The sequence below is a fragment of the Oncorhynchus tshawytscha genome, linkage group LG13 (assembly GCF_018296145.1).
Source record: "Oncorhynchus tshawytscha isolate Ot180627B linkage group LG13, Otsh_v2.0, whole genome shotgun sequence".
In the NCBI taxonomy this organism is placed as follows: Eukaryota; Metazoa; Chordata; class Actinopteri; order Salmoniformes; family Salmonidae; genus Oncorhynchus; species Oncorhynchus tshawytscha.
The window spans coordinates 34907076-35028714 of record NC_056441.1 but is presented as its reverse complement, the minus strand read 5'-3'; the positions used below and the strand labels follow the sequence as shown (position 1 = coordinate 35028714).

The window sequence follows — 121639 nt, the reverse complement described above, 5'->3', positions numbered from 1 at the left end:
ATTACAGGGGCTGAGTCACTGGCCTACTGGTGCTCTTTCATGCCGTCCCTAGTAGGGGTGTGTCACTTGAGTGGGTTGAGTCACTGATGTGATCTTCCTGTCTGGGTTGGCTCCCCCCCTCAGGTTGTGCCGTGGCGGAGATCTTTGTGGGCTATACTCGGCCTTGTCTCAGGACAGTAAGTTGGTGGTTGAAGATATCCCTCTAGTGGTGTGGGGGCTGTGCTTTGGCAAAGTGGGTGGGGATATCCTGCCTGTTTGGCCCTGTCCGGGGGTATCATCGGATGGGGCCACAGTGTTTCCTGACCTCTCCTGTCAGCCTCCAGTATTTATGCTGCAGTAGTTCATGTGTCAGGGGGCTAGGTTCAGTCTGTCATATCTGGAGTACTTCTCCTGTCTTATCCAGTGTCCTGTGTGAATGTAAGTATGCTCTCTCTAATTCTCTCATTCTCTCTTTCTTTCTTTCTTTCGGAGGACCTGAGCCCTAGGACCATGCCTCAGGTCTACCTGGCATGATGACTCCTTGCTGTCCCCAGTCCACCTGGCCGTGCTACTGCTCCAGTTTCAACTATTCTGCCTGCGGCTATGGAACCCTGACCTGTTCACCGGGCGAGATACCTGTCCCAGACCTGCTGTTTTCAACTCTCTAGAGACAGCAGGAGCGGTAGAGATACTCTTAATGATCGGGTATGAAAAGCCAACTGACATTTACTCCTGAGGTGCTGACTTGTTGCACCCTCGACAACTACTGTGATTACTATTATTTGACCATGCTGGTCATTTATGAACATTTGAACATCTTGGCCATGTTCTGTTATAATCTCCACTCGGCACAGCCAGAAGAAGATTGGCCACCCCTCATAGCCTGGTTCCTCTCTAGGTTTCTTCCTAGGTTTTGGCCTGTCTTGGGAGTTTTTCCTAGCCACCGTGCTTCCACACCTGCATTGCTTGCTGTTTGGTTTTTTAAAATTTTTTATTTAAAAATTTGACCCCCTTTTCTCCCCAATTTTGTGGTATCCAATTGTTGTAGTAGCTACTATCTTGTCTCATCGCTACAACTCCCGTACGGGCTCGGGAGAGACGAAAGACATGCGTCCTCCGATACACAACCCAACCAAGCCGCACTGCTTCTTAACACAGCGCGCATCCAACCCGGAAGCGGAGTCCTGTGATGCTGGCCGCTGTTGTTGCTGCTGCTGTCGTCACTGTCTTTTACCACGCCGCTTGGTCCTTGGTTGGTGGGTGATTCTGTCACGGTCGTCCTCCTCTTCATCTGAAGAGGAGAGGCGAGAAGGATCGGAGGACCAAAATGCGGCGTGGTATGTGTTCATGATGAAATTTAATAAAGAAAACACTGAACACTGAAACACACTATACAAAACAATGAACAAATAACGACTGTGAAGCTAAATGAGAACTGTGATGACACAAGCAATCAACATAGACAATCACCCACAAACAAACAGTGAAACCCAGGCTACCTAAGTATGATTCTCAATCAGAGACAACTAATGACACCTGCCTCTGATTGAGAACCATACTAGGCGGAAACATACAAATCCCCAAATCATAGAAAAACAAACATAGACTGCCCACCTCAACTCATGCCCTGACCATACTAAATAAATACAAAACATAGGAAATAAAAGTCAGAACGTGACATCTGCACACAAACCTCTCCAGTGTCATCAGAAACAAACAACAAACACACAATAATAATAATAATAAATAACAATACATTTTATTTAAAAGCTTTTCAAGACACCCAAAGTCACTTAACACCCAGTCACTTAACACCCAAAGTCACTCAACACCCAAAGTCACTTAACACCCAGTCACTTAACACCCAAAGTCACTTAACACCCAAAGTCACTTAACACCCAGTTACTTAACACCCAAAGTCACTCAACACCCAAAGTCACTTAACACCCAGTCACTTAACACCCAAAGTCACTTAACACCCAAAGTCACTTAACACCCAGTCACTTAACACCCAGTCACTTAACACCCAAAGTCACTTAACACCCAAAGTCACTTAACACCCAAAGTCTCAGCCAACTTTCTTGCTCCAGTCAAATCACGTCAAACTGAATTACAATCTTTCAATTCACACAGAAGCTTCAGTTTCTTAGTGCTTGGATTAGTAATCCTATTGTTTAAGTTTTATTTTTGGTTTAGTTGGAGACATGAATCCTACATATCATTTGTTAACTTGTCAACAAGTTAATAGGCTTTTTACTATATTGGAAAATTGATATTGAATTGTGTTTGGTTGTCAATGCAACCAAATATCAACATTTGAAGGAGATGTATATTTTGTGTCACTCACGAAGTCTGGCTTTAATTCAATGTATATGTTGGATTCACGTCTCAACCAAGAATCAAAGTTAAAGAATTGGACCAAATCAAGTCACAATTATTGCATTTAAAATTTGATTTGATTTAGTTCTCTTTTTTTACTTTGATTTTTGGTTGAGATGGAGACGTTAATCCAACATGTTAATGCTTAACTTGAAGTTCAAATTTGAAATCCATCACTTTAATAATGCCACTTGAAGAATGTTTATATATCTCATCTCATTCGGAAAGTATTCAGACTTTTTCCTCAGTTTGTTAAGTTACAGCCTTCTTCTAAAATTGATTAAATTATATTTTTTCTCATTAATCTACACACAACACCATATAATGACAAAGCGAAAACAGGTTTTTAGAAAATTTTGCAAACAAAAAGACCTTATTTACATAAATATTCAGACCCTTTGCTATGAGACTCGAAATTGATCTCAGGTGCATCCTGGTTCCATTGATCATCTTTGAGATGTTTCTACAACAGATTGGAGTCCACCTGTGGTAAATTCAATTGATTGGACATGATTTAGAAAGGCACACTCCTGTCTATATAAGGTCCCACAGTTGACAGTGCATGTCAGAGCAAAAACCAAGCCATGAGGTCGAAGGAATTGTCTGTAGAGCTCCGAGACAGGATTATGTCAAGGCACAGATTTGGGGAATGGTACAAAAGAATGTCTGCAGCATTAACAGTCCCCAAGACCACAGTGGCCTCCATCATTCTTAATTGGAATCGGGGGAGAAGGGCCTTGGTCAGGGAGGTGACCAAGAACCCGACAGAGCTCCAGAGTTCCTCTGTGTAGATGGGAGAACCTTCCAGAAGAACAACCATCTCAGCAGCACTCCACTAATCAGGCCTTTATGGTAGAGTAGTCAGACCGAAGCCACTCCACAGTAAAAGGTACAGTGCCTTGCGAAAATATTCGGCCCCCTTGAACTTTGCGACCTTTTGCCACATTTCAGGCTTCAAACATAAAGATATAAAACTGTATTTTTTGTGAAGAATCAACAACAAGTGGGACACAATCATGAAGTGGAACGACATTTATTGGATATTTCAAACTTTTTTAACAAATCAAAAACTGAAAAATTGGACGTGCAAAATTATTCAGCCCCCTTAAGTTAATACTTTGTAGCACCATCTTTTGCTGCGATTACAGCTGTAAGTCGCTTGGGGTATGTCTCTATCAGTTTTGCACATCGAGAGACTGACATTTTTTCCCATTCCTCCTTGCAAAACAGCTCGAGCTCAGTGAGGTTGGATGGAGAGCATTTGTGAACAGCAGTTTTCAGTTCTTTCCACAGATTCTCGATTGGATTCAGGTCTGGACTTTGACTTGGCCATTCTAACACCTGGATATGTTTATTTTTGAACCATTCCATTGTAGATTTTGCTTTATGTTTTGGATCATTGTCTTGTTGGAAGACAAATCTCCATCCCAGTCTCAGGTCTTTTGCAGACTCCATCAGGTTTTCTTCCAGAATGGTCCTGTATTTGGCTCCATCCATCTTCCCATCAATTTTAACCATCTTCCCTGTCCCTGCTGAAGAAAAGCAGGCCCAAACCATGATGCTGCCACCACCATGTTTGACAGTGGGGATGGTGTGTTCAAGTTGATGAGCTGTGTTGCTTTTACGTCAAACATAACGTTTTGCATTGTTGCCAAAAAGTTCAATTTTGGTTTCATCTGACCAGAGCACCTTCTTCCACATGTTTGGTGTGTCTCCCAGGTGGCTTGTGGCAAACTTTAAACAACACTTTTTATGGATGTCTTTAAGAAATGGCTTTCTTCTTGCCACTCTTCCATAAAGGCCAGATTTGTGCAATATACGACTGATTGTTGTCCTATGGACAGAGTCTCCCACCTCAGCTGTAGATCTCTGCAGTTCATCCAGAGTGATCATGGGCCTCTTGGCTGCATCTCTGATCAGTCTTCTCCTTGTATGAGCTGAAAGTTTAGAGGGACGGCCAGGTCTTGGTAGATTTGCAGTGGTCTGATACTCCTTCCATTTCAATATTATTGCTTGCACAGTGCTCCTTGGGATGTTTAAAGCTTGGGAAATCTTTTTGTATCCAAATCCGGCTTTAAACTTCTTCACAACAGTATCTCGGACCTGCCTGGTGTGTTCCTTGCTCTTCATGATGCTCTCTGCGCTTTTAACGGACCTCTGAGACTATCACAGTGCAGGTGCATTTATACGGAGACTTGATTACACACAGATGGATTGTATTTATCATCATTAGTCATTTAGGTCAACATTGGATCATTCAGAGATCCTCACTGAACTTCTGGTGAGAGTTTGCTGCACTGAAAGTAAAGGGGCTGAATAATTTTGCACGCTCAATTTTTCAGTTTTTGATTTGTTAAAAAAGTTTGAAATATCCAATAAATGTCGTTCCACTTCATGATTGTGTCCCACTTGTTGTTGATTCTTCACAAAAAAATACAGTTTTATATCTTTATGTTTGAAGCCTGAAATGTGGCAAAAGGTCGCAAAGTTCAAGGGGGCCGAATACTTTCGCAAGGCACTGTACATGACAGCCCACTTGGAGTTTGCCAAAGGGCACATAAAGACTCTCAGACCATGAGAAACAAGATTCTCTGGTCTGATGAAACCAAGATTGAACTCTTTGGCCTGAATGGCAAGCTTCATGTCTGGAGGAAACTTGGCAACGTCCCTACGGTGAAGCATGGTGGTGGCAGCATCATGCTGTGGGGACGTTTTTCAGCGGCAGGGACTGGGAGACTAGTCGGATCGAGGGAACAATGAAATGGAGCAAAGTACAAACTGGAGCGTAGGTTCACCTTCCAACAGGACAATGCCCCTAAGCACACAGCCAAGACTACGCAGGAGTGGCTTTGGGACAAGTCTCTGAATGTCATTGTGGCCTAGCCAGAGCCCGGACTTGAACCCGATCGAACATCTCTGGAGAGACATAAAAATAGCTGTGGAACGACACTCCCCATCCAACCTGACAGAGCTTGAGAGGACCTACAGAGAAGAACGGGAGAAACTCCCCAAATACAGGTGTGCCAAGCTTGTAGCGTCATACCTAATAAGACTCAAGGCTGTAATCACTGCCAAAGGTTCTTCAACAAAGTACTAAGTAAAGGGTCTGAATACTTATGTAACATACCCTTCGGAGTGACTTTGATAGCAACAGTCAATATATTTATACTGAACAAAACTATAAATGTAACATGCAACAATTTAAACTATTTTACTGAGTTACAGTTCATATAAGGAAATCCGTCAATTTAAATAAATACATTTGGCCCTAATCTATGGATTTCTCATGACTGGGCCGGGGCGCAGCCATCACTGTGCCTGGGAGTGCATAGGCCCACCCACTGGGGAGCCAGTCCCAGCCAATAAAATTTGTTTTCCCCCACAAAAGGGCTTAATTACTGACAGAAATACTCCTGAGTTTCATCAACTGTCCGGGTGGCTGGTCTCAGACAATCCCATAGGTGAAGAAGCCGGATGTGGAGGTCCTGGGCTAATGTGGTTACACATGGTTTACGGTTGTGAGGCCGGTTAGACATACTACCAAATTCTCTAAAACGACGTTGAAGGCGGTTTATGGTAGAGAAATTAACATTCAATTATCTGGCAACAGCTCTGGTGGACATTTCTGCAGTCAGCATGTGAATTACACACTCCCTCAATCTGTGGCATTGTGTTGTGTGACAAAACGGCACATTTTAGAGTGGCCTTTAATTGCCCCCAGCACAAGGTGCACCGGTGCAATGATCATCACTTTGAGAAAAAGTCCCTTCTGCCTTTGCTTTCACTTTCACTTTAATAGACTTCACCAAGCAAAACAAGCCAAGCCCTGGGTCTTGTGACTTCTATTGAAGCTGTTATACACAATATCGCTGTTCAACAAGGACACCTTATCTGATTATAATAAACAAAAGGTTGCATTAGATATCATTACACAGACTTGGTTTGGTGTTAGATATTTGAGAATAGTCTTAGCAAATGAAGCACAACTTCCTAGCCTCATTATCAGCCTCACCTTAGGTAACCCATGTTGCTGGTGAGTCACCACGGTGACCTGACACAGTCAAGGATATCAAACACGCTGATGGTGATCAACAAACAGCAGAAGTCAACTGCAATGTGAAACTAGAGAAACCAGTTTGCAGACACAGAGGAAGTGTTGCACACCAAACCATCTAAAATAGGCAGATGATCTAAGATCTCTTCTTGTTTGGCCAGAGTTCATGTAAGAATAACACTTACGGTTGCCCTGTGTTAAACTAGACTGGACCATTACTAAATTTGTTGTACCTGCATCAGCCTCATTTGCCAAAGTCCATTTCATTAAGTATGATTACTGAAAAGGTTTTACAATTTATGATACCATGATATCACATGATATAGTGGACCTAGTGTGGTATCCAGCTACAGTATTTTGATTGTCATGATTTCTGACCCAAGACACAGTGGTATTGTGCATTATTATGGATATGACACCAGCCTTTTCCACCTCCTGAGATGACAGAATTTAGTATTACATGGTTGGTGGGAGTCAGGTAAACTCCCGTTGTCTTGTTGTGAATCCCCTAGATTACCCTGAGGACAGCACATTTTACTGGCCCTTATTAATTCTTCATTTTACAAGATGAGATGCAGTTTCCTGTCCCGTTACAAACATTTTTTAATGTGGTCTACTGGAAAGCCCCTTTGAGTGTGTTTAATTAAGGATTACAGTAGTTAGGGAGTTGCGCCCCACAGAGGTACAATATCTCAGCACACTGCCCCCACCACGTGATTTCAAAGAATTGAAACTCGGATCTGGAATTAGGTCACTAATGTGGGAGACAAGCACAACAAAATTGAGGATATTCTCAAGGGGTAGTCAACTGCTGTTTTGGTTAATAAAAGCCGTTGTTGGCTACATGCAAGAATTGTAGATGCCTTAGTTGACGGTCTCCTTACTTCCAGGTTCATCAGAACCTGATCCTTCCTTACTCCCATAGTAACTAATTATGTAACAGTGGTCCAATCATAGAACACCCCAAACTACTGCCAAGAGTTAAGAGGAACAAGTAGATGGTCTTTGCTGCTATCTAGTGGATGAGATTGGATTTAGGCAAACATTTAGGCAAACAACCATTATCCGTCTACTTTTTTTGTGACACTAATTCCAAAACAATCATGGAAAACCTATTTTATGTCATCGGAAACACATTTTACTTTTTGAAATGGTTATAATATGCGTACTCTTAAAAAGATGAAGAGGTCAAGGGCTTTGTTGTCTGTGGGGAACCTACATGTTGTAAGGGGAAAGAGAGGCAGCAAAGATGTGGCTATTATTTTAGGTCACACACATCCAGTATGGTGTAATTGCAGACCGCAATTTGGGGGCGTTTCTTGATGTCGGCATTCCTTGATATCAGGAAACGCCAATTGGTGCTTGCCATTGGTTAGTTTCCGCACTGTTTATTTCAAGAATACTTCAAGATTTACAATGTCAAAAAAGCACTCGTTTTAAAGGAACGCTTTATATATATGATAGGAATTGCATACTTAAAAAAAATACTAAGCGTGAATGTCTGGATGGCACATGGTGGAAAACTATTTATCAGAATGAGCATTTAGCATTTTTTAATAGCACTAACAAACTTCACATTTACTCTAGTCCAACACCTGAAAATCATATTGCATTACCTACAACAAACATATTAGACCATAAAAATAGTAAATGACCCAGTTAACATTACTAATGTTTATTGAATAACCATTTAGAGTTGAAAACATAACAGTCTAACACTGACACAAGTAAACTAAACTTAGACTGTGTGTGTGTGTGTGTATGAATTTCTGGCAAAGTGAGAGACGATAACTCTGGTGTCTTCAGCTAAGCTAGAAACTTCACAATCTTAAAACACATGCTCAATTTGTCTGGGCATGAACTCTACAAGGTGTCGAAAACGTTCCACAGTCGTCATAACGAAGAGACCAAGGCGCAGCGTGATAAGAATACATTCTTCTTTTATTACACGAAGACCACTAAACAAAACGACCGTGACGCTATAAGACACGAGTGCTGACAGGCAACTACACATAGACAATAACCCACAAAACCAAAATGGAAAATGGCAACCTAAATAGGATCCCCAATCAGAGACAACGATAAACAGCTGCCTCTGATTGGGAACCAATTCAGGCCACCATAGACCTACATTTACCTAGACAATACCAAAACCCCATAGATATATAAAAACCATAGACAAGACAAAACACACATACCACCCTCATCACACCCTGACCTAACCAAAATAATAAAGAAAACAAAGATAACTAAGGTCAGGGCTTGACACACAGGGATGCTGGCCCATGTTGACTCCAATGTTGTGTAACGTTGTCTGGATGTCCTTTGGGTGGAGGACCATTCTTGATACACCCGGGAAACTGGCTCCTACTACCATACCCTGTTCAAAGGCACTTACATATTTTGCCTTGCCCATTTACCCTTTCAATGGCACACATACACAATCCAGGTCTCAATTGTCTCAAGGCTTAAAAATCCTTCTTTAACCTGTCTCCTCCCCTTCATCTACACTGATTGAAGTGTATTTAGCAAGTGACACCAGTAAGGATCATAGCTTTCAGCTGATTAACCTGGTCAGTCTATGTCATGGATTAGAGGAGGAGAGAGAAATAGATCATTGACGTTACTCATTTTTTATTTCACCTTTATTTAACTTGAACAAATTCTTATTACATACAATGATAGCCTACCCCGGCCAAACCCTCCCCTAACCAGGGTGATGCTGGGCCAAGTGTGCGCCGCCCTATGGAACCCCCTATCACGACTGGTTGTGATACAGCCTTGGATTGAACCAGGGTCTGTAGTGACTCCTACTAGCACTGAGATGCAGTACCTTAGACTGCTGTGCCACCCAGGAGCCCCAAATGACGTTGATGACGTTATGACTTGCAACGAGTGCTACTATAGGATCTGGGTCAGAGGAACATAATACATACACACAGTCATAAACCTTAAAAACAGAGAGACATACTTGGTTTAACCCAGATCCCCCAGACACTCCCCAAACCAAGAGGGGACAACCCTGATCCTGGAGAGCTATAGGGTGTGCAAGCTTGGCAGAGGTGTAAAGTAATTAAGTAAAAAATACTTTAAAGTAATACTTAAGTCATTTTTGGGGGGAATCTGTACTTTACTATTTATATTTCTGACAAACTTTTACTTTTACTTCACTACATTCCTAAAGAAAATAATGTACTTTTTACATTTTCCCGGACACCCAAAAGGTACTTGTTACATTTTGAATGCTAGCAGGACAGGAAAATGGTCAAATTCACACACTTCCCTGGTCATCGATACTGCCTCTGATCTGGCAGACTCAGTAAACACAAATGTTTGTTTAATTTTTTTAATTTAACCTTTATTTAACAAGGCAAGTCAGTTAAGAACAAGTTCTTCTTTTCAATGACAGCCTAGGAAGAGTGGGTTAACTGCCTGTTCAGGGGCAGAATGACAGATTTGTACCTTGTCAGCTCAGGGGATTGAACTTGCAGCCTTCCAGTGGCTAGTCCAACGCTCTAACCACTAGGCTACCCTGCCGCCCACAGCAGTTATGTTGGAGTGTGCCCCTGGCTATCCGTAAATAAATATAAAACAAAATTGTACTGTCGAATTTGCTTAATATAAATCATTTGAAATGATTTATACTTTTGTGTGTGTGTGTGTGTGTGTGTGTGTGTGTGTGTGTGTGTGTGTGTGTGTGTGTGTGTGTGTGTGTGTGTGTGTACATGTGTGTGTGTGTGAGTGTGTGTGTACCTTGATCTCCTCCAAAGAAACCATGTTATTGGACAGCATGTATTCCTTCAGCATAGTGATGATGGGGTCACTCTTACTGTGCACTTCCTGGACCTCCTTAGGGGTACGCTGGTTCTTTGGCTGTCCCCATAGGATAACCTTTTTTTGTTCAAGGTAGAACCTTTTTGGGTTTCATGCAGAACCCTCTGTGTAAAGGATTCAACCTGGAACCAAATAGGGTTATTCAAAGGGTTCTCCTATGGGGACAGCTTAAGAACTCTTTTAGGTTCTAGATATACATTTTTTTTCAGAGTGTAGCCACAGGAAGTAAGAAAAAGGGGGTTTGACCAGATTAGCAGGGTTCAGCTCCAGCCCTTGGCTGATGAGAAAGAGAGACACATAGCCCTGGAAAGGAAGGGGTGCTAGAGTATTGGGATGCATCCCAAAACAAAACCGCACTATACTGAGGGGTGTCCAGACAGACTAACATAGGGAGTGAGGGAGAGAGGAAACACAAAGAGGTGGGTAAGGCTAAAACAGAACAGATTAAGGGAGGAGAGAGAGAGAGGAGAGGAGAAGAGGAGAGGAGAGGAGAGGAGGTGTGGGGAGGAGTGAGGGGGTGGAGAGAGACCAGGGGTCAGGTGATGGTCACAGGTTCAGGGGTCAGAGGTCAGAGATCACGTCACACCTAACCCCGGGGTCGCTCATGCTGTGTCCATAGTAATGGTAGGTCTCCAGCTCCATAACAATTGGACCCTGCCAGAGAGGTTTCCTAACCAAGAGACTCAAGGTAACCAACGTCATTACACTACTGAATAGCCTGATCAGGGATTTATATTGGAGCAGCAGTTCCTCAGCATCTTCCTATATTCATAATCTTGCAGCACACCAGGAGTACCAGGAGTGGTTAAACTGGGACCAGTCTCAGCTCTGTGCTGGAGTCTCTTCCACCGAGTGCCTCTATGCTGGTCACAATAGCCTCCCTGTCAGGGAAGAGACACTACTGTGATACTAGAAGCTGATCGTCGCTCTGAAATTAGATCGTCTGAGATAAAGTGATTCTTCAAGCTCTATATTGGTTCGCTAACATGAGCAAGGCCGGCCTGCTCATTAGGCAGGATTAGGCGGCCGCCTATGGCGACAGATCGAAGAGGGTAACATTTTCAGAGCTAAACTGACTAAGACGCACCTCCAACAAAACAAAAAACATCACATAATTCTGCCCAAAAAACATATTTTTAACACACCTTTTTCTCATCGCTGCAACGCCCCAACAGGCTCGGGAGAGGCAAAGGTTGAGTTAGGCGTCCTCGGTCTAACCGTGACAGCTCACCCCGGAAGCCAGCCTCACCAATGTGTTGGAGGAAACACTGTTCAACTGGCGACCGGGGTCAGCCTCCAGGCACCCAGCTCGCCACAGGGAGTCGCTAGAGCACCTTGAGCCAAGTAAAGTACGGTAGTGGCACAGAATGAACCCAGATCTGTAGTAAGGCCTCTAGCACTGCAATGCAGTGCCTTAAACTGCTGTGGCACTCAGGAGGCCCCAGGGGTGGCACTTTCAATGGATTTTGGGGGACATGACCTCCTCCACGTTCTAAAATAGCATTTTTGTCCCACCCAAATGACCCCCTCCCCCCCTCCACATTCTGTGATGGCAAGGTAACTGCTGTTTTGACCTAACATAAATGTTTTTATTTATTCCCAGTGCTGAGTTAGTAGTATAACTAACATTTAATGTTACATAATGTTTCAGCCCCTCTCGACTGTTCAGTTCTGTCTGAAATGAACCCTTAACCTTTAAATGAACTCGCTAGCTAGCTAGTAGCTACCACACAGCCAGTTCAGCTCTAGCCCCTAGCTATCTGTCAGGTAGCAGTATCTAACAGCTGTCGTGTGTATGAGAATGTTTTGTAGCCTTTTTGTCCTGTTTCAACAGAAATAAATGAACTTGTCTGGTTTTTGCCAGTTGATGTACCCTTAGAGCTAGCCAAGAGTTGGCTAACGTTAGTTAGTTAGCTAGCTCACTAACTTCAGCTTTTATTTTTGCCTCAATCCCACTAGACCCGAATCAAATTATGAAACCAGCGGCCAGACGATTGAAGACCTATATTTGGATGTTTTTTGACAGCACAATGTGAGTTTTTATTTCAGTCAGTATAGCAATGTAATGTTATTGATCTGTCAGTTTCCCTAGTTAATTCGCTACTTTTCACACTGACACTGTATAAACAGCTCTACAGGCTACGCTGCCATGGTGTACAGTCAGTTCACAACACTATGCTCATCATGTCTTAGCGGGATCAGATGGTGACAGGTGTCCCAGCAGACTCAGACAGCCAGGGAAGACCAGTCTACAGAACAGGTGAATTTTCTAGTATACTATAACAATCCAATCAGTGAATGGATACAAAGTTCCATATTGAGTTGATGGGTAGGCTAGAGTCTGGGATCTGGGAATAATGTTCATGTCAATTATTGAACCATTGATTCTATTCTTGGATAATTTAAGGTATAAATGTACACCAAGGTAATTCTTTGTCATGCCTCATCTGAGCAGGATCAGATGACAACAGGAGTCTCAGCGGGGTCAGGCAACCAGGGAAGAATCTGTAACAGTGCTGAGGTGAACTTTTGCAGAGTCTGTGACAGCGCTGAGGTGAACTTTTGCAGAGTCTGTGACAGCGCTGAGGTGAACTTTTGCAGAGTCTGTGACAGCGCTGAGGTGAACTTTTGCAGAGTCTGTGACAGCGCTGAGGTGAACTTTTGCAGATACAACACTATTATCTCGGAGCAGAAAACACTGGACAAGCCAGAAGCTTCCAAGTTTGAAACTATTTTAAGAGAGCTGTCACGCCCTGACCTTAGTTATCTTTGTTTTCTTTATTATTTTGGTTAGGTCAGGGTGTGACGAGGGTGGTATGTATGTTAACTTGTCTAGGGTTTTTGTATATCTATGGTGTTTTGGTATGTCTAGGTAAATGGCGGTCTATGGTGGCCTGAAATGGTTCCCAATCAGAGGCAGCTGTTTATCGTTGTCTCTGATTGGGGATCCTATTTAGGTTGCCATTTTGGTTTTGTGGGTTATTGTCTGTGTAGTTGCCTGTCAGCACTCGTGGTATATAGCGGTTAGTTTGTATAGTGGTTTGTTTGTATAGTGGTTTTCCTTCATTAAAAGAAGAATGTATGCTTATCATGCTGTGCCTTGGTCCCATCGTTACGAGGAACGTGACAAGAGCCTACAAACCCATAAAGCTTATTTCCAAACTTTATCAAGGGTTGATAGAGGATTTTCCCATTGACACAAAACATGTTCACCAAAAATGTGAGGAAGTCCTAGGAGACACTATTAATGATGTTGAATAGATACAGATATGTTAGAATGCCCAGTCATGTTCATATACTCTCAGACATAGATTCCTGCAGTTTAAGACCATCAATAGAACGTACAAAAGGGGACATATTTGCATATGTTATGCTCTTGTGAAGGCTAGCTGAATTCTGGTTATTTTATCTCTGCATGTCTACTTACTCTCTTCTCCCACTTTTTGATTGCTTGGAAATGTTGATACAGGAGACTGTTATCAGAAGAATCTGTGTAACCTAGCATTTATAGAGGCTAAGAAATGCATTGCCATTAACTGGAAGGTTGGTTATCCAACCTTTTATCACAATGAGTAGCAGAAATGTCACGTTATGTATCATTCTATTTGATTTTGTACAAGATTACGGGTATACTGTGCAACTTTCATAAGCTCTGGATGATTTATATGGAATACGGTACGACAAAATAGTCTGTATTGAAAACATGCCTACATCAGAGGCGATACTAATTTAGGAGATCCCTAGCTGCTGGTCTGCTCAGTCCTGGCCCTGGGGGTCTGCCGTACTGTTGGTTGTCACTCTGACCTTGGCCAATTTATGAATGTTTCACTAAGATCCTGAAGCTGAGTGGGGGGTGTGATGGTTTGGGGCGTTGCAGGACAGTGAACTCCTATGGGCACGACCGGGCGATCCAGTGATATTGTGTGTCAGTAAAAGGGGCTCTACTGTACTATTAGGCTTATGATATGAATTACAGTGCCCTCTGTAATTATTGGGACAGGGAAGCATTTTTTTCCTCTTTTGGCTCTATACTTGGAATTGAAATTTGGAATTAAAATAAAGCAATGACTATGAACTGACTTGCCTAGATACATTGAAAAAAAAATATATATATATATACTGTATATATACAGTGGGGCAAAAAAGTATTTAGTCAGCCATGGATGGATGCTACCATGATTACGGATAATCCTGAATGAATTGTGAATAATGATGAGTGATAAAGTTAGACGCACAAATATGATACCCTAGACATGCTAACCTCTCACCATTACAACAACAGGGGAGGTTAGCATTTTTGGGGGGTATTATATTTGTGCGTCTAACTTTCTCACTCATCTTTATTCATGATTCATTCAGGATTGTCCCTAATCATGGTAGCATCCACATTCATGTAGAAGTGTTTAGAACCATATTTTATTCTTATTTACAATATAAGTGACCCCCAAAATGAATCCAAAAGGGTCATATTAGATTGTGTAGAAGTGGGGGGGAAATGAGCTTTTAGATGCCCCAAAATATTCTGAGGAAGGACCCCCAGACCCCCCCACCAGGTTATGTCACCCCCACTTCTAAAACCAAAATTGCTCCCCTGCCAAAAACAATGTACATTTCTCTCAACCAGTGGCATAGGTGAGCGCAGATGCCGCCCTGTGATAAGCAGTGCCCACTTTGTCAAAGGCAGGGGCGCAAAATATTTTGCTTGTCCATTCCCAGCACACCTGTCCAGAGTGCTGTTGGAGAGACTCATCGCTGCAATGCTCCACCCATGTTCTGTCAAAAAAAGCATCTAAAAAAAATCTATATATAAAGGAAGAGAAGTTTAGGCCTATCCAGAGAGAGAGAAAGATGTGTGTGTCGGCAGCATGCTACGACACCAACATGCATTTCTTTATCCTTGTCAGATAGGCTACTGCCTCTGCTATACAGATGTGGGAATACAGAAAGAGGCTCATTTTTGTTAATTTTGATCAGATTTGTAAAAGTAAAGACAATAATTGTATTATTAGGTTATAGGTGTAACTCTGGTAGCCATAAAACTTTCTTCCTCACCTTAAATTCAACTGCCAGATAGTTTTTATTTATTTATTTATTTATTTCACCTTTATTTAACCAGGTAGGCAAGTTGAGAACAAGTTCTCATTTACAATTGCGCCCTGGCCAAGATAAAGTTGTAGTTGGAGCGCCGGTGATCACTGCCTTCATATCATAGGCCCTCCGAATAATAGGCTAAAGTGTATACATTATATTAGGATAATCAGGTTGTGATGGTGTGTGGGTGCTTTGCTGGTGACACTGTCTGTGATTTATTTAGAATTCAAGGCACACTTAACCAGCATGGCTACCACAGCATTCTGCAGCGATACGCCCCATCTGGTTTGCACTTAGTGGGACTATAATTTGTTTTTCAACAGAACATTGATCCAACACACCTCCAGCCTGTGTAAGGGCTATTTGACCAAGAAGGAGAGTGATGGAGTGTTGCATCAGATGACCTGGCCTCCACAATCACCCAACCTCAACCCTATTGAGATGGTATGGGATGAGTTGGACCGCAGAGTGAAGGAAAAGCAGCCAACAAGTGCTAAGCATATGTGGGAAGTCCTTCAAGACTGTTGGAAAAGCATTCCAGGTGAAGCTGGTTGAGAGAATGCCAAGAGTGTGCAAAGCTGTCATCAAGGCAAAGGGTGGCTACTTTGTAAAATATAAAATATTGATTTCTTTTTGACTGGTATGGTATGTTGTGGTAAACACAACATTATGGCGCAACAGAATAAAACAAAACACTTGCGAACTGGTTTAAAACTACATAAAAGTTTTTAACCGGCAATATTGCAGCAATTACCAAGAAAGGCTAGTGCCTACCCTACCCAACAAATGACAGCAATAGGCTAATTATGTTTATTTTACAAAAGGCCTACTAATAACCTATCACAATAACAAACAGAATGAAACAAAACAAGTTTTGCATATTTAAAGTACTGGTTTAGATGAATAAATAGGCCTACAATAATAACAATGATATACAATAACAATAATAATAATAAAACAAATGAATATAAATATGGGAAAAAAAAGTCAAGTTCAAAAATGGTAAGCTACCTGAATAGGGAGATAGATGCACAGTTGTCTGCATTTGTCCATTTGTGTGGTATTAAGACATATTCTGCTAATGTCTTCTATCATATAAATCAACTAGAATTGAATGAAACGCTTTTTCAAAAGGCTGATTTCTTTTCCAGATCCTGCTAAAAAATCTTCCCTATGTGTTGAAATCCCAAATATGTTTCTGCTCAACTGTATGCAAATGGTAGAATGAACAAGTTGTGCGTTCCATCTGGCCACCGCATTCAGCAGACTCTTTTGTGCATCACATATCACTTACATATGTAGAGTGGAAGCTTTTTGTGTTCATATTGTTGAAATCATTTTGGGATGGTTATTTTATGGTGATATGGGTGCGTCTATTGCTCCGTTCTTATTTGGGAACCCATTAATGGCATCATGGCATGGAAATTGTATGTATTGTATGTATTACTGCTCGTTTTGTTGATGATTGCATCATCCAAAACATTGGCTTATTGAGGGCTGTGAGATGCCCATTGACAAACTCCTGCTGAAACGTGCCAGTTGCCAAAAACCCGAGGATGGATAGCACTTCGATGTGCACCGGAATGGCACGCGTTTGTATTTTTAAAGTAGGTCTTCAATCCTTGCAAAAATCCTATAAGATTGTTTTTTGGATATGGTGTCTGAAGTCCCACCTGTTCCTGAAAACACGCTCTCTGCGAAATGCAGTGTGTGCCAAATCTTCAAACAGGGCAAGATCAGCCATCTCTCATTTGATTTCCCATTATGTCTTTTATAATATTTCAACAATGTTTTCACTTTCCCCAAGTGCCTCTAATTAAACAAATGACATTACTTGATATATATTATTATCGTAACAAATGCACTGATCTGATCAAATGATAGAGCGTGCAAACAGGTGTTGCATGAATTCACAACGTAAATACAATGAAATCGATTTTTTTTTTATTACACTCAAAATTTCACACATTTTCAACATACACAGTATTTTCCCCATTCAACGAAGGACAAGCAGTTCCCTTATTCCACCACTTGGCACTGTGTGTAAGCATGGCCATGGCCGTGCATAAAACACTCTCAAGCAAACGTTCATACATGCCATGTTCGAGAGCCTCAAAACCGTGATGTAGCATGGATAATTATGACTGACTGATATTCAAATAATAATGCGTACTTATTTATGATGCAGGGTGATTTGTAGATCAGTCCGTCAGCAGTTGCCTGCAGTCATCTTGATGCTCCCAAACACAGCCATTGATAAATCTGATAAATCTCACACTTTGTGGGGAAATGATCCCATACATGGTTTAGCACAGATTTGTGCCTACACATGAGGCCACAGGTCATTTGGTTGTGCTATTAGATAAAGCACAGTGTATAAATAAAGTTGTCTAAATACAAAATATCTGACATTGTATTCCCATTTTAACTTTATTTATACACATTTCTAAAATATATTTCATTAAATATCAAAAACAAAAAAAGACACATTTGTTTGGCTAAGCATGACCATCATCCACATACCATTTAAATTATTTTTTTTACCAAATGCTTTTTTGGCATTAGCAATTGGATATTGTTCATAGAAGGGGGCTATTTCCCCCACCTTACCCTATATCACTCAACCCATGCATCCATTGCATTGAAATTAGATGACCATAATACTTTTCTGAAGTAGAATCAGTAGTAGGCTATTGATTATTTGCCCACCTACACTACATGGCAAAACATGGTTGGATCAACGTTGTTTCCAACTCAGCTGTATCACCGCCTGGTACAGCAACTGCTCCGCCCACAACCGTAAGGCTCTCCAGAGGGTAGTGAGGTCTGCACAACGCATCACCGGGGGCAAACTACCTGCCCTCCAGGACACCTACACCACCCGATGTCACAGGAAGGCCATAAAGATCATCAAGGACAACAACCACCCGAGCCACTGACTGTTCACCCCACTATCATCCAGAAGGCGAGGTCAGTACAGGTGCATCAAAGCTGGGACCGAGAGACTGAAAAACAGCTTCTATCGCAAGGCCATCAGACTGTTAAACAGCCACCACTAACATTGAGTGGCTGCTGCCAACACACTGACTCAACTCCAGCCACTTTAATAATGGGAATTGATGGGAAATGATGTAAAATATATCACTAGCCACTTTAAACAATGCTACCTAATATAATGTTTACATACCCTACATTATTCATCTCATATGTATACGTATATACTGTACTCTATATCATCTACTGCATCTTTATGTAATACATGTATCACTAGCCACTTTAACTATGCCACTTTGTTTACATACTCATCTCATATGTATATACTGCACTCAATACCATCTACTGTATCTTGCCTATGCCGCTCTGTACCATCACTCATTCATATATATTTATGTACATATTCTTTATCCCCTTACACTTGTGTCTATAAGGTAGTAGTTTTGGAATTGTTAGCTAGATTACTTGTTGGTTATTACTGCATTGTCAGAAATAGAAGCACAAGCATTTCGCTACACTCACATTAACATCTGCTAACCATGTGTATGTGACAAATAAATTTGATTTGATTTGATTTCAATCCCCCAAAAATCAATATGATGACATATAAAGATGAAAAAACTCGAGACCACCCTTAGTCCACACAGAGAGACACGTACAAATCTCTCCCTCGCCCTCCATTTGGCAAATCTGACCATAATTATATCTTCCTGCTTACAAGCAAAAACTGAAGCAGCAAGTACCTGTGGCTGAGTCTGTAATACCTACATGTTTCAAGCAGACCACCATAGTCCCTGTGCCCAAGAACACCAAGGTAACCTGTCTAAATGACTACTGACCCGTAGCATTGTAGTCATGAAGAGCTTTGAAAAGCTGGTCATGGCTCACATCAACACCATCATCCCAGAAACCCTAGACCCACTCCAATTCGCATACCGCCTCAACAGATCCACAGATGATGCAATCTCTATTGCACTCAACAGTGCCCTATCCCACCTGGACAAAAGGACCACCTACATGAGAATGCTTTTCATTGACTACAGCTCAGCGTTCAACACCATAGTGCCCTCAAAGCTCATCACTAAGGACCCTGGGACTAAACACCTCCCTCCGCAACTGAATCCTGGACTTCCTGACGGGCTGACACCCTGTGGTAAGGGTAGGCAACAACACATCTGCCACGCTGATCCTCAACATGGGGGTCCCTCAAGGGTGCGTGCTTAGTCCCCTCCTGTACTCCCTGTTCACCCATGACTGCGTGGCCAAGCACGACGCCAACACCATCATTAAGTTTGCCAACTACATAATGGTGGTAGGCCTGATCACTGACAATGATGAGACAGCCTATAGGGAGGGGGTCAGAGACCTGAATGTGTGGTGCCAAGACAGCAACCTCTCCCTCAATATGATCAAGACAAAGGAGATGATTGTGGACTACAGGAAAAGGAGGGCCGAGCACGCCCCCATTCTCCTCGACGGGGCTGTAGTGGAGCAGGTTGAGAGCTTCAAGATCCTTGGTGTCCACATCACCAACAAACTATCATGGTCCAAACACAGCAAGACAGTTGTGAAGAGGGGATGACAATGCCTATTCCCACTCAGGAGACTGAAAAGATTTGGCATGGGTCCTCAGATCCTCAAAAGGTTCTACAGCTGCACCATCAAGAGGGCTCTTGACTGGTTGCATCACCACCTGGTATGGCAACTGCTTGGCCTTCAACCGCAAGGCGCTACAGAGGGTAGTGCGTACGGCCCTGTACATCACTGGAGCCAAGTTTCCTGCCATCCAGGACCTCTATACCAGGCTGTGTCAGAGGTAGGCCCTAAACATTTCCAAAGACTCCAGCAACCCTAGTCATAAACTGTTCTCTCTGCTACCGCATGGCAAGTGGTACCGGAGCGCCAAATCTAGGTCCAAAAGGCTCCTGAACAGCTTCTACCCCCAAGCCATTTCACTGCTGACAGCTAATCAAATGGCTACCCGGACTATTTGCATTAACCCCCACCCCACCCCCTTTGTTTATGCTGCTGCTTCTCGCTGTTTATTATCTATTATCTATGCATAGTCACTTTACCCCTACCTACATGTACATATTACGTCAACTAACCTGTACACCCACACATTGACTTGGTACTGGTACCTGCAGTATATAGCCTAGTTATTGTTATTTTATTGTTTACTTTAGTTTATTTAGTAAAAAAAAAACTTACTTTACTTTCTTAAAACTGCATTGTTGATTAAGGGCTTGTAAGTAAGCATTTGTTAAGAATTGTTGTATTTGGCTCATGTGACAAATAAAATTGGATTTGATGTAATCAACGTGGAAAACGAATTGGGTTTTCAAAAAGTTATCAACATATGGGAATTTGGTCTTTTTTTCAACCAACTTTGAAACTAAATTCAATGACATTGTGAAATGTTTTGTTGACTTCACGTGGAATTCACGTTAGTTGACAACTCAACCAAATGCAAATAAAAACTAAACGTCGAACTGATGTCTGTCCCCGGTGGGACATGTATCCTTTTGGTATACAGAATGCAGCACGCTAATAATGACCACTAGATGACACTGTAGCACTGTGTTATCGGAGCATGTCATTATAATTGTTTCTAGATGGCGCTGCAGTACACAGTGACTTGAAATTTATCCGTTCATGTAAAATAAAAATTGTTAAAAAATGGTGACTGCAGGACAGGGTACCAAAGGTAACATGGTATATACACCATTGTGTATATCATTAATCTAGTAGAAGTATTAGCAAGGATGGTGGATAAATGAAGATGTCTTACTACCATTGAAAACAATTGTCACAATTCCGGTCTGCTTAAGGGGGTGGCTCTCCTATAGGCACCAACGTGATAGCAGCTGGGTCTGGTCTGCTTAGTTCATTGACTGTATATGAACCAGACTGTATATGTCCATTTGGGACATCTCTTCTTTGTATTTTGACTAACCCACATCGTCTCATAGACCAGACGTAAGATAGTAAATGGAAATCCGAAACGCTCCATTTAGCATGATGTTAACAGTATGTTAAGTTAGGTTTGGTTACATAAGACAGAAGGTTAAGGCAATAAGAAAATAGAGTGGTTGGTTGGGGAGGATAGGTAGGCGAGTAACCCGAACCTCTAGCAACTCAAAGGTTGCGTTTTTTAATCTCATCATAGACAACTTTAGCATTATATCTAATTAGCCACTTTGCAACTACTTACTCATTTTTAGCTACTTTGCAACTACTTAGCATGTTAGCCAACCCTCCCCCTAACCTTTTAACCTAACTCATAACCTCAACCTTGATCCTAACCCTAGCTAATTTTAGCCACCTAGCTAAAGCCAGCCACAACAAATTGGAATTCGTAACATATTGTAAGAATTGCAATCTGTAACATATCATTCGAATTATGTCTAACATATCATAGAAAAGGATGATGGACATCCACAAATGAATACATACCATATGAAACGTAAGATTTGTACTACCCTGGATTTACATTTACTATGTTACGTCTAGCCCTGGATCCAGGTTGTACTGTCTGGCAAGTACTGATCAAATCAACAATGAAAGATGTTCAGAATCAACACTATCTCAGTGTATCTTCCCTTCTGAACTGGTACCTCAGAGGGGAACCAGATTTTTCAGTTGATTCACAACAGTTAACAAAATAGGGCAAAGAACTTACTTATCTTTTGTGAAAGTATAGAAACACAGCAGTTTGATAGGTATAGTTTTAAAAAACATCTCGGAAAAGTCTTCAGACTTCTACTTTGACTAAATCTAGACATCCACGATGAAAACACCACTTTCTTTCTACTATGCATGTAGAAACTCTTGAATCTCAATGGTTGAATGAGATGAGAATCGTTAAGGGTTGTTTACCAGTGCATTTACAGGCTGCTCCCTTGGTTTCAATTCATTCTGTGGAGCCGAAAAACAGGGAAGGTAACACAATAGGATGGCATACCAGCCATTCACACCTCCCAGCCTGTTTGTCAACCATCCAGTTGAAAGTACTGTCTTTCTGCCTGTGGTTTCAGCTAGCAGATGGGGGGGTAAGATAGTGAGAACAACCCTGATAATCACCAATTAGGTTCCACCCAAGAAATCATTTATTGACCAGACTAGTGCACTGATTCAATCACACAAGTGATCTGACATCATTCAGTTGTGGCTGCTTTGTGTGATGTATTGTTGTCTCTACCTTCGTGCCCTTTGTGCTGTTGTCTGTGCCCAGTAATGTTTGTACCATGTTTTGTGCTGCTACCATGTTGTGTTGCTATCATGTTGTTGTCATGTTGTGTTGCTACCATGCTGAGCTGTCATGTGTTGCTGCCTTGCTATGTTGTTGTCTTTAGGTCTCTCTTTATGTAGTGTTGTGTTGTCTCTCTTGTTGTGATGTGTGTTTTGTCCTATAATTAAATTGCATTAATTTATTTATTTTAATCTCAGGCCCCCGTCCCGCAGGAGGCCTTTTGCCTTTTGGTTGGCCATCATTATAAGTAAGAATTTGTTCTTAACTGACTTGTTTAGTTAAATAAAGGTCAAATAAACAAATAAATCAAATTAAATCCGAGCAAACTTGAACTGTATCTGAAGGAGAACTTGAGCTCCCTTCGAAAAAAAGATGTACAAGTGAAACCAGTAAAATAGCGTATTGGTGCTTTTCTACATTACCAGGTAACTTACACTTATTTTGTATACCTGTGTGTCTGAGACATACAGTATGCTGCAAAACATAGGGATAGTTAGCTAGTTAGCTACACCGCTACATGGCAACAAAAAAAAGTAATTAACTACTGAAAACGCTACAAAGATTTGATTTTAGTTCAACCACCACCAAGCTACTGCAAATTGTACTAAAATTACTAGTTGAACTAGATGTAGTTCACTACTCCAACACTGTAAACAGTTTGAAAAAGCTTTTTGAAAAAGCTTTAGTGAACTATGTCTGTTCCAGATTTGATTTGATTTGACAAATAAAATTTGATTTGATTTGAACACCCCAAAGCCTGAGTGTTCTCGTCCTTGGAGTAACCTTCTGAGGGAAGCACCCACTTCTATTCCGACGCTAATCATCATTCTTAGATGCTGCCTTCCTTTTGAGAACATGAATGCATAATTACACAGCTGTTTTAGAAGCCTGGACACATTTGTACAAACCGTGCAGCACTACATATATTTAATGTAATTTGAGTATCAATTAGTTCTAAATTATAATTAGAGTTTGAGCCCATATTTCAGACACATGGCTGGTTTTGGGGATCCAGGTTAAGTCTATTTCCGTACTTAAAATCACTTTCAATAGATATTCTCCATTGGGCATGCTTTTTAAGAGTAGGTTTAATCTGCACTCAAGGCTTTTCAATTTGACAGGCACACTATTTGTGCTGGCATTAGGACAGAACCCTGTTTTAAATACAGGGTTGTCAAAACAACACATAGAGCAGGGTCGACCAAACTGGGGCCTGCAGGTGTTTGGTTTGGCCCACCAAGTAAAAAAAATATTTAGGAATTCAGTCTCAGTTTACTGTTAAAAGTTAGAAATTAGAATACACAAGTTGCAATTTCGAAATGTTCCACTTATTATGTCATTCATTGGCAGTCACTCAATTAGCCCATGTCAGCTAACATTTTTTAGATTGCTAGGTAAGGTAGTCTCGCCAGTTATCTAAATAGTTTTGCCTGTGAGGTTGCTGCCCCCCCCCCAACCAAATCTCGCTTAGGGTCTCTGTGATGAGGCAGCCTTAGACTGGCTTAATCACCATTTTAAAGGGTCTTTCTTTAAAATGTATTTAATTATTGCCTAAAAATGCGTGTGGATGTGTGGTTTGGACAAAGTGCACTATCTACACGTTTAGGTGTTCCTGATGTTAATTGTTTGCTACCGAGTTGTTGCGCAGGTGGAAGCTAGGTGTGGTGAGTTACATAATTAGCGTGTAGTTCACCCATGAGTTATGTTCTATTTGATGTACTGTAGCTCTGTCTTTTTAAACTGAAGTATGACTAAATATGGCAATTTAAACTAATGAATGCAATTAATTTAAATCATGTTTTCCACAGTGTTACCTGGTCTAATTAATACATTGAAGTTATTGTAATCAAATGCTCATTCTGATTGGTTAATAAGTGTGGGCAGAGTTGAAGAGCAAAGGGAAGAATCCTGTCCTTTTCTCTCAGCTCAAGGTTGAATATCATTTTACAATGTGCTCCACAGCAATGTGTTTGTTGCATCCTGTATGTACAGCAGAGGAGGCTGGTGGGAGGAGCTATAGGAGGATGGGCTAATTGTAATGGCTGGAATGGAATTAATGGAACGGTATAAAACATATGGAAACCACACAGTTGACTCCGCTCCATGAATTCCAATCCAGCCATTACAATGAGCCTGTCCTCCCATAGCTCCTCCCACCGGCCTCTGACGTACAGGCAGTTGATATCAGCTGTTCTGGTATACTCTCTTTAGTCCCAGTAAGGAGATAGTTAGGCTCTGTTTAGAGCTGCAAAATGGGTTATGCTGTTTAACATTTAGGTCTAGTCTTAGCTACAGTTGGGACCCTATTGAGAGGCTGGTCTTTAGACTCACCCTCATCCGTAATTGTTGTGAGTTTTCGCATCCTGAATGTTGGTGCTATGGGCAACTGTTTTCGAGACAAGCCATTTTTCCTGAAATCCTGCATCTGCAAGACATTATTTTTGTACAATCATGGGTCCTCCTTATTCCCACCTATTACCTCCCTTGGCCACTCTGGGTCTGCGCTTCTGCCTGATGAGCTTCCCTGATGAACATAGAGCACTGCAAATTACAGTAGGTGTGGAGTAGGAAAAACATTGGTACAATGACAGTAGGCCAAATATTTCCATTCCAGCTATTTTATTATACACAGCCACAAACAGTCAGTTAATGCAAGGGAGCTGAGGGACCAAATAAATAGAGTTAGAAGGCCTATCCCAAGTTTTATTAGGTATTCAATCAAGTCATAACATTTTATGCCATAATGCTAATTGTTCATGGTATACATAGAATGTCTCGCTCAACAAATGCAAATTAGAAAATAATTTTCCATAGCCATGAACTGGCGAGCCATATTGTACCTTCCCTTGTAGTTCCACACCACTCTGATTGCGTTGTCAGTTGTCAAGGGGGATGTTGCCAAGGATGGCTCTCCAGTCAGTGGTGGAGAGAGCTTTCCTAGCAACCACTTCCCCTGCTGGCCAAATCATCATGTAACAGGGCTCATCCACCGAATGCTTTGGTGACTCAGAGACATCTTCCTCTTGAGTGAGCGCTGTGAACTGAGGGTGGGGTGTGAGCATACAACTTCAGCAGCAAAGCCTATCCATTTGTCAGGTCCTTAGAAAGCACAAAGGACAGCTTGTTCTCTGTTGGAAGCCTGATTAGATCATTAACTACACAGCGATGGCCACCTCAAGTTGGCCATAATGTCCCCCAAATATGTCAGTGTGTGGTGCATAGGCCTACTGACCTGATATGCTATAGAAGTGAGGTTGCGGCAAGATAATAATGAACATTTCTTTGTAGTTTGGAGATTAAATAAATTCCCAGTATACTATATGATCATTGCACAACTATCCACAATCATTTTCCCAAATTACCTGATGTTTATCCTACTGTTACTTTAATTCTACTTTTCCTTCTTTCAAACATTTTATTTTACATTTTCAATACATTACAAATACTATTCTTCTGATAATAATCTTCATAAGAGCTGAAGGTAGAAGTTGCATGAGTGATCACAGATCTAGAATCAGATACCAACTCCAGGTCCTAACGAAACTTCTCTGCCTTCTCCAAATGGAAAACTGACCCTAGAACAGTGTCTACTCTGTGTAGAGGCAATATCCCACTTTCCACTGGCTCGCCCATATTCTACGCATGCGCAGCAGCTTGCTTTCGCTGTCGCAGTGGAATCCACTATGCTGGCAACCAAAATATAAACGTTGTCAAGAGAAGACCTGCAGGTATAACAAATATAAGGGTCGTGTCGATGCTGGGATTTTATATTGTCCGCTTGCATGGATTGCTGCAGTTTTGTCAAGGAAATCAATCCAATACGCACCACGTGGTTTGGGTTTGTCCAATTGGAGCAACGCTTTGATACCCGAAAGCGTGCCCTTTGTTCAGGATTTCGCCAAGTTATCAACAATATGGTCGAATTAACTTTTATAGAGCAACATGTGGACAAAGAATATGATTTGTAACGGCAAGATGACCATTTCTGGATATATCAATATATATTTTTTCTCTGTGGCAGTGAGTGTGTAGCCTACAACTTTTTGGCAAGCATTTTGCCATGAGCTTATTCATCACATGACTTCCCTTCCCCCACCCAAAGAATGATGAAGAAGTCGGACATGTTTGAGGGAAATGTGTTGAAAAAAAAAGTATCGTGATGGAGGACAAGGAGAAATTTGAAGTAAAGTTTTGACTTTGCATAATGGATTTACAAATTGAGATTTTTAATAGTTTAATTTGATGTAACCCTGGGAGTCAATTAGCAAACTTTTTTGTTGTTGTAGGTATTTAGTCAAGATTAAGACACAATAATGTATGTTTTATTTCAAGTTTCATTGTATTTAGAAGCTTTGAAATGTATACTCTTTGTCAGTATATATTGAAAATTGCGAGGATTTAGTGGAGTGACATTGAAGAGAACGTGTAACCTTGGTGTGGGGGATGGGTATTATCGTTTGGGAACCATTTTGTAGAGATTTAAAACTACCTTTACGAGTTTATTTTTGTCGAATGTTGGCATTTTGCTGATAATTCAGTATAATCTAGTTTGTTGCACGTGGACTTCGTCGAATGAGTATCGTGGTATGATAGGAAATGTTTGGGGATTTAGTTGTCTATGTTAAATGTAGATATAACTAACGTTTAGTTAGGGTTTTCTCTGGACAGCTAATGTCGAAGATTTGTAAGGTTTATAGTTATGATTTAGTTGAACTGTTCAAATCGTGAATGCGGCCTACTTGGGTGTTATTGAAGTTGAGCAACTTTTCTCTAAAATTCTTGACAGATGCGACCTTTTGCTAGAATGTCCTCTTATAGTAATTAAGTGGTTGTGTGTATATCCGAAATTCTTATCTGATTTGATAACTATTTCAGCAAGAGTTGAGAATTGCTGTGTCATTCAATGGAGGGTAATTTCCTTTGCCACTTTAGCTTAGTTTGCTTTATCCTCTCTAAGACATTTAACACCTCGGCTTCAGTGTGAGTTAAGCTATTGTGTCCAACTGTTGTGCTATTAATAGTATGTCAGGCCGTGGTTGAGTTCTGACATTAGTAGGCCTCGGATAATGGTAGCCTTTCTTGTAGTCAGAAATAATTTTTCCTGGTAAAATATGTAGTTAGTAGGTCACACAGCACGTGGTTTGAAACTAGGCGTTATGATCATCGCCCTTTTGATCCAACGCAGGCTGTGGTATTACTTGTAGACTTTGTGACACCATCTCATGTGTGCACTTCAAGATGGCGCTCCGTCAACAACCAAAATGCGGCTACTCGGAAAGAAATGTGTTTTTAAGCGCTCGGCCTACGTTTAGCTTCTGATAGATACGTGTCAGTGAACTCGCTAACCAATGACTTGCTATCTGTTTACTCTGGAAGTTCGCGCTGGAGTTTCAACGACCAATCATTATCGTTGCTTTGCCCTTACTGACGTAATGTAATTTGATAAGCGAAAGGGCGGGTTGTTGGCTGTCGCATTTTCGTAATAGACTACGTAAAATAACCAATCAAAGTACACATTTCGAGTGCTGGGAGGTCTAGCCAGTAATATTGCGAATGTAGTTTGATTGATAATAACAATATGCGAATAGTTTGGATGGGAAGCATATAGGAAAACAAATGGTGTTTGGAGGTGTGGTTACTTTGGATGACATGTTCAACTGCGAATAGAAAATCATAGGGCGTAGTCTTACATTCCGTATCCAATAGAATGCGTGGTTGGTCTATAAATTGTCGGGCATAGACGCGAGATGCCATTTCGCTGAAGCAGTGATCAGTTGGATTCGGTGGGGCCTGGAGGAAAGGACGGGCAAAACAGGAACTTGAATATTGGTATTTAAACAGAATCCGGATCCATCGCGATGGAGACGGCCATAAACCCGCCCCATGACAGGTACCGATCGGACTAATTGAATTTAGGTTTGCGATGTGAAAGCATATTGTTGCATTAGGAATAGTATTCACTTATAAACAGATGCTTTCTGATTACCGACATGTTCACCGAACGTGTTAAAACCAAGACTTCTCAGTCGGTATAGAGCGTTTGTATAATTTTGCAACAAAAAACAATATTGGACAATTGTCAGGATGTGACCACTCGTCAATCTGCAAAATAGAACAATAATTATTTGGGACGCCTGTCGTTTAAATCGTACTGCACCGACGCCATCTTCCCAGCGTCTCGGGTAGCTAGTCCTTGCGGTAGTAGGATTGCCTAGCCCATCTGGCATGATAACAAGCGAACTAACGTTAGTTGGTGATATCGCTAAACTGGATTTACTCGAGCATAACTGTCTTTTGATTTTTATTTTCTCTTCCTCATGGTTAATGGCGGGGTGAATGTTAAGCGAAGTTCTTTCACATTGTGATTGTTTGGTGGGTATATTATTGCTCGGTAACTGGCTACCATGGGATAAGTTTGCTGGGTCAGTTAAGTTAGAAGCCTAGCCGTAAGTTAGCTAATTAACTAGCAGACGGTCAATGCTCGTCGGGAGGTCTACTTTGTTACTTAGCTATTTCCGTTAACTCGAAGTTGGCAAACTAATGGATATAAGTATATAGTATACCCATGATTGTTAGCCATTGAAAGCTCGTCTCGAGTGAAAGCCAACTAAGTTAACTGAGCTGTTTTGGTAGTCGCATAACAGTAAGTTACTTGCTAATGTATCTACTTACTGCATCACCAATGTATTTGGGTATAATTAACTAACGTAGCGGTGATTCTGGTTTGGTAGACGAGGTAAGCTGGGTTGGTGGCTAACTACTGGGTTGAAGTATTTGGCGAGTCTCGTTCTCCTGTATTTGGATTGGGAGGGATATATTTGGCAAACAGGGTGGTAAATGTTACATGTCATGGCTGCATTACGGTTATGGATAGTGCTGATCATTTAGCCGTCATATAATTTCAGCCTAACGCCGGGTCATTGCAATGTTTGTTTATTTTATCAGCATGTGCAAGTCAAGTATCTAACTGTTGGATGGGAATAGTTTCCCATCAGGTCCTTGCAGTGGCCTCACAATCTACTCACTACCTTTCCACTCACCAAACCTGGAAAATATGAATAGACATCTACTTTTTTTGTAACCATCAGGGTAAAATGTAAATTGGATAATGTTCTGTGGTTAGTACGGTCTTCCCTTTCCCAAACATTTATTTTTAAAGGAAATGTAGCTCGTGTTGATATTTGTGTTGCTGACAAGTGTCAGTGATGTAAGTGTTATGTATTTTAACGTTTTTTACTTTTATAATAAAGTACACTAAGTGTCAAATGTGTTTTCCAACTTGTATCATTTGAATACCAGCTGATATTAAGCTACAAGTAGAAGGAATATCTGTGACTTGGATTGTCATGGTCAGCATGTTTCAGACTTTCTTGAAGAAAAACAGTCTTCATTTTGTAGAGTTGGTAACGGAGCAAGTCACTACAGTGTGGCTTCCACGTAGGTTACGTAATGGGCACAGTTTGCATCAGTTATTTGTTTGTGTCAAGGTAAGTTACAGATGAATATACAATTCTGGTCGAGTAGTTTCATCTGGTGTTCACTTATGAGGAAGATGCAGCTCTACTGATCTAGTCTGATTGAAGGGGACATGTAGACACAGCCTACAGTATAGAATGGTTGGTAATGGCCTCTTTTTGATATTAACTTTTTCAAAATTGGTCAGTTCATCTTGAGAATTTGAGTAGTGGGGATTGATCGTAAACATTTAACCCCTACTTTCCTGTCTTCGGAGGACCAGGCCCGGTTCCCTATCTTATGCAAGCACAAGACATGTCACCCAGTTGCATCACTGGCAACTTTTCCATATTATTTTAGATTGTCCCTATAGAGAAAGTTAATTCCTGGTAGCAATTATGAAGAGACCTAGAATATTTGTCCATAAGTGGCAACTAACAGTGCACCTTTCCAATACACATGGTTAATGTTCACAAGGAATGGAACATGAATACAAGCTTTTTGCACAGTTTTACTAGTCTATATAAACTCATTCAGTTACGTTGTATGTAAATAAATCAGCTCAATTTTGTCAATGGCGCATTTGAACAGGGTTAGGTAGGGTCACCTGTGATCTGAGTGACTTGATCACTGCACTCTTTATGATTCCTGTTAAAACACGAGTTGTATCTGTATCACAGTGCTAGATGCACAAACCACAATTGACTCTGGACTTCTACTTTGTTTGGGGGGGGTGGTAGGTTCTAGTTACCATGTTTTATAACCTTCCAGCCAATGGAATTGAGTTGTTAGCTTTGTTGCCAGGGAGATGAGAAATGGGCAGTTACAAGCATGGAGGTGTTGTCTTCCTCCATTTCTATATCATTGCTCTCCTCTAAGCCTCTGGGTGTTTAATGGCAGGACAATGGGATCATATCACCAGTATAATGGTCACTGCATTCCATTAAATCCACCGTTTCATTTAACAGGCTGCTTGTATGTAACATGTTATGTCACTTTATGTTTGGTATGAGTATAACTGTTGCTGTGTATGTCCAGCCGAGCTCTTATCACAGTTTCAACAGATAACACTGTTTCTATTGAGACTACTTCCAACCCACAGCTATTATCAGCCAGGGGCATTAAACCACAGCCAACAGAAAGGTTTCAACAGTCAAAGGGTTCGTGGTGTAACAATGCAAACTGCTCAAAGCTAAATATACCCGTGCATCCTTGTCATGGTGTATTGCGTAAGCTTTTTGGCTACTTGGTGAACCTCATAAATGCCTACCTGAGGCCAGCTGTCCAAGAACTCCTGAAACCACACCCACATATATATAATATTTTCTACAGTCTGTCACAGTACTGGTAGTCTGGCTAATCCTCTAGTTTCTGTCAATGCCAATGAGGCAGTTGTGACTCAAAGCTCAATTCAAACGGAATCATGGTGAGAGGGGGCATTAGTCACTATTGACTGGATATTTTATACTAACCTGTTGTCACTTAAGACTTTGAGTGGGCTACCTAAGTAGAAGGCTTGTTCAATGAGGGCTGCTGTGTCATCCAATACCTTCTCCTTTCTCCACCTGCCCCGTTGCTCTATGCTTATTCCCTCCTCCCTTTCCGTCAACAGCTCCCTGGGCGGGGTCGACGTAGGCCTGCATGGCGTCATGGCGATGGAGCAGGGCCCGCCGGGCCCCGGAAAGCGCATCCGGAAACCGTCACTGCTGTTCGAGGGATTCGAGGGCCCGCCGTTGCTCCCCCACGGGCAAGCTCCCCCCTCTGGGTCACCACGGCCCCTAGTGTACGACACGAACCGGCAGGGCCGCGCCACCAACCAGCTGCAGTTCCTCCAGAGAGCCATGATGAAGTACCTGTGGAGGCACCACTTCGCATGGCCCTTCCATGAGCCTGTGGACGCCTCCAAGCTCAGCCTGCCTGTGAGTGTCCCTGCAAGCCACTGTTCCAGAGAGCCCAGTCACATTGTACCTTAGCCAAACTCAGACGGACAGCGGATATTTCTCGATAGATATTCAAATCATTTAATCCTATTTGCATATTAGGATGTCTCAGTTTTCAGACCTAAATAGAACTAAGGTATTGAGAATATTCTTATGTTGGTTGGGAGCTTTTCAAAAGTTTTCTAAAAGCCTTTCTTCCAAGCTTACAGACAATACAGCGCTGAATAGGCGTGGAGAGCTCCATATATGTATTATTAGCACGGCAGCGTTAAGTAAACGTGCTCCTCTCTGCCTCAGGACTATCACAAGATCATCAAACAGCCCATGGACATGGGGACCATCAAGCGGCGCCTGGAGAGCAACTACTACCGCAGCGCCAGCGAGTGCATGCAGGACTTCAACACCATGTTCACCAACTGCTACATCTACAATAAGGTGTGTGTGTGAGACAAATGCTGTAACCACAGTTAACATTTTCACTGTCATAAATGAGCCATTGACCAGCGGCTACTGGCTGGACACGCCATTTGGCTGGACACGCCATCAAAATGCCATTTGAGTTTAAAAAGCTCAACATCGTATTATCTATTTATATTTGACGTCTCTGGAAACTGTCAGAGCTACGGTTAATAAACCCAGTCTTATAAACTGTCTAAAGATATCACCTATCTGACAGAGATGACGCTGATCTCGTATCCTATTTTGAGAAGTGCTGTGCCCTACATGTAATCTCCAGCCGGGTAACACTTTTCCATGGTGACTGTCTCCCAGCCTACAGATGATATTGTTCTGATGGCCCAGTCCCTGGAGAAAGCTTTCCTTCAGAAGGTTGCCCAGATGCCCCAGGAGGAGATAGAACTGCCCCCTCCTCCACCACGGGGAAAACCGGGCAAGCCAGGCAGAGGCGCAGGGCCACAGGTGAGCACCGGGGGGGGGTGACTCTGTTTGTGTGTGGTTAATGAATGTGTTTGCGAGTGATTCTTTTTGTGTGTGGTTATTTTGGGGAAATGTGTTTGATATTGACGCCTTCTGTCAGATAATGTGAATATGAATAATATCGATGTGTATATCTATCTAGATATAATATGCCATTTAGCAGATGTAAAAAAAATAATAATAATCTAAAGCGACCTAGGCATACATTTTTCTTACGGGCGGCTCCATCGGGAGTCAAACCCTCAATCCTTGATGTTACAAGCGCCAGGTTTTACCAACTCGGCAACACAGGACCACATGAATATGTGTAAACTCCCACGTGTAACCACTTTTTCCCCCTCTTCATTTGCCTCAGTACCAGGAGGAGTGACGACTGCTCACCAGGTCCCGGCAGTGTCCCAGTCCGCGTACTCTCCCCCCACGCCGGACACCCCAGAGTCGCTGCTCTCCACCCCCCCACAGACGCTCCTGGCCAAGAGCCTACCTCTCACCCTCCACAGTACTCCTGCTATGCTAAGCTTACCCCCCACACAGCCCACAGCCAAGGTGCAGTATTCACGTACCCCTAAACTACAAAGTTGTTATACAATTTACCTGATGTCCATGCAACCGTTTGTGCTACTTTAGAGTACCTACTGCAACAATGTTAGCCGGAAATTGGCGACATCATCTGACATCATCTTTTCTTTTGTGTGTGGTTTCTTTTTTTATTGTTATTTTCTTGTTCTGTTATCCGAAATGGTAAGCTTTCAGCCAATGACAAGAGCCCCTGTCTCTCTGTCTCCCAACAGAAAAAGGGAGTGAAGCGGAAAGCAGACACCACCACCCCCACCACCATGGCCATGCCCATCACCGTGGGCGTTGGCGGGATTGGCATGGGCATGGCCGGCGGGCCCGACTCCCCGTTGACACTCACCTCGCTGGGGGTAGGCCATGGCCTGGGGCTCGGCATGGGGATGGGTATTGGTATGGGCCGCGGCAGAGGCACGGCGGGCGCCAAAGCACCTGCAGGGAGGCGGGGAGTCAGCGGGCGCCCTATCAAGCCGCCGAAAAAGGACCTACCGGATTCTGTGCAGCTCCAGCCGGTGCGGCGCGGCAAACTGGGCCAGCAGCTCCGGTACTGCAACGGGATTCTCAAAGAGCTGCTGTCCAAGAAACACGCGGCGTACGCCTGGCCTTTCTACAAACCAGTGGACGCCTCCATGCTGGGCCTACACGACTACCACGACATCATCAAGCAGCCCATGGACCTCAGCACCATCAAGGTACATGCCTCGCCACCACAGGAGGTCGCTGGCACCTTATTGGGGAGGGCGGGGCTGGTGGTAATGTCTGGAGCGGCATTAGTGGAACGGAATCAAATACATCAAACGTGGTTTCCAGGTGTTTGATTCCTGTTCCATTTGCTCTGTTCTGGCCATGACTATGAGCCAGCAGCCCCCTGTGCTCCGCCACACATCTGCATCAAGCACCATGAAGGTAGACTGTCAGTCATTCTATGACGTTAACCTCCTCCCATCTCCCTCTGCAGAGGAAAATGGACAGTCGAGAGTACCGGGACGCCCAGCAGTTTGCCGGCGACGTGAGGATAATGTACTCTAACTGCTACAAGTACAACCCTCCAGACCATGACGTGGTAGCCATGGCACGCAAACTACAGGTACGGGTCAAAACACATTTTAAGCACGGAGATGTGTCTTTTCTTGGCTGAGTTTTTTTTTTTATGCCTTTGAGCAGTAGGCTGGTACATCTGAGTGCACTGATCTGATGCATTCCTCTCTTTCTCTCCAGGACGTCTTTGAGTTCTGCTTTGCCAAGATGCCCGACGAGCCTGTGGCCCCTCCCGCTTCCATGGGTGGGCGCTCCTCATCTTCGTCCTCTTCCTCCTCGTCCTCGTCTGAGAGCGACCCCAGCAGCGAGAGCGAGAGCGACAGCAGCCCCAGCTCGGACAGCGAGGAGGAGCGAGCACACCGCCTGGCCGAGCTGCAGGAACAGGTGTGTACACAGGTAGACTGACCCGGCCCTGCGCCCACCGCAACACCACACCACACACATCAACATTCAGACTACGTTACATCACAACATTTTAGTCATTTAGCAGACGCTCTTATCCAGAGTGACTTACTCTTAGTGCTGTCATCTTAAACGAGCTAGATGAGACGACCACATATCTGTTGTAGTAATACATTTTTCTTCAATAATGTAGTTGTCAGAAAAATCAAGAAAGTGCAGGTAATAAAAAATAAAAAAAGATGCACAGTATATATATATATTTACATTTTTTTAAATACAAAAGTATTTATGTAAACCTGAGCTGGAAGTGTTTTCCACAACAGTCACTGACCGTGTCCTCTCCATGGTCCCATCAGCTGAAAGCAGTTCATGAACAACTGGCAGCACTCTCCCAGGGCCCCATCGTCAAGCCTAAGAGGAAGAAAGAGAAGGACAAGAAGAAGAAGAAGAAGCCCGAGAAGCATCGGGGAAGCCGGGTACCAGTCGAAGAGGATATACCCATCCGGCCGGCTAAAATGCCCAAGGTCACCAAGATGCTGAAGATGTCGAAGACGCCCAAGAGCAGCAAAGGGGGCTCCACACAGGGCAAGAGGAGCACTGGCAAGAAGAGCAACAAGAGCAAGTGAGTTCCTTTTACTGGCAAGCGGTGTCTATCGATTTTAACATCTCTGTCATGATATGATTTATTTACTCCGTACTATAACCATTCCCAAAATCTATTCCTGACAAAAGTAAAATGTTCACCTTTAGGATTGAATCATTAAATCACACTCTCACGCTCAGGTCCTCCAAGAAGTCTCAGGCAGTGACGCTCAGCATGCACCAGATGAGCGCTGCTGCCATGCTCCCCCACTACGACTCCGAGGAGGAGGACGAGGTGTCGCCCATGAGCTACGACGAGAAGCGCCAGCTCAGCCTGGACATCAACAAGCTGCCCGGGGAGAAGCTGGGCCGCGTGGTTCACATCATCCAGGCACGCGAGCCTTCGCTGCGCGACACCAACCCAGAGGAGATCGAGATCGACTTTGAGACGCTCAAGCCGTCCACGCTGCGCGAGCTGGAACGTTACGTCATGACCTGCCTCCGCAAGAAGCCTCGCAAGCCCTACGGTGAGGGAGCTTTCGTGTGTAGCCCCCCCCCCTCCAATGTTCTCTGGTCCCTGTTAAGTGTCCCTGATGGGCTTTTCTGTCACAATTTCACGCAAATGTCATACAAATTTCAAGGATTTCAGTGGGTAGCATGTGGGTAGCATCATAGTCACTTAGTCTCTGTTTATTTGGATCGGTTGGTGGATGCAGACATTGCATCATCTAACCCCCTGGTCTCCTCTCTGTTTGTAGGGAAGAAAGGTGGAGCAGGGAAGTCCCGGGAGGAATTGGCTCTGGAGAAGCAGTTGGAACTGGAGCAGAGGTTGCTGGATGTCAGCGGGCAGCTCAACTCTGGCAAGAAGCCTCAGAAAACCAAAGGTGAGTCGGAATAAATCTGCATCAGTGCCCAAAGAATAGACACAGCAGACATGACAACTACCCTGTAAAAAAAAATATCAACACAATCATGTGAAGTGTTGGTCCCATGTTTCTTCAGCTGAAATAAAAGATCCCAGAACTGTTCCATGAGCAGAAAAAGCTTATTTATCTCAAATTTTGTGCACAAATTTGTTTACATCCCTGTTAGTGAGGATTTCTCCTTTGCCAAGATAATCCATCCACCTGACAGGTGTGGCGTAACAAGAAGCTGTTTTAACAGCATGATCATTACACAGGTGCACCTTGTGCTGGGGGCAATAAAATGCCACTCTAAAATGTGCAGTTTGTCACACAACACAATGCCACAGATGTCTCAAGTTTATATTAGGGTATGGACAGGCATAAGCTGACAACGAACACAATTGCATTTTATTGGAGGGAATTAGAATGCGCAGAGATACCGCGACGAGATCCTTGTCATTGTCATGCCATTCATCACCCTCATGTTTCAGCATGATAATGCACGGCTCCTTGTTATAAGGATCTGTACACAATTCCTGGAAGCTGAAAATGTCCTAGTTCTTCCATGGCCTCTATAGTCACCAGGCATGTTTGGGATGCTCTGGATCGACGTGTATGACAGCATGATCCATTTCCCACCAATATCCAGCAACAACACATAGTAATTGAAGAGAAGTGGGACAACAGGTCACAAGCAACAGCCTGATCAACTCTATGTGAAGGAGATGTCTCACTGCATGAGGCAAATGGTGGTCACACCAGATATGGTCCCGTTTTCAGATTTGTTTTTGAAGGAATCTGACCAACAGATGCATATCTATCTGTAAATAAGTCATGAAATCCATAGATTAGGGCCTAATGAATTCATTTAAATTGCCCGACTTCCTTATGTGAACTTTATCTCTAAAATATTTGAAATTGTTGCATTTCATATTTTTGTTCAGTATACTTTCTGAGTATTCACAGAGATGTGGAACTACAAGCCAAAATGTATTTAAAATACATTTTCTCTAATGTATGGCCCTATCCACCTTCATAGTACTTCATGAAAGAGATCAGCTCAGGTCTTTGCAAAATGTGTGGGTTGTCTTCTCAACATTATATTCCAAGTATTTGACCTTGTGTCTATCGGTCTCTCTCTCAGCAGAGAAGCCCAGTGCAGTGGAGCCCCATGCCGTAGCGTCTCGCCTCAGCGCCAGCAGCTCCAGCTCAGACTCTTCCTCATCTTCTTCCTCGTCCTCCTCTGACACCAGTGACTCGGACTGAAAGCTCCAGAGGGATGGGCATTGAGCCCACGAACCCCAGACAGGACAGAGCAGGACTGCCAACAGAGCTGCAGGCGGGTCAGACTATAGTCAGAACTGACCCGGAATTAAAAAAGATGGGGATGTGTTGAGAGAATCCAGTCCCAACAGAAAGAGTGGATGGAGAGAGACTGGGTTTTTTCATTGCTCTAGAAACCTAGAGGGTTGACACAGATGATGCGTTGTCTCATAGGTTAAAGAGCCGATGGCAGGATCCCTACTGGCTCTAGAAAGATGGCAGGATCACTACTGGCTCTAGAAAGATGGCAGGATCTCAAGATGGCAGGATCTTTACTGGCTCTAGAAAGATGGCAGGATCTCAAGGTGGCAGGATCTCTGCTGGCTCTAGAAAGATGGCAGGATCTCAAGATGCCAGTATCCCTACTAACTCTAGAGAAAGATGGCAGGATCTCTACTGGCTCTAGAGAGATGGCAGGATCTCTACTGGCTCTAGAAAGATGGCAGGATCTCTACTGGCTCTTGAAAGATGGCAGGATCTCAAGATGGCAGGATCCCTACTGACTCTAGAAAGATGGCAGGATCTCTACTGGCTCTTGAAAGATGGAAGGACCTCAAGATGGCAGGATCTCTACAAGCTCTAGAAAGCGAGGAGGATAGATAGTCCAGAACTCTGGGATCATCTCGTACTATGTCTTTCTCTCCACGCTTTGTGTATATACTATGTACGAATATATAAATATCTATTTTTCTTTTGTAAAGAAGAATTTTAAGGAATCCCCAAATGTGGGGAGAAAGTAAAGGTGTGGACAGGCTGTTTTTCGTTTAGTTGTTTTATGACGAGGAGTTAGAAGGTAAAGCGTGTGTGTGTGTGTGAGAGAGAGAGAGAGAGGGGCACGGCCTCGCACAGTAAACGCAGCCCTGCTTAGTTTCTCATCTTGTTGATGCAGGCGTAAGTATTTCTGCGTTGTAAAGCACCTTGGTTCAGTATACATGAAGAAACTGAAGAGCATCAAAGACTGTATTATACGCATGTACTTCTACAGCCTGAGAGGGGTGTCCATGGTACACAAATGGTTTAAGGGAGCTAACTTTTTCCTGCGTTTCACTCTGTAAATGACCTGTTTCTATCTTGTGACCAATCTGCAAATAAATTGTGAGGACATCTCAGCATTACCCACACGCAAACAGATTCTTCCCTTGTTTTGTTCTCTGTCAATTGGATATGTCCAGGATGTGTCAAGGCTACAGACTCCTGAAAGGGTCACATCTCTCTTGCAAGACATTATAACTTGCATGAGTAATGCACAACAATGACTATATTTTGAGACTTCATTTTATCTGTGGAAAAAATGTATTTTTCTAGATGGTATCTTAGGGTTCAGTGGGGTGGTTAAATGCTGTCCTCGTGTCCCCTGGGTCTGATTCCCATAGCGTTGCAGTACCAATGCTTTATGGCACAAAACCACACTTTATTTTAACAACTTGGCCTTTTAACATTTAGGCAGCTGAATGTTTTTTTTTTTGTCTTCAATTTAGCTGAATCTGATTTGGGAAGAAGATTGTAGTAACCATTTCCTTGCTCAAAGTGTGTTTAGCAGAGGTGGTATACGTACTTCAAGCTATTCTGAGGTCCTAATCTGATTTTGTGATTTAGTTAAGAAATCAAGCTTTTTTGTTGATGGAGAATTTAGAATTTGTACGTGTGATCAGTTATTTATTTGAGTGGGCACTCAGACCAAATCGTTGTTGCATTTTACTTGAAGTCACTTGAGAAAGTTGGATATTGGTAATAATGACAGACTACTCAAACAAGAATGTGTGTACAGCTGTAAGGAGAAAAGCCACGGTTGAAAAAAGTTTACAGTCACAAAACGTTGGAGCATGTTTCTACCACTGGAGTTTCTTGTTTTGCTTTTGTTCTTAGTCATGTTCTTCACCCCCCTACAATTGTGAGGTGGTTGTTTCTCGCTCTGTTTATTTTGGAAGAAAAAACAACTTTGAACTGTCCGACTACAAATAAAGAGAGAGAGAGGTCTAACACTCACTCTGTGTCTGTTTTGAGCAATTACAGTGGACCCGTGTGATGATTCAAAAGGAGAATGATAGGCTGTCACTCTATAATTAGTGACAATTATTTTCAACAGTGAAGTTCTTGCCATGACGACATTGATCACTAGATGGCCTATTCTCATGTCTGAGAGCAGAAGACACAAGTGAAGGTACATTACATGGCCAAATGAGTGGATTCAGCTACTTCAGCCACACCTGTTGCTGACAGGTGTCTAAAACCATGCATTCTCCATAGACAAACATTGGCAGTAGAAATGGCCTGTACTGAAGAGCTCAGTGACTTTCAACGTCGCACCATCATAGGATGCCATCCTTTCCAACAAGTCGGTTTGTAAAATGTATGCCCTGCTAGAGCAGTCCTGGTCGACTGTTATTGTATAGTGGGAACGTCTAGGAGCAACAACGGCTTAGCCGCAAAGTGGTAGGCCACACAAGCTCCCAGAACGGGACCACCGACTCCTGAAGCACTTAGCGTGTAAAAATCGTCTGTTCTTGATTGCAACACTCACTACTGAGTTCCTAACTGTTCGTCGGGAGCTTCATGAAATGGGTTTCCATGGTCGTGCAGCCGCACACAAGCCTAAGATCACCATGTGCAATGCCAAGCATCGGCTCGAGTGGTGTAAAGCTCTCTGCCATTGGACTCTGGAGCAGTGGAAACATTCTATGGAGTGATGAATCACGCTTAACCATCTGGCAGTCTGACGGACGAATCTGGGTTTGGTGGATGCCAGGAGAACTGTACCTGCCCCAATGCATAGTACCAACTGTAAAGTTTTGTGGAGAAGGAATAATGGTCTGGGGCTGTTTTCATGGTTTGGGCTAGGCCCCTTAGTTCCAGTGAAGGGAAATCTTAACCCTACAGCATACAATGACATTAGACGATTCTGTGCTCCCAACTTTGTGGCAACAGTTTGAGGAAGGCCCTGACCTGTTTCAGCATGACAATGCCCCCGTGCACCAAAAGAGGTCCATACAGAAATGGTTTCAAGATCGGTGTGGAAGAACTTGACTGGCCTGCACAGAGCCACCTCAACCCCACCTCAGCCCACATTTTTGGGATGAATTGGAACGTTGACTGCGAGCCAGGCCTAATCGCCCAATATAAGTGCCCAACCTCACTAATGCTCTTGTGGCTGAACGGAAGCAAGTCCCTGCAGCAATGTTCCAACTTCTAGTGGAAAGCCTTCCCAGAAGAGTGGAGGCTGCCCATGATTTTGGAATATGTTTGACGAGCAGGTGTCCACATACTTTTGATAATTTAGTGTATTCTGGCAATTTCAATAAGGGAACATGTTGGAGACTCCGTTTTTGAGTAAATGGACTATAGTAAATGTGGGCAGTAACTTTCATAAAGCAGCACAAAGTAGGATTTGCCAGCCGGCCAGGTCTGACGTGAGATGTGAGAAGCCTCTGGAACGTAGGGAGGAAAGGGAAGTGTAGAACTGTGGAGAAAACGGTGTTCATTAGAGGACTTTCAAATAAACCCTCTTTCCCCTCATTTGATTGATTTCCAATGTACTTGGAACACACACAGCATCGTCTGACAACTCCAGCACTCACCTATTCCACTTCTATGAGTGACAAGTGAATGGTAAATAAACATGTTATTTAATTGAACCACTCTGCATGTTATATCCCATATTTCCCCACATATTTGCCCAGGTTGAACAGATCAGACAGAGAGGTCTTCAATGTATTCACAATCCTCCAACATGTACCACTATGTACCCATCTGAAAGGCAGAAAGCAACACCGCGACCTCAGCAGGTTGCTCAAATGTCATGCCCAGTGTACTTAGGATATTAGAGCATGTAGGTGGTCTTGACAGAGCATTGTGCTGAGGTTGAGGTGTAGCTTACTCTGTCTTTTAAAGGGGTACAGGAATTAGAGGATATTGGTTAAGAGACATTTTTGCATATTATTTGAGCATATTATCGTAAATATATGGTGTTATTTGGTTTTCCAAAATGTCCAAGATGGAGGACAATCTATCCTGACGGACCTTATGGGTGGATCCTCAAGGCAAAAGTGTTTAGCATAAAGAAAGACACCTACATACAAAGTGTCAAGTCTCTATGTCAAATGGGGCAACGGATATGAGGGTTTAAGTGAGACCGCTTATAACAGAAACCCCTATAGGCCATTTGGTGCCATTTTTTTTACCAAGTTATTCATGGCCTCTTGTTTCTGTACTAAATTAGAAGAAAAAAGTTACCAATCTACACTTGAGTTATTTGAACATGTCAAGAAAAAAATCAACAAGAACAATTCAGACAATAACAATAGTTGTTCACATATTCGCATTAAAAATCGGAAAATATTTGGGGACCATCTGCATTATCCCTGCATTATCCCTGCATTATCCCTGCATTATCCCTGTGAACCGCAATTAAAAGTATAAAGAGCAATAGTAATGGTGTATTTTTGTAGGCTCCAACTCCGCCATGGCTGGTTAGCCAAAGTCTAAAGGGATATGAATGGGGTTTTTGGAATAATGGTAAACTCCTGATAAATAAGGTCTGTGGTAAAGACAGGCTTAGGAGACCTCATATGTTTTATTCAATGAGATCATCTTCATCAGCTAACGTCACTTTTGGTGTTTTTGAAGCATTTCTGTCATCAAAACAAGCACATAAAGCACATGAAAGGTAACGTTAACAGTGACTGATATTATCTCATAGAACTTATATGTATAATATCTCCTAAGCCTTTGTTCTCCTAAACCCATTCTTTCCCCATTCATTTCCCCATAAGAATGGCTGAACGAATCAGAGGAAACTCATGTCCCTTGTTTAGCACTACAATATGAGGACTCATACTACAAGCTGACGAGTCACAGAGCTGAGAGGAAAGATGGCGGAAGCTGATGTGGATTGTGAATCTAATGGCGGTAGAATCAAGGAGAATTGGAATATTGTAAAAAAATATATATGGAAAACGGAGCAAAGTAGTGTACAGTGCTGAGAATGTCCCAACGTGTCTTGTAGGATCAGATTACCAATCTTGAAGAATCCCTTATAAAATAAGTTTGCAGTTTTGAAACTGCAGTAAAAGTGCAGTAACTGCAGTCACCTGTGGTATTTTGGACGCAGTAATTGCAGAATAACTGCATTTACACGGCAACATTTCTGAACTAAAAAAACGGTGTTATATTGGACGCAGGATTTGCTGCATACTGGTTATACTGCATTGTACTGCAGTTATACTGCACTCTGACTGCAATCTCTTTTCATAAGGGATCCATTTGAGATATAGAAACTGGTGGAGGGATTGCTGGGTAAAGTGAAGGTTGTCAGGATCACGAGAGAAGCGGGATTGTTTCGAATTGTTGTACTTCCGAAGGAACGTGTGTTGCATCTCACCCGATTTGAGAAGTTTGACGTTTCGTGTGTGCCTCTTCGGTACAGGGCACCCCTCAGTGGGGTAATATCTGGCGGCTCGTGGGAAGTCGTAGTTGAAAGATATTCCAAAATGCACGTCGGATGAATCGTGTGGTGAAGGATTAAAAAGTGAAGAGTGTCTGTTCTTGTGTTTTTTGACACTCAAGTACAGTTAGGATATTTAAACTACAGAGTCAGAGCATTCATACCAAGACCAATGCAGTGTGACCACTGTGAATCTTTTGGACATGTTTCAAGTGTTTGCAGAACGGAGAAGACAAGATGTCCAAGTTGTGGAAAAGATCATGTCATGTGTTTTAAAAAGGATGAAAATGTGACATGTTGCAATTGTGGTGGGAACCATGAAGCCACGTCTTTGGAATGCCCGACAAGGGTGAAAGAGAATGAGGTGGCCAAAGTCAGGGCTGTCCAGAGCATTTCATATGCAGCAGCTGTTAAAAGGGTTGAGGGTTTGAATGGTGCACTTGAAGAGTAATATGGTTGTAGATAGGCCTTCACTGCAGGCTGCAGGGGTTTCCTTTCACCAGCAGGACCCTGATATTTTAAAGGTTAAGAAGGTGATTATTGAAACTGCCAAGGTGGAGAGGATGTCCAGGAAAATGTATATCATTGTGGATGTGGAGGAGTTGCATGGAGTATTGTCACAAGCAGTACCACCCTCTGAGGCCCTAGAGCAAGAGAAGGGAGATATGGAGATTTGGTTTGGATTTGTCAGTGTACTATTTTTATTTGGGTGGATTAATGGGTTTTCTTTTTACCTTGTTTTTCAACCCATCCAGTTGGCGGCGGAAAAAATAGACCTTTTTCGGTTGTAGTTCGCCATAAAACCAACAGAAGAAGAAGAGGAGTCACAGAAACGATCGCGAACAAAACCTGTCCTGTGGCTCCCTCTCCTGGATCAAGAGAGAACGACTCAATCTTCATGCCGACCACAACACGGCTCATATCAAGGTTGACAGATATCACGGGTTTAGTGTCGTCTTTCACGCCTCGTCGGCCTTTATATGCAACTTAATACATATTTAAAGTAGGTAAATATAACTGCAGTTCTCTGTAGGGTAGATGTGCTTATCTAGGCGCACTATCTTGTGGTTGTTGTAGCTAAACCTTGGGCTAACGTTAGTTGTTGGGCATCAATTGTTTTATTTCGCTGCAGTGCAAGAATGTAGCGAACGTTCTTTGTAAGATTGCAACATTATAACATTGTTTCAACTATGCGACATCACTGTTACAGTGTATTGTCTTGCAGACATTTGTGAACATGTTTGCTTTGAAAATGTTTTTTTTGTCACGTGGTAATTCAAGAGCAACATAGCAAACAGATTTAGACGGCTAATGAAACCTTAATGACAATATCCCGTTTAAGTTAACTTTAACATACACACTCGTTTTCTTTATAGTAGGCAATTTTCATTGGACAAGAAATGCAGTTGTCTTCACCTTTACCAGATTAGACAGCTGTGTCCCTCTCATTGGGTCAAAGGTGAAGACAACAATTTTACCCTACAAGAACCTTCACTCAGGTGACATGAAGCAAGCTAGAAAGAATGCATCAGTCCCGTTGTTATAGAATTTACAGATTTTCCAAGTTAGTTGCATAGAGCCCTCTTTGCCTGCAGTGAGCTGCAGCAGATTGCCTCCTACATGTTTGCACTACTCATTGTCTCCAGGAGGGGGCAGTGGGATTGGCTAAGCCATATGCCAGCAATTTACCTCTGAGGGTGCCACAGTGGTGGTCGCAGACATCAGAGAGGAATCAGCCCTGGGCATCCTGAACCATGGCCACAAAGGGCAGGACCACATCACTGCTGCTGTGGATGTTTCAATCAAGGGAGAGTGTAGAGAAGCTACTCACAAGAATACATGTGATTAACGTATGTGCAGACACAGACTAATTCAGTGTGTGTACTAATGTAATTTAGAGTCCTTATCCTAAACCCTATGCTGGCGTCTCCTACTGGGACAATGAGTCAGTCATGTAACGTTTTTGGATACTTGACCTGAAGCACTTCACTCAGTTCTTTAGCAACACGATCGAGAAGTTAGAAATTGCCTGAATCGGAAGAGGCATTTTGTGTGAGTGAGTCACTGAATGCCATAAGGAATCTGAATGCAGTGTCGGTACTTTCAGCCTCCCTCAGTATGTGTGAACGCTGCAGGTGTCACTCAGGATGATTTCTCCCTGAAAATGGAGGACGAGGACTTTGGCAAGGTTACCCAAGTCATCTAAAGGTATGACCCTTTGTTCTTATTGTCCTGACCAGAATCTATTGATACCGAACAAAAATATAAACACAACATGCAATCATTTCAAAGTGTTCCATTTCATAGAAGGAAATCAGTCAGTTGAAATAAATTCATTAGGCCCTAATCTATGGATTTCACATGATTGACTGGGCAGGGGTGCGGCCATGGATGGGCCTGGGAGGGCATAGGCACACCCACTGGGGAGCCAGGCCCAGCCAATCAGAATGAGTTTTTCCTCACAAATGGTATTTATTTTAGACAGAAATACTCTCTTTAGGTTCAGTGACACATATGTTGATAGACCCGAAATCAGAGAGTTAAAATAGTGTTTCTTACCCTCGTATTCTACAAATCCTTCTGTCTTTCCCCCTATCTCCCAGGCTACATTTCTCCTGACTAAGGCTGTTGGAAAGGCTCTGGTTGCCAGTGGAGCTCCTAAACGCTCCATCATTGCTGTGGGCAGCATTGTGGGTAAGTCTGACATTTTAACTAATGGCCCTCCAGTCACAGGCCATTAGTTTTCAACAGACTTACATTCATTCCTGACATTATTTAATTTTCTCTTTGTGTTTCTGCCTGTTACCAGGTGGACAATATAGAACAGGCGAACTACTCGCCTGTTCTATACAGGCTTCCAAAGCAGTTGTGGAGGGCCTGACCAGAACTGCAGCCAACTAGCTGAGCAGGTGAGGCACACCTTGGTTGTGTTCATTAGGGCAAACCGTAACAAAATGTTTTGAAACAGAAACAAAAATGTGCATTTCATATTAATTTGAGATGCTACTTACCCTTTTTGGGCAGTTTTCTTCTGTGTTGTGCCTACTGAACACAACCCTGCATTTGATTTCAACACCCCAAAATTGACCCATTCACCCACAGGGAGAAGCTAAATAGGCTATAAACATTCTGGAGTGAGCAGAGCCCGGTTTCCCGATAGCGATGAAACACCAGGCAGAAATAAAGTTTGCTAAGTACTTTGTTGGAGCATGTGTCCATCTGATAGGATGGAAGAAAGGCAGCGCTGCTCTCGGATCAGCTTTCTCCATTCAAATCTTACCTTAACCTTATTATTAGTCCACAATACTGACGATGGATCAGCTCCTAGAGATATATTATCACCTATATGGCTGCAAATATTGAGGTGGCTTATTGCAATGCTTACACTAAAATAACTTAATCACAGATTTGGCACATCATTGTGCACATGTTGTAACCATCATGAAATTATAGACAGCGGAGCCTACAATTAGCAATATAGAACTCAATTGATTAAAATATATAGGTTTGTGTAGCATTTAAGCCTAATACTGTATGTTGTTTTTTTAAGCCGTCATCTCGGTTTTCATTTGACGCTTCTTCTTTCCGTTGCTTGTTTGTAACAATGGCAAAGACATTGGCAACGTTGTATTTGTAGCCAACTCCGTTCTGAAGTTGTTGGCGGTCACAGAGAGACAAAATAAACCGCTTGATTGTGTGTTTAGCGGAGATCCTCTGTGTTAAAAGTGACTCAGAAGGAGGCAAAGAAAGCATCCAACAACCACTGATCTGTTCTATGAGTGTTCTGAGGCAGTCAGTAGATAAGAAGTGTTTTTAGAGGGCAACTTCAGTGGCGATTGTTTTGGGAAACAGCTCAGAGATTTAACGATGCTCCTATGAGGGTTCTAATGAACTTAGTCTTTAAGGTGTGTTTGGGGAACCGGGTCCAGGTTGGATAGAAGTATGGGATGTGTTTTGGGAACTGGGTCCAGGGTGCATAGAAGTTTGGGATGTGTTTGGGGAACCGGGTCCAGGGTGCATAGAAGTATGGGATGTGTTTGGGGAACCGGGTCCAGGGTGCATAGAAGTATGGGATGTGTTTGGGGAACCGGGTCCAGGGTGCATAGAAGTTTGGGATGTGTTTGGGGAACCGGGTCCAGGTTGGATAGAAGTATGGGATGTGTTTGGGGAACCGGGTCCAGGGTGCATAGAAGTTTGGGATGTGTTTGGGGAACCGGGTCCAGGTTGGATAGAAGTATGGGATGTGTTTGGGGAACCGGGTCCAGGGTGCATAGAAGTTTGGGATGTGTTTGGGGAACCGGGTCCAGGTTGGATAGAAGTATGGGATGTGTTTGGGGAACCGGGTCCAGGTTGGATAGAAGTATGGGATGTGTTTGGGGAACCGGGTCCAGGTTGGATAGAAGTATGGGATGTGTTTGGGGAACCGGGTCCAGGTTGGATAGAAGTATGGGATGTGTTTGGGGAACCGGGTCCAGGTTGGATAGTAGTATGGGATGTGTTTGGGGAACCGGGTCCAGGTTGGATAGAAGTATGGGATGTGTTTGGGGAACCGGGTCCAGGGTGCATAGAAGTATGGGATGTGTTTGGGGAACCGGGTCCAGGGTGGATATGATCTATAACTTCTCTCTTTCTCCAGATTTGGGAGCCGGTTTAACTGTTTACCAGGGTTCATAACCACACCCATGACTGATAAAGTGCCTGAGAAATGAATCAGTCAGCTATGACTGAGTTCTCCTTTTTTTATATCAGATATAGAAAGTAACCCCCTGAACTGTTTTTTGTTGTTGTATAGAAGTGTGTATTTAACTTGCTGTGTTTTGTTTTGTGTCTGCAGCTTACGTCCATGGTGCCGCTGGGGAGGATGGGAGAGCCTGCAGGTAGGAATACCGTATACACAACCCTCTATGCTATAGATCACACCACAAATGCCGAACTCTGTACCTTTTCTATAGTCAAGCTGTAAGACCTAACCCTTCTCCCTCTCTGTGTAGAGAGGAAGCTGATGGATCCTAACACACATTCCCAGTAGAGGACTCTGGCTACATCACTGGAAACAGTGTTGAAGTAGCAGGTAATGGACACACCTGCAATACATTATAATGGTTCATGTTTAACAGGAAATGCCTTTTAAGTTACCCGCCGCTGTCCTGTTAACACATTTTTTTTCTTCTTCTCATCTTCAGAGGCCTTTTCATTGGCTGAGACAACTTTCCGTCATCCTCATGAAGATCCCATCTAGGTCCAGTAATTGTATATGTATTCAACGTTCACACTGTGCCTTCGCTTGTGATAATACAACCGATTGGGGATCAATCTTGTTTTGTAAATCTAGTCAATATCTTAGTGTAAATGTGATTGTGCAATAAATTAAAACCTGTGTAACTTTTGTTGTGGCGAGAGTTCACGAGACAGAGTTGAGTGCTTTCCCAATTTAACAGAGTTACGTCTCTTAACCCTCTACATTTATGTGAGATTACTGTTTCGCGAGTGAAACTTATACCAGTCGTTACTAACACGGTTGGATTTAGATGTTTGAAAACAGGAAAGACCGACGCCACACATACAAAGACACACGAATACAGTGTGCACACAGAGAAAATGCGTTGGCATGTGGTTTAATTGGAGACGTTGAACAGAAAACAACAAGCCAAGAACAATGAAACAGTGAAACGAAAGCAAAACAAAAACTAACAGAAAACAGAGAAGGAAAACAACACTGAGCACTGGACAGTAGAGGGGAAAAGAGAGGGTGCCAGCCATAGATCAGAACCAAACAGGTGTAAACACTAGAAGTGATTTTTTTTTTGGGGGGGGGGGCTGGTGAGGTGATATAGTGGAAATAAGGTTGGGATCTGACTGATTCTGGTGGTCAGTTCACTGGAGATTGTGAATGATGTGGTTATATTCAGCTGTCTGAGCTGCTGTATGCAGAATGAAGAGAGAAATAAAATAATGACTAGTTATTGTGTAGCTCTGGGTAACATGCAACACCAGCCAGTTGAGAGAGGATGAAACAAAGGAACGAGGAAAAAAACACAAGGGAGTCAAGAAGCTATTTTTAAAAAGATGATATATTACAGAAACAAAACATTTAAAATTACTTACATTATAAAATAATACTTTTTGTCTTTTCAGCACCATATTTTGTTGAAATATTTGTTTGTCTTTAACAACAACAAAAAACAATCAATGTAATTTTCTCTCGCGAATCACCTCAGGTTTTAGTTTGTCAATCCCCCCCCCCTTCTCTGCAATGTCAAAAGAAAAACGAACCAAAACACACAAACCAAAATACCCATAATGATATACAACCCCATAGCCACATTACATCACTTCAAAACAAAATCTTTGTAATATTTGCCCACGTGGTTGCTAGAATCTTCCATCCCTCCCGCTAGCTGTCCCCTGCCCGCTGTATTCTCACAACCGTAGAATCCTGGTGTCTGTCGCCCTCGCCATACTCCTGCAGCACAGCTCAGCCAAGCAGTGGCAACCCGCAATGGAGAGTCACCATTTAATCATTACAGTAGAAGCAATCATAACAGCACAGTACAGTCGATGAATGCTAAATGGTTACAATGAGATATGGCCACATGGCCCCCCACCAGAACTGTTGACATTCATAGACCAAAGGGGGTGTGCACAGATAACTTGGTTTAGTGTTAGTTTAATATGCATTTAATTGTTTTAAGACCGCCAAGTGAGAACTACAGGAAATAAATACAAAATGAAATACCACATTCGACTGTCATATTTGGTTTGTCGTTGTTTGAAGCACCCTGTTTTGTTTTCAATAAATACAATAGAATATCACTATGTCTGTACAAATGGATTCGATTGCACATTTCCAGTAGGAGAACTGGTGACGACATCGTGCGGCTGTGATGGAGACAAACTTGAATTATTCATGCTGAATATATTAACGCTTTGGTATAATTAGCACCGTGCCACAGTTTTTTGAAAGCAAGCATTTATTCACCGCTGTAAGAGAGAACGTTTGGTCGTCATCTATTCAGCTCATATACATATTTAACCCTGATACCTTCCTTGCTTGAAAAGAGACGGAGTGTCACAAATCCTGTAATGTAACCCTGTGTTCTACATGAAACAGTAATGAAATTCCAGACCTGTAAGTACTAGACTGGTTTGATGGCATTCTGGCCCATTCGCTTGTCTAGGAACTACAGTTCTGGACTGTCTATGACAGTTGTAACATTGATTACAAATAAATGTTCCACACGTCACGTTCAGTACAATTTACAAGGTTCATGGCTTTTGAATCATTGGTCCTTGGAGAAGGCATAGACACCCTTCTGTCCCATAGCATGCAACATTATTGGCCCCAAAATAAACAGCCATGCAGCTCAGAGACAGTACGTTGCTGTTAGGACTATATTACTACAGTATTGAGTAAAGGGCTGCTCATAGTCACACCTTAAGGTTAGAGCTGCGGTAGAGCTAGAGATGTCACAGATCTGCTTCCACTCCAGCTCCACAAAGCACCGTCAAGTTTTGACTCATCCGCCTGCATTATATTTGACCTGATTTATTGTAACTGATGTTAGGCTGGTATAGTTGGTTTGTTTCGTATAGAATTTCACTGGTGGAGATGATGGAGAAAATTCACTTAGCAAAGACAACATGGACGTACAGTAGACTTTCCTGGTCGTCTCTGAACCGTCAGGCCTTCGTGGAACTCTCATTCCTTCGTTGGTTTCCCCTTAATGCGGCGAGGCGTAGGATGGGGTGGGGCTTGGATGCAGGAGAGGTACAAGTGTGTGGTGAGGGCGAAGCAGAGAGGTAGAGTGGCTGAGACAACTCGGTAGAGAGACAGCGGGAAGGAGAGAGGAGTGAGAGGGGGGGGTCCGCGACAGGGGGCTCTGGCGTGTACGGAAGGAGGAGACGGGTCTTTGACCCAGCTGTTCGTTGGAAAAGAACACTGTTTTATTCTGTTGACGGTCTGAACGCCATCTCTCATTCTTGCAATCGATCTTTGGTCTCCTCTTCGCGAGAATGTTTGCGTTCTACTTTTCTCTTGTCGTCCATTTCTATTTGGGAGATGTTTTCCCCTGGGCATACACTTGAGTGAGTGCATGTCCATTTCACAACAGAGCGTGTGTGTGTGTGTGTGTGTGTGTGTGTGTGTGTGTGTGTGTGTGTGTGTGTGTGTGTGTGTGTGTGTGTGTGTGTGTGTGTGTGTGTGTGTGTGTGTGTGTGTGTGTGTGTGTGTGTGTGTGTGTGTGTGTGTGTGTGTGTGTGTGTGTGTGTGTGTGTGTGTGTGTTTGATATCCTGAAATAAATGTACAAATTACTGGGCATGTACTGTATATTGCCATGTCTATGCAAATGTGTCAATGTTTGTGATGTGTGTGTGTGTGACAGAGTGTGTGTGTATGACAGAGTGTGTGTGTGTGTGCATCATTGTAAGTGTATATTCTATATGTGTTTATGTTTCTCATTTCTCTGCACGGTGTGTTAGCCCAGGAAACAGACAGGTCCCACTTCAAAGCCAAATTTCTGGTTGCTCTCCCCAAAGTCTGTGATCTTGAGGTCCCGCAGAGGAAGCTGCTCCACCTGGGGTGTGTTCACCTCCACTACTGTCCTGTCGAAGCCCTTACGATACTGCAGACAGACAGAAACAGAGAGAAGGGTGAGATCACTACATCTGAGGCAAGGGTATCTCCCTAGGATTTGATACTTCACTTTTATTGTGTGTAATGGAAAACATACAGTTCCATTGTAATACTTTTTGTATGGGCATTTGTTCTTATTGACTGCTGATGAAAAATATTAAATTAGCCTACATCAGATTGAAAATAGAGCAACATTTAGAGAATTCTGACAAATGTTCCTTTAAAAAAATAAAATAAGGGGGGTATACCCCCAGACACCCTATAAAATCTCAGGTTTCTTAGTTTTTTTTTTTAGATACTCGAGGTACACATCCATAACTTGAATGTCCGTGCACAGAGAGGTGAGTAAGCTAGAGAGATTACTTTTGGTTCCCATGACTCCCTGAAAAACACTGCCAATTGTTACTGAGTGGACCACGCTGTTTAAATAAACCAACTCAATAAGACTCACAGAGCAGCCGTCGACCAGGGCCTTGATGTATGGGCTGGTCTCGTAGCTGAGGTCCTCATCGTTGGCGCCCTGGAAGTGCAGCGCCCTCTTGTGGCCGTTATTGGCAGTGCGGTCGGCCCAGGCCACAGAGCGGTGGCAGTGATAGGTGAAATTCTGGCGGGCCTGGACACTCAGCAACCGCAGGAAGCCCAACTGGACCACGCCGATCGGGTCGCCATTAGAGTCCACGTACGAAAGCTGGGGGAGATATCCCATGAGATATAAACTCTGACGAAGCTGGTAGAGGTGAACTCTATTATAAGCAGAGAGTTGGATATGTCCACCTGACATTATAATAAACACTTTCCTTATCGACGGAGCGTTATGATAATGAATTGATCATTTTTCTGATTGACCTTTATCTTCACGCATTTGTTGATAACCAGGTCAAACATTGCACACATATGGACCATAATGAATGTAATGTCCCCCTGGGATTCTGCACGGTGGTGTGATGAACCCATACTAACCTTGCTGCCAGTTGCAAACTCACTGTACCAGGAGCCCGGTTTCTCCGTGGTCCAAGAGTTGAGCTTTACCTAGGAGAGAAATAGAGACAATGAGATGTGTAGATGTTTAAACACAGCTCCTTCAGGGTAGAGTTAGTGTGTACATTATTGACTGATGAGCTCAGTCTCTCTTCTCACCGTGTCCACGCTCTTGCTGGGGTACAGACACGTCTCCCCACCAGCGGTGAAGTTGCAGAACACCTTGAGAGAGTCGCGAGAGCAACCCTGGTTGGGGTCGATCCAGTACTCTCCTACAGGGGGGAGCAGAGAGATAAGGCACAATTTAAACACCAAGAAATTCAAATGCTTTTTTTTTTTTTTTTTAGGGGTGATGAGCTTTAATATTGCAGATAGATTTTTAAAACAATTGTGTATATTAGCTTAGTAGAAACCCAGCCCGGGCCTGTAGACTTTAGTTAAAAGTGAACCTCATAAATGTCTTTGTAAGAGTTCCTCTGTCTCTAAAAAAAATCCCAGTGTAAAGTCAGAATTTACACATTTTTTGTGAATAGTTTTACGCCTGAAAGCGTCGTACCGTCCTTGAGCTCTGGCTGGCTGAGTTTGAGGTCCTGGCAGGTGCGTGCGGGGCTGTCCTTGGTGCCCAGAGGGAAGCGCATGGTCTCAATCTCCTGTCGCAGCGAGTTCAGTGAGCCGAAGATCTCCTCCATGCCCTCACTGCCTGTCAGGAACTCTGTGCCGGTGGCGTCGGCTGCAGCCGACTCTGCGTCTGTCTCAGACAGCATCCGGCTGGCGTCGATGGAGCGCTTGGACTTCTTGGAGATTTGGATGGGCATTGGCTGGATGACTTCGCCTGGAGGACCCTGATTGGAGGAGGATCACAGAGAAAGATTATTATTGGTTGATAATGATTAATGAGATTTATAGGTTTATGAAACAATTAACTTATTTATGTTTGAACTGAAAACTTTGAATACACGTACAGTGCATTCAGAAAGTATTCAGATCCCTTGACTTTTTCCACATTTTGTTGCGTTACAGCCTTGTTCTAAAATGGCTTAAATCATTCCCCCCCACCCATCAATCTACACACAATAACCCACATTGACAAAGCAAAGACAGGTTTGTAGAAATGTTTGTAAATGTACAAAAAAAACAAAAAAAACAGAAATACCTTATTTGCATAAGTATTCAGGCCCTTTGCTATGAGACTCAACATTGAGCTCAGGTGCATGTCAGAGCATATACCAAGCCATGAGGTCGAAAGAATTGTCCGTCGAGCTCCGAGACAGGATTGTGTCGAGGCACAGATCTGGGGAAGGGTACCAAAACATTTCTGCAGCATTTCTGCAGCAAGAACACAGTGGCCTCCATCATTTTTAATTGGAAGAGGTTTTGAACCACCAAGACTCTTCCCAGAACTGGCAGCCCGGCCAAACTGAGCAATCGGGGGAGAAGGGCCTTCGTCAGGGAGGTGACCAAGAACCCGATGGTCAATCTGACAGAGCTCCAGAGTTCCTCTGTAGAGATGGGAGAACCTTCCAGAAGGACAACCATCTCTGCAGCACTCAACCAATCAGGCCTTTATGGTAGAATGGCCAGACGGAAGTCACTCCTCAGTAAAAGGCACACGACAACCTGCTTTGAGTTTGCCAAAAGGCACTAAAAGGACTCTCAGACCATGAGAAACAATATTCTCTGGTCGGATGAAACCAAGATTGAACTCTTTGGCCTGAATGCCAAGCGTCATGTCTGGAGGAAACCTGGCACTATCAATACGGTGAAGCATGGTGGTGGCAGCATCATACTGTGGGGATGTTTTTCAGTGGCATGGACTGGAAGACCAGTCAGGATTGAGGGAAAGATGAATAGAGCAAAGTACAGAGAGATCCTTAATAAAAACCTGTTCCAGAGCGCTCAGGGCCTCAGACTGGGGTGAAGGTTCACCTTCCAACAGGACAACAAACCTAAACACACAGCCAAGACAACGCAGGACTGACTTGGAGACAAGTCTCTGAATATCCTTGAGTGGCCCAGCCAGAGCCAGAACCCGATCAAAGATCTCTGGAGAGACAGCTGTGCAGCAACACTCCCCATCCAACCTAACAGAGCTTGCGAGGATCTGCGGAGAAGAATGGGTGAAACTCCCCAAATACTGGTGTGCCAAGCTTGTAGCATCATACCCAAGAAGACTCGAGGCTGTAATAGCTGCCAAAGGTTCTTCAACGAAATACTGAGTAAAGGGTCTGAATACTTATGTAAATGTGATATATTTTCTTTTATTTTGTCATGATGGTGTATTGTGTGTAAATTGATGAGGGGAAAAAAACAATTTAATACATTTTAGAAGAAGGCTGTAACGTAACAAAATGTGGAAAAAGTCAAGGGGTCTGAATACTTTCCGAATGCAGATAGATGTAGATACTGCAGATAGATGTTATGCTCTAAAATGATGTAAGCAACTGCACATAGATCTAGACTGGACGAAACTGAAAAATGGGTGTAAAATCCAAGTATTTAATTAGTTTCATGGAATAAACCGATTACGCAAAGGATGGGTACTCACTGGAGGTCCGGGGGGTCCTGAGACACCCTTCTCTCCCTTGGGACCAGCTCCTCCCTGGAACACAGAGACAGGAGGCATTAGAGATTAAACAATACACTGCACACGGGACTCAATACGCTGCACACGGGACTCAATACGCTGCACACGGGACTCAATACGCTGCACACGGGACTCAATACGCTGCACACGGGACTCAATACGCTGCACATGGGACTCAATACTCCGCACACGGGACTCAATACGCTGCACACGGGACTCAATACGTTGCACACGGGACTCAATACGCTGCACACGGGCACACTGGGACTCAATATGCGGCACACGGGACTCAATACGCTGCACACGGGACTCAATACGCTGCACACGGGACTCAATACGCTGCACACGGGACTCAATACGCTGCACACGGGACTCAATACGCTGCACACGGGACTCAATACGCTGCACACGGGCACACGCTGCACACGGGACTCAATACGCTGCACACGGGACTCAATACGCTGCGGGACTCACGCTGCACACGGGACTCAATACGCTGCGGGACTCACGCTGGACTCAATACGCTGCACATGGGACTCAATACTCCGCACACGGGACTCAATACGCTGCACACGGGACTCAATACACTGTACACGGGACTCAATACGCTGCACACGGGACTCAATACACGGCACACGGGACTCAATACACGGCACACGGGACTCAATACACGGCACAATGGACTCAATACACGGCACACGGGACTCAATACACGGCACATGGGACTCAATACGCGGCAAATGGGACTCAATACACTGCACATGGGACTCAATACGCTGCACACGGGACTCAATACACGGCACACGGGACTCAATACACGGCACACGGGACTCAATACACGGCACACGGGACTCAATACACGGCACACGGGACTCAATACACGGCACACGGGACTCAATACACGGCACACGGGACTCAATACACAGCACACGGGACTCAATACACGGCACAATGGACTCAATACACGGCACACGGGACTCAATACGCTGCAAATGGGACTCAATACGCTGCACACGGGACTCAATACACGGCATATGGGACTCAATACGCTGCACATGGGACTCAATACACGGCATATGGGACTCAATACACGGCACATGGGACTCAATACGCGGCAAATGGGACTCAATACGCTGCACATGGGACTCAATACGCTGCACACGGGACTCAATACGTTGCACACGGGACTCAATACTCCGCACACGGGACTCAATACGCTGCACACGGGACTCAATACGCTGCACACGGGACTCAGTACGCTGCACACTGGACTCAATACGCTGCACATGGTACTCAATACGCTGCACACTGGACTCAATACGCTGCACACGGGACTCAATACGCTGCACACGGGACTCAATACGCTGCACACTGGACTCAATACGCTGCACATGGTACTCAATACGCTGCACACTGGACTCAATACGCTGCACACGGGACTCAATACGCTGCACACGGGACTCAATACGCTGCACACTGGACTCAATACGCTGCACACGGGACTCAATACGCTGCACACGGGACTCAATACGCTGCACACAGGACTCAGTACGCTGCACACTGGACTCAATACGCTGCACATGGTACTCAATACGCTGCACACTGGACTCAATACGCTGCACATGGTACTCAATACGCTGCACACGGGACTCAATACGCTGCACACGGGACTCAATACGCTGCACACAGGACTCAATACGCTGCACACTGGACTCAGTACGCTGCACATGGTACTCAATACGCTGCACACTGGACTCAATACGCTGCACACGGGACTCAATACGCTGCACATGGTACTCAATACGCTGCACATGGTACTCAATACGCTGCACACTGGACTCAATACGCTGCACACTGGACTCAATACGCTGCACATGGTACTCAATACGCTGCACACTGGACTCAATACGCTGCACATGGTACTCATTATAATATTGAAGCAGATAGTACACTACAAAGAGTGTTTGAGGAAGGGGTTCTACTCACTGTAGCACCCTTAGCTCCCTTCACACCTTCGGGACCCTGTGGAAGAGGAACAGGAAATGAATGATTATCATTCAATAGAAGATAAGTATTACCATTGTTATAAAACCATTGAAAAAAGGAGAATGTAACTACTAGTGACATAACAGAGTTATGTAAAGTATAAAAGGCATGGATACATAAATGCTGACTCTTTCTATGTTACAGGTTCTGTTTTGAGAATACCACAGTGTTGATAGAGGATGTTACATGATATACTGATGAAAGAACCAGGATGTAGAACCTGTACTCACGGGCATACCAGCAGGGCCACCAGGACCGATGGGCCCAGTGCCTCCAGAAACACCCTAAAAACACAGTCAACACACAACAAATTAATCAGCATTGAACTGTTGTTGAAGGGTGACATAGAATACAAATCAAATCCAATTGTGTTTGTCAATTGAGCCGAACCTTACCGTGAAATGCTTACTTACAAGCCCTTAACCAACAATGCAGATCAAGAAATATAGTTAAGAAAATATTGACTAAATAAACTAAAAGTAAAATAAAACAAGTAACATAATATAATTACATAACAATAAGGAGGCTATATGCAGGGGGTACCGGTACCGAGTAAAGGTGCGGCAGTACTGGTTAGTCGAGGTAATTTGTACATGTACGTTAGGGGTAAAGTGACTATGCATTGATAATAAACAGCGAGTAGCAGCAGTGTAAAAACAAAGTGGGGTTAAAGGGGGGTCAATGTAAATAGTTCGGATGGCCATTTGATTCATTGTTCAGCAGTCTTATGGCTTGGGGGTAGAAGCTGTTAAGGAGACTTTTGGACCTAGACTTGGCGCTCTGGTACCGCTTGCCGCGCAGTAGCAGAGAGAACAGTCCATGACTTGGGCGACTGGAGTCTTTGATATTTTTTTATCCTTCCTCTGACACCGCCTGGTATATAGGTCCTGGATGGCAGGAGGCTTGGCCCCAGTGATGTACTAGGCCATACGCAATACCCCCTGTAGCGCATTACAGTCGGATGCCGAGCAGTTGCCACACCAGGCGGTGATGCAACCGGTCAGGTTGTTCTCGATGGTGCAGCTGTAGAACTTTTTGAGGATCTGGGGACCCATGTCAAATATTTTCAGTCTCCTGAGGGTTAATAGGCTTTGTCGTGCCCTCTTCACGACTGTCTTGGTGTGTTTGGACCATGATAGTTTGTTGTTGATGTGGACACCAAGGAACTTTAAACATTTGACCCGCTCCACTACAGCCCTGTCAATGTTAATGGGGGCCTGTTCGGCCCTCCTTTTCCTGTAGTCCCAGATCATCTCCTTTGTCTTGCTCACATTGAGGGAGAGGTTGTTGTCCTGGCAGTCTCTGACCTCCTCCCTATAGGCTGTCTCATCATTGTCGGTGATCAGGCCTACCACTGTTGTATCATCAGCAAACTTAATGGTGTTGGAGTCGTGCCTGGCCATGCAGTCGTGGGTGAACAGGGAGTACAGGAGGGGACTGAGCACGCACTCCTGAGGGGCCCCCGTGTTGAGGATCAGCGTGGCAGATGTGTTGTTGCCTACCCTTACCACATTTTTATTTATTTATTTTACTTAACCGTTATTTCTTGGGCGCAGGGACTATGTTGGTCTGCTTGAAACGTGGGTATTACAGACTCGGTCAGGGAGAGGGTGAAAATGTCAGTGAAGCGACTTGACAGTTGGTCCGTGCATGCTCTGAGTACAAGCCCTGGTAATCCGTATGGCCCCGCGGCCTTGTGAATGTTGATCTGTTTAAAGGTCTTGCTCACATCGGCTATGGAGAGCGTGATCAGACATGTTCAATAGGGATGTGACATACTGACAGAATAACATTATTTCCAGTGTGTGTGTGTGTGTGTGTGTGTGTGTGTGTGTGTGTGTGTGTGTGTGTGTGTGTGTATCTTTAGAGAAAATATACGGTATCTTTACATTTGAGTCATTTAGCAGACGCTCTTAGAGTGACATAGAGGAGCAATTAGGGTTAAGTGCCTTGCTCAAGGCCACATCGACAGATTTTGGACCTAGTCGGCTCGGGATTCGAACCAGCGACCTTTCTTTCAAAGCTCTATAATGTCAGCTAAGGAGAGACAGTTGTCACTCACAGTCTCTCCCTTGGATCCGTGTGTCCCCTGTGGCCCTGGCAGTCCCCTGTCTCCCTTCTCTCCCTGCTCTCCGGTGGGCCCAATCAGACCAATCAGACCCGAGTGGCCCTTCTCTCCCTTGTCACCGCCCTCGCCGCGCAGTCCTGGCAAACCTGGCGGTCCCTTGAAGAGAGAGAGAGAGAGAGAGAGAGAGAGAGAGAGAGAGAGTAAGATGGTACTGCAGCTTTACAGAGTAAGGATGTGAGTATATTCACTTGAAGCATCAATATAGCCCTGTATGCCAATAGATCAACACAGTGTGGACGATACAATCTATTATAGATATATTAATGTACATATCAGTGTCTTATCTCACCAGAGGTCCGGGAGGTCCCTTCTGGCCGGAAAGGCCCGGAGAACCCTGCTCGCCCTTGAAGAGATCATCAGAAGCAAGTTAGTGACAAAAGCATCAAACAGCTCCGTTACACTGGGGTTAAGCTCATGGTAGTAGTGAGGAGCCTAAATTAGGCCCTACAGAGCAGACTGGCAGACAGACGGACTCTAGAACAGTAGACTGAACCACAGACTGAATAGCCCAGTCTGTCCATGGAAGAGTGGGCTCATCTCCCTCACCACTGATCCAGGGAGTCCTCTCAGACCCTCAGTTCCTGGTTTTCCTGGTTGACCCTGAGGTCCGACGGGGCCTGTCTTTCCTGGAGGTCCGTTGGCACCTGGATCTCCCTGGAAAAAACAGAGAGAAAAAAAAACATCAGACATTGATAAATCCCCAATGTATGTTGGGAGCGGAGCAAATTAATATATTTGGAAAATAATTGACAGCAGAGAGAGCTATGTACATTTGGTTTCAGGTCTGTCTGGCATGGCCTGTGACTCACTATCACTAGGATAGATAACGATCCACAGGGTTAACTGCCAGTGCCAACACACTGAACGATGACCTTTGAACTCTTACCTTAGTTCCCTTCTCTCCCTGTCGCCCCTCTGGTCCTCTCGTTCCAGCAAGACCCTGGGAAAGAAGTGATGTGTAATATTATCAACGTCATAACGTTTCTATGATTGGTTATAGGCCACCTGTAGCATCTATCAAACATAATACATTGAAAACCAACAGATATGACTGTGGATGATAGTTGCGGTGTGGCCTGGTGCGGGTGAACGACCTTACCCTCTTTCCTGGTCCACCAGGAGGCCCGTTCTCACCAGTGGGTCCAGGAGATCCCTACAGCAGAGAGCATGATTAGAACACTTCAGTGACCTGCAAGGGGTCAACATGAACTATAAAGAACTGAACCTAAATATACACACGGGTAGCTGTTTTTTTGAAGTTGCATAATAATCTACATTCTCGACGGGCCTTAAGGGCGATCTGCCAGGGAGGACATGAACTTTAACCTCACAGTGCCATCTTGTGTTTCAACAGGTGCTTCAAGATGGAAAATACACTTATCTCGGGCTTGAACTGAGGTGGTTTAGATTTGTGGATTTGCATGCTTATTATGGCCACAATGTCCCCTAAACTCTGGGAACATCTTAAGAGGATGTGCTCGCCATTACAAGCACTGCTCTTGAATTGCTGCAGGGAGCCATTTCGCACAGGAGCGATCGCTGAACAGACAATGTATGACCCAGTAACATCAAATTCATCAAAGCACTTGGTGAAGGAGAGTCCTGGAGAAGAGCCCATGTCGTAACTATAGCAACAGCGAAGGAAGGAAATGAAATAGACGCTGGAGTACGAGGCCACCTACAGCTTGTCCTTGTTCACCGTCCTCTCCTCTCTCTCCCTTTGCTCCGTCCTGACCCTAAAGAAGACAGAGTTATCAGAGATGTGGCCATTGCTACAACGGCGTTAAAAGTAGATACTTCCTGGGGTTTGTTGATAGAACAAGACACTCATTCATAGAAACACCAGCGGTATGAAACGCTACGAACACACAAATTGGAATATCTGTCTCACCACAACAAAACAGATCAAATGAAACGTGCGTGACGAGCGTTTTTAGATACTCACTCTGGGGCCGAGTTCACCAGGGGGCCCGGGGTCGCCTGGGAAACCAACAGGGCCCTAGGAGAGAGACACAATGGCATAACGTCAGACACTGAAACATCTAGTGTGGTCAGTACAAGTTGTATTACTAGATGTATCTGTTGAGTATATTTGACGTACAGGGTTTCCCTTGGGTCCGTCGTCTCCAGGGCCTCCTCTTCCACCAGCAGGGCCAGAGGTACCAGGTTGTCCCGCCTCTCCCTTGTCTCCGTGTTCTCCACGTGGGCCCTGCCATTGGACAACAACACTGTCACTTGCAGTGCAAATCATCCATGTATAGAAACAAAATACGTGCGTACGGGACAATACAGTAGAACCAAAAGATCTGTGTCTCACCTTCTTCCCTGGCTCTCCTCCGATTCCAGGTGGTCCGGCTTCGCCAGGCTCTCCCTGTCAACACAACGTTGTCAGTTCTCAGAACGTGTACACACAAACGCACATTCTGACGATTACAACGGAGCATTTCAATCAAGTTCATGTGAATTTACGTTTACCTTATCTCCCAGGTTTCCAGGGTTACCCACACCACCAGGAGGACCTTGAGGACCCTGAATTAAAAAATAAAAAATAAACATAATTGCATCAATAATGTCAAAACAACAAGAGTCATACCCATAGTAACATATATGACTTCAAATCAACAGGGAGACTACAGTAGGTCTTCATGTGGGATGACTTCATAATATCACCAGTAGCATAAAAACTCCATTACAATGAAATCATTCAATATGATTATTCTACAGCGAGGAGAAACTTCTGGAAGGTTTTGAGAGAAGATTGCTACTCACGTCAGCGCCGCTTGAACCAGCAGGGCCACGGGGTCCTGGGGGGCCAGGTGGACCCTAAAGAGACGGATAGGATGAGATGAGCAATATCCTAGTGTGATTCATGCTAGTAATACCACTTCCTGAACTATTACGATTGGCTTAATAATGATGAGATCCAATCATCTGTTGGGTTGCTCCAATTTGTCGTCGACACTCACCATTGGTCCGACATCTCCCGTCTCTCCCTTCTCTCCTGATGGGCCTGGCAATCCCTACAAGATACATTCACGGTTAGAGATGCCATTGACCTATTGAGTCACAATCACAAGACTATCGTAATGTGGCTAAAATCATGTTGTCACAACAGAAATCCGTCATCATACCTGCAGTCCAATGGGACCTGGGGCCCCTGGGAATCCTCTTGATCCTTCATCTCCCTTGGCACCAAATGGCCCCTGCTGACCTCTGGCTCCTAGTTCTCCATCAGCTCCCTGAACAATGGAGACAGAGAGAGGGGAATATTGAAGGCAACACCTCCGAGGGGCACCATGCTATGAATTCCTATGTGTCCGATGCAATATTGATAACACACTGTCTGTTGATGGAGTTTCTACTTACAGCAGCGCCGGGCTGACCGAGTGGACCCATTGGCCCTGGTGGACCGGGAGGACCCTGTTGACACACAGTGTCTCATTGTGAGCAAATGGTGTCACTGTACTTTAGCAGAGACAATCATACGTACAGTATCTTGTTCAGACACAATAGAGATAAGGAACAGACAGTAAAAGAATGGCGGTAATGTCTCTCACATGCTCTCCTTTGCCGCCCTTCGCTCCCTTCTGGCCGTGCTCTCCAACCTCACCCTGTAATCCCCAAAAATCCACCACATAAGCTTTTGTTACGAGAGGTTTGAAATGAGCATTGTGATATCATCTCACGTGGTAAACCCAGTAATTAGAATATGTGATGGAGATATCACGGTGGTTACTGGCCTTGTCTCCGTCCTCTCCTGGAACTCCGATGGATCCGGCAGCACCTGGCAGACCCACTGGGCCCTGGACACCATCACGACCAGCCGGGCCGATCGGACCTTTCTCCCCCTGAGAGGGAAGGTGGTGGGGAGAGAACATATAAGACATAGAGAATAGAGAAGAACAATGACTCGGTCTGACATCACAGCTCTGTACATTGGATATGTTTTGTAAAAGTACTCACGGGCACGCCCTTCTCTCCTGATGGTCCTGGAGGCCCCTGGGGGCCAGGTCTTCCTGGGGGTCCGATGGGGCCTCCACTGCCTCCCTGCCCTCTCTCGCCTGGGGATCCCTGCACAGGTATGATTACAGACGTGATTAAAGCCAAGGTGATGTGGACGTCAACAAGTACTGTACATGACATTATTTCACAATGAGTCATTTCAGATGTAATTATTGTCAGACGTACAGCTGTTCCGGGAGGTCCTGCTGGGCCTTCGCTTCCTTTCAGTCCGCCGCCTCCCTAAAAAGCAGACAGGAACATGTTAAAACACTAAATGTGCAATCTATCTATATACAATATGACATCTCAACCTGGGACATAGAGAATAGGGTATCAGACACAGAAAGTGTATTGGTCAGACTGCTAACCGGGGTGCCAGGCATTCCTCTCTCTCCGGGGAAGCCTCTCAGTCCTGGGGGTCCATCTTTGCCGGGGCCGCCTTGGGGACCAGGGTCTCCCTTAGTTCCCTCCTTACCAGAGGGTCCGGAGAGTCCTTGCTCGCCTGGTGGTCCTGGAGGCCCGGGGTGACCGCGCTCGCCCAGGGGGCCAGTCTCTCCTGAGGGACCCTGGGACAATGAAGAGGAGGAAGAGGAGTAATGAAGATGGAAAGTGAATGGTGTAAGTGAATCCATACATTGGATCAAATCCATACATTGGACACTGGACAATGTTAATAAAGAAATGTTGCATTAATCTTACTTGAGGTCCAACAACACCTGGAGGTCCGGGTGGCCCAGTCTTTCCTTGGAATCCCTGTGGAAGAGAAAACAAAATGAATTGGGCCTTGAATAGAGCCTTGCGTAACCCCTAATGCAATCAGCGTAGGTAAACGTGTTTATCGTGTGAGGAAGTAACGGTAGATCAACTTTTGTTTTTTTAAAGAACACAATGTAGCAAAAGACTGTTTATGAGATCCATATATTCCTGATAGCTTGTACCCCACATGGCCGCATGTTCCAGACAAGGAAACAGACTTACAACTTCTCCTCTCTGTCCAGGGTGTCCGGGCAGTCCATCCTTCCCTGGTGGTCCCTGGGTAGGAAATAGAAAAGGGTTAAGGGAAATAAGGTACTTACAGTTTCAAACTCTACTAATAAAAATACATCTGAGATGAATGTAGCTATACAGAGTGGATATAATAGCCTTACGGGAGGTCCCTTTGGCCCCGGGAAACCGTTTGCTCCTTGAGGTCCGGGCAGTCCCTGAAAGATACAATGGGAGGAGGACAGGTATAAGTGTCACAACAATAGGTATGCTATAGTGGCACGACAAAGTGTCTACCAGTAAACAAATAAATGATAGCTCAGACAACCTACCCTCTCTCCTGGTGGACCAGATGGGCCGTCACTTCCTGATGTACCCTAGTAAAAAGAAAGCGATAGAAGCTCAGAATTATTACCATCGATGCAGCTAACCAATATTAGAGTCTTATTATGACATGGTGGCCTGTAGGTGAACTGACAGTGCTGTTGAGCATTAACCTGTCACAATTGTCTGTGATGGATGTATTGTTGATTTTGTATTATAGATATTGTACTATCGATATTGTATTAAAGATATTGTCTTACTTTGGCTCCTGGTTTGCCAGTAGATCCTCTCGGTCCTCTCTGACCTCTGGGGCCCTATTGGAGAGAGTTGGAGAATCAATTAGGAATAATATGGGCATTTGGTTGAGTGGTTCTGATCCACTTCTAGTCGGTTCATCTCCGTAAACTAACCAAACTGTTGTTTGCTCCTTATCCAATACGAGCCCTGGTGAAATCAGTGGTGGATGAGCTATAAAGAGAGACTTTGATAATCAACAGTGTTATAGATAAGTGGAATTGAGTGGAGTAGAACTGTACCGTTGGTCCTCTTTGTCCTCTGGGTCCCAGCTTTCCAATCAGACCCTGAAGAAACACAGACTCCGTGAGACAGACACACAGGCAACATCAGCGTCAACTCCGGCGCAGTTGGCGTTATACACGGATTACATCACGCGCAGTACATAGCGTGACAATTTGACTTGACAGCGGAACAGAGTTTTAATTCCCGTCGTTAGCAATCTTACCCGTGTTCCTTTCTCGCCGTTGGTCCCAGGGAATCCTGGGAAACCGAGGGAGCCCTGAAAACACATGAAGCATTGGTTAACCAAGCTTCCATATTGTCAGTCCCTTTAATAAGCTAACATGTACGTGTTAGAAGGAAACCAGGGTTGACGTTACCTTAGGTCCAAGTCTTCCAGGATAGCCCGGAAGTCCAGGGACACCAAGTTTACCCTGCAATCAGATACAGTCATCAATGACCCTATGACGAACCAATCAAAATGACAAAAACTAGCCAACCAGGTAGATGTGTTATGAGATACTTTCCAACAGTGTTCTTTTAATCAAGATAAACCAACGTCTGTTCTAGGGAATATGAACCCTCCTCTCACCTTCTCTCCGACCAGACCGATGGGTCCAAGCTCGCCAGGGGGGCCAACGCGGCCCTTTGGCCCCTCAGGACCGTCCTCTCCCCTGGGGCCGGGCACTCCACCCTCTCCCTGTCAGCAGGAACACACATGGAAACAAATCAACACTGGTACAGAAAACACATGCGCATCAATTAAGGGCAAATCAATCCATGAACCTAAAAATTGTAATTTAATTGTATAAAAATAACCACAAGATAAAAAAAAACATCCCAAATAACTGTGCAACATTTAACATGACCTTGTAAAACAGGACATAATACTTGAATACAATTATTTAGAGGAATCATTTAATAAACTAAATGAATCTTACTCTCTCCCCCTTGACACCAAAGTCTCCTTTGATTCCAGGGAAGCCATCTTCTCCCTAAAAAAGACAACTGTGGTTAAACTAAAAGGCTTTATATTTATGGTCAATCAAGTGTTTCATGTGGCGACTCAAATGCACAAATTCAAATAAAGTCTTTCTGTGAACTCTTACAACATAAAGAATGATGGAAATGTTTGTGGAATCATATGAAAAGTACTAAAAGCAGAATCAATATCTTCTCATGTTAAGGTCGGCGAGAGAGACAAAACTTGACACCTGTGTGGCTTTGCTGTCTGAAAGTCTTTCCCAGTACGCCCCCTAGTGGTCCTAAACTAAAAGTACTGGGGCTGACATCTAAAACGACAATGACTTTGTTGTTCACAAAATAAACGTTTGTTGGCTGAGAGACATAACTTAATAATAATTTCTAAAGGTATGTCCATCAGTCCAACCCAAATTCCACCATAAATGTTTAAGAGGTGTTCACCCACGGTATTGCTGTCATCTTGACACAAGACCAACACTGTACACCACTTTTAACACCCCAGCATCAGTACTCAAAGTAAGGCTACTTCTTTGACTCTTAATCGATGTGGTTCTGTCCTTGATCTGTTGTCGTCTATTAATGTTCTGTATTATGTCATGGTTCATGTTGTGTGTTGGACCCCAGGAAGAGTAGCTGCTGCTTTTACAACAGCTGATGGGGATCCTAATAAAATACCGACTACCAAAATAAAAGAGGATGTTTTATTGTCACATATACTATTTGTCAATCAGTGATACACTGGATGAGGTCACCTACCTTCTCTCCTTTGTGACCCTTCAGTCCACGGATACCTTGAGTTCCCTGCAATTACAACACGATTAGGAGGTCAGTCATTAATCAGGCATTATCGTCACAAATGAATAACATTGAATGACGATTTCAGCCACAGCACTAAGCTCACCTTAATGCCACGAGGGCCAGGATAGCCAATAGTTCCCTGAGGACCGTTGGGGCCCTGTATAAAGATAGAAGAGAGGGTTAATGGTGCACTACCTCACACAAAGACACAACCGTGTAAGACACAACAATTAGGCGGCCATCTTGCATATGACGCGGTGGGGTATTTTGGTGGGGAAGTTGACTACATTCTATGAATACTTTGCAGGAGAAAGATGACTAGAGGAACTCACCTGGTTTCCTTTGGTGCCAACAGGTCCCTCCTTTCCTGGGTGACCCTGTGAGGGGAAGAGAGTAGCAGAGGTCAAGAGAGGCACGAGGGCAACTTCAATTCAACATGTGCTGATCACTTATTCTTACCACTGTGTTCCATGAAAATGCAATAAAGTGCTTTCATCACAAGTTAAAACGACAGCAGATCACCAGTAACTTTTTCATTGTTCCATTATAACATACGGTACTGATGAGTCCAATACAAACCAGTGAGATTGGGACTTACAGGGGGGCCATCGGCTCCGGACATGCCTGGCAGACCGGGTTTCCCTGTGGGGCCCTGGGAGAGGAAAGGGGTGAGCTGACCGGCTTACTGACGACAATACTGACAACAACATTGTCATCAACTAAGAAACAGTATAGGATACACCTTCAAAATGAGATATTCTGTTTCCTTAATCGTTCCTGGCTAAATTCCTATTCTGAATAGGACGCGCCATGGCGTTCCACCGGTGGTGACATGTTATGGAGACAAGTCAAGCCGGTCGGACACTGAATATCTGTATGGAGGTTCATAACGTAGTAATTACACACACCACAGTCATGGATCACTTTGTTCACTTACCTTTTCTCCTGGGGGCCCATGGGCTCCCTGTGGTCCTGGCATTCCCTGAAACAGTCACATGTCATACGGTCAGGGATCAGATTGGGGCAATACCACAGATTACAGTTGTAACCCTACATCATTGTAAGGAGAAGACAATGAGAATAGTGTTTCAATTGGCTAAAATCTGTCCCCAATAACGTGGCCCCTGCTCTGTGGCGTCTCTCACCTGTGTTCCTGAGGTACCCTGCTGCCCTGGGGGGCCTGGCTCTCCTTGGGGACCCTGAGAGAGAAAAAGGGAGCGAGGAGGAAGAGAGAATAGATGGTTTGAGACTTTAAGAATCATTTGATCTCAATGGGAATACATCAATATGTCCACCGAGGACAAAAGGACAGAAAAACATTCACTGTCACTGACCAGGTTTCCTTTAGGACCGTGGGGCCCGTCGTTTCCACGCACACCCTGAGAGAGGAAAAAGAAAATAACACATTGAATAAATAGAAAAGATTGCTAGTTATCAATTCAGGGTAAACAACACACATGACCTTAAATAGCCTGCTACAAAATGACTGTCTAGATGTGTACAAGTGAGATGAACATGACCCTATACTGTAGGGCCGTTTTAGGGACTGGCATGAGGGTGATGGGGTCTACTGGCACTGTTCCACTGTGGTTCCAGGTCATATAGTTGCCTACTTTAGGGGTGTTTAGTACTTCCAGGGGTAGTATGAGGGTAAAGGAGTCATTCTGGGAGATAGTGAAACTATCCCAGTGCAGGGTTTGCTTGGTCATGGTAATGTTTTAAGGGGCACTGTCATTGGCATAATTTTGCATAATTTTTGCTTATTTTAGACTAAAAAAAGGCTTAATACTAGTAATTGATCTTATTTCAAGATATTTAACTTAATACTACAATTAATATAAAATATATTTTGTTTTATCTTGAAATAAGACACATTACTTGTATTAAGCCTTTTGTAGGTTAAAATAAGCAAAATGATCTACCAATGATGTTAGATAATTTAGTTTGTTACAAAAAAATAAGAAAATAACACAAATGTTAAGTGAATTATCACTCAATATAAGATATTTAGGATTGCTTAGATGTGACTTTCTGCAGTGTAGCTTCACAGCCAAGTGGTTTTATGAGTGAACCTGACATTCCAGTGTGGTGCACCAATGTGTGTACGTACAGGAGGTCCGGAGATTCCGTTCGGACCTTTAGGACCGAGCAAACCACGAGGTCCCTAAAGACAAGAGCAAATCAACACGTTGACTTAACACAGAGAGAAGGAGCCTGGAACTGGTCAACAACAAGCAAGCTAAAACAGCTAGTCGCTATAAACGAACATAATACACCCAAAAACATGGAATGGTGATGACGGTAGTGAGGAAGGAGCCAATGTCAACGGTAGCGTCAGAAACACACTCACTGGTTCACCTGGAAGTCCTCTGGGTCCGATGTCTCCGTCGTCTCCCTGGGAACAACAGACACAGGCAGACAAAGGTGAATGACAGAGACAGAATGTGAGGAAGGAGGAAGGAGTTTTGACAGATAAACAGAATCACGTTAAAAATGAAGGTAAACTCAGTGTGTGAAGTTATAGGTTAAGTGGCCACTGTAGTTCTGGCTGATAGACTCAGAGTTGTACGGATCTCTATGGGGACATGGGACTGATAGGTCAATGTCTGATGTTGCGCCAAACTACTTACCCTCTCTCCGTCCTCTCCAAGACCTCCTTGGGGTCCCAATCCTCCGGTATCACCCTAGAATGGTGGACCAGAGAGGGAGGGAAAACAAATTAAACAACAGCATGCTTAACCACACTTCTATTTCACTCTGTTTTCTTTGATTTGATTGGACAGGATCCTCCTTCCTGGTTCATAACCTTGAGTCACAATAGATCCAGACCGAGTTGGTTGGTTTTCCCAATCCCTTGATGTAACACGATTTCCATTCATTTGATAATCAGCCTCTCTTTGATGAGTCCTCTACTATATTTCTAAGGTGGTGTGATGTGTTGACCTTTGACCTTGTACTCACCCTGTGTCCTTTGTCCCCAGGCAATCCAGGCAGGCCATCGAAACCGCGGTCACCCTGCCAGAGACAGACACGTCGTGTAAGGTGGCGGAGAAAACGAATTAGAACACAGTAGCAACAACACAATACCGTGGCGTGTTCGAGACACAGTTGGAAGTCTGAGTCACATACAATCCACACTGAGAACGGAAAAATATCAAATGTGACCTGAACAATGTTTAAAAAGCAGCACACATGCAAAGTGCTGACCACACAGAGACAGTTTCAGAGAAATGCGTGATCATAGAAACAGAATTGGGAAGAAAAGTCACAAATGATGTTTACAACAAAACTAGCAGCTGAGAGCTTGCCTTAGGCCCACCCTCTCCTGGCATGCCCCTGGCTCCATCAGCTCCAGCACGACCCTGAGGAGAGAGGGAACCACAGTGTTCACATCTTCTGTCACAGAATCTAATCTGCATGGCTGTAGACATAGCCCACCACTTAGCGTGAAGTAATGTACTGGCACGCATACAAGCAGTATGCACGTATCAACATTGGAACGTAGTCATAGAGTGCATCCGAAAGGGCACCTTATTCCCTACGTAGTGCACTACTTTTGACCAGGGCGCATACGGAATAGGCTGCCGTTTCGGCCGCATCCGTAAAGACGGTCACAGGGATCAGACGGCGCTCACTTACCCTCCTTCCTGATTTGCCGGGAGGTCCGCTCAAACCCTGTGGTCCTCTGGGGCCCTGAAGAACAAAATAGATGTCTGTGATGAATGCCTGTCTGAATTGAGTATCAATAATAAACACATACAGAGAAACAGTCTCTACCTCCACTTTACAGTTGAGGAAAAACAACCGTCTCTTTGGAACTGACCAGCACTACAGTGGTGTAAAGGAACCTACATAAAGCCCGTCTGTGGTCAGAGCCAGACAAGGGGAAAGAGGTCCACGGACGTGGTTCTGGGATATCTCTTTACCTGAGGTCCAGGATCCCCACCTTCACCCTTCAGCCCAGCACTTCCAGGGGTACCCTGAGATAGAACAGAAACCATCATTACTGCGGAGGAACACACAGACGTCCATCGAATAGCCCAGCCACTCTGTTTCCTTCATCTCCTTGATGATCTGGGGGACCGTCAGTATATGGTCAATATTCTGGCACATCGTTTGATTGTGAATGAAGGAAATGCGATGGAGGAAGGGTGACGGTACACACCAGGGGTCCTGTGCGTCCAGTGTAGCCCATTGGTCCGGGTGGTCCCTTCAGAGCCAGCTAGGAGAAAGGAGAAACAAACAAGATGTCAGCACTTACCCATTACTCAGACCATTCTTGAACACATGCTGAAGAACAACATGAGAACCTCTTAAAGAACACTGCCCAAAAGAGATTGCGTTCAACCTGCCTGTTGTCCTGATGTTGTGTTTGTTAAATAATTTTGGGGTGTTTTGTCGAGCGCGCTAAAGCTGCGTGATAAACCAGTGGGACGGACAGTGTTAACCTCTCATCACTCACCCTGGCCTGAGACAGAATGGCCTGAGCCTGGGCTTCCTGCGCTGAGACCATGGGACCCTTGTCACCTCCACTGCTTCCGAAACGGAACTACAGAGAGGGAAAAAAATGGTCACCAAATACAACATCTACAACCCATTGTCCTAATAGGAGGAGTAAATAATACTGAGGTGGAGCATGGGAGGGAGGATCGAAGGGTCGATGAGAGAAAACAGAGAGTGAGAGAAGGAGAGGGACAGAAACAGAGGTCAGGAGGTGATGTAAGGGTGGGTCTTGGAGACGATTGACAGGAGGGCACTCACGGGCAGCATGACGGACGTTCCAGGAGGGCCTGGCACCCCATCGGCACCAGCGATACCAGCCTTTCCAGGGAGGCCCTACAGGAGGAGAAACCAGCACAGCCCAGTCAGCCTCCACAACAAGACAACTACATCTCAACCATCGACAAACCCGGATAGAAAATAGAACTTTATCAGAACCACAGACATAAATATAAAGATTAAGACTCACCCTCTCGCCAGGATCACCGACAGAGCCAGGAGGGCCAGATGGGCCATTAGGTCCCGGGAGACCCTAAGAGAGAAGGAGAGGATGGTGGGGCGAGTACGGCAAATAAAGGTGTTCTATTCTACCAGACACAATTCAGTAGAAAGAGGCGGACGAAATACACTTACTGCCTGTCCCTCTGGTCCCGGAGGTCCCTCAATCAACATACCCTGTGAAGAACGCAAAAACACGGAGAGTGTGAGAGAGGGGGTGGCATTTAAAATGTTAGACGTTGATAATTCTTCCCATAGAAATCCCAAATGGAACGTTAAACTGCTTCTTGTGAAGCTTATGGTGGTGCCCCCTGTAGATGGGGAGGTCACAGTGCACGGGAGTAGCTAGAATAACTCAACGACAACGTGAATGGCAACTCACAGGCTCAAGGACAGCAGGCTCTCCCTTCTCGCCTTTTACGGCGCTCACTGAGGCCTGAGGAAAACACACATGTAACCCACAACACAGCACAGTCAATGCATATGCCTACAGACCCGACACACACTCCACCAAGAGCTTTGGTCAAACCTGCCGGCGTGACGTGCAGCCAACAGAGTGAGGTAGAAATAATCATAGAGGTGGGAAATAGTCATAAAAGCAACGACATGTGGACAGTTGGTTCACACGTGACCCAAAGGTAGCTCAAAATTGTTCTATGGCACGGCCCTTGGCGAAATGAGCTGTTGTAGCGTTTGTAAAAGCAAGGGGACTATTTCAACGGTTATCCATTTCTCAATGGCATCGTTACATAGGACATTTTGTAGCTCCTTATCAAGCTGAATAAATGAATGGATCGTAATCAAGTTACAGGAGACATACCTGCAAATGATGTGTGCTGGGTTGATAATACCAACATAGCGTTAATGAGAGATACATTCAGTGCAGACAGAATATATACCGGGGGTCTTTACTACTAAAGGCAAAACGAACAGAGTGGGTTTGAATCATAAAATGATTGCCTGAAAAATATTGCTTTTTACAAGGTTGTAGAAGCAATAAAGTTCACCTGTTTTTATGTCTGAAGTATTGTAATCATAAGAGTAGTCTAAAGAGACCACAGTGTCTACAAGTGTAGAAACAAATCATGTAAGTCCAGCCCCTCGTTTGGCGCCAACTTTTCTCACAAAAAAAAGTCTTCAGGGCATCCTTCCCTCAGGGTCGACCTATAACCTCAAGCTTAATAGCAAGTCCAAATTAAGCCATACACATAGAGAGGCATTAAAAACAAATGAGATCCGAGCCAGATCATTTGCTGCACCTTTAGTACCTCTTTGTGTATGCATACTAAGTAGAGTATACACCGAGTATACACAAATCATATTTCACATCCTGTTAGGATTGAAATCAAGACTTAGTGGAAGCGGAGTGACTTACGCCTCCCTCGTCTGTCACAGCGGACAGGGCGGGGCCCATGTTGCCCCCGGTCTCTCCCTCGGGCAGGGGCTCGTTGTAGTCCTTGTAGGAATAATCGTATTCCTTCATGCCCAGGTCTCCGGTCACATACTCCTCCTCAGTAAAGGCCTCGACCTCACCCCCTGCCTTGGCCAACTCTACCTCCTCTGCCACCAACGTTCCCTCCACCTGGGGCAGAGCGATGACGGAATGGAGGTGCCAAAGAAGAGAAAAAAAAGGAGAGATGGAGAAAGAGAGAAGGTATAGGAAGAGAAAGAGAGGAGGACGAAGAGGATGACCGAAAAGAAATCCAAGATATTGATGAAAAGTAAAGTGACAGTAATGTCAATAGAGGGAAAAGGATGACAGTGAATGACAGAGGAAGAAGCAGAGAGATACCGGGAGAAAAGGAGACGGCAGAGAGCGTGGTAAGTCTTACCTTTTGCGTAACACATACACTGACAAAGGGACATAGAGCATAGTGACACCTGGTGGATATCAAAAGAACAGCCAGTTCTTCAGGTAATTTCCTCACCAAAGCATGGAAAGCTTAAGGCTTCATGAATTCATTAAGGGCCTCCTGGTCTTTCTGAGGCCATCATCTCTTACACATGTAGGCTTACAATAATGGCATGTTTCCACCAAAGCTTTTATGGTTTTTCACCAGCTTGTGTGTTTGTGTCTAATGATTGAGTTATAGAAAAGAAAGTAGAATAATTGTGGGCTAGCAATACCCTAATAGGTCATACAGTATAATAGTTTACTTTTTAAGACTCACTGACACAAACACACAATGAGGTAAAGCACCCCACTTTGTGAAAACAAAAGCTACTGCTATTTTGCAAAGCTATTAATACGTTATTTTATCTATTCAACTTACCACTGCTGGTTATGTAAAACATTTTGTAAAAGATCCGACATTGGTTATATAGATAAAAAATGACTGAATAGAATGCTGGCTATTGAAATAAAGTAACCTATTTATTTTGAAAAAGAAGAAAACAAAAATCAAATTCAAATGACATTTTTTCAATGTTTTACCATTTCTTTGAAGATAATATTGAAAGAATATATTCCTATGAAATAAAGAGGACATAAAACAGAACTGTGAGGAAAGAGTCACACATTCAGGCTGATAGGGCTGAGGATAGCCACTATAATTCCCTCTCAAAATGCAGTTAGATATGCTGTCAAACGAGAATGCACGATATCCATTCCTTTGTTGTGTATATCAAATATTCTTATGCGACTCCCATTTTCTCAAGGTTTTTGTTCTCATTTCAAGACGAAGTGTGTTATCAAATAGAATCTTGATATGAGAACTAAAAATGATCTTGGGTTTAGGGAAAATGAGAGCCACATGACAATGTTTGATAGGCCAAAATGAATGTGGTGCATTCCTCTTTGAAAAAGTGTGGCATGTCTCATAGCAATGGTGGCAATTTTTGGTTAGGATTGTTATAGTACGTGACAACTTGGTACACTACTTTGTTAAACTACTGGATGGCTGGGCTCACCTCCACATAGAAATTAATAGGAAGTATATAATAGTATCGAATATGTGCATTAACTTTAGCTGGGGAGTCTTTTGAACTAGTGTGATGGCCTTCTCCCACTGTTTCGCTATGTGCGGTTTACCTGGCCAGTGGTCACTTCTTGTCCAATCACCTCACTCTCTGGCTGTAGGACCGCCTCCTCATAATAATAATCCGACTCTGTAGGGGTGTGGCCAGCCTCAGAATTTGCCGTTTCTACATCCTGATTGGTCAGTTCAAGAAGAGGTGGGGGGGGGGGACCAAGTTGGAGGTAGGCAGGTTTGAATGAGAAAGGGTGGTTAGCTTAATGATGGTCAGGATCATGACTGATGTGTTTAAAGAAAGGACGAGACACATTACAGGGGATGTTTGTCAGGTAAAAAGACAAACAACGAGTTTTGCCAACGAGTTCTCTGGCAAAACATGTTTTCAAAGTGTAGAAAATACACTGAGTTAGAAAGACATTTTAGCAGTTCAAAAAATCTTGACGACTATAAATGTTGCCATCCGCAAGATTTAGGAAATCATCGAGATCAACTGTCCATGCTGAAATGTCTTTCTTGAATTCTCTGAACAAATTCGACTGTAAAAAGAAAGCCACAATGCCATGACAGGTTCATGAGGCCAAGTCTGCTCTTCTGCCGATGTCAGAAGGTTAGAGAAGGCCTCAACTTGACAAATCCTGGTGAGAATCGATGATCACTGTTATTAATAGTGGATGCATATTTTGTTCGGTCTCCTCCGTGAAGTGGGCCAGACTTTAACCAGAGACACGGGAAAAGGTTTGTACCACAAAAAGCAGCCTCACAGAACAAGTTCAACTAGTTCCAGAGGTATTCGCAATAACTAAATACTTACTCGTTTTCAATCAGTGCACACTTATCTGAGAATTGGAATACATATGGTTTCGACATTTCACCTTCTTTTGTTGAGAAACCATCTTAGCGCTTCATTACATTAACATACTCACCCATGTGAATAGTAATCGAGCCAGAGGTTTACGGTGTACACGGAATGAAGTTGAACTGATACCTAAGCATGTTTAGCGTGCTTAATTTCTGTGAGACTGCTTCAATCATATTTGAACTCAAATATGATCAGGACAAGGACCCCAGTCTTTGAGTGAACACACGTTTTGAAGAGAAGAAAAGACAGAGAGAAATGGGAAACATGTTGTTGTGCGGTCTGCAGATTGTGTGGGTACGTACGTTTTCCTGTCTTCAATTTTCCGTGTAAGAAAGACATGCACACAGCTCATTCACTTGATTAGCGCACCACTCGTTATTATTTCATGATTTAAAAAAAAAAAACACAAAAAAAGAAGACAACAGGCCTTGCTTGTGTGAACGTTGAGAACAGATTCGGAGTTTCAGGAGCTTTGAAGGAGAGTTTGTAAGGAAACGGAGAGGAGACTGTACAGGTAGCCATGCGTCAATATGACAGTCTGTTACACCGCTATATCATATAGGTTCTCACCATCATATAGATATATAAACGGAAGAGAGGGTCCAGGTTGATATGGGCCAACTTCCTTTCTGAGGTCCAGGTTGTCCACCACCTAGGTTTTACACTAAATTCTATAGTGGTTCGGGGTGTTTCAGTTGAAAAAGCATTGCAGCTACAAAACCGTCAAACTCTGCATCTTTTAGCTTTATAGATTTGTAAATCCAAGATTTGTAAATGATGATATGTATAATTTAGACAACAAGTATAAATCAGGTAGTTATTCTATAGATATGACTATGAAACAAATAAGTCACAGCTTTGTAGTATTACTGTAATCTATGTAAGTAATATACCCATGGTGAAGGTATGTATCATTGTGTGAAATGTTTTTTTCTCTGCGCACCAAATGTGTCTGAAAAAAAAAGTCTTAACTCTTAGACCTAAAACTTGGCACTAAAACTATTATCCGACACTTCAAGTCTGCTTGTTGAACGGACATTTGCAGTAAAATCTGGATGGAGAACGACCTGGTTCCCAGAAGGGATAGCTGGAAGATACAGCTCTGGACTGCCACCACGGGCTCTTTGTTTGTACCTGTTGATAACCGTTGCCCGGTTTCTTCTTTGGTTTTTCCGGCACAGGGACGACGGTGCCACTGAGTGCAGTCTTGCCAAAGGGAGGCATTTTTTGGGTCATCGATTTGATGTTATTTACATCAAGCGCCACCTTGGTTTTCTCTGGCAGCTCTTTCTTTGGTGCAGGTTTGGGGAAGGGAGGAACTTTGACGACGACCGACTCTGTTGGTTTGGCTTTAGTGATCTCGGTTTTTACTACTTTAACTTTGACTTCGGTTTCTGGTTTTGCTGGTTTCACTTTGCTGACCACAGTTTTTTCTATTTGAACTTTGGTGACTTTTCTGTCTGTCGGGGCTTTAGTGGTTCCAGGTTTGGCTGCTCCTACACCGTTGCCATGAGCTTTTCTGTAACTGCCGCTTTTCCCATCACCATTAACTTTCTTATCCTCAGCAGTTTTACCGTTGCCATTAACTTTGGCCTCACCTTTTACTTTCTTCTCTACTACAGGTTTGGCATTGCCATTGACCTTGGAATTACCATTTAGTTTCTTCTCAACTACAGGTTTGGCATTGCCATTGACCTTGGAATTACCATTTAGTTTCTTCTCTACTACAGGCTTGCCATTGACTTTTTTTCCACCGCCATTTTTTGTGGCAGGTGTGGGCTTGACCACTGGTGTGACTGCAGTGGGTTTGATCTTGGCCAGGAGGACTTCAATTGCAGTTGGTTTGGCTTTGGCTTGTTTGGCCGGGGAAGGCTTGGCTTTGGTGGGCTTGGCGGCAGCAGGTTCGGTTTTAGCTAGTTTGGCTGTGGCAGGTGCGGCAGCTTTGGCCTCAAGCTTGGCAATCTCTGCTTTCGCAGGTTTGGATGGGGCAGGTTTTGCCGCCTTATCTACTACAGGTTTTGCAGCCTTAACTACTACAGGTTTTGCAGCCTTAACTACTACAGGTTTTGCAGCCTTAACTACTACAGGTTTTGCCGCCTTAACTTCTACAGGTTTTGCAGCCTTTACTACAGGTTTTGCAGCCTTTACTACAGGTTTTGCAGCCTTTACTACAGGTTTTACAGCCTTAACTACTACAGGTTTTACAGCCTTAACTACTATGGGTTTTGCCGCCTTAACTACTATGGGTTTTGCCGCCTTAACTACTACAGGTTTTGCAGCCTTAACTACTACAGGTTTGCGTTTGTCAGCAATGCCATTGGCATCCTTCTGTCGTTTATGCACATTGGTGGTGTTGTGTTGTAGTTTGTGAGGGTGGGTGGGTGTTGAGAGAGGAGAGGTAGAGAGATACATTGGGGGTGGGAGGGGATGAAGGCACAAGGGATGGATAGATGGAGAGAGAAAGACAAGGGTGGATGTTTTGAGACAGTGATTTAAAGATGGCTTAGGCTTGGGTGATTAACTGAGACTGTTCTGGCATTACTGGATACAGCAGAAAGTGGGCACCTATAAAAAATACTTTGTGTCAATGTAGCACAGGAAAGATGGGGAATAAGCATTTTATAGCCAATTGAAACCTTGACTAATCGGAACAGGGTAGGAATGTAGTTATTTGCCAACGGCAACGCTCAAATTACAACAGGGGTCCGTGTAGAAGGATCTTTTGGCAGTCAATTTAAAACAGTGTGTAGCCTAATACTCAGCACGTACAGTGCTGATGGATGCTGATCTCTCCAGTAATGCCATTCTCCAGATTTAAAAAAGCAGCATCTCTGTGCTAATGAAAACTGGAACCTGTGGCTGGCGGAGGCACTGGGGATATAACGGTCAGGTAAAGCTGTAGCCAAGGACACACTGAGAAGCCTCTGATGCACTGAGCCGTCCAACTGCAAGAGAGCTGTGAGCTCATAGAGAAGCAGCAGCACTGCGCAAAAGTTAGTTTGACTGGGGTGTGATCTGATATCGTGACTAGATGAAGAAAATACACAGATGGGAACAGATATATTCAAATGAAAGGCAAATACAAAAATATGTACAGTTTGTATGCATATATGTAGAGAATAGCTCATTGGACATGCTATGGGAAACATGTATATTACACATAATGAGATATTGACAACAAAGGGATAATATAGCACAAAAAAGGGACATTAACAAACACAGGTATTTAGACAGGCAGTGAAACCGAGACACAGAGAGATTCACAGACAAATGGGCAGACGGGCATATTTAGACTTGTAGACAGACTCATTGAGACCTTAAATTGACCAAACGACAGGTAGACCGATAACACAGTCAAATATGTGGACGCATGCGGTGACCTTTATACATACGACAAGCAGAAATGCAGTTGTTAATCCCATAATGAAACAGACATGCCAATGACACGTTAATACAGACACACCTGACTGCATAGCAGCCCTTTCTCACCCACTGCTGTCTGAGTTGAATAATCCCTCTCCATCCTCAACTAGTCATTCTATACAAATGCTCTGTTGTTTTGTCATAAGAATTTGCTTAAACTGAGACTCAGACTCCGGGATATGACACTATCACTGAGTCTACCTTTAATGCTTATTTTGGCACAAAACATGTACTGCATTAAGTTGTTATTTCCAAGTTGAGGGTAATAATCATATGAGCAATGGCAAAAAAATGATATCAAAATATATTGCCCATTGTTGTGTATTCATTAATTTTCCTTCCTTCTCTTGACAGTTGGTCCAGCCCAGTGTGGCCAGAGAATAAGGGAGAGGGGCAGTGTGCCCAGAGAATAAGGGAGAGAGGGGCAGTGTGCCCAGAGAATAAGGGAGAGAGGGGCAGTGTGCCCAGAGAATAAGGGAGAGAGGGGCAGAGTGGCCAGAGAATAAGGGAGAGAGGGGCAGTGTACCCAGAGAATAAGGGAGAGAGGGGCAGTGTGCCCAGAGAATAAGGGAGAGAGGGGCAGTGTGGCCAGAAAATAAGGGAGAGAGGGGCAGTGTGCCCAGAGAATAAGGGAGAGAGGGGAGAGTGTGCCCAGAGAATAAGGGAGAGAGGGGCAGTGTGCCCAGAGAATAAGGGAGAGAGGGGCAGTGTGCCCAGAGAATAAGGGAGAGAGGGGCAGTGTGGCCAGAGAATAAGGAGAGAGAGGGGCAGTGTGCCCAGAGAATAAGGGAGAGAGGGGCAGTGTGCCCAGAGAATAAGGGAGAGAGGGGCAGTGTGGCCAGAAAATAAAGGACAGAGGGGCAGTGTGGCCAGAGAATAAGGGAGAGAGGGGCAGTGTGCCCAGAGAATAAGGGAGAGAGGGGCAGTGTGCACAGAGAATAAGGGAGAGAGGGGCAGTGTGGCCAGAGAATAAGGGAGAGAGGGGCAGTGTGCCCAGAGAATAAGGGAGAGAGGGGCAGTGTGCCCAGAGAAATAAGTGTGGGAGAGAGGGGCAGTGTGGCCAGAGAATAAGGGAGAGAGGGGGGCAGTGTGGCCAGAAAATAAAGGAGAGAGGGGCAGTGTGGCCAGACAATAAGGGAGAGAGGGGCAGTGTGGCCAGAAAATAAAGGAGAGAGGGGCAGTGTGGCCAGAGAATAAGTGTGGGAGAGAGGGGCAGTGTGCACAGAGAATAAGGGAGAGAGGGGCAGTGTGGCCCAGAGAATAAGGGAGAGGGGAGTGGGCAGTGTGCCCAGAGAATAAGGGAGAGAGGGGCAGTGTGCCCAGAGAATAAGTGTGGGAGAGAGGGGCAGTGTGCCCAGAGAATAAGGGAGAGAGGGGCAGTGTGCCCAGAGAATAAGTGTGTCCAGAGAGGGAGAGGGGCAGTGTGCCCAGAGAATAAGGGAGAGAGGGGCAGTGTGGCCAGAGAATAAGGGAGAGAGGGGCAGTGTGCCCAGAGAATAAGGGAGAGAGGGGCAGTGTGCCCAGAGAATAAGGGAGAGAGGGGCAGTGTGCCCAGAGAATAAGGGAGAGAGGGGCAGTGTGTCCAGAGAATAAGTAGAGAGGGGCAGTGTGTGTGCTGTACCTGAACCCCCAGTGCCCCAACATTGTAAACATACCTACAATTCTTCATATATACCACACTGACAACATGTAAATGACATTCCTGCAACATTAATAACACAATGTTAATTCAATGTGAAAGGTGAGGTGAAACGAGGTGATGTAAGAGGATGAGTGGTCGTGTGAAGGACATCATGAGAAGGGCAGCATTACAGAGGAGAAATAGAGTGACAGGGAGAGAGGCATGGCGACCTAAACTTTCACAATACTATAAGGGATTTCTTAAAGTCGGAAATCCCTCTCATTGCAAAACATGTACAAAATGATGTACAAAAATGTCATTCTATTTTCATGTACTGAGCCTGAAACCTATATTTGCCTTCATACCTCTTTCTCGGTGCCTCTATCTCTCCCTCCTTTCCCTCTATTTTGATTCTCTTCCTCCCTATTTACCACCTGGTTGGGGGAGGGGAGGTGGACAGAGAGGGGGGGCTGTTGTTCCCCCATAATAATAGAGTTACTCATGGTCATCTTGCTCCTCATCAAAGTACTGAGAGAGATGGGGGTGTGGGCAAGAGGGTCACACAGGCAGAGGAATGGAGGACAGGAGGGGCGAAGAGTGAGTTTGAAAGGGAGAGAAAGGTAGAGGGGGTGGAGAGGAATGCATGAAAGGAGAGAGTGGGGGGGGGGGGGTTAGGTGGGGATGAGTGCATTGATTGGAAAAGTAAATAAAAGCAATGTTTTTCGATTCATTAGGCCTCCGTGTGTCGATTAATGTCCGGAGCGCTTGTAATGGAGACACATGGAGGGTCTAGATGAACGAGAAAACAAACGCAACGAAGAAAACCACACAGCACTCATTTCAGCAGCATTTCTAAACCGTCTGTGATAGTCATGAAACTTCTCCATAGTCATGAAATGAAATGACGAAGAGTAGAGAAGCTGGTTGTATCATCCTCTTTCCCCAACCTCTCTGTCTTCCATTTTGTTCTAAAAAAAAACCCATTGTAATTCAAGTTGAGTTCAAATCAACTGTGATGCAACGCTTGTGTGTCTTTATTGCAATACGTCTTGCATCAGGATTTCAACAAACCCAAACAATTGAAAAACTCAATTTGACCTGACTTGACTCTTGCTCAGTGTCTCATCAGTTTGCCTGTATTACTGAAGTGCAACAGCATTGTTTTTATTGTGTGTGGTTTTGTAGTGGGCTCTCTTTTCATTGAATTCCCTCAGAACACACGTAGGTGAGGTGGAAAGTGGATAGATACAAATTCACAAAGCGAGAGGACAGAGCAGCACTTTGATGACTTCCTGGAGCTGTCGATGTCTGGGGATGACGAGGCCTCACCGCCTTTAGTGAGCAGAGGAGTTTGCGTGGACATGCCACCATATCAGCGATTATTGGGTTTAGGGTGGCGGTATCGTGCTATAATGTGTTCTGCTGCATTAGCTTGTGTGGGACGACGTTGTTTTATGCTGTGGTTGTGATGCTTGAAGTAGCTGGACTGCATGGATGGACTGTGGTGAGATGCATTGATAGTCAGTGGAGCAATTTAGAGCCGCTGTGACTTTAGCAGGGTAATGGCGAATCCTAATTCACTTCAAGGTTACAGGTTCAGTGTATGTGGCGTTTTGCCGCGCTACTCACGTATGTGTTGGGGTCCTGGGACTGGGTCTTGGGTAGAGGGGAGTCACAGTCGGGGCTGTAGTGTTCACAGAAGTCATAAGCAGCCTGAGGGTTGGATGCGATCAGCAGCTGTTGGATATCACCCTGCGTGGGAGTGGGGGAAAACAAACGGAAAACCTCGTTGAAACGAAAGAGTCATTGAATTGGAATCCGTTCCTGAGCTGAAAGCAGATCCGCTGCTTTTGAAGACGCCCGGGGTTTATCAGGTGTTTGTTGGACAAACAAGAAGATAAAGACGAAGGAAGAATATTGGTTATCCTGTCAATGTGAGCGGCTCAGCTTGGTAATGACATAACACGGTAGCCTATTTAGTGAAGCAGATTGAACACCTCAATAAAAATGGTACCGCCACAACAGCCGTTAACGCTGTCCCAGTAGCCTTCACACTCCCTAGCCCCCTTTCCTTCAAGACCACAAACCTGTAACAACTTGATGGGTCAAAGTAGGAAGTAAGACCCACCTTCCGTTTTTCCCCCTGTCAGTTCTCAGGAAGGAGACGAGAAAAGGAAGCAATCTAATAACATTGGGACATGTATATCTCTATGGCATTAGTGTCATGTACGCTGAGTGTACAAAACATTAGGAACACGTGCTCTCTCCATGACAGACTGAATCCAGGTGAAAGCTATGATCCCTTATTCATGTCACTTGTTAAAACCACTTCAATCAGTGTAGTTGAAGGGGAGGAGACAGGTTAAAGAAGGATTTTTAATTCTTGTGACAATTGAGACATGGATTGTGTATGTGTGCCATTCAGAGGGTGAACGGGCAAGACAAAAGATTTAAGTGCCTTTATACGGGGTATGGTAGTAGGTGCCAGGCGCACCGTTTTGTGTCAAGAACTGCAACGCTGCTGGGTTTTTCATGCTCAACAGTTTCCCGTGTGTATCAAGAATGGTCCACCACCCAAACGATACCCAGCCAACTTGACACAAGTGTGGGAAGCATTGGAGTCAACATGGGCCAGCATCCTTGTGGAACACTTTCGACACCTTGTAGACTCCATGACCCGACGAATTGAGGCTGTTCTGAGGGCAACTCAAGGGGGTGCAACTCAAAATTAGGAAGATTGTTCCTAATCTTTTGTACACTCAGTGTTTAGCTCTATGGTACTGGTGACTAGTGCCTGACTGTGTGACCTCTGACCTGGAAGACCTCCTCATCCAGCAGGCGTGCTCCGAACACGGTGATGCCCTTGGTGTCCACCACGGGGCTTTTGCTGCGGGGCAGGGCCCTGGTCATGCGCTTCTTACAGTCCAGGAGCAGAGTGACGTTCTTCTTCGACACGGAGATAGCGATGCGGTGCCACCTACAGGCAGGGAGGAGGTAAAGCACAACTGTGTAATGTGTTGGTGTGGGTTGCTTAAAGGAAACCCCAATGTACACCATTTAAGTTACACTTGTGTGTGTGTGTGTGTGTGTGTGTGTGTGTGTGTGTGTGTGTGTGTGTGTGTGTGTGACTTCATGCGATTGAAACCAGACTGTTCTGAGACAGGGGTTTTCAAACCTCTCCTCTGGGACCCCTGGCCGATCCACACATTTAAACTATACCAGAGCTAACATACCAAAGTTCAACTTGTCCACTAATTATCAAGCCATTGATCAGTTGAATCAGTGACTGAGTTCAGGGCTACAACAAAATTGCGAAATGTCTGGGAGTCCTTGAGGAGAGGTTTGAAAACCACCATTCTGGGACACTGAGGCAAAATGAGTCAAATCTCAGAACAACCCTACAAAATCTGACTAATGAAGAAGATACTCAGATTATGTAGTGTGTATGAAACAAAAACAACCATGCATGGAAACACTGACACACACACACACACACACACACACACACACACACACACACACACACACACCACACACACACACCCCACACACACACACACACCACACATACCCACACCACACACACAAACACACCCCACACACACACCCCACACACACAAACACACCCCACACACACACCCCACACACACACCCCACACACACAAACACACACACCCCACACACACACAAACACAGAGCCGCGGGACGTGTTGTTACTGACTTGCCGTCGGCCAGGTTGACGCCGCTGAAGAGGGGGTAGTCCTCGGGCGCGGGCTTGCCGGTCTGGTCCTCGTACAGGAAGACAGGGGAGCGTCCCAGCTCCACCCCCAGCTGCTGGACACCCTGCTCACTGTAGATGGACAGCAGGAAGGCCTGGAGGCCCGCATGGGCCTTGACCAGAGCCATGATGGAGAAGTTCTCCGGGAAACGACCTGGGGGAGATGGGGGGAGGAGGAGGCATGAAGAGAAGAAAAGAGGAGGAGTAAAGCAGAAAGGGGAGAACGGGAGGCATTGTGGGAAGAAGGATATTAGATACAGTGGATGGGCAGACGATTAATGAGATTCATTCCTGAAAATTAGAGTTAGGGCTGTCTAGCAGTTGCGTGTTTTATTGGAATTTAAAAGCGAGGGTTTGAAGGACTGAAGTGTGAACAGACAGGTGGGTGTAGAGAAATCGAGAACCCAAACAAACAAAAAATGAGCTTAAATGAGCGTTTTGACTTTTCGGGATATCTTTCAACCACTGAAGTGCTACAATCCTAATGCGCTTCAGGGTCTCAGACGGTAGTTAGTTGGCTCTTAACGTGTTTCGTCTCCTCCAAAGGCATTTACATTTCACATGCTCTTGCACGAAATAATCATATGCCTAACACAAAAGCAATCTAGCACTAAAGCTGCAAAGTTATGGTCCAACTAACCTCCTTAAGGTAATTGTAAGATGAAAATAAATCCTAAAACCAAACAACAATGATAAGAAACGCACACAAAAAAGGGACACAAATAGCAATCATGACACATTACAAAAAATAAATTCACAGAATGCACGAGGCATGAATTGTGCGCCCCAGTCTGTTTCCATTGTTTCAGCAATCCTATTTACAGGTTATGTCGACCACATCTTTCCAAGTCAACCTGAGGGATGAGGTATGTTGTAGCTTTAGTTCATTTGAGGCCTGGGTCGTGTTCATTAGCGCACGCATCGGCAGACGTCTGAAATGTTTTGCAACGGAAAACGAAAATGAACGTTTCCTATTGGGAAAGTACAGGCAGTCCATCCCTGTTTCAGTCTGTTTTCATCCGTTTGGTGCCTAATGAACACGGCCCAGTTAGACATATAGAGGATATAGAGGTACCTGAGAAGAGCTGATTGGTAGGGGCAGAGATCTGGGCCTTCTTGGAGATGCGGTAGGCGTGGTCAGCGGTACCGGCGCGCCGGGAGGTGCAGAAGCCTGGAACCTTCCGCACCCCCTCGGGGAGAGAGGGCAGCTGCAGCATCCGCAACACATCCACTGGATCTGTGGAGAGACGGCGAGCGGGAGAGGGTTAATAAATTGAAAAACCGCATGGAGTTATGGTCGTGAGCCATGGTTACATCTTCGTGGATGGACTCCATCATGGTATAGAGTAGTTTTGACATTGAAACCAATTGATAGGAACCATCTTACAGATCACAATAGTTTCTGTATTGACCTTGGTCTGAGACCCACCACCATGGGCAATAACCATTCCAGTTAGATTTGTAGATTCAATATTAGGCCTGTACCTTAATGTTACGCTCTAAGTATCCTCCACATAATCATGGCTGTAAACTTTTACGGTAATAAAAAGTCCCCATGCCAAGTCCACCATCTTCTACACTCCAGCTAACCCCAGGAACAGCCTCCTCTATTCGACCAGTGTCTGTCAAGCAAATATAACAAGCGCCATATATGTGATAGTGCTGAGTCATGGAAGCCTGTGTAAACCGAATAGACCGGCCGCTGACATCGCCGCCAATCTCACATCCTGCCTCCAGACCAGGTATGACCGTCTGTCAATCGGACGACGAAAGAAACGCACACCTGTTGAGGCAAGGTGCTGGCTAGCGGAGTAGAACACGTGAAAATGAAAGGCAGGTTTTCCAGGCCCACATTAAACCTACTTCTGGGCAACAACAACAACAAAAAACGTTCAAATGGGGATTCTCAATTGAGCGCTAAGATCTTGGTCCAGGAAACTGGTCTGTTCTGCCCAAGTAAGACTTGGGTTGGATAAGATGTGGAATGCTATAGCTTTCTTGCGATGCAAGACGGCAATGCTTGAATTCATGTACTCAACAAAGCAAGTATTACTTCAAATATGCTCTGTTACCGAGCAGGAGGAATCATTTTGACTCCACCCAGTTACCAATTTAGCCGGAACGGGGCCCTTGGTTGGTTCAGGAATGTGGCAAAGTACCTGGCCACTCCAACAAAGAGAGCCGTGTGCAGCCCAAGGAAGCCAGGTACTTCCATCGTTCTTTACTATGTTTCAGTGGAGGGACTTTTCTCAAAGTTGCATTATTTTTCAGCGTTGGTCTTGGCTGCCCTGTCTGTGTTCGAGATGCTAGGTGGAGTTTTCTACGCTGTTTAGTGGAGTGGCAAAGATGAATTCACCCTGCAGTGACACTAGTCCTAATATCCTTACGATGCCAGTCAAGCATTTGAAAGGCAGGAATTGTGGGAATGACCTGGATTTACCGCAGACCTTTAATATGCATTCAAATGACATCTTTAATGTCGCCATTACAATGGAAAACAGTGAGCCACATTTACTAGAGTTATTCCCAGCCACTTGAATAAACAGCACTTTTGACATGAAAGAGGAAAGCAATCATAGGAATGAATATTTTGATTAACTGAAAAATCACAGTCATACGTAACGATATGATACAATTATTCCAATAGGAAAGTCTGTACTCTGTATTATAGTGTAAACACCACTGAATTAGAACATACGGTATGACATCATTTTTAGCACAATGATCCAATCCAGGCTCATTGTGTTTAGGTGACACCCAGAGTTAACAACCGGTTTGAAGGCCTCAGGTGACGATATTTATGGGGAACTCTCAAATGGTGCGTTAATATTGACTCGGAGAATCGTGACCACAGTCTATTACCAGCACACTAAACTCTGAGAGACAGAGAGAGGGAAGAGGACGGGTCAAGGGTCTATGAGAGAGGGAACTCTTTATAAACAGAGAGAGAGAGAGAGAAAGAGCAATATTGTAATGCCCCATTAACTCTCCAAAACAGTAACTGGGAGAACGAGACAGGGGGGAGAGAGCGAGAAAGAGAGGGGGGATTGAGGGAGAAAGAAGAGAGAGAGAGAGACACACAGAGAGAGAGAGAGAGAGAGAGGACGAGAGGGACGAGAGCGAAGGAAAGGAAGAGCGAGGGAGAAGGAGAGAAACTGCAGACAGCACAGCCCTGTGATGCTGGATACTGTATCAGATTCCACCGCAGGATCACACACACAATGAGCACCTCTGTTTCGGCCCGCTCACAGCTGCCCTGCTCATTGAGCCCTTCCTGCCAGGAGGTCTTGGGAGAGGAGGACGAACGAATAAAACGACAAACACACCCACAAAAAAAAGCATACACGCGGGACAAATATGGAGCCATCCGGGGGTGGACAAGCCACCTCTCTCTCTTTGCCCGCTTTCGTTCTCCTCTCTCCCTCTCCTTTAAGTCACACATTTTGGACACAGAGTAAAGATCACCCTGTACACAGTGTCTTTAAAGGGGAGGACCGGGTGTGTGAAAGGAGTAAACACCCTGTACACAGTGTCTTTAAAGGGGAGGACCGGGTGTGTGAAAGGAGTAAACACCCTGTACACAGTGTCTTTAAAGGGGAGGACCGGGTGTGTGAAAGGAGTAAACACCCTGTACACAGTGTCTTTAAAGGGGAGGACCGGGTGTGTGAAAGGAGTAAACACCCTGTACACAGTGTCTTTAAAGGGGAGGACCGGGTGTGTGAAAGGAGTAAACACCCTGTACACAGTGTCTTTAAAGGGGAGGACCGGGTGTGTGAAAGGAGTAAACACCCTGTACTGTAAATGACAATCATTCTATTATCCCTCACGTTGCTTTATTCACAGCAGTCCAGCAGTGAGCTACAGTAATGACGAAATCACATTAACCAATCACATAGAAATGGAACTCGGCTATCTATGCATTTCATGTAAATAGCCTACATACAGTAAGTAGTATGTTCCATCCATTATCCACCAGGATGTTAGACATTGTTCTTGGAGCCTTTTCTATGTAGGCCTTATTATCATCAACAAAACGTTTTCACATATCAACCAATCAAAACAATCCTAAATGTAAGACCATTGGAACATGTCGTGTAATGTAATGTAAACAAATAGGAGTGGCACAGCTGTTTTAATGTAATTAACTTCATTGACCACTAGATGGAGCCAGTTCAGACACAGAACTCTCCTGACGGCTGTCAGAACAGGGGCCTCTTCAGGAGGGTGAAATGCAGAGCGCTCAGATAGAAAAGTACTGAGTAGAGCAGATGTGATTGTCTGTCAGGTAGAATAAGGTCTCCTGTTAGCTCTATTCATTACATTTCTATCTGCACTTCCATGGTTAATTTCACCCACAATTCTTTCCAAAGGTATAATTAACATTAATATACAAACGATATATTGGGGCCGAAAAGCAATCTATGCTTTGATAGGATGGCATAAAACTCTGATGGGTAAAGCCTACTGTTTCATTACATTCATGACAGAGTGCATACTGTACATACACCACACATACACACACACAAACACCAATAAAACCAATCAATGCCATCCATAACTGATCACAGTTTAAACACTGAGCCCTATACACCCACGCTCCAGATGACCCTATAGACGGGTGCACTGGTGCCCATTAAAACTGCAGAGCTTTTGTAACACTGTCCAACGTTAAACAAGGAGAACGAGAATCAGTGCTGAGGAGCGTTCTTCACTTCACCCCGTGGGTAACCTCACGTTTCTCGCCTCCACCCTCGGCACCTTTCACTCTTTCTTCAGGGGCATCCTTGTACAGCGGCGGCAAATACCCGACAGACACACCGCCTGACACCTTGACCCCCCCACCTCTCCCCTTCACTGTCACACAAAGCTGACATTGTTAGAGAGAAAAACAGAGAGAGGGACAACAGGAAAGTGTTGCAGACAGGATGGAACGAGAAGGAGACTAAAACAGGAAGTGAAAAGGGCTAAAACATAGAGGAGATGGGAGACGATTGGAGAACACACAACGCTTAAAAAAAGGCATGAATCCAGACCAAAACCAAGTTTGTCCTCAGTTTTCCTCTCTTTCGTTCTCTCTCTCTCTCTCTCTGCAATAGAAAGGCATGTGTTCAGCTCAGACTGGAGGCCTGTAATTTACATCATCATTCTCTGTAGTTATAATGTATTTATAATCCTCTATGTACACAGACAGAAAATCCATTATAACCACCCACACTATAAAAAGAAGTTGTTGAGGCATATGATACATATATTTCTATACAATTAGGACTTAATATGAAAGAATGCACAACTTCAAAGTGAGGTATGTACATACATGTACATACAGAGCTCAGGAAAAACGACGTTTTCAGAAAGCTACCGCACGCACACCTCAGTGTCTAGTCCTAATATGGTTATGAATATCTCCAAACGTGTTTTGATTGACAGAGACGTCACAAGACACCAGGTCACATGATCACACAATCTATCGTAGCCCCCGACTACAGCTCAGGCCTAACCTCGTAACGGTTGCATTTTTGTTGTTGTTGTTGTTGTCCGAGACCTGCAGCCTCAAAAACATCAGGCAGTGTAGAAGATCACAATAGTGAAATGTGTACAGGTCAATGCTGTAGAAAACCCACAGGAAAGCACTCATTCTCCAAAGCAAGGGATCGTACCCTCCAGCAATGATAGGTGAATGGTAGGACAAGACAAGCAGGACAGTATGCTACAGCCTGGTTAAAACAGACTGAGTGCTAACGTTCACTAATGTTTTACTCAGAGTGTAGTGTTTAGTCTGGTTTAACCAGGCTAGGAAGATTTAAACCTAAACATTGCCCTATGCTACAAAACTAGGCCTATCCCTGATTGGCAGTTCTACTGCAGAGTGCCAACGTGGACTGTGAGGCATGTGGTTCAGTTCAGTCAGTGACTCAGTTGGGCCGTGGACAGGACTAGCCTTAAGGGAGGATACGTGAACCACAAGGTAGGACCACTAGGCCATAATGTGAGAGGCCTTGATGCCCTACTAAAACGTGCAGCCCAAACAGCCAGAGGCAAAGAATCTTAACTGAGGCATAGCTGGAAGGCTAAGATACTGCACATGTCTTCTTGGCAGTTAGGCCTAGTATCCAACAGAAGCACAAGCAAGAATCCAACTCAGGGAGCAACAGCTTAGTGCTTTCCGTGTTAAACACATGGCTTAAATTGTCCCACATCGTAATCAGGTGCTCCACAACTCTGTTTTACATGTAGACCTAAAAGTCTAAATTCAATGCCTTATATAGATATACAACATACAGTGTTGGCACTTTTTAATGCAGCTTTACAGCACTCTGCACAACCAGGAAGGAGTCTGACTGGAAAACAGTGAAATCAAATCAGACTGAGGCCTAAGCAAAGTATACCGAAGAGCTTCCAGCCGATTCACCACGGTGACTAAGTCAGGCTCGTTAAATAGTGCTGCGGAACGATGCAGGTGACAAAACGATAAGGTATCATCGTCCTTGTTTGTGTAGGCACTTGGCAACGGTCCATCCAAGTCTGGAAATACCCTTCAGAAAATCACCTAACGTTCTGAAATCTTTATAGGTGAGCACTACCTTGAATTGGAACATCTTTTGAGGTGGGGAGATGATGGCAGGTGACGATTTTTCATCTCTAAATGGCCCACTATGTTATATGAAGGGGGTCAGGGGTTGCATAGACCATACAAGCAGCCATTGAAACACAGCAACTTCCAGTGAATTGTTCCCAAAAGCAAAGCCGTGTGATTCTCTTGCGCCGGGGTCTCTGCAACCATACGGAAATCATTGGTCTCTAAAACACTGACCGTGCTCATAAAACGAAGAGAATTCTAAATGACTAGGACCATAAATTATAACTTCAGTTCAGTTCCTGAGTAAGACTGCAATAACAGAATGCTATTTATATGCTATTTATAGTATAACATCTCATGTATGTCCACTCATGGACAGCTGATGCCTTCAAATGTATAAAATATTGCCTGTCTGAAATAATTGATACAAATCGACACCGGACACGCCTACACACACTTCCTGCAACCAGGGAAATGACAGTGACTGGTTCACCAGAAACAGGAGACCTAGACTGACAGTGTATGATTATGCTTTGGCATGTCAATTGTCAGAAAACCGCTTGAAGATGTCTAACTATCTCTCTCGCAAAACCCAAATCACCTCCCTCAAAAGCAGAGCGCTGAAAGAGCCTCTAGTCTCTTTCCAAAGGTATAACCGCAACTGCGGTTCGTCTGAAACGTGACCATGACATTTACGGTTGGCAGCGACCATGAACTGGTTCGGCCCTTTTTAACATGGCAAGATTTCACATCTACAGCTTTACACGGTTGATACGCAGTTAGGGCCTTCGGCTGTGCATGTTTCACATCTACAGTGCGACCGCAGTCTGGGCCAAGCCCTAAGTCTATCTCTGGGTGTGCAGAGTGCGATGTGGGCAACCGGGGGTGTCGGTTCATGACCCATCGTGGATGCCCCATTGGTTTTCCTTTGTCTTGATGGTTCTTGACCCACCATACACCACTCCTCAACTCTCATGATAAGTGAATGGAGGAGACGGACACCTCCCATGATAAGTGAATAGAGGAGACGGACACCTCTCATGATAAGTGAATAGAGGAGATGGACACCTCCCATGATAAGTGAATGGAGGAGACGGACACCTCCCATGATAAGTGAATAGAGGAGATGGACAACTCTCATGATAAGTGAATGGAGGAGACGGACACCTCCCATGATAAGTGAATAGAGGAGATGGACAACTCTCATGATAAGTGAATGGAGGAGACGGACACCTCCCATGATAAGTGAATGGAGGAGATGGACAACTCTCATGATAAGTGAATAGAGGAGACGGACAACTCTCATGATAAGTGAATGGAGGAGACGGACAACTCTCATGATAAGTGAATAGAGGAGACGGACAACTCTCATGATAAGTGAATAGAGGAGACGGACAACTCTCATGATAAGTGAATAAAGGAGACGGACACCTCCCATGATAAGTGAATAGAGGAGACGGACAACTCTCATGATAAGTGAATAGAGGAAACGGACAACTCTCATGATAAGTGAATAAAGGAGATGGACAACTCTCATGATAAGTGAATAGGGAGGGAGGGAGGGAGAGCGAGAGAAAGAGAGAGAAAGAGAGAACAATAAAAATGGGAATAATCCATCCCAAAGGACATGTGAAAAAAGACAAGACAAGGGAAAATCACGAGGACATCAGTTCAGGCATCCAGTTCACATAGATACATGCTCACACTTACATACAGCCAAAAGCATGCCTGTGGCATAGGCTAAGGACAAGTAGCCAGGACCCTACTGCTCGGCCACACAGTGGCTCTATTCACTACCTCTGTGACTGCTAGGGGGAGAACGAGTGAGAGAGCGCAGGGGAAAGAGGGTGTAAGTGAGGGAGGGTGTTTTGGTTAGAACAAGTGAGACTGTTCTTTGTAATGAGGTTAAGGAATATCCATGTTAAGAAAATATTGCCGACCTGTTTTGTTCATTTACAAAACCCTACTTTCATTCCTTTGACCCTCTGTGTGTGTCATGCTATAATATGCACACTCTCTTTTTCCCAGCGGGATGAGAACAAACCGTAGGGGCAGACTTTCTGAGGGAGCCACAGCACAGCCCGTCTCTAATTCGGGCTTTCATTGCCTGGGTGGGGACCTGTTAAGTCTTTAGTGTGTAGCCCATATCCACATGCCATCTGTGAGCGCCATAAACCAAGGAGCTATCACGCTGTAGCATGGGCAGTAACAGGGGTTTGAATAAACGTTTAGATACTGTCTTGTCGTACTGATGATCTGCGCAAGTTAACACCCGCGCATTAACGCACGAGTGCGCACACAGGGCGCCCAACTACGGTAATAAGCTATTATTCTATGGATTCATATACCTCTCGTTAAGTATGAACTATAATAAAAGAGAAATCACTTCTGAACTTTAAAATGATCTGATGCATTTTTGCAAGCGCACTCCATGACGTGCATAACGTCAGAAAAACAGTCCAAGGTGTCAGACACAGAGGCGCACATTCATTTTAAAGGGGCACTTCCACACCTGAAATGGAACAATCCATAGGTTTCACAGCCGCATATACACAAACAAAACTGTTAAAGCGAACATACACTCGGAGACACTTATACGTTCACTCTCCATTCCCCTCTCTCTCTTCGACTCGCTCTCGCAGAAGCGCACACTCCCGTATAATAACCTATTCATAAAAAGCTAAAATGTTCATACTTCCTCCTCCAAAACACATACAGGAGTCAGACGACGGGAAAATGCAATCGGCTTTGCAATCTGAAATAGGAACTCGAGCCAAAGAACACAGAAGAGCGTACAAATGTTTTAGAAACCACCAGCCGTACACACTAGCATCTATTCCCACCTAAAACGCCTAGGGCATTAAAGCATAATTAACCAAAACCGCAGAATAAAGTCCCATCCCGAAGAGAACAACAAAGTATTTTGGAAGTATAGCCTATATTAATATATTACATTGCCAATATCTTGCAAAAGGTTTCCCATGGAGACACTACAAGCAGTGCCCTTTTTACGTGGACCATTTTGGGATAAAGCTCAATATGCAATTGCTATATAAAACGGTAGGATATTATTGTTATGTTATAATATAATTATATGAGTGCCTATAGTATTAGTATAATAATGTGCCACCTTTAATGGTTCAATTGTAGGCCTATTCAAATTGGCCAAGTGTGTCATTATTTACCAATGTTCAACTGAATAAATAAATAATTAAGACACGTTTAATCCTATAGAAGTCATATTTAACGAAGAGCATAGCTTGTCGAGTTGATGGAATGAATGGTACCACTGTGTTAAAAATAACGTGAAAGATCCAAATGCGCACGTTATAATCTAGTGGTCAGTCACGGAATTACCATCCTGCCTTGAAGACATTCTTTGACACCAAATTCTTCGAAAAACAATTATGCATTGACGCTGTTGACGGTTAAAATAAAACGTTACCCATATATAAATAAAAATTCTTATAATCATAATGGCAATTGATTATAAAAGCGTAATTGTTAATTGTCTAATTCAAATGATTGATTGGCTATTGTCAATTAGGCTATTATTAAGCACAAACTCCTGTTCTCTTTAAACTGTTTCTTGTTAAAAAATCATAATATAAATCAATAATATGATTCAATCATGATACAATAACTTCATAAAAACAATGGTAACTATTTTTTGAAACGGCAAAAAAACAATAGAGGCGACCAATGTTAAACAATGTCAGTTAAAGGCTTTCACAAGTAGGCCTAAAGACAGGACGGAACACAAAAAAACGGTCTCTATTGTCACAGTACTAACATCCATTCCTAGTGCAAAACCCTCCTCGCAAAACAAGAGGGTGGTGAGAGGTGACGGTAATGGGCAGGGGCGGGTGCACGGGGTGAACTGGTAAACATCTAATCAAGTCCCCATAAAATGTCCACAGTCATTACTCTGACTTTGCCACGGTATATCCACGTACGCACAGGCCTACATCCAGTAGCAGGAAATATACAGGTAAAGAGAACGATAAATCAGACGTGAACTCTCTCGGTAAAGTATCTCACTTATAACGTTGGCTGCTAAACGCACCGTCCTATCCTATGGTCCCGTCTGGAATGAAAGCGCGTCCATGCGTAATGGCGCACGAGCTCCAAAACGTCCCTTAATTCATCTAACAAAGCTAGTTTCTTTTACAACTATTATCAAATGTAGGAGAAAATATTACATTCACAACAACCACAAAAATCGTCTAAATATCTGGAATGGTTGAGCCGTTGGGCGAACTGACTGACACCTGTCAGGGCAGCGCCTTTCACCACGGCCTCTTGAAGAAGGAGAGATACAAACCCATGAAAACGTCAAAATATTCTTTCAGTAGAACATTACATGAATTAGAAACCCTGTTCCCTGTACTGTTTTGGAGTAATGTAGACTAGCAGTAAAGCACCACGGGTCACCTATAAACCGATGCTACAATCATTGGAAATACTGTCAAGCAACATTACTTTTCGAAAGCAAATACGCACGGTGCGGGCAGTCAGTGCTTGACAATTCTGAGATTTGGTAGAATTTACATAGCATTTCAGACAAATATTTAGCTGCAAAGTCTCACTGGAACGCTCAGCGTAATTCTTCAAAAGAAAAGGCATCTTACCTGCTCGAGCCACGGGTAGTTGGCACAGCGCGAGCACCAGAGTTACCAAGGCAAAAGAGGAAAGGTCCACGCTCCATGGTCTCCGCTTCTTCCGAAAAGGGCAATCTCGAATATCCATTGTTTTGTAGCTGTTTGACGCTGGACTATAAGATCGGATATGTTCAAATTAGATATCCTCTCTCACAGAAAGTCAGTGGAAGAGAATTTCGACTGGACCTTCTGTGAGGCAAAAAAACAACAACGTATTTGAACTCTTCTTAACGCTTATTTAATAAGTTACCTATATCTACCTATGCTATGTACAACATTTAAATAGTAAAAGGGGTACGATCAATAAATATTTGATTTTATATTCCAAGTGCTAAAGCCCCATTGAGTCAGCGGAGTGGATATGAGTGCCCACAGCGGAGAGAGCAGAGAGAGACCTGAATTCACTCCCTCTCCTTTCTCTCTCGTTCTCTCTCCCCCTTCCTACTTTCTCCCACGAAAAGTGAGAGAGCGCGTGTGTGCGTGCGGAGAGAGAGAGAGTGAATGACTGAGTGGCACAAGGGAAGGAGGGAGGGAGAGATTGTGAGCAATTACGCGCGCGGCAGACGTGTGAGAAAAAATGTAGAGTTGCGAGAGGAAGAGAGCACGCAATAAATGGAACGTTTATAATAATTATTCACCCCTTACTAGGCTATGTTTCTATTGCATGCGGGGTAATATTATTGCCTAAGGGAACCATGCATAATCCTGAATGTAAACCTGTCACTGTCTTCTTATTATGGGCACCTTCACTCTATTTCCTAATTTCCATCCTTGTCTTAGTATCCGTGGCACTGTGTTGCGCTCTTTCCAGGCATCTGCTCGCTTTTTAAAATATGACTGTCTGTCAAACTGATTTTTTTCTGTCCCGGTATATCCCAATAAAAGAGCTGGGCAGTGTAAATCTGTATAGGAGTTGCCGCAGCCAATCAGTTCGCCGTCTGAACTCGCAAACGAAAGTAATCCACGCCCATATTAAAATGCCCTCGAGCGTTCCCGTGCTCCTTTAAGGTCTGATTGGTCAGTCCCACGTGGCGTCAGAAGCTACCCAGGTGCGACAGTGAGGACGTTTATTTTAGAGCAGGCACATTTCTCATGATCATAACTTGAATGATTCAATGTTCATTCCCATAGCTGTTTTATGACACCGGGGGTTACATGAGTGGGCTAGATATGACAGGGTTAGGGTTCAGAGGTGGGGTCAGTTCCTTTTTATTAAAAACATGAATAGCAATCGATCCGCTGAATTGACCTCTTGAAGCCAACAGATAGGTGTAATGTCTTAGTTATGATGCATGTATGACGCCTTTATAACGTCTTATAACAATCTCATAATGAGCAGGACTAAATAACAAAAGTTTGAGACATTGAAAAGGGTATGCATAAAAATACATAACATATTACAAGTCTTGTTAGAGACATTATAAAGGCTCATACATGACTATAAGAAGTTATAAATCTGTCTGGATGATTTAAATAAAGTTTTACAGAATATCATTATATACGGTGCCTTCAGAAAGTATTCAAACTCCTTGACCGTTTCCACATTTTGTTACGTTACAGCCTTATTCTAAAATGGATAATACATTTTAAAAACTCAGCAATCTACACACAATACCCCATAAAGGCGAAGCGAAAACAGGTTTAGACATTTTGCAAATTAAAAATTAAAAACAGAAATACCTTATTTACATAAGTATTCAGACCCTTTGCTATGAGACTCGAAATTGAACTCAGGTGCATCCTGTTTCTATTGATCATCCTTGAGATGTGTATACAACTTTATTTTACCTGTGGTAAAAGCAATTGATTGGACATGATTTAGAAAGGAAAACACCTGTCTATATAAGGTCCCAGAGTTGACAGTGAATGTCAGAGCAAAAACCAAGCCATGAGGTCTAAGGAATTGTCCGTAGAGCTCTGAGAAAGGATTGTGTCGACGCACAGATCTGGGGAAGGGAAGGGTACTAAAACATTTCTGCAGCATTGAAGATCCCCAAGAACACAATGACCTCTATCACTTGTAAATGTAAGAAGTTTGGAACCACCAAGACTCTTCCTAGAGCTGGCCACCCGGCTAAACTGAGCAATCGGGGGAGAAGGGCCTTGGTCAGGGAGGTGACCAAGAACCGAATGGTCACTCTGACAGAGCTCTAGAGTTCCTCTGTGGAGATGGGAGAACATTCCAGAAGGACAACCATCTCTGCAGCACTCCACCAATCAGGCCTTTGTGGTGACTAGATGGAAGCCATTCCTCAGTAAAAGGCACAGGGCAGTCCGCTTGGAGTTTGCCAAAAGGAACCTAAAGACTCTCAGACCTTGAGAAACAAGATTCTCTGGTCTGATGAAACCAAGCTTGAACTCTTTGGCCTGAATGCCAAGGATCACGTCTGGAGAAAACCTGGCACCATCCCTACGGTGAAGCATGGCGGTGGCAGCACCATGCTGTCGGGATGTTTTTCAGGAGACTAGTCAGGATCGAGGCAAAGATGAACGGAACCAAGTACAGAGATCCTCAATGAAAACCTGCTCCATAGCTCTCAGGACCTCAGACTGGGGAGAAGGTTCACCTTCCAACAGGACAACAACACAGCCAAGACAATATAGAAGTGGATTCGGGATAAGTCTCTGAATGTCCTTGAGTGGCCCGGCCAGAGCCCGGACTTGAACCCAATCGAAAGTCTCTGGAGAGACCTGAAAATAGCTGTGCAGCAACGCTCCCCATCCAACCTGACAGAGTTTGTGAGGATCTGCTTAGAAGAATGTGATAAATTCCCCAAATACAGGTGTGCCAAGCTTGTAGCATCATACCCAAGAAGACTCGAGGCTGTAATCGTTGCCAAAGGTGTTTCAACAAAGTACTGAGTAAAGGGTCTGAATACTTATGTAAAAGTGATATTTCAGTTTATTATTATTTTTTATAAATGAGAAAACATGTCTAAAAACCAGTTTTTGCTTTGTCATTATGGGGTATTGTGTGTAGATTGAGGAAAAAATACAATTTAATTAATTTTAGATTAAGGCTGTAACGTAACAAAATGTGGGAAAAATCAGTGTCTGAACACTTTCCGAAGGCAATGTATCTTATCAAGTCCTTTTCTGATTGCCTCTGATGTGTGTTCCCATATTTTTCTTAGGCAGGGTGGGGAAAACCCGAATCAGAAAATAGGGCTGCCAACAACAACATTTTCTACCAATATCCATACTCGTTTTCAGGAGTTGATCGTCAGATGAATTGACAGCTCCAATGGGAAGTATTTTGTGCAAGTCATGGATGGGAATTATTAAAGTATTCAAACTCATGTCCATTATATCCTCTATTTCAAAGGTATCAGAAGAATAGCTGTACCTGTGTGGCTCTTTGCTTTGCGACTTGCTGTACAGCGAAACAACCAGTGTTTTAGTCCCCTTTTTTCAAAAGCAGACTGAAGAGCCAGAAGGCCATCATTTAGTATAATCATCTTTTAATGTTCTTTCTTTGCCTCTTGCTCTTTCTCATTCCCTCTCATTTCTCCCTTTATTTTTTACTTGGATTCTCTGAAAGCAAAAAAGTTTGTATTTTGTGGTATTTTGACCATCCCTCCCCTCAGATGCTCGTCTGCAGTTCAGAGGACTAAGTAAGGGATCATTTAGAAGTAGAAAGAACTAAGGTCCTTTTTTTACGGTCCCGCACCTTGGCACTGTCCAGGATTTTGCATGAAAGGCCACTTAGGAAAATCATGCTTCCTTTCATAAGAAACTACAGGGATAAGTATACAAAAATATAATGAAAGGAATAATTAACCAGCAATTGTAATATACTACTCAAGAGTCACCAACCATCAACTATTGCATCCACCAATTATGAATCAGGGATTATATGGCAACAGCGCTCAGGCAATATTTATAGCTACCAGCAAGACTACTATTGGAAAACCAATAGAGTCAACCAGAACTTATACACTACATGACCAAAAGTATGTGAACACCTGCTCGTCGAACATCTGATTCCAAAATCATGGGTAGGAGGTGCTCCCCCCTTTGCCGCTATAACAGCCTCCACTCTTCTGGGAAGGCTTTCCACAAGAGCATTAGTAAGGTCGAGCACTGATGTTGGCCGATTAGGCCTGGCTCGCTGTCAGCGTTCCAATTCATCCCAAAGGTGTTTGATGCAGTTGAGGTCAGGGCTCTGTGCAGACCAGTCAAGTTCTTCTACACCGATCTTGACAAACCATTTATGTCGTAATGGAACTTGCTTTGTGAATGGGGGAATTGTCATGCTGAAACAGGAAAGGGCCTTGGCCAAACTGTTGGCACACAGTTGGAAGCACAGAATGGTCTAGAATGTCATTGTATGCTGTAGCGTTAAGATTTCCCTTCACTGGAACTAAGGGGTCTAGCCCGAACCATGAAAAACAGCCCCAGATCAATATCCCTCCTCCACCAAACTTTACAGTTGGCACTATGCATTGGGACAGGTAGCGTTCTCCCGGCATCCACCAAACCCAATATCGTCTGTCGGACTGCCAGATGGTGGAGTGTGATTCATCACTCCAGAGAACGCGTTGCCACTGCTCCGGAGTCCAATGGCGGCGAGCTTTACATCACTCCAGCCGACGCTTGGCATTGAGCATGGTGATCTTAGGCTTGTGTGTGGCTGCTCGACCATGGAAACCAACTTCATGAAGCTCCCGACGAACAGTTCTTGTGATGATGTTGCTTCCAGAGGCAGTTTGGAACTCGATAGTGAGTGTTGCAATCGAGGACAGATGGTTTTTACACGCTACACGATTCAGCACTCGGCGGTCCCGTTCTGTGAACTTGTGTTGCCTATCACTTCGCGGCTGAGCTGTTGTTGCTCCTAGATGTTTCCACTTCACAATAACAGCACTTATAGTTGACTGGGGCAGCTCTAGCAGGGCAGAAATTTGACAAACTGACTTGTTGGAAAGGTGGCATCTTATGACAGTCACTGAGCTCTTCAGAAAGGCCATTCTAATACCAATGTTTGTCTACGGAGATTGCATGGCTGTGTGCTCGAATTTATACACTTGTCAGCAAAGGGTGTGGCTGAACTAGCCAAATCCAAACATTTGAAGGGGTGTCCACATACTTTTGTAAATATAGTGTATGTCGATTGAAAAACAAACTCTAGAATCTCTGTTGTTGGCCAACTGAGCGAACACAATGGGGTAAACGCAATTGAAAACATTTCAGAATGAGAATTTTATGGTTTTATTTTGGACTGTAGAACACATTGGACACTCTGTGGGCCAAATGGTTTTGCCCCGCAAGGTCAGAGCTGCCGCAAGCTGTAAAAAGAGACACCCTTGGTATGTGTTTGTGCCATGCTTGTGCACTGTAACCTTAGGTTGTTTCCATATTAAAGGCCCAGTGCAGTCAAAATTCTGTTTCCCTGTGTTTTATATCATATTGTACAATAGCTGATGAAAATAACACTGTAAAAGTGTGAAAACATTTGATCTGTGTGATTTCTTGATAACCTCTACACAGGGGCTTCTAATCAGCAGGTTTGCATAGGTGGGAGTTTCGGCTTTCGAAGGTGACATCACCATGCGGTAAATTGGTTAATAGACTAATGACAAAGAGAGTTCCAAACCTCTCTGCCAATAACAGCTAGTTTTCATTTTTCCCCTTCCCAATTCCTAGCAAAATTCTTGCTTGAGAAATATTTTCTTGCTAAAAAGCTATTATTCCCCATTTTAATAGAAATGTATTAAAGTAAGATATTTAATTGTTACCCAGAAATGATTTGATATTGATATAAAAATGGCTGCATTGGTCCTTTTAAAATGACTATAATCACAGCTTTTGTTGAACCTGTGATTCCCAGATAAACAGTGGCAGGGAAAGGAGAGGGGTGGTCAGAAAAGGACAGATAAGAATGATGATTGGATGAAAGAGGGAAGGGGAAATTATGTGTTGTGCCGTCATAGGCCAAGCAAGAATATCTTTGAAAATCTTTGATTATGAACAGCAAAAATAAGTTTCCTAACATTGAAGAGAATACACGGGGCATTCACGCACTCATAGCAACAGTAGTCATAAGCACAACCAGGTGAATATCTATCACTCTAGGAATGTACCACAGCTTATGAACCAAAATGGGCAAAATGACTGACTTCACTCACCCTGAATACATTTTTGGCACAATGTGAAGGAGAAATTTTACCATGAGAATTGACTGTAAAAACATTACTACAGTGTAAAATCTGCTGATAAAACAAGCAGATGCTCTTACTAAATCTGGGCAGCAGGTTTTAGGGTTAAGTCTGAACTACCAATTACGGAGTTTACCTTGAATGCCAGCTTCTTTAAATTAATAAAGCCTAGTCATTTGTCGGCAGTAATTTTAGGGTTAAGACAAAGACCGCAAGGCTCCGTGGTTCATCGTGATCAGGGTTGGCCTCCCACGTGCCGGATTTTCAACACTCAGCTAGCGAGAACCAATTACATTTCATTGGCTATGATGATGTCACTTGATTTACTGACGGGCTTCTGCGTTGCTGTGCCAAATAATAATAAACCATACGAGAGCTGGCCGGGGGAGTTGAGGGGGGTGCAAAAGAATAGCAACGAGTGCCGTAGAGACAGACACAGCAAGTGCTTGTGGGTAGCCTGGCTATTTCCAAAACTGGAACCTTGTAATTACAATAAAGCGACCATATTATACTGTTGACTTCCTTGAAAAGTCTGTATTTTACTGGGCAGGGCTGCAAACCGAGCACACACACCCTACTCGCCACATAACACAAAAATAGATCAGAGAGGGGGTGGGAGGAAATGGGGCGAGGGAGGGGTTGGGGTATTAATGTAGGATTTTAGCACAGAGTGAATGTGTGTGTGTGTGTGTGTGTGTGTGTGTGTGTGTGTGTGTGTGTGTGTGTGTGTGTGTGTGTGTGTGTGTGTGTGTGTGTGTGTTTGACACATGCATGGCCCTGGGCACACTGACAGAGGTGATGCAGGACGAGAAGAAGGAATTGAACGAGAGAATGGGTCACTGACGACCGTGAACACACCCAACTAACCACATGCACTCGAAATAGGCATTCAGAGGAGAGAGAGAGAGAGAGAGAGCAAGAGTGAGGGAACAGAGGGGCAGAGAGAGACAGGCCTACACAGAGAGAGGGTATGCATAGGTGGGTGTATTTATCTTTGTGTGGGGCGGGTGTCTGTGAGGTCTGGATTTGGTATGCCACCCTGTGTATGATGGCTGTGTGTTGATGGCTGTGTGTTGATGGCTGTGTGTGCATGGAGTGGTGAGGTGGATCTGTCGATATCAATGGAGGCTGCTCAGCGTTGCATTTTAGTAGGCCAATACTGGGCATCAGGTAGTCTGGCGGTTAGAGTTTTGGACCAGTAACTGAAAGGTCGCTGGTTTGAATACCCAAGCCGTCAAGGTGAAAAATCGCCCAATGTGCCCTTGAGCAAGGCACTTAACCTTAATTTGTTCCAGGGGCGCCGCACTACTATGGCTGACCCTGTAAAAACAACACATTTGACTGCACCTGTCTGGTGTATGTGACAATGTTGGTTTTTTTACTGAGTGTGATTGCCTCTATAGACATGTCTTTACAATGGGTTAATATGTGTGTGTTGAAATACTTCAAGCCATGGAAAGGTACAGGCAGGAAAAATCATAGGAATGAATAGTGAAGGAGGGAAGGAGGTACAGAGGCATGCAGAGGTAGAGGGGGAATGAATGAGGGCCATTGATGAAGCGAGAGAGAGAGAGAGAGAGAGAGAGAGCGGGATCAAACAGTATTTACACAGGGAGATTCTAGAAAAAAAAATGGAGGTGGGGAGGGGAGGGGCAGTTGACCAGGGGGTTCACTTCAGCTGACCTACTGTCCTACAACATGACTAAACTGTGTATTTCGGGAATCGGTAAACCTACAAGGGTTTCATGTTAGAATCATTTAAACAGCCCATTCCTTCAATCACCTCACTGTCAAAAGGGACAGTTCACCTTTTAAAAGTTGTATCTTATTCTATGTCCAGACCGAAACACAAGCAGTAGAAGATTCCAGATGAAATATGCCAAAAACCACACCCTCATAAAATGAGGTAGCATCCTCAACGTGGCACTGTCATAGGATGTCACCTTTCCAACAAGTCAAATTTCTGCCCTGCTAGAGCTTCCCCGATCAACTGTAAGTGCTGTTATTATGAAGTGTAAATGTCTAGGAGCAACAATGGCTCAGCTGCAAAGTGGTAGGCCACACAAGCTCACAGAACGGGACCACCGAGTGATGAAGTGTGTAGCGAGTAAAAATCGTCTGTCCTCGGTTGCAATACTCACTACCGAGTTCAGAACTGCCTCTCAAAGCAACGTCAGCACAAGAACTGTTCGTCGGGAGCTTCATGAAATGGGTTTCCATGGCCGAGCAGCCGCACACAAGCCTAAGATCAACATGCTCAATGCCAAGTGTCAGCTGGAGTGGTGTAAAGCTTGCCGCCATTGGACTCTGCAGCAGTGGAAACGCGCTCTCTGGAGTGATGAATCACGCTTCACCCTCCAGCAGTCTGACAGACGAATCTGGGTTTGGCAGATGTCAGGAAAATGCTACCTGCCCCAATGCATAGTGTCAACTGTAAAGTTTGGTGGAGGAGGGATAATAGTCTGGGGCTGTTTTTCATGGTTCGGGCTAGGCCCCTTTGTTCCAATGAAGGGTAATCTTAACCCTACAGCATACAATGACATTCTAGACAATTCTGTGCTTCCAACTTCGTGGCAACAGTTTGGCAAAGGCCCTTTCCTGTTTCAGCATGACAATGCCCCCGTGCACATAGCAAGGTCCATACAGAAATGGTTTGTCGAGATCGGTGTGGAAAAACTTGACTGGCCTGCACAGAGCCCAGACCATCGAACACCTTTGGGATAAACGGAACGCCGACTGCGAACCAGGCCTAATCACCCAACATCAGTGCCAGACCTCACTAATGCTCTTGCGGCTTAATGGAAGCAAGTCCCCGCAGCAATGTTCCAATATCTAGTGGAAAGCCTTCCCAGAAGAGTGGAGGCTGTTATCGAAGCAAAAGGGGGGACCAACTCCATATTAATGCCCATGCTTCGAAATGAGATGTTCAATAAGCAGGTGTCCACATACATTTGGTCATGTAGTGTAGGATCAAGTGTTTTGCAATCAAGTGCCATCTCGCCTGAGTATATCTTTATGTCTTTGTGTATGCAACAAAGATCACACACGACAACCACTGAGATCTATTTGTTTATTTATTATAAATCTGTGATGACTATATTATACATCTGACCAGATTTCTCTTGTACACATAATGATTCAGACATGTATTCATTTACTTGTGTCTTAAGGAACTCAGTTTGGTGACCCCTGCTCTACAGAGTCTATTCGCACGGTCAGCAGGAGCAGGTAACGCACAGCGTCATGCTAACGTCAACATGACCCACCTAACCACCCCTCTATCCACAGAAGCCAGCTGACCGCTGAAGTTCCGGCCTGGCTGCTGTTAAGTACTCTCACCACCAGCAACAAATTGTCACGACTTCCGCCGAAGTCGGTCCCTCTCCTTGTTTGGGAGTGCTCGGCCGGTCGACGTCACCGGCATTCTAGCCATCGCCCATCCACTTTTCATTTTCCATTTGTTTTATCTTTGTTTTACACACCTGGTTTCAATTCCCCAATTACATGTTCATTATTTAACCCTCCGTTTTCCCCATAGTTTTTGTGCGTGTTTGTTTGTTGTATTGTGGGCTCGGTATTATCGACTTGTATTTGAAAGTCTTGAGTAAATGTACGTGTATTACTCATCTCTGTTGTCCTGCGCCTGACTCCTCTGCACCAGCTACACCCAGACCTATAACACAAATGGAATAGTTCACATACTTGCTGCCTCTCATCTTTCATCCTTCACTCTTGGGGACACTCTTGACCCAAACTGCTACAGACCTATATCTATCCTACCGTGCCTTTCTAAGGTCTTCGAAAGCCAAGTCAACAAACAGATTACCGACCATTTCGAATCTCACCATACCTTCTCTGCTATGCAATCTGGTTTCAGAGCTGGTCATGGGTGCACCTCAGCCACGCTCAAGGTCCTAAACGATATCTTAACCGCCATCGATAAGAAACATTACTGTGTAGCCGTATTCATTGATCTGGCCAAGGCTTTCGACTCTGTCAATCACCACATCCTCATCGGCAGACTCGACAGCCTTGGTTTCTCAAATGATTGCCTCGCCTGGTTCACCAACTACTTCTCTGATAGAGTTCAGTGTGTCAAATCGGAGGGTCTGCTGTCCAGACCTCTGGCAGTCTCTATGGGAGTGCCACAGGGTTCAATTCTTGGACCGACTCTCTTCTCTGTATACATCAATGAGGTCGCTCTTGCTGCTGGTGAGTCTCTGATCCACCTCTACGCAGACGACACCATTCTGTATGCTTCCGGCCCTTCTTTGGACACTGTGTTAACAACCCTCCAGGCAAGCTTCAATGCCATACAACTCTCCTTCCGTGGCCTCCAATTGCTCTTAAATACAAGTAAAACTAAATGCATGCTCTTCAACCGATCGCTACCTGCACCTACCCGCCTGTCCAACATCACTACTCTGGATGGCTCTGACTTAGAATACGTGGACAACTACAAATACTTAGGTGTCTGGTTAGACTGTAAACTCTCCTTCCAGACCCATATCAAACATCTCCAATCCAAAGTTAAATCTAGAATTGGCTTCCTATTTCGCAACAAAGCATCCTTCACTCATGCTGCCAAACATACCCTTGTAAAACTGACCATCCTACCAATCCTCGACTTTGGCGATGTCATTTACAAAATAGCCTCCAATACCCTACTCAACAAATTGGATGCAGTCTATCACAGTGCAATCCGTTTTGTCACCAAAGCCCCATATACTACCCACCATTGCGACCTGTACGCTCTCGTTGGCTGGCCCTCGCTTCATACTCGTCGCCAAACCCACTGGCTCCATGTCATCTACAAGACCCTGCTAGGTAAAGTCCCCCCTTATCTCAGCTCGCTGGGTCACCATAGCATCTCCCACCTGTAGCACATGCTCCAGCAGGTATATCTCTCTAGTCACCCCCAAAACCAATTCTTTCTTTGGCCGCCTCTCCTTCCAGTTCTCTGCTGCCAATGACTGGAACGAACTACAAAAATCTCTGAAACTGGAAACACTTATCTCCCTCACTAGCTTTAAGCTCCAGCTGTCAGAGCAGCTCACAGATTACTGCACCTGTACATAGCCCACCTATAATTTAGCCCAAACAACTACCTCTTTCCCAACTGTATTTAATTTTAATTAATTTATTTATTTTGCTCCTTTGCACCCCATTATTTTTATTTCTACTTTGCACATTCTTCCATTGCAAAACTACCATTCCAGTGTTTTACTTGCTATATTGTATTTACTTTGCCACCATGGCCTTTTTTGCCTTTACCTCCCTTCTCACCTCATTTGCTCACATTGTATATAGACTTGTTTATACTGTATTATTGACTGTATGTTTGTTTTACTCCATGTGTAACTCTGTGTCGTTGTATCTGCCGAACTGCTTTGCTTTATCTTGGCCAGGTCGCAATTGTAAATGAGAACTTGTTCTCAACTTGCCTACCTGGTTAAATAAAGGTAAAATAAATAAAAATAAAAAACAATGGAAACCCCTAGAACAGGATCGTTTTTTAGTACAGCGTTATTTAATTCTAAAATGCTACATTCATGTTGGGAACATGAAAGGGTCCCCCGTGTTACAAAATGTAAGTCTACACCAATGACAACACAAATGACGCAAATGACAAAAGCAAAGTAACAACATAGCTATCAAACGCCACACCCAGGCATTAACATAAATGACTCAGAATTGGGCCCTATCCCCAGTCACCAAATAGCTACCTGGAATATCAGCATTGACCCTTTCTGCACAACAGTTGTTGACTAATCACATACGCTGCTGCTACTGATCACTACCTATCATGTTGCGTAGTCACTCTATTCCTAGTTAGAGTGCATTCATCAAGTATTCATACCCCTTGACTTATTCCATATTTTGTTGTGTTAAAGGCTGAATTCAAAACGGATTAAATTAATTATTTTCCTCACCCATCTACACAAAATACCCCATAATGACAAAGTGAAAACATGTTTTAAGAAATGTTTTAAAATGAAACACAGACATGTCTAATTTACATAAGTATTCACACCCCTTTGCTATGCCACTCCAAATTGAGCTCAGGTGCATCCGATTTCCTTGAGATGTCATTACAACTTGACGAGTGCACCTGTGTCTCATTCAATTGTTTGGACATGATTTAAAAAGAAACACACCTGTCTTTATAAGGTCCCACAGTTGTGGGCGCATGTCAGAGCAGAAACTACACCATGAAGTCCAAGGAACTGTCTGTAGATCTCCGAGATTTATGAGGAGGCATATATCTGGAAAAGGGTATAAAAACCGTTTCTAGAGTGTTGAAAGATTCTCAAAAGCACAATGGTCTCCATCATTGGGAAAAAACCAAGCCATGAGTTCTAAGGAATTATCTGTTGAGCTCTGAGACAAGATTTTGTGGAGGCACAAATCTGGGGAAGGGTACCAAAAGATTTCTGCAGCATTGAAGATCCACAAGAACACAATGACCTCTATCATTCTTAAATTGAAGAAGTTTGGAAGCACCAAGACTCTTCCTAGAGCTGGCCACCCGGCTAAACTGAGCAACCGGGCCAAGAAGGACCTTGATCAAGGAGGTTACCAAAAAAACAATGACCACTCTGACCAAACTACAGTTTCTTGGCTGTGATGGGAGAACCTGCCAGATGGACAGCAGTCTCTACAGCACTTCACTAATCTGTGCTTTATGGGATAGTGGCCAGATGGAAGCCACTTCTGAGAAAAGGGCACATGACAGCACGTTCTGGAGTTTGCAAAAAAAGACACATGAAAGACTGAGAGCATAAGGTAAAAGGTAAAGGACTCTGTGGTCTGATGAAACACCAGTCCAGCATCATCCCTACTGGGAAGCATGGTGGTGGCAGCATCATCCCTACTGGGAAGCATGGTGGTGGCAGCATCATGCCTACTGGGAAGCATGGTGGTGGCAGCATCATGCTACGGGGATCGTTTCAGTGGCAGGGACTGGGAGACTGGTAAGGATAGAGGGAACAATGAAGGGAGCGAAATACAGGCAAATCCTTGATGAGAACCTGCTAAGAGAGTGCAAACAACCTTAGACTGGGGCGAAGATTTAGTTCCAGCAGGACAATGACCCCAATCATACAGCCAAATAAATGCTGGAATGGCTTCAGAACAAGAATGTGAAATGCCTTGAGCGGGTCAGCCAAAGCCCAGAGTTAAATCCCATAGAAAATCTGTGGAAAGACTTGAAGATTACTGTTCACCTTCGCTCCCCATCTAATTTAACAGAGCTTGAGTGATGGAAGGAAGAATGGGAGAAAATGCCCAAATCAAGATGTGCATAGCTGATACAGACATACCCAAGATGACTCACAACTGTAATAAAAGGTATTAACTCAGGGGTGCGAATACTTATGTAACTGAGATATTTCTGTATTTTATTTTCAATACATTTGCGAAAATGTATACTGTGTGTGAATGGGTGAGAGATAAAAAAATGTATTTACTTAATTTTGAATTCAGGCTGTAATAACAAAATGTGGAATAATTCAAGGGGTATGAATAACATCTGAAGGCACTGTATGTGTACATTTGTACCTCAATTACCTTATGCCCCTGCACATCGACTCAGCACATGGTACCCCGCGTAATCTAGTCACGTTATCGTACTTATTGTGTATTTATTATTAATTGTATTACGTGTTATTACTTTCCTATTATTTCTCTACTTTTCTTTTCTCTCTACATTGTTGGAAAGGACCTGTAAGTAAGCATTTCACTGTTAGTCTATACCTGTTGTTTACGAAGCGTGTGCCAAAAAAAACATTTTATTTGTGTATGTTGGGACAATAATCAAGGAAACAACTGAGGGCCACAGTTTACAGGAACAGGTACTGGGCCTGTGTTAAGTCTACTCGAGACACTCTAAAGGTCCACCATACTCAAGAGTGGACCTCTGTGGTTCTGTTCTCACTGAGGTGAATGAGGTACTTCCCAACGGGACTGGTCAATATGGCATGCGATAGGGGAGGAGAGGGAATGTACCACTGGGGTGTTGTGGAGGGGGGTAGGGTGGCAGGGGAAAGGCAGGGAAAACAGAAGGAGACAGGACGCAGCAGAGACGGGCCCAGTGGTACAGTAGAACCTTGGAGGAAGGGGGGTGTAGAGGAGGAGAGTGACGAGAACTGTGGAGTCTTCATCCCATACAGCCTTACCCAAGACCAGCTGTACACTGGACGTGCTAATGATTATTCAGGTGAACAACATATATTGTAGGCACAATATGCCACATATTAAACAGCCTGATAAATTAACTTTAAGGGTCATTCCACACACAGTCTACAACTTATTAATAACTTAACAGTGTTTCCCAAAGTGCCGGAGTGAGGGGGGGACAAATGTTAAATAGTCTTCAATTCCCCCTTCACACATGATTTGAGGCTATACAGTCAAACAAGAATTCGAAAATATTGGCAAAACAGGGACAACAAAGCACCTGTGAACAACGGATGAAATAGTACATAAAAACACGATCAAATATGAGGAGACCGGTGCAATTCCCACAGAAGAAAAGCAAATGTACTCAGCACCACAAGCAGCCAAAGTTCATTGGATTCAACACTCCATTCAAATCTAAATGAGATTCCACCTCCCCATTCAGTTTTGATCCTGCAAGGCCTGTTGGTAGAATTAGACAAATGAAACCATCAGATGTCATTATTTTATTAATTATAATAGGAAGCCGCAGAGACGGGCCCAGTGATCATGCTCTAGAACCAACCCCCAGTCCTTGGTTAGGATTGGTTACGTGTAAGCAATATTAGGGCAAGTTGGAGCAACTACCATATTTCTTATAAATGACCTATACATTTCTTTCTATCTACATAAGTGTTTCCCAAACTCGGTCCTCAGGACCCAAAGGCGTGCACATTTAGTTCTTTGCCCTAGTAATACACAGCTGATTAAAATAATTAAAGTTGGATGATTAGTTGATTATTTGAATCAGCTGTGTAGTGCTAGGGCAAAAAACAAAATGTGCACCAAGTTTGAGAAACACTGACCTACATGAAGTCCCTGGAGGCTATGGGTTGTTTTTGGACTGGGACTTATCTAGCTCTTAATAGGTGGCCAAGGACAGGAATGTTTCCTTAAAATCAATGCATTTTGACGATTGGAGTCCCTCAGGGCTCAGTGCTTGGTTCCTTGTTGTTCTCTGTTCACATTCCTATGGTCACGTTATCAATGTTTCTTACAAAATAATAACCAATCAGCAACCAGGCAGAGCCTGACTGTGTGATACTAGTCACGGCACCACAGTAACAGATTATGTCCCATCCCTGGCCCCACCTGGGCACGAACTAGGGACCTTCTGCACAACAATATTTCACACTCACGAAGCAGCGGCCTAACCAATCATTCTACCAAAGCCATGGTTTTGGTTGAGCAAGAGTGACACTACTTCAAGTCTCAGACAGGGTGATGTCCCCGCTCAATGCTTGCTCTGGTGCTCAGCTAAACTCCTAGCAATACTACAGCTGCTACACATACCTTCATAGCCTCAACTGAGTGTTTCATACCACAAAGGCCTATCCATTCAAATAACTCTCCAATGCAAAGAACCTGAGATTGATCTTGGACAACTACATTTCAGGGGATATCATTGACTTGATGTCATGCACATTCTTTCACTACAAAATCAATTGAATTTGACCAGTCCTGACACAAACAGTACTCCTTCTGACTGGACCACTAACAAAACCCATTTTACCTTTGGAGCTAATCCAGCTGCTGCCAGTCTGGTCCTGACAAGTCCTGCCTCCCGGTTCCAGCTTCCGTCAAAGTAAAGCTATCTACAGTCCTGCACACAGCAATCCGATCTTACAACCTAGAAAGACCAAATATATATATATTTTTAATGAAATGAAGTGTACTGAAATAAATGGGCAACACAATGAAGCCACTTTAATTAATAAGACATTCATAATCATCACTCATTCACTAATAGAATGTAAACTATACCTATCTTATGAGTGCTTTCTCATTAAAGTTACCAAACAGCAGGCAAATGATTGGCCTACAAAATATCTCCTCAGTGATCCGAAGTGGTGAAACCCACAGTAACAAGAAATAGAGATTGGGTATAGTTAATCAGGTCAGGGAAAGAGCCCAATAAAAACAATCCCAAAATTAAAGGAACATTTGAGGTCAGCAATTCCTCCTTATGTTTGCCTTTGGAAAGCCATCAAAGCAGTTCCTTGCTTGGTCTCTGTTTGATTTTTTGTTTGGTCGCATCCGGCCTAGGCTAACACACAGAGAGCCAGTTAGAAGAATACATAACTATGATGATACAGAATAATAATCCCCCCCCCCCTTTCTTCCTTCCTTCCTGTTTGTTCTCTTCCCTTCCTTTCCCCATTTCCCCTCTGTGACACATTTCACCCCTCTCACATTCACTCCTGGCAAGGATCGGTGTACTGATACCCTAGTGTTCTTTGCGGTTACAGTGCAATACATGACAGGCCTACATGCCAACAAAAAAAAATTATATCTATCTATACTGAAGAAATATATAAACGCAATGTGCAACAATCATATTTTATAGGCCAAATTAACATTTCATTCCCTGCCAACAGCTCTGGTGGACATTCCTGCAGTCAGCATGCCAATTGCACGCTCCCTCAAAACTTGAGACATCTGGGGCATTGTGTTGTGTGATGAAACTGCACGTTTTAGAGTGGCCTTTTATTGTCCCCCAGCACAAGGTGCACCTGTGAAATGATCATGCTGTTTAATCAGCTTCTTGATATGCCACACCTGTCAGGTGGATGGATTATCTTGGCAAAGGAGAAATCCTCACTAACAGGGATGTAAACACATTTGTGTACAACATTTAAGAGAAATAAGCTTTTTGTGCATATGGAATCTTTTATTTGAGCTGAAGAAACATGGGACCAACAGTTCACATGTTGTGTTTATATTTATGTTCAGTGTAGATTTTAGTCTACACCAGAATCTCATTGTTATTTTGCATCATGGAATGTTCATCAAGACAAAATCAATGTCGGTCTCTATGACGTTTTCTGGTATTACTTAAAAAATATATATCAGCACCCCATGGGCTCATTTCGGCAACAACCATCACATTGTATGGTATAGCCTCTAACTACGGCTGGCTTTGTGATGTGTGTACTTTTCTTTTTGGAGCAGAACAGTATTCTCTCAGATCTAGAATTACATAGGAGCAATTAGGGTTAAGTGCCTTGCTCAAGGGCACATCGACAGATGTTTCACCTAGTGGGCTAAGGGATTCAAACCAGTGACCTTTCAGGCGCTGGCTACCTGCCGTTCCCCATGCTTTGGCATATCATTAATTAAATGGTTAGGTGGCAGGGGAAACATTGGTCAGTCCCTATCCCTGTGTGGAAAGTGTTCCTACTCTTTCCAAGTATACTGAACAAAAACAAACGCAACATGCAACAATTTCAAAATATTTTACAGAGTTACAGTTCATATAAGGACATTTAAATAAATGAATTAGGCCCTAATCTATGGACATTACATGACTGATCAGGGGTTCAAACCCCCCCCAGATGATGACTCTGATTGTGGTCTGTGGTTGTGAGGCCGGTTGGACGTACTGCCAAATTCTCTAAAACAATGTTGGAGGAAGCTTATGATAGAGAAATTAACATTAAATTCTCTGGCAACAGCTCTGGTGGACATTCCTGCAGTCAGCATGCCAACTGCACGCTCCCTCTAAACTTGAGACATCTGTGGAATTTCTGTTGTGTGATGAAATTGCACATTTTAAAGTGTCCATTTATTGTCCCCAGCACAAGGTGCAACTGTGTAATGATCATGCTGTTTAATCAGCTTCTTGAAATGCCACACCTGTCAGGTGGATGGATTATCTTGGCAAAGGAGAAACGCTGACTAACAGGGATGTATTCAAATTTGCGCACAACATTTGAGAGAAATACACTTTTTGTGCCTATAGAACATGGAGTATTTTTTTTTCAGCTCATGAAACATGGAACCAACACTTTACATGTTTTTTGTACAGTATAAATCCAAGTCACTAAAGGATACTTTATAGTAGCCAAAAGCTACTATAAAACCTACTTTACTGCTTCAATTGTGCATTTACATTTAACTTCTGCATCGAACTAAGTGATCAAACAACATCAAAACAACTACAACCTTTACATGTGTATTTCTTTCAATAAAGATTGCATGCCTTTCTGTGCAACTGTTATAACAAATGCCTACTGTGGTCATACTCCACAGCAATAATGGAGTGTTAACAATAAAATACTCCATAATAACAAAGTCATAACTTGTGACAATATATATATATATTTTAAAGGACTATGATTTCAGATCACAGAGCTTGCTTTGAAATTAGCAAACAATTTCCCTTTACTAAATTTTTGAAGCTCATTTTGTTTTGGGATTTGTAACAGACTGACCTACCAACTCTGTGAACTGTGACAGAGACATGCCATCAAACACCCTAAAACACAATCCATACTTGGCCTCATTATCACCTTATAAAGCATAACGCATACAGTACCTTCAGAAAGTATTCACACCCCTTGACTTTCTCCACACAATCCAGGTGTGCAAAGCTCTTAAAGAGACTTACCCAGAACGACTCACAGCTGTAATCATTGCCGAAAGTGATTATACAGTGGGGCAAAAAAAGTATTTAGTCAGCCACCAATTGTGCAAGTTCTCCCACTTAAAAAGATGAGAGAGGCCTGTAATTTTCATCATAGGTACACTTCAACTATGACAGACAAAATGAGAAGAAAAAAAATCCAGAAAATCACATTGTAGGATTTTTAATGAATTTATTTGCAAATTATGGTGGAAAATAAGTATTTGGTCAATAACAAAAGTTTAATCTCAATACTTTGTTATATACCCTTTGTTGGCAATGACAGAGGTCAAATGTTTTCTGTAAGTCTTCACAAGGTTTTCACACACTGTTGCTGGTATTTTGGCCCATTCCTCCATGCAGATCTTCTCTAGAGCAGTGATGTTTTGAGGCTGTTGCTGGGCAACACGGACTTTCAACTCCCTCCAAAGATTTTCTATGGGGTTGCGATCTGGAGACTGGCTAGGCCACTCCAGGACCTTGAAATGCTTCTTACGAAGCCACTCCTTCATGCCCGGGCGGTGTGTTTGGGATCATTGTCATGCTGAAAGACCCAGCCATGTTTCATCTTCAATGCCCTTACTGATGGAAGGAGGTTTTCACTCAAAATCTCACGATACATGGCCCCATTGATCCTTTCCTTTACACAGATCAGTCGTCCTGGTCCCTTTGCAGAAAAACAGCCCCCAAAGCATGATGTTTCCACCACCATGCTTCACAGTAGGTATGGTGTTCTTTGGATGCAACTCAGCATTCTTTGTCCTCCAAACACGACGAGTTGAGTTTTTCCAAAAAGTTATATTTTGGTTTCATCTGACCATATGACATTCTCCCAATATTCTTCTGGGTCATCCAAATGCTCTCTAGCAAACTTCAGACGGGCCTGGACATGTACTGGCATAAGCATGGGGACACGTCTGGCACTGCAGGATTTGAGTCCCTGGCGGCGTAGTGTGTTACTGATGGTAGGCTTTGTTACTTTGGTCCCAGCTCTCTGCAGGTCATTCACTAGGTCCCCCCGTGTGGTTCTGGGATTTTTGCTCACCGTTCTTGTGATCATTTTGACCCCACGGGGTGAGATCTTGCGTGGAGCCCCAGATCGAGGGAGATTACAGTGGTCTTGTATGTCTTCCATTTCCTAATAATTGCTCCCACAGTTGATTTCTTCAAACCAAGCTGCCTACCTATTGCAGATTCAGTCTTCCCAGCCTGGTGCAGGTCTACAGTTTTGTTTCTGGGGTCCTTTGACAGCTCTTTGGTCTTGGCCATAGTTTGGAGTGTGACTGTTTGAGGTTGTGGACAGGTGTCTTTTATACTGATAACAAGTTTAAACAGGTGCCATTAATACAGGTAACGAGTGGAGGACAGAGGAGCCTCTTAAAGAAGAAGTTACAGGTCTGTGAGAGCCAGAAATCTTGCTTGTTTGTAGGTGACCAAATACTTATTCTCCACCACAATTTGCAAATAAAATCATTAAAAATCCTACGTGATTTTCTGGATTTTTCCCCCTCCTTTTGTCTGTCATAGTTGTAGTTTACCTATGATGAAAATTACAGGCCTCTCATCTTTTTAAGTGGGAGAACTTGCACAATTGGTGGCTGACTAAATACTTTTTTGCCCCACTGTATCATGTATTGACTCAGGTGTGTGAATACTTATGCAAATGAGATATTTCTGTATTTCATTTTCAAAACATTTGCAAACATTTCTAAAAACAAGTTTCAACTTTATCATTGTTGGGTGTTGTCTGTAGGTGTGTGAGGGAAAACATATTTTTAAAATCCATTCTGAATTCAGAGTGTAACACAACATAGTGTGGAATAAGTCAAGGGGTATGAATACTTTTTGAAGGCACTGCACCTTCTCCAGGTCTACCTGAATCTTTCACTTTTGACCTTAGAAAGAAACAGGATGGAACCGAAAGAAGGATAAAAACATGTAGGTTATGTGACCGATAACTGGATAAAATGAAGGGGGGTAATACTGACAGGAGAGGAACGGACCCAATGTCTTAAAATCGGATTATTTAGACTAGATGGAAAGGAACATGGGGGTAACAGACAACAAACTCAAAAAAGATTTAAAAAGACACAGACACGCTGATTAAAACAGATTAGAGCATGACCTTCAAACCAAGTTCTTCAGTGATAGCGTGTATAACAAATATTTCTTATCTTAAATGTGAGTATAGTGCTTCTTAATTGCACCGTGATTAAAGCAATCAGACAGTACAGAAATCGGAAGCCTATCCATATGTGAATATTTGCTGAGTCGAAGTGATCAGTTCACAAGTTCAATAAAGTTCTGTCTGCAAGCAGCAAGGTGTGGGAGTTCTTTAACCACACATTGCCCACCAAACAAAAACATTTGATTTAATACTCAGCAATAATATTCATTTAGAGAAATCAAACATTTGAGGCATGAGAGTTTAAAAAGGACGTGGAATTTTGTCCCAGCATAAAGGCCCCATTATGCCACCCCTAACACATAGGGGAATTGGACAAGGAGGAGACGAGGGAGATGGGTGGGAGGAGAGGAACAGGATTGGGGAGGGACTGGGAGTTGGAAAGGAAAAGTGTTAAAAAGACCCTGAGAGAGGTGAAGAAGGCGTTGCAAAAGAGGCCCCCACAGTGTGCAGCTGAGAGCAAGGTAGATGTAAAGTAGAGTGAGAAGCCGATTTATTTATTTTTTATTTGTATATATTTTAAATTGAACCTTTATTTAACTAGGCAAGTCAGTTAGGTACAAATTCTTATTTACAATGACAGCCTACACCGGCCAAACCCGGACGACGCTGGGCCAATTGTGCGCCGCCCTATGGGACTCCTAATCAAGGATTAGGAGTTCCATAGGCAATCATTTCAGCCAATGCATGTCAAATGTGACTAAACATGAGTCAAAGATATATGGAGGTTCACACATAGGCCTACAATACATTTGAACCACTGCTTGACATCAAGCTCATCATGTCTCTGTCAAGGTACGTGCTCCCTCTGCTGGACACAATTGGAACAACAGACGCAACATCCTCGGCGTTACTGTGCATCTTTGTTGTCGGTACTGAGTACTACTGACTGAGGACAGGTTCCACTTCAATCAAAATCCAATGACTCACAATAAAGCTGTAAATCTGTATTGCTTGTGTAATGTAAAGTTTGACTCGGTAGTGTGCAGAAATAACGCGAAAATTACGTAAGTACAGAGCAGAAGGATTTTTTTCAATTTCAGTCATTGCTGCTGTATGACAAAGTACTTTTTGGGGGTATTTCATTGGGATCCACATTAGCTGTTGCGAATGCCGAAGCTACTATTCCTGGTGTCCACACTAGACTTGACACCATTGCCTAAGACGTTAAAACTAACCTACCGCCATTTTTCATCAGGCTACTGGTTGTTACACTGACCAAGCCTGCAAAACGTGACTTTGAACAAGACATGTTTGAAACTATAATTTATTTTTTAAATGGGAAATTCAATTATAATACGGTAGATACATCTGAAGAGAGGCTGGAGCCTCAATAACTGGGGACGATTACTGAATATGAGTTGTAGAAAGTTGGCAGGCTGTATAGGCCGAGGACTAGTTTAAGTCTGCTATTTAGGCTATTGACATGGTCTGTGATTTAAGTTCGGCATTTTACCGAATTTAAAATGTTATGTCTGTGGGCCAAAATCCCCGGGTTATTGTGCAAATCCTCTAGAAGGCTTTTGTAATTGAGAGAAAGGCACAATGTTGACCGAGAAGAAAATCAAACCAATGAGTTCAAATTGAGGGAGGAGCCAGGGGCGTGGGGAGAGAACAGAAAATAAAACTTGTACAGAGAAGCGGTCATTACCAAGCAGCGATGAGAGAAGGACGGACACACTTTCCGCGGCTGGGCAGTTTGTTACAGCAGGCCGGGGTAGAAAGGACACAGGTCGGCGCTCCCTCTGGTGGATTCATCGCTAAACTACAGCGCCACTGGGCACTCGAGGCCCGGGGGTCCTGCTGGACTGAGGACCATACCATCCCATTTCTTGACACGGGGGAGGCCAATCAAGAGATTCCGTTTATTAGACAACCAGTTACTTTCTCTAAGAAGCCTGTTGAAAAGGCTTAAACTGATTCATATCAAATCAGAACATCAGAATGTATAATTGATCTAGAGTTGAAGTCAAAAGTTTACATACACCTTAGCCAAATACATTTAAACTTAGTTTTTCACAATTCCTGACATTTAATCGGAGTAAAAAGTCCCTGTTTCAGGTCAGTTAGGATCACCACTTTTTTTAAAGAATGTGAAACAGAATAATTGTAGAGAGAATTATTTCATTCAGTTTTTATTTCTTTCATCACATTCCCAGTGGGTCAGAAGTTTACATACACTCAATTCGTATTTGGTAGCATTGCCTTTAAATTGTTTAACTTGTGTCAAACGTTTCAGGTAGCCTTCCACAAGCTTCCCACAATAAGTTGGTTGAATTTTGGCCCATTCCTCCTGACAGAGCTGGTGTAACTGAGTCAGGTTTGTAGGCCTCCTTTCTCGTACACGCTTGTTCAGTTCTGCCCACAAATTGTCAATAGGACTGAGGTCAGTGCTTTGTGATGGCCAATCCAAGACCTTGACTTTGTTGTCCTTAAGCCATTTTGCCACAACTTTGGAAGTATGTTTGGGGTCATTGTCCATTTGGAAAACCCATTTGTGACCAAGCTTTAACTTCCTGACTGATGTCTTCATTTGTTGCTTCAATATATCCACATAATTTTCCTACCTCATGATGCCATCGATTTTGTGTAGTGCACCAGTCCCTCCTGCAGCAAATCACCTCCACAACATGATGCTGCCACCCCCGTGCTTCACAGTTGGGATGGTGTTCTTTGGCTTGCAAGCCTCCCCTTTTTCCTCCAAACATTACGATGGTCATTATGCCAAAGTTATATTTTTGTTTGATCAGACCAGAGGACATTTCTCCAAAAAGTACAATCTTTGTCCCCATGTGCAGTTGCAAATCGTAGTCTGACTTTTTTATGGCGGTTTTGGAGCAGTGGCTTCTTCCTTGCTGAGCGGCCTTTCAGGTTATGTCGATAAAAGACTCATTTTACTGTGGATATATACTTTTGTACCCATTTCCTCCAGCATCTTCACAAGGTCCTTTGATGTTATTCTGGGATTGATTTGCACTTTTCGCACCAAAGTACGTTCATCTCTAGGAGACAGAACGCATCTCCTTCCTGAGCGGTATGATGGCTGCATGGTCCCATGGTGTTTATACTTAAATACTATTGTTTGTACAGATGAACGTGGCACCTGTGTTTGGAAATTGCTCCCAAGGAAAAACCAGACTTGTGGAGGTCTACAATTTGTTTTCTGAGGTCTTGGCTGGTTTCTTTGGATTTTCCCATGATGTCAAGCAAAGAGGCACTGAGTTTGAAGGTAAGCCTTGAAATACAGTGGGGCAAAAAAGTATTTAGTCAGCCACCAATTGTACAAGTTCTCCCACTTAAAAAGATGAGAGGCCTGTAATTTTCATCATAGGTACACTTCAACTATGACAGACAAAATCAGAAAAAAAATCCAGAAAATCACATTGTAGGATTTTTAATGAATTTATTTGCAAATTATGGTGGAAGATAAGTATTTGGTCAATAACAAAAGTTTAATCTCAATACTTTGTTATATACCCTTTGTTGGTAATGACAGAGGTCAAATGTTTTCTGTAAGTCTTCACACACTGTTGCTGGTATTTTGGCCCGTCCTCCATGCAGATCTCCTCTAGAGCAGTGCTGTTTTGGGGCTGTCGCTGGGCAACACGGACTTTCAACTCCCTCCAAAGAGTTTCTATGGGGTTGAGATCTGGAGACTGGCTAGGCCACTCCAGGACCTTGAAATGCTTCTTACGAAGCCACTCCTTCATGCCCGGGCGGTGTGTTTGGGATCATTGTCATGCTGAAAGACCCAGCCATGTTTCATCTTCAATGCCCTTGCTGATGGAAGGAGGTTTTCACTCAAAATCTCACGATACATGGCCCCATTCATTCTTTCCTTTACACGGATCAGTCATCCTGGTCCCTTTGCAGAAAAACAGCCCCAAAGCATGTTTCCACCCCCATGCTTCACAGTAGGTATGGTGTTCTTGGATGCACCTCAGCAGTCTTTGTCCTCCAAACACGACGAGTTGAGTTTTTACCAAAAAGTTATATTTTGGTTTCATCTGACCATATGACATTCTCCCAATCTTCTTCTGGATCATCCAAATGCTCTCTAGCAAACTTCAGACGGGCCTGGACATGTACTGGCTTAAGCAGGGGGACACGTCTGGCACTGCAGGATTTGAGTCCCTGGCGGCGTAGTGTGTTACTGATGGTAGGCTTTGTTACTTTGGTCCTAGCTCTCTGCAGGTCATTCCCTAGGTCCCCCCCGTGTGGTTCTGGGATTTTTGCTCACCGTTCTTGTGATCATTTTGACCCCACGGGGTGAGATCTTGCGTGGAGCCCCAGATCGAGGGAGATTATCAGTGGTCTTCCATTTCCTAATAATTGCTCCCACAGTTGATTTCTTCAAACCAAGCTGCTTACCTATTGCAGATTCAGTCTTCCCAGCCTGGTGCAGGTCTACAATTTTGTTTCTGGTGTCCTTTGACAGCTCTTTGGTCTTGGCCATAGTGGAGTTTGGAGTGTGACTGTTTGAGGTTGTGGACAGGTGTCTTTTATACTGATAACAAGTTCAAACAGGTAACGAGTGGAGGGCAGAGGAGCCTCTTAAAAATAAGAAGTTACAGGTCTGTGAGAGCCAGAAGTCTTGCTTGTTTGTAGGTGACCAAATACTTATTTTC

General features: G+C 43.8%; 2 protein-coding genes and 1 long non-coding RNA gene across 9 annotated transcripts; 2 read left to right on the top strand and 1 right to left on the bottom strand.

Moving 5' to 3' along the window:
- Window positions 1-26772: 26772 nt before the first annotated feature.
- On the top strand, window positions 26773-39723 carry LOC112264784 (bromodomain-containing protein 2). Its single transcript, XM_024441626.2, is given in 13 exon segments — window positions 26773-28473; window positions 31651-31957; window positions 32276-32413; window positions 32750-32882; window positions 32885-32896; window positions 33270-33460; window positions 33706-34179; window positions 34446-34574; window positions 34706-34909; window positions 35284-35549; window positions 35711-36036; window positions 36268-36393; window positions 37562-39723. Coding segments are annotated over 13 exon segments (2457 nt in total). The 5' UTR covers window positions 26773-28441; the 3' UTR covers window positions 37681-39723.
- Window positions 39724-43052: 3329 nt separating this feature from the next.
- On the top strand, window positions 43053-49473 carry LOC112264783. The gene is made up of 7 exons (XR_002955682.2): window positions 43053-44180; window positions 45285-45385; window positions 45781-45871; window positions 45987-46086; window positions 48012-48054; window positions 48169-48248; window positions 48361-49473. It is a non-coding gene; the product is annotated as an uncharacterized LOC112264783 (long non-coding RNA).
- A 715-nt stretch (window positions 49474-50188) lies between these two features.
- Window positions 50189-96874, bottom strand: LOC112266019 (collagen alpha-1(XI) chain-like). Of its 7 annotated transcripts, none has more exons than XM_042295592.1 (65): window positions 96017-96874; window positions 85884-86045; window positions 84752-84962; window positions 83845-84007; window positions 82660-82782; window positions 77121-78314; window positions 75184-75303; window positions 73528-73734; window positions 72535-72588; window positions 72288-72329; window positions 72124-72186; window positions 71916-71990; window positions 71617-71703; window positions 71320-71376; window positions 71081-71134; window positions 70794-70847; window positions 70463-70516; window positions 70116-70169; window positions 69785-69838; window positions 69505-69549; window positions 69265-69318; window positions 68489-68533; window positions 68300-68353; window positions 68092-68136; window positions 67753-67806; window positions 67487-67531; window positions 67258-67311; window positions 67113-67157; window positions 66314-66367; window positions 65965-66072; window positions 65753-65806; window positions 65599-65652; window positions 65393-65437; window positions 65117-65170; window positions 64865-64909; window positions 64697-64750; window positions 64527-64580; window positions 64248-64301; window positions 63917-64114; window positions 63735-63788; window positions 63510-63617; window positions 63287-63394; window positions 63104-63157; window positions 62913-62966; window positions 62678-62785; window positions 62513-62566; window positions 62316-62369; window positions 62022-62075; window positions 61864-61917; window positions 61648-61755; window positions 61492-61545; window positions 61229-61282; window positions 60646-60699; window positions 60433-60486; window positions 60093-60200; window positions 59836-59889; window positions 59481-59642; window positions 57649-57702; window positions 57359-57394; window positions 55334-55387; window positions 53345-53630; window positions 52948-53060; window positions 52771-52839; window positions 52262-52498; window positions 50189-51799 (listed from the first exon to the last, which is right to left on the bottom strand). In XM_042295592.1, the coding sequence occupies exons 1-65, from the start codon at window positions 96132-96134 to the stop codon at window positions 51653-51655; spliced, it is 6507 nt and encodes a 2168-aa protein (XP_042151526.1). In that variant the 5' UTR covers window positions 96135-96874; the 3' UTR covers window positions 50189-51652. The 7 variants fall into 7 exon arrangements, with proteins under 7 accessions (XP_042151526.1, XP_042151527.1, XP_042151528.1 ...); XM_042295593.1 differs by having other exon boundaries at window positions 77121-78311; XM_042295594.1 differs by lacking the exon at window positions 75184-75303.
- Between the last annotated feature and the right edge of the window lie 24765 nt (window positions 96875-121639).

What these genes read in the sequence shown, in the direction of transcription:
- LOC112266019 (XM_042295592.1), bottom strand. Translation starts at nt 96,134, where the DNA reads ATGGATATTCGAGATTGCCCTTTTCGGAAGAAGCGGAGACCATGGAGC. An exon ending in CTGGGGACAAAGGACACAGG is followed by an intron (nt 69,839 to 70,115) that starts GTGAGTACAAGG and finishes CCACCATTCTAG; the next exon opens with GGTGATACCGGAGGATTGGG. An exon ending in CGGGAGATGTCGGACCAATG is followed by an intron (nt 62,370 to 62,512) that starts GTGAGTGTCGAC and finishes CCGTCTCTTTAG; the next exon opens with GGTCCACCTGGCCCCCCAGG.